We start from the raw sequence: 104,176 nt of genomic DNA on the forward strand, positions 1-104,176 counted from the left end.
TTTTGCTGATTAATGATCAATATGCTATCAGTCTTTCATGATGAAAATAAGTCCAAAGGCTCTGATGTCCCAGATTAATACATTTGAATGCTAATTTTGTTTATATTGAATCCTACTATTGTCAAGAGCCAAAAGCTATCTCATTATAATTGGATAGATGTTTTGACCATTATGTATCATTTAATTAACTAGTGCGTTTGAAACATCCACTCCACGTAGAACTTAGTCTCGTACTTGGTTCACCTTTGGAAGCGACGTCGAAATCAAGAACTAGCATAAAAACGACGAAATACATTGCTACGAACACGTCCATACTTTGAAAAGTATGCTCACTGCAATTATAAAATTTACTGTCTTAAAAAATCGTTTATTGAGGAACTACTTAATGCCATATTTAATGAGAAAAAATGTTGCCAAACAAAGTCAAGTTTTCTTTTGACTTTCAAATGTTTGACATATTTGTTCTGAGTGTATATTAAACGGCATGTGAACCGGAAACATCTTAAAGGGCCATCATCTGTAACCTTTTAATGATTTTCTCCGGTATTTTTGTTTTGTTGTCAAATGCACTTTCTTGTTCCTCTCCCGATGGCATATTGAAACAACAACAATTCAGTTTGTCAATGCGATGTGTATACATGTAAAATGCGCTGTTATTGTTTACATTTGAATCCTAGTCCGCACCAGAATTCATTTGTCAACAGTAACAATGCAATCTGCGCATGTTCAAGCTCAGTTTGCAAGCTCAAAAAATGTGATAGTGTATCTCAACATGCTTTGGGGAACAGAGCAAGAGACCTGCAGTTGGCATTAAAAGCAAATCATATATAGTGAGAAAAACCATCAAAAGTTAAACAGCTGACCCTTTTAGTTTGACTGTCGGTTGCTAATACCTTCTCCCTGACAGGTTGAAACGTGTTTTAATGCCACATATTATCAAACTAGTTTCTGATTTATCTCTGCGTTTCTTTACTTCTCCGAAGTTTCTGACGTAGTACTTTTTAATTTTGTGAATTGAGCGATGAGTTTCATCCATCAACATTATTTTTCCACAGTAAATGAACAGTCGATCATCCGAAGCAATTTGTTATTTTCAGTGCTTTGTTCACCAAGATTACATCTGAATTGGCCAAGCTAATGAGAAAACCACTTTATATTACCAGAGAACATTTTGTTACCATATTTGTCAGCATACGCATATACCTACATAACATACAACTAGAATGGCAATATTTTTCACTCGAGGTATATAGGCCTTCCTTTCAGCTGGGTTTTATAATTAAAAGGACGTCATTTTGAAAATGAGAGCAGAAGTTTGAACAGTGCTACTACCATAGAGACCTTGTCCAGTTCCCCAGCGATTCGTGGAAGAAAAGGGAATATTGGATAATTAGATAATTAAATTCCGTATGAATGGCGTAGAGGCCCGAGGGGAGGGAACAAAATATTGAACCAATGAGGCTACCAAGGGTTGTAAAAGGAAATAATACTACTGGGTAAGATTGATTAATTGAATTTTTGAGGCTATTATTCTGGAAATTCTGTCTGAACTATGAAATTTATCAATATTCTGAAGACGTCCGAGTTTTCAATAAACTGCTAATGAAATTTAAAAACGTTTCAAATCTGTCTTCTTGTTTGCGTAATCTTGTGGCCTGCCAAGTATGCACGGTATCCAATTTTAGAAGAGCGAGCCAGTGACACAGGGGGATTTTTCTCATGCTGTGCCAAGGAGAAACTTTCAAATGGCCTCCTATACAATAAAGAACGCGCTCCTTTCCCAGGTTTGAAAAGCAAAGTACTTCAAATATTCGGAGGATTTACTTTACATGTATAATTCCTGCCACTCTGTAAACAGTGATTTAGAAAAATAACTCTTGATTAACGGGCCAGTAACTGTAACATTTGGTGATTTTTTTCGCCGTTTTTGTTTTGTATGTCAAGTGCAAGGTCTCATTATAAGCATGTAGAAGCATCAACAATATATCATCTATGCCACGTGTAAAATGCACTGGTATTGTTTACATTTGAATTCTTTTCCAATTCACTTGTCAACAATATACCGATGCAGTCTACAGATGTACAGGCTGAGCTGACAAACTCAGCACTATGTCTCTCAACATGCTGTAGGGAGTAGAACAAGAAACCGTATAAAGAAATCATCTTAAGATAGAGCTTCTGGCCCTTTCTGGAGCCGCGTTTCTAAAGAAATATTTAACGGTTTCCATACCGCAAAGTGTAGAAGATATGAAGGGCTGTCAATCTTTTCATTTTTTTCTAACGATCTGTCCCAAAGGATTGATTCTGACATAAACAAGAGCAGGCATTTCATATTTTGATTCGTTTTGATATATGACTTTAATCACACACTTATGACTTCAATACGTTGGTCATTGTCGAGGCAACGCTCTTACCATGTTCAAAGTTGACGTTTGTTCTTGCCGATGGCAATCACGCATTTAATCTGCATAATGATTAAACCTTACTGTTTCCGAGCATATTTTTTTACGATTTTGCCTGTTTGAATGAAAATTAATTATGCGATCAAAATAAAAAGTCGCTCTAGGTGTACAATATGCTTAATTAGAGGGACCACATTGTGCCATTTACATTCGAAATTTAATCAAGACATGCTGCTCTATTAATATACACAGGCGAAATTGATATCCCCGTGTAACAGGAATACAAACGCTGTGACAGTCGCTTTGACCGGAGGATACACAGACAAAGCTATTTCCGCTGAAAAAAAAATTAATGTAAGTCAGATCTTATTAAGGGTTTCCTAATTGAGCAATTACGATTCTTGGTGCAAAAAGATGAATGGGCGAACAGTTACTTACTTTCTTCCGCTCTCTCATTTCATGCCGTCCTGTATACGATTTCAAGGTAGGGCAGGTATGGTAGAGTGGCTTTCTTTCAGAATGGTGTCTGGCGATATTAAGACGTGATTAAAGCCACAACAAGTACCCGGCCGTAAGCCTGTACACACACACACACACACTCTCTCTCTCTCTCTCTCTCTCTCTCTCTCTCTCTCTCTCTCCTCTGATGGTTTTTGCAGCAAAGCGTTACATACTAAACGATACGCTGGCTCCGTCTGTTGGAATAAATCAATTGAGTTATTTTCAGCGTTTAAGTGGCGGCATGTCACTCATTTTCCCTTTTTTTAATTTTTGAAAGCACTTTAAATTATATTCATACCCGAATTTCATCTTATATAACTGACATTTAATCAGCGGAAGCAACAGATCATTGGGCATTTTCCAATATAATTTTCTCTGCCGATGTAAAATATCAATTTTTTCCCATCGTTCAACGGTCGTTAATGAAATTTACACGCTGTCAACGACAGCTCAATTAATCCTAAAGACCTCTTCAGGGAAATTAATTAAAATTAGAACTTCAACGTATTAACATAACCTACTTTTCGTCATCTTATATGAGTCATGTGGAAGTAGCTAGAACTTTGTGTTTCAAAACTCATTCTATAGGATTAAATGGCCAAGACTTTTCGGCCTTAAAGCGACAATAACTCGAATTTTTCGGTAAGACAAGTTCGTGGTTCAGTGTCTTCCTTTATTACGTTAATATTAAACATCGTCGTGTTGCAGCCACGATGCGATAAGCAATGCAATGTAAGTTGTACAATTGTAGTTGTTGATAAGGCCACTTGAAGAAAATTCATTGTTTGCCGTCCTTTGATTTTTGAAAAACCTAGCAGCCAGCCAGGGAAAAAACAAACACAGACAAAAAACATAAGTGTATCAACATAAGCTCAATTTTAGTTTGGTTTCTTTTAGAAAAATATTATTTTATTTGTAATAGTGTCGACATTATGTTTGTTTTCTTCATTTACTCTGAAAACTTATCAACACGCGAACGGCAAACAAAGAATTATTTAAAGCGCCTAAATGAATTCTCATACTGGACAGCTTCATTCATCACCACTATCATTCAGCGTTCCACTCATGCTGTACAGGCTATTTTGACTAGTCGTACACTAGATATTTCGTCATGATTTAGAACATGAAACTGGCATATAAAACAAGAACGAAAACTGTGAAAAAAATGTTAGTTGACGGAACAGTCTGAATATATGCTTACCATACTATTAAATATCACGAGCTGACAGGATTAATATCTCTATTGATCAAGCAAACGAATGCAACATGAAAATCTCTCGTTTAATTTCCAAGACAAAAAAACTGACCACATGCAACTACGGCGCGCCAAATGTTTCAAAAATATTTATCATCATAGAGTAAAAATAAACTGTCAAATTTTCTTTCTAAAAAAAGTCTTAAACGTGTGTGAATAATAAAGAAAAAAGTTCTTTCGTCCATATCATTGCATTTTATTAATGTACATTTTCATAAAAATAGCACTCATTTGAAAATATGTGTCATTAAATATTTGAATGTGTCTGTACAGATAAAGATGACGTGCAACCGTCTAACTCGATTGAAATAAAAATTCCGATGGAATTACGGAAGAAAATAAACGAGAAAAGTATTATTGCAAAAAAGGGCAGAATGTTATGTAATGCTTAATTGTAAAATATTCTTTAAACCGTAATGATAAGATAAACTGTTTGCAAAAATTTGGAAATACCACACTCCCATACTTATTGACGTACACTTACACGTGTATTTGATATAAAGGTGCAATGAATGCTGATTATAAGGGAAAAACGAAAAAAAATTAAGCTCACACACAAAAAATATTGAAATGATTAAAAACAAAACCACAAATAGTACTTGCACTACTACCAAAAAACAAAACGAATCACCATCAGGTCTCACCTAAAAAAAGAAAGAGAATCACAATTGAAAAGTCGACCGAGATCGCGCCGGCGTTGAGGCTGTAAAGAAACCAAAACGAGGTCAGCTTAGAAAAAAAACCAAAGCGAGGTTACAAAAAAAGAGGTTACCCCAAAAAAAACAAACAAAACTCAGTAGCAAAAAAGAGGCCCGTTCGAGAAAAGAAAACAGAGTGGGACACCCCGCAGAAAAAGCCAACATGAAGAATTGTCAACGTCATGATTGTTACAGTTTAATGCCAGAGGGTTTTGGATTATCACACTCGGATGTTGTGGACAAGATATTTGGGGTATTTCAGCGATAACTCTCATCTCCTAGTCTTCAATATCATCTCATGGACGTCCAAGTTACCGACACGTCCCAATGCATTCTATATTAAACAGTTACCAGTTTTGGTTAAAAGTTGACAAAACACTCGTGGTGGTTCGTGGGCTGCCAGCGGTCCCCTCGCTCCAATGTACACTCGAGATGGTAAGCCAGCGGCCGGCGGTCCCGTCACTAGTACAGTAGGCCTACACGCCCGCAACCAGCGATCCCCTTGCTGTGAAGTGTAGGGCCGCCTCTCCCAAACCATAGACAGTCTGTGCCCAAACCCCAACAAAACAATGGTTAGCCGCTAGCCCACGGTCCGGTTACGTGTGGTCCGGCGGTGGCAGTCTCTGGATGGGTGGGTACCCACGCTCGTTAGCAGAGTTTGAAATGTACCCCTTTTCCCAGAATTTTTCTCTGAAAAACACCCCCTTTTTGGGGAAAATCTGGGAGAAAATCACTGCGAAAAACACCCCCTTTTTTCCGATATCTGGGAGATTTTACCTAAATGTTTGCGAAGACATTTGAATACCATAATTTACCAATTTCAAAGCAAGTGTGCTGACTCTTGGTGAAAAAGGAACACATAATACACTAGCTTAGCATGGGTTGACTTTGTTTGATGTGCACAGTAACAGACTGCCTTGTTCAATGTATGCTTAGTAACATAATGAAAACTTGAAATACAGTGATCGTTCAATGTTTTGTCTTCACCATATGTTCATCAGTCACACTCATATACAATCACTTTTCTGATCCGTTTTGATCTTGTATTAGTTGATGGCTCATGTAGCTGCAAAAACAAAAAAAAAATCCTTTTTGTAGAAAAATCACTTGTAGCTAAGGGAAATTTGCCACCAGCAACAACCATTTTTTTTCACAGAATTTCAGCAAAGATAAATAGTACTCTCCTGCTTTCAGGTAACTATCTATCTGCTACAATCTCAACTGTTAATACAACTACATGTACTACAAAACACTACATGTAAATGTCAGTACAACAAACCGGGGTACAATCTACTGAATGACAGTTAATTCAACTAGAAATACTTCTTAGTACAAAACACCACATGCAACTTTTATTACAATAACCTGAACAGATAATCTAACAAATAAATGACAACCAACCCAACGAGAAATACTACAACTACATAACACCTCATGCAAGTGTTAGTACAATCTATAAAATGACAACTGATTCAACTAGAAATAACAGTAGGCATTATCATGTTGATTCGCTGACTTGAGTTGACCAGCGATGCCTTACAACTTGTAAGCTAGTAGCTATGGACCAAGCTGTGATATGAACGCGCTGGGGTCAAGGGTCATCGCCACAGACCTTGATCTGAGCGCATTCGATACACGCCACAGCACCGTGCACCGCGCCGCTGCGATATCACAGCCACTATGGACCAAACAGCACAGCTAGCTACATTTTTGCTGCGGATTCGTAGCCCTACCACTCCCTTTGCTAGTTGTGTTTGGGGAGTCCCCAACACAACCAGCAAAGAGAGTGGTAGGGCTACGGATCCGCAGCAAGCGACATTTATTAATTTATGAGTTTCGCTAAGTTTTTGAAAAGACTTACTTGACTCGGAGAACTCACTTTCCAACATTTGAATCACTTCTGGAATCACTGTGTGTACTCCAGGTACACATCCACAATAACCGCATCTCAAACTTTCATTTTCACTGACAAATTCCATGCATTCTGCACAGGTTTTGCATCTCCCGCGAAGAACACCTCTACCATCGACTGCCATATTGCTAGTCATACAGGAAGTTGTTGTTGGATGTTGAATTAGCTATCTCCCCCCCCCCCGTAATACAGCGTATCAATTCATAAAACACAAGAACAAAGTTTACCATCACAGGGACGGTCACTGGATTTCTAAACAGCCAGAACATACTAAATTTTAATCGAACTGATTTGAGGGGTGGGCACGTAGCTACAATCACCTTCACGATGTGATGTACGGTTCTCCCGGGACGGTTCTGGATCATGGCTTAGGGGGACCGCTGCTGGGTTTTACTCTCTCGAGTGAGAAAGCGTCTTGGGAGAAGATTGGCTGGTCCCCGCCTCAGTGACAAGCACACAGAGGCAGGTAACGGGAAACCGCCATGTATCGAATTACGAAATCTGATTGGTTGAATCATGGGGCGCTGTCATTGGCTGTTCAATTTTACTTTGAAGTAAAGCTAAAATTATCACAGCGAACGTGGCTAGAATTTAACAAAGGATTTAATTACCATTCTTACAAGTTTTGAAATATTGGCAGCTACCAGATTAGACTAAAAAGCACGCGACAAAAAATGATGCACTATGTGCGGGCATGCGCAATTAACAACTTCCGGGAGACCAAAACTGTCTCATTTCAAAATGGCGGTTTGCCGGTATCTGCGTCTTACTACGTGCTGCGTCTAGTCAAGTCACGTGAGACGCAGTGATCAGCGAAGGGAGAAGAACCAGACCTATTCTCGGAGGGTGATCTGAAAAAGTACCCCTTTTCTCGATTTCACGGACCTAGATGTCTCCGTGATGTCCGACTAAAATTCGACCCCTTTTCCGCGAAATTTCTAACGAGCGTGCGTACCCGGCTGCTCCGAGACTGCCACCACCGGGCGTGTGGTTCAATACACAGTGGCCGCCGTGTGGGTATGCATAGTAAAATTGCATACCAGGCAGCGCGCAGCGGCCTCGTTCTGCATGACAGGGCTGTGTGTTACCGGCGTGACACGGCCTCCCGTATAACGCCGGTAACACACAGCCCTGCCGGCTGCCATGCAGAGCTAGCAGCGGCCGCTATGTATCGAACCACACACGTATCCCGTGGGTTTAGCCTCTAAACGGAGTGTGGCAAAGGCAAAAATACTCGGGCTGAAACAGAGATAATATCATAGACAGAGTGGCAACAGCTATTGTTTAAGGCGTGAAGCGGTTACGTAAGCAATCCATGTTTGCCTCGCCCCACGAAGCTCTTGGCTCTCTTTTCCGAAGAGTGCCGACCATGCACCCTTCGGTAATTTTCGGATTTTTGCCAATTGTTAAAGGCCCCACTCAATTATCAGATTTATCTAATATAAATATTAGTTACTTGATGAAATATTCAATGGAAAACAAAAGAATGACAAACTGTTAATGGGCTATTGACACATTCGCTAATGCGAGAACCTGGGATTGAGAAGGGCGCCTTTAAGCGAAAGTATGTTCGGCAAAGTTTGTGTTGTTGTTGTCGTGTGGTGCTGAGCAGAATTGACGTGCTGGCGAAAACGGGAGTGTTTGAGCTTCAGGAAAGTGAGTTTTACCATTTTAAAAATTCCTTTCATATTTCTATGAATATATAATGAGTGTGTTTGAACCAAATTTGAAAGTCTTTTATCGATACTGTCTGGTTTCACTCAATGGTTTACGGTCAGTCATACCGTCTTTTACACATGCGTCAAGGAAGGACATGTTTATGAAACTGTTGGCTTGTTATGTTTTGATTGGCGTGAAGCAGTGTTTCTGGCCTGAGAGCTCACAAAGTAACTATGGTTGCTACGCGACTGGCAGTACGATGCCGTCTCGTCGTATGTTTCGCATAATCTCGTGTAATTATCAACCACAAACCAAGCCTCCAAGAAGTTTAACACCTTTTAAGCTCATTTTAATATGAAAAGCCAATAGTCTACCGAGACGACCATGGAACAAAAGGCATGCAAGTGTTGCCACTCTGTCTATGATATTACTCTGTGGTTAAATTAGCTCTGGGTGGCAGGGCTAGGCTGTGAGTTACCGGTGTTATACGGCCAGGCCGTATAACGCCGGTAACTCACAGCCCTGCCACCCAGAGCTATGTATAGGCTACTGCACAAATATTGTAGCTCCATATATTGGACTGTGTGGATATAAAGATTTCTGCAATTGGGATCGACATGTCGTGTACATGTGCCAGTCTAGCCCTGCGAGTATAGTGAGAGTGTCTGGCGTTGCGAAGGCCGGACACTCGCGCCATACTCGTAGTCGTAAGGCTTGTACAGTTGCGTTGCTCGTCTTGTCGAACACGGAAAACGATATCGATGGACGTTCTCTCAACACGCGGCAGATTTCTTCAAAACTATTCATTTTATCATGATTTGGGTGATCTTTGAGGATAGACGAGGAATTACCAAACAACGAGGTGTTAATTATCATGGTATTTGAACCCGATGTATCGAACCACACGTATAAAACTGTGTAGAAATCATGTGGGCCAAACGGCGATGACAGTGCGGCTCGGTGGAAGGCCTACAGTGGGCTCCCTGCCATACCGCACCTAAGGCATCGATATGTTCGCAGTGTTGCTATGAAGGGTCATGGATTGTACGTCTCGCTCGTGATCCGACCTGTGGACTGCCTGAAATTGGCTCAGTTAACTTGACTCTCTGGAACTATCACTGTTAACTTGGACGTTCTTTAGGTGATATTGCCCACTTCATTTCATCAAGTATGGTTTCAAGTAGAGCAGGGCCCAGCCAAACAGAGCTAGGTTTCAAGATGTCACGTTATCACTGAAATGCTCAATTAATATTTCGTCAAACATTGGAGTATGTGGTGATCGGATTCCCCGCTGTTGGGGATTCATCGATCGAAGGAAACGTGAACCATGAGTTTTTTGAATAAAATAATTGTAATTTCGGGCTTGTTTTTTTTTCTGTGGTGAGTGCTCGTTTTTTTCTTTTTTTCTTTTTTTTTTTTTTTTTTTTTTTTTTGCTGTAGCGAGTCTTCATTTGTTTTTTTTCTTTCCACAGGCCCACGCATTTTTTTGTATCTCTGTTCATGGCGTTTTTATTTTTTCGATTTTATTTTATTTATTTTTTGTAGATGAGATCCACTTTTGTCTAGAGCCATCACTGCCGAATTTTTTCTCCGATTTTCTCTCTTTACTATCAAAGCGGCTGGTGATTCATATTATATTTTGATTATCTATAATACGTTTATTATGAGCATAGTGCTTTTTAATTATCTTAAGTACATAAATAATTTTATGTATGCACGACTTTTTTGTCTGATTCTTTTATAATGATTTTCTGTATGTGGTTCACATTTTTATTTTTTGTACTATTTTTTCCGAGTGGTAGTAGTGATTTTTAGTGATTTTCTTGTGAATTTTGTGGACGTACCACTGTATAACATATTTTTCTTTTTTTTTGTAAAATCAGCACTCATTGCACCTTTTACGCGAACTATAATACGTGACATGTCGATAAGTATGGATGTATAACTTTTTCAAATCGTTGAAAATTGTTTATTTCCTAATTACGCTTTAAAGATTTTTTCTCAAGTTAAAATGAAGTATTAAATGACATTTCTGTCTTTTGTTTTTTAATTATACTTTTCTTACTTATTTCCTTCCTAATGAGACCGAATTTTTATATCAATTGAGAAAGACAGTTTATTTTTGCACTGAATCGATAAATATTTTTGAAACATTTGGCGCGCCGTACTGCAACACTTTAGGAAATTATACATTGTGCATAAGATGGCGTATTGACAACGGATCTGACTCTGATCTAATTAAAAACACCCTATGCCGATTATTCGCGATCGTCTAATTTTAGAGACGCTAAACGGTCTCCCAGTAACCATTTCTTCTGTTCTTTCTGCGGAGAAGAAACACTGTACGCGTGCGCACTTCATTTGCGTTGTCATTCATTATCGGAACACCATAATCAATCTCGACTACAGTGATCAGTCCGTACACTCATGGTCATTTGGAGCCAGGCAGTTATCAGTATCACGAGAGATGACCTTTAAACTTTTGAGAAAATTTACTCACTTGCCTCCGGACAATTTCAGTAAATTAGCTGAAGTTTCTGTAAAAGTTCAATATTGTCAATCAATTTATATTCATCTATTTGAATAAGTGAAAGTGGAATATTTCATATCGCTTTAGGAGAAATTATTTGCTTTGTAATAGATCATCTTGAAGTTGTGCGATTTTATGGCTGATCAAATAGAGCCAAAATTGCAAAATGCAAAATAAGGAAAACGACGTGCCTGTTTTTGTATTTTATGAAGTAATACAAACATTACTTGCAATTTCCTTCTCGTGTTTTAGCTCTTCTAAAGCTTTACTATTTACTTTGTAACGAAAGAGGGAGCCCAGGTTTCTGTGTGTGGTTTAGGTTAGTCCAGTCCAAATTGTGGTGAAACCAAGCTTGCCACTGGGGCCTGACGCTGGATAGCAAACAAATTTAAATTAAACATCAAGTAAACACAAACGAACAAAGAAACAAACCTGTTTGATTGTTTTCTTTGTTGCTTTACTCGTTTGTTTGGTTTCTTTTATTTACTTCTCTTTCTGTTCCTTCATGATATTAAGATAATTAAGATTAATTCAAAAAGGTAATCGTATGTTGTCGAAAATTGATATTGAACTTGCGTTGGCATTCTGACGTGGGTAGACGAACATCCTGACGGATGTTTAAATCGTAAATTCATGCACATGTTTGCAGACATTCACTGTTGTTCTGAAAAATGACCATAAAGAAACAGGCGAACCATAGACACCTTTGCCGGCCATTTGAATTTCATTATACTTTCGATCTCGATCAGATCAGAACACTACGGACAAGTTATTATGAATTGTGTTGACCTTTTAATTTTATGCCAAAATTGGCCTGGGAACGCTGACGCAATTTGTCCTGAAAATCAATGGAATTGACCTTGGATATGAATGGACTTGGCCCGGGAACATAAGGGGAAATGACCCTCAACTGTCAAATGAATTGTAGGCCTACAGATGTTACTCTAATCTTTGAATTACGGCTTTTTTACCACGCAGCGAGGTAATAATCATTATGTATATATATATATATATATATATATATATATATATATATATATATATATATATATATATATATATATATATATATATATGCATTCATACATGTATACAAATTACGGCTTTTTTTTACCACGCAGCGAGGTAATAATCATTATGAATATATATATATATATATTATTATATATTATATATATATTAATATATATATATATATATAATATATATATGCATCATACATGTATACATACATACATACATGCATGCACATATACATAGTACACATACATACATACATACATACATACATACATACATACATACATACATACATACATACATACATACATACATACATACATACATACATACATACATACATACATACATACATACATACATACATACATACATACATACATACATACATACATACATACATTGTTTTAAGGAAAGTGAGTGGACTAGATTTAAAGGTCATAACGAAATCCCTACCATGTAATTTCTTTCTCTGTACCCGCATAACAAGCCACGAATATTTACCTGATCAGAAGCCATTGATTGTATACTTTCTGTCTGTGGGTTGACGATATTACTGGCAGCATAAAATAAGAGAAAAAAGGAGATAGAGGCATTGAGGAATAGCGGCCTTAAAGACTCTAAGGACTGTTTTTCCAGTCTTCGCTCTTCCCTCTGAGATTCGCTGAAGCTGGCGTATATTGAGTAGTTTTGATGGCAGGTTGTATTGATTTCAAAAAACCAAAATCGAAGGCGCGAGGTTTATGTCAGAGGACTGTGGTACCAGCTGATCTGTCAAACAAATTAGTTTTAATCCGTCATAACACGTCACCAAACGTAGAGTGACATATGACGTCAGCCTTGAGGCTAGCCAAGGTAAAGTGGGTTTTACTATTGTTGGGAAGCTCACCAGTTCACGGCGGCGCGCAGTCTGTGTTGCTGATCGGATCAGATCCGATCCGGACGTACGATAATTTAATCATCGCATCGCACCCTGGACTCGGTAATTGTTTTGTATGACGCTTTTATTTACACTGGAGGTAACATCGCCTCCGATTTCATCTAATAGAGGGTGAACAATTAAACCCCCGTTGTTCGCACTTTTACATCTATCTGTGGGACGTCGCGGCACCATGCATGTGGAAACGCAGTTGAATTACAGTGGATACGTTATAGTGATTCTGGTTGCACTGTCAAATTTCAAAGGTAAGTACCTGTTCGTTTATGTTTAAATACTAAATGGTGTATCGATGGCTTGAAAATCGCTCGGATGGATTGATGGCTGGATGAGTGGGCGAACGATTGGGTCTATGGATGGGTTGGATGGTGGATAAATGAAGGGATGGATGGATGGAGGGATGGATGGAAGGATGGATGGAGGGGTGGAAGGAAAGATGAGGGGATGGTGGATGATTGGATACAGCAGTGGATCGATGGACGCATGCACACATAAACAGATAGAGAAACGGATGGATTGAAGTAATTATAGGTGATGATTGGATTTTAGGTGGGTTGTAGGTTGTTCGCTTGATGGAGAAAAAGGTGTAAGGATGGCTGAATGGATTGCAGAAATGATTTTGACGGCTAGCTGGCTGAATTATGGATACACTGGTGCGTGGATGGACGGGTAAATGTCGTGACTCAGTGTGTCTTCTCCGGTGACTAGACTCGTGAAGTTTTCATTACTCCTTGAAAACATTACATCATCCCTGGTTTCTCAACGTCGGCTTTTGCAGAAGATGAGAGCGATCGTTTTAGTGAAATAGGTTTACTTTCTGTCTGTCCCATTTCGACAAAAGTCATATCAACTCATTTAAAATCAGCACGCTGGTCGTTTTATGCCTCAGGGATTTCATCTTTTCATTTTATACGGGTTGGCAGAGATGTGTGTAAGGGCAAGATAGGTTGCCATAATTACTAATAATATAAGTTACAGAAAATCTGAGGTTTTTAGTTTCCTGAAACCTTACGGTTAAAGTGCACTTCATCGGATATACACAATAAGTTTTGTACGAAAAAAGATATTTTCTATTTGCTCAAATCAAGCCTTAAATTATTCATAGACTTCAATGGTTTCCATAGCTACACTATAATCATGACATAACAATGCGTTTGTTTATATACCTATGAGTTATATGTACTGTATGTGTTTTTATTTTGTTTTGCGGCCACTGTATACGTTTTGTTTGTTTGTTTTTAATCGCATTAGATTGGCAAGACACAAACACAACAGTCAGAAATCATTGTATTTCTCAAATCACGGCATTTCTGATTTCTTTTTGATCATGTATATTAATGCTCATAGTAATTGGTCGGTGGAATAAAATTATCGATGGTTTTGTCCAATCCTGGTCTCAGCGAATCGGAGGCAAAGTTCGATGTGCTGTGCCTTGCTCATTTGCTGAAAAAGATGTGTATGTGTAACCTGCTGGCGTATTTTGTTTTACATAAAGAGAATTATGCGTTAATAGGATAGCGGTGCAGTCCATCCTAGATGCACGCCTCGCAAGGGAAAAGTTTGTGCGTGTGTACATGAAGGGGCGTTTTATTGGTGAGAATGTCAGACTCATTGCTGACATCTTTCATTATTCAAAGAAACACAACACTGGAGGTGTAGCCATTTTTATTGACTACGAAAAGGCTTTTGATAGTGTCAATTGGGACTATCTTGATGAAACACTACAACGCATGAATTTTGGGCGTTCTTTTCGTCAATGGGTGAAAACGTTCTATACCGATATTCAAAGTTGTATCTTGTATAAAGGTTGGTGCTCTAGTTACTTCAAGCTAGAAAGAGGGGTCCGTCAAGGATGCTCACTTTCAGCTTTATTATTTGTTATTGCAATTGAAATGTTGGCATGCAAAATCAGGCATGATAAGAACATAAAAGGGTTTCGTTTACCATCTCATAATGACCAAGTTAAGAAGCAAAGATTTCTTTACTTGCAGACGACACAACTGTTTTTGTTCAGGATATTACCTCTGTAAAATCTGTTCTCACTGTAATGGAAGAATTTCACGATTGTAGTGGTCTGAAGTTGAATAAGAAGAAAACCAAGGCCTTTAAGTTGGGCGCATTACAACTTTGTAATGACACGGTTGGCGATATTAGTTGGACAAATGACCCCATCAAAACCCTGGGGGTCTATTTTGGTTATGACGATCTTTGTGTAGAAAACTGAATTGGGACAGTAAACTTAATTCTCTGGAAACAATTTAAATACATGGAGAAGACGACAACTCACAATTTATGGCCGTATTCTTGTCACTAAATCTCTTGCTATTTCACAGATTTTGTATCTTTCATCAGTTATTGGCATTCCAAGCGATGTATGTTGTAAAGTACAAAGTCTTGTTGATAGTTTTGTTAAACGGAAAAGAAGAATTTCTAACAAACTTATTCAAAGTGATTACAAGCTTGGTGGTGTTCGACACGCAAATGTAAAGTGTCAAGTCGATGCCATGTTGGCTTTGTGGGTGAAAAGATTGATAAATTGTAAAGATGTGACTTGGTCTGTTTTACCATGGTCGTATTTTCATTTAGATGCTACTAGTAACCTTCTACACCAGTTTACAATTTGGAAGACGATTCCAGAAAACATATTACGTATTCTTCCAGATTTCTATGTAAATGTGTTAAATGCATGGTTTGTAGTGAACCGCAATGCTAGTCAGACTGGTAATCAGGTTCTGTTAGGTTGGTCCTCCAAATTCCGTTGTTTTTACGCAATTCGCACCGCAGGGGATGATTTTAATGTACGTCTCTGTAATTCTATTTCTCCACTTCATAAATTAACCTGTAAAGCATTGTATTCACATCTCATACAAATGTATTCAGCGCATGCTGGTAATAAGCTCTTGAAATGGTTCAACAATCTTAATGTGACGCCTCTTGAATCACTGAGTGATTGCAGCAAAATCTGGACTAATGTTTACAATTTAACAAAAGAAACAAAACTTAGAGAGTTCCAATGGAAATTGTTACATCGTTTAATTACCATGTAATAAGTATCTGTATTTTTGGAAGTTAAAGGATTCTATGTATTGTCCAATATGCCAACAGATAGACTCTTTAGAACATAGATTTATACATTGTCAAATTGCTGCCAAGTGTTGGAATAGAGTAAGACTCATTATTTCAAGGTATTTTGAGATACAGGTAGATATAACACCAGCCAATATTATTTTTACAGAGGTCTGTGGTGACATAAACTTAAAGAAACAGGATTGTATTGTTAATCTTCTTATCTTACTGGGTAAATGGAGCATCCATAAATATTGGATAACTAACACAAATACACCAGTTGAAGAGATACTTAAAAACGAATTCATCTTGAGATATAAAATAGAAAAGCAGATTGGTACAAAAGAGTATGTATTACAAACCTTTGAGAAAATTATTAATTTAATGTGAATTCTCCTCTTCAAGATATAGACTATATCGTATTTCATCATTACACTTACCTCGCATTGTTATATTTCTTATAAGCTCATGATGATTTACAATAAAAGATAAAAAAAAAAAAAAAAAAAAAAAAGTTTGTGCGTGTGTTTTGATACCATGTCTCACGCAACTGACAATATTACATCAACTGTGTATGGCCCACTTCAACATGCCGTATTCAAAACTGGATGTCGGGCCGTTGTTGCGAGCATTTCATCAAGTGTACTATGCACTGCAGGTTTGAATGAAGATTTAACGGATCATTGGCATAGCAAGATCAATATTATGGTCATTATGATTTCAGATGCCATATTCCTAATATGAATCACGACTCACATTAATGTTACTACGTTAATGCAGCGATAAAGTCAAACAAAAGTAAAGAAAACACAATGAAAGAGTCGCCAACATTTTTGTTTAACGTGTTAACGTCGCTGAACGACATCGTAATGAATCTTCTAACAATAATGTATACTATATTATTACATGGCAGTTCGGTGCACAGTGCTGCCGCTGGACGATGATAACGACGATGAAGAGTACACTTACTACGGACGATATTTAGAATGATTGTACATCGTGCAAGTGTTACATGTAAATTGAGGAACAGAGCTCCGAAATTACTCAGTGTTAGAAAATTGCAGGCAGGTTCGTTACTCAGCTGCCACACCCCCTCCCCCTCTACAACTCCGCGGAAAGAACTTGAAACGTCGTCCTTTGCTCGATGCCGACATTAGAAAGCGGGAATTGCTCAATAAGTGCACCGCTTTGCGGCAAATTGCTTCGTGATTATGGGCAAAACGAGTTGAGGAAGAAAACGAACAAATTCAATGTGCCGGCCCATATTGTGAGTTATTTACGCGTCAAATTAATCAGCAGCGCATAAGTTGACATTTTATGAAATGAAAAAAAAGGGGACATTGAAATCATGAACTTTACTACATAAACGTGAAGGTAGAGTTTCTTTATATAGTGTCGTTTTAGAACGGACATTAAAAACTGCAACATCAATTACAATTCTTTCAGCGAGACATAATTGGTCAGTGAAAAATATTGTCATGACAACGATCAGAACCATGACTGTATTGCTTAATTTCTGACGATGTCGGAACTATAAAACAGAGTGGATGTTCCATTTAAGAACAGCAACAAACAAAACATTAAATTGTACATCTCCTTCGAGATGATGCAGCTATATTTTTAACAATTTTTGGACTTAAAAGCTGTCTCTTTCTCCTTTTTTCTTGGGGGACGTAATGCATTGCTAATTGTTTAATGGTTGTATAAAAACCGCTGTGACAGCTAACGGGAAGCATCAATAAGATAAAATATATTCGACCCGGATTTAAAGACTGCGTTCAAAGAATATATGTGACATAAAGGATGTGCGGAAAATATGAATTGCTATTTGTAAGATCACAGCGGATGCTTTATGGAGAATTGGAAGTAAAACCATTGTTATTAAAGGTATACAGTCACCTGTAATCTGAATATACCCGTAATGGTCAAAGGGTGTTCCTTGGTATTCAAAATGCCCATGTGAGGGTGCTGTTTTTAAAAAGCGGCCACCCGCTTAAAATCTGTGATTGATTAGATTTTCTCTTTCCGTGGTAACTGTGGCAAAATTGGAACAGGTGACAGTATACCTTTAAAAAACGATTAGGAGAAATATAACAATAGGCTGAGGGATGCTCCGCCGCAACCATGCATCGGTTTCCGTTAGTTGCCGATACTACGGCGCGCCAAATGTTTCAAAATTATTTATCGTCATAGAGTAAAAATAAACTGTCAAATTTTCTTTCTAAAAAAAGTCTTAAACGTGTATGGATAATAAAGAAAAAAGTTCTTTCGTCCATATCATTGCACTTTTATTAATGTACCTTTTCATACAAATACATTCATTTGAAAATACATGTCATTAAATATTTGAATGTGTCTGTACAGATAAAGATGACGTGCAACCGTCTTTCTCGATTGAAATAAAAATTCGATGGAATTACGGAAGAAAATAAACGAGAAAAGTATTATTGCAAAAAAGGGGAGAATGTTATGTAATACTTAATTGTAAAATATTCTTTAAACCGCAATGAGAAGATAAACTGTTTACAAAAATTTAGAAATACCACACTCCCATACTTATTGACGTACATATACACGTGTATTGATATAAAGGTGCAATGAATGCTGATTATAAGGGAAAAACAAGAAAAACAATCAATGCACACACACAAAAAATATGAAATGACTTTACTAAAACAAAACACAAATAGACTTGTACTACTACGGCGCGCCAAATGTTTCAAAAATATTTATCGATTCAGTGCAAAAAAAAATGTCAATTCGGTCTCATTAGAAGGAAATAAGTAAGAAAAGTATAATTAAAAAACAAAAGACAGAAATGTCATTTAATACTTCATTTTAACTTGAGAAAAAAATCTTTAAGCGTAATTAGGAAATAAACAATTTTCAACGATTTGAAAAAGTCAAACATCCATACTTATTGACATACATACACGTATAATAGTTCGCGTAAAAGGTGCAATGAGTGCTGATTTTACAAAAAAAGAAAAAGAAAAATATGTTTTACAGTGGTACGTCCACAAAATTCACAAGAAAATCACTAAAAAGCACTACTACCACTCGGAAAAAATAGTACAAAAAATAAAAATGTGAACCACATACAGAAAATCATTTTAAAAGAATCAGACAAAAAAAGTCATGCATACATAAAATTATTTATGTACTTAAGAAAATTAAAAAGCACTACGTCTCATAATAAACGTATTATAGATAATCAAATATAATATGAAGCAGCAGCCGCTTTGACAGTAAAGAGAGAAAATCGGAGAAAAAATTCGGCAGTGATGGCTCTAGACAAAAGTGGATCTCATCTACAAAAAAATAAAATAAAATAAAATAAAACAAAAAAAATAAAAACGCCATGAACAGAGATACAAAAAAACGCGTGGGCCTGTGGAAAAAAAAACAAATGAGGACTCGCCACTGCAAAAAAAAAAAAAAAAAAAGAAAAAAAAAAGAAAAAAAAAAAAAAAAAAAACGAGCACTCGCCACAGAAAAAAAAACAACAAGCCCGAAATTACAATTATTTTATTCAAAAAACTCATGGTTCACGTTTCCTTCGATCGATGAATCCCCAACAGCGGGGAATCCGATCACCACATACTCCAATGTTTGACGAAATATTAATTGAGCATTTCAGTGATAACGTGACATCTTGAAACCTAGCTCTGTTTGGCTGGGCCCTGCTCTACTTGAAACCATAGGCCTACTTCATGAAATGAAGTGGGCAATATCACCTAAAGAACGTCCAAGTTAACAGTGAATAGTTCCAGAGAGTCAAGTTAACTGAGCCAATTTCAGGCAGTCCACAGGTCAGATCACGAGCGAGACGTACAACCCATGACCCTTCATAGCAACACTGCGAATATATCGATGCCTTAGGCCCGGTATGGCATGGGAGCCCACTGCAGGCCTTCCACCGAGCCGCACTCTCATCGCCGTTTGGTCTACATTTCTACACAGTTTTATGCGTGTGATACGATACATCGCGTTCAAATACCATGATAATAAACACCTCGTTGTTTGGTAATTCCTCGTCTATCCTCAAAGATCACCCAAATCATGATAAAATGAATAGTTTTGAAGAAATCTGCCGCTTGTTGAGAGAACGTCCATCGTTTTCCGTGTTCGACAAGACGAGCAACGCAACTGTACAAGCCTTACGACTACGAGTATGGCGAGAGTGTCCTGTCTTCGCAACGCCAGACACTCTCACTATACTCGGGCTAGACCGGCACATACACGACATGTCGATCCCCATTGCAGAAATCTTTATATCCACACAGTCCAATATATGGAGCTACAATATTTGTGCAGTAGCCTATACATAGCTCTGGGTGGCAGGGCTGAGAGTTACCCGCGTTATACGGCCTGGCCGTATAACGCCGGTAACTCACAGCCTAGCCCTGCCCCCCAGAGCTACAGTATACAGAGAAATAGCAGCTGCTTGATCAGTGTTTGTCAAGTCGGGCGCGTTCGCGTTCTACATGTACTAGTGAAAACGTTGCCTCGAATTTAAACGGAGTGTTTCAGCCCGAGTATTTTTGCCTTTGCCACACTCCTTTTAGAGGCTAAACCCACGGGATACGTGTGTGGTTCGATATATAGCGGCCGCTGCTAGCTCTGCATGGCAGGGCTGTGGTGTTACCGGCGTTATACGGGAGGCCGTGTCACGCCGGTAACACAAAGCCCTGCCATGCAGAACTGGGCCGCTGGGCGCTGCGTGGTATGCAATTTTACTATGCATACCCACACGGCGGCCGCTGTGTATCGAACCACACGTAACCGTGGGCTAGCGGCTAGCCATCGTTTTGTTGGGGTTTGGGCACAGACTGTCTATGGTTTGGGAGAGGCGGCCCTACACTTTACAGCGAGGGGATCGCTGGTTGCCGGCGTGTAGGCCTACTGTACTAGCGACGGGACCGCTGGCCGCTGGCTTACCATCTCGACTGTACATTGGAGCGAGGGGACCGCTGGCAGCCGACGAACCACCACGAGTGTTTTGTCCACTTTTAACCAAAACTGGTAACTGTTTAATATACAATGGGACGTGTCGGTAACTTGGACGTCCATGAGATGATATTGAAGACTAGAAGATGAGAGTTATCGCTGAAATACCCCAAATATCTTGTCCAACATCCGAGTGTGATAATCCAAAACCCTCTGGCATTAAACTGTAACAATCATGACGTTGACAATGATTCAATTTTCATGTTGGCTTTTTTTGCGGGGTGTCCCACTCTGTTTTCTTTTCTCGAACGGGCGCCTTTTTTTTCTACTGAGTTTTTTTTTTGTTTTTTTTTTTCTGGTAAGGCCAAAAAAAAAAAAAAAAGCTGTTCAACGGGCGGGATGACTTCAAAGTTGGGTAGGTAGGTCGGATTTTTTTTTTTTTTTTTTTGATTTTTTTTTTTTGGTTTTTCTTGAACAGAACATATAATATAAACACTTTTTGTGTGTTTCATGCTTTTTCTTAGTCACATAACATATACTGGCTATGTTGTTTAGTACGTTCATGATTTTTTCAATTTTGTTGACATGGGTTGGTTGTCTCAGAACAGCTTCTTTGCCTTCACTTCTACAGTTCAATCTACAGGTGCCGCCAACTTGTAAATTTCACGAATTTCTCAAAATCATCACAAAACCTGTTTTGAAGGCTGATATACTGATTTTTTTATTTTGACCCTGACCTAAAACTCGGAGGGGAAAGTGAGAGCTGTTCGTAAGTGCCCTCCCACTGGTATACACTGAAAATATCCCACTGAATTTTGATGCCCACTGCCCTCCGGTATCTACAGTCTGCCCGCTCCCCACTCCCCACAACAATTCAAGCTCCCTGCTGCCCTCTCCCTACTACTGAAATTCCCCATTGCCAACTAGATGCCCACTATGCAACCCAGATCAACACAAAACCATGCAAGCAGTTAGCAGTATACCTTGGAACATTGTTAAGCACGCCGCTTTCCCCTCCCTCTACGTATTTTCCGGTGCCCACTGTCAAAAATTTTCTCCCCGCCCGCTGAAAGTAATGACATTTCTTCCCCGCCTACAGTAAATATCGATATTTTTCTCCCCGCCCGCTGATTAGTTTTGAAATCTGCCCGCCCGCTGAAAAACTTTGCACGAACACCTTTTTGTACGAACAGCTTTGTTGGTTGCACCTGAATCTAACGGAGCTAATTTCTGTGTTGGTGTCACCAGCCATATGAGCACGGTGCATTCCAACCAAAACTCGTGACTCAGAAACTGACGGGTCAGCCCCGGGGATGTCCGGGGTGACGTCGTCGAGCGAGGGAGCGAAATTAGACCATTCCTCCTGTGTCCAAGTCAAACAAATGTCACAATGTTGACTCCTTGTGCATTCTCGACAACGGAAACACAAATCATGTCTGTCCTGCAGTGAGAACTGCTGCTTACAATCACACATATGATAGGAGAAAGCCACGGAAATCGGAACGAGTGATGACTCAAAGAACAATAAAGAATTTTCAAGGAACACTGAAAATACGAACACTAGAAAACATAGACTGTACAACCACTCGGACGTGAAATAAACGCCAGTGAAACAATACAGTACAGAGTGTCTATGCTATACGGAACACGTGGCGTAATAGTTTATTTTCCACGGCGTATTAACCCTGCCCTTCACCTTGATCAAATGTTTGTGATGCGCTTCCACCTTTACTCTTCAAATCATAGCCTGTATCAATCTCACTCAAGTCAATGTCATCGAAAATGTGAAGGTCATTCATCTTACAGACAGATGTTCACTGAATAACATCTCTGCGTTTCTTCAGATTCATAAAGATTTCGGGAAAAAAAAAAGAAAAAATGTGGAGTGGTCCAAATATGGGTCGGTCGGGCCCGTTGAACAGATAATTTTTTTTTCTCGCCTAACCTCTTTTTTTTTTTTTTTTTTTTTTGTAACCTCGCTTTGGTTTTTTTTTCAAGCTGACCTCGTTTTGGTTTCTTTACAGCCTCAACGCCGGCGCGATCTCGGTCGACTTTTCAATTGTGATTCTCTTTCTTTTTTAGTCAGACCTGATGGTGGTTCGTTTTGTTTTTTGGTAGAAGTGTAAGTACTATTTGTGGTTTTGTTTTTAATCATTTCAATATTTTTTGTGTGTGTGCTTGATTTTTTTCTTTTTTCCCTTGTAATCAGCATTCATTGCATCGTTATTTCAAATACACGTGTATGTGTACGTCAGTAAGTATGGGAGTGTGGTATTTCAAATTTTTGAAAAGTTTATCTTCCTATTACGGTTTAAAGAATATTTTACAATTAAGCATTACATAATATTCTGCCCTTTTTTGCAATAATACCTTTCTCGTTTCTTTTCTTCCGTAATTCCATCGAATTTTTATTTTAATCAAGAAAGACGGTTGGACGTCATCTTTATCTGCACAGACACATTCAAATAAATGACACGTATTTTCAAATGAATCTATTTTTATGAAAAGGTACATTAATAAATAATTGCAATGATATGGACGAAAGAACTTTTTTCTTTATTATTCATACACGTTTAAGACTTTTTTTAGAAAGAAAATTTGACAGTTTATTTTTACTCTATGACGATAATATTTTTGAAACATTTGGCGCGCCGTAGTACTACTACCAAAAAAAAAAACGAACACCATTAGGTCAGACTAAAAAGAAAGAGAATCACAATGAAAAGTCGACCGAGATCGCGCCGGCGTTGAGGCTGTAAAGAAACCAAAACGAGGTCAGCTTAGAAAAAAAAACAAAGCGAGGTTACAAAAAAAAAAAAAGGTTACCAAAAAAAAAAAAAAAAAAAAAAAAAAAAAAAACAGTAGAAAAAAAAAGAGGCCCGTTCGAGAAAAGAAAACAGAGTGGGATACCCCGCAGAAAAAGCACAACATGAAAATTGAATAATTGTCAACGTCATGATTGTTAGAGTTTAATGCCAGAGGGTTATGGATCATCACACTCAGATGTTGGACAAGATATTTGGGGTATTTCAGCGATAACTCTCAGCTTCTAGTCTTCAATATCATCTCATGGACGTCCAAGTTACCGACACGTCCCATTCTATATTAAACAGTTACCAGTTTTGGTTAAAAGTGGACAAAACACTCGTGGTGGTTCGTCGGCTGCCAGCGGTCCCCTCGCTCCAATGTCCACTCGAGGTGGTAAGCCAGCGGCCGGCGGGACCGCTAGTACAGTAGGCCTACACGCCGGCAACCAGCGATCCCCTCGCTGTAAAGTGTAGGGCCGCCTCTCCCAAACCATAGACAGTCTGTGCCCAAACCCCAACAAAACGATGGCTTGCCGCTAGCCCACGGTTACGTGTGGTTAGATACACAGCGGCCGCCGTGTGGGTATGCATAGTAAAATTGCATACCACCATGGATGTTTACATCCATGATACCACGCAGCGCTCTAGTTCTGCATGGCAGGGCTGTGTGTTACCGGCGTGACACGGCCTCCCGTATAACGCCGGTAACACACAGCCTTGCCATGCAGAGCTAGCAGCGGCTGCTATGTATCGAACCACACACGTATCCCGTGGGTTTAGCCTCTGAACGGAGTGTGGCAAAGGCAAAAATACTCGGGCTGAAACACTCCGTTTAAATTCGAGGCAACGTTAGTTTCCAATAGTAGGGCCTACATGTAGAACGCGAACTCGCCCGACTTGACAAACACTGATCAAGCAGCCGCTATTTCACTGTATACTGTAGCTCTGGGTGGCAGGGCCGGGCTTTGCTGCGGATCCGTAGCCTACCAACATAACCAGTAAAGGGAGTGGTAGGGCTACGGATCCGCAGCAAGGCCGGGCTGTGATTTACCGGATACGGCCAGGCCATATAACACTGGCGTTATACGGCCAGGCCGTATAACGCCGGTAACTCACAGCCCTGCCCTGCCACCCAGAGCTATGTATAGGCTACTGCACAAATATCGTAGCTCCATATTTTGGACTGTGTGGATATAAAGATTTCTGCAATGGGGATCGACATGTCCTGTATGTGCCGGTCTAGCCCTGCGAGTATAGTGAGAGTGTCTGGCGTTGCGAAGGCCGGACACTCTCGCCATACTCGTAGTCGTAAGGCTTTTACAGTTGCGTCGCTCGTCTCATCGAACACGGAAAACGATGGACGTTCTCTCAACACGCGGCAGATTTCTTCAAAACTATTCATTTTATCATGATTTGGGTGATCTTTGAGGATAGACGAGGAATTAGCAAACAACGAGGTGGTTTATTATCATGGTATTTGAACCCGATGTATCGAACCACACGTATAAAACTGTGTAGAAATCATGTGGGCCAAAAGGCGATGACAGTGCGGCTCGGTGGAAGGCCTGCAGTGAGCTCCCTGCCATACTGCGTTCGCAATGTTGCTATGAAGGGTCATGGGTTGTACGTCTCGCTCGTGATCTGACCTGTGGACTGCCTGAAATTGGCTTTGTTAACTTGACTCTCTGGAACTATTCACTGTTAACTTGGACGTTCTTTAGGTGACATTGCCCACTTCATTTCATCAAGTATGGTTTCAAGTAGAGCACGGCCCAGCCAAACAGAGCTAGGTTTCAAGATGTCAGGTTATCACTGAAATGCTCAATTAATATTTCGTCAAACATTGGAGTATGTGGTGATCGGATTCCCCGCTGTTGGGGATTCATTGATTGAAGGAAACATGAACCATGAGTTTTTTGAATAAAATAATTGTAATTTCGGGCTTGTTGTTTTTTTTTGTGGCGAGTGCTCGTTTTTTTTTTCGGTTTTTTTTTCTTTTTTTTTTTTTGCTGTGGCGAGTCCTTTGTTTTTTCTTTCCACAGGCCCACGCGTTTTTTTGTATCTCTGTTCATGGCATTTTTTTATTTTTTCGTTTTTTTTTAATTTTATTTTATTTTATTGTAGATGAGATCCACTTTTGTTTAGAGCCATCACTGCCGAATTTTTTCACCGATTTTCTCTCTTTACTGTCAAAGCGGCTGGTGATTCATATTGTATTTTTGATTATCTATAATACGTTTATTATGAGACGTAGTGCTTTTTAATTTTCTTAAGTACATAAATAATTTTATGTATGCATGGCTTTTTTTGTCTGGTTCTTTATAATTATTTTCTGTATGTGTTCACGTTTTTATTTTTTGTACTATTTTTCCGAGTGGTAGTAGTGATTTTTAGTGATTTTCTTGTGGACGTACCACTGTATAACATATTTTTCTTTTTTTTTGTAAATCAGCACTAATTGCACCTTTTACGCCAACTATTACACGTGTATGTATGTCGATAAGTATGGATGTATGACTTTTTCAAATCGTTGAAAATTGTTTATTTCCTAATTACACTTAAAAGATTTTTTTAAGTTAAAATGAAGTATTAAATGACATTTCTGTCTTTTGTTTTTTAATTATACTTTTCTTACTTATTTCCTTCCTAATGAGACCGAATTTTTATTTCAATTGAGAAAGACAGTTTATTTTTGCACTGAATCGATAAATATTTTTGAAACATTTGGCGCGCCGTACGATACATATAACCTACATTGCATACATGTAAACTGTCAGCTGTTGACAATTGTCAGTGAACAAGGTACCCCAGATTTCTGTCAATGGACGATAAGCCAGTTATTTGAAGATACATTTCTTTGATCTTCTTAAAACGTGGCGTAGACCCTGATTGTACTTTTGTTGATGCAAACCGTTATCAGTCTGATGAAACAAGTTGGATTTCTTTTGTATTTTCGATAATTGGATATCAATGAATGATCAAATTTTGATACGATGGTTGTATACGATGGCACTTTCAGGACAAAGCTAAAGAATCACTTCCTTAGAAGAATTTATCCGTAACATTCATTTTTAAGCGCAGATGAACATCTTCTGATGGATAAAAGACACTTTATAAATTATTTATAAAACCCTACTCTATATTACACCGACGATGCAAGTTAAAGCTGATAAATACTCCAAAACATTAATTTAAGTATTTTCGAGCTCAAATCTCAATATTATAAAATAGTGTAGTTTTATATCAGAGATAAGAGACATGAGAACGATATTTAATGTCAGTCACCTGGTAAGTTGTCATAAGAAGAGATAAAACCGTGATGGCCGGCCATTTAGTGTGACATTGTCGCTTTGATGAGTGATGCTGATATTGCAAACTTAAACAAAATAAAAACAAACAAACAAACGAAACAGAATCAACAACATTTCATCGTCTGTAGAAAATGCGTTTTTCTTGCTATACCTGTCACTGTTCTGAAGTAGGTACCGTCTTTTTTATGACGGTCGACGTCCTTTTGTCACAATAAGTTTCTCATCAAAATAGGTTATCTCTGTTTCTTATTTGAGTAGCTTACAGGAATAGTAGATAAAATATGATCTGACAAAATGGCGTTAAATTTACTGCCCCGGGTAACTGAATTCCATTTCAATATTTGATAAATCTTCGAGATTACAATGCTAGGTTGTTATTTTATTAATGTAAGTAAGTTTCAACCATGACTATCACGTGTAAAACGTTCGCCATTATCAACAATTCTTCCGAATCCATCGTTTGAGTGAGTTAAAATATCAGTTAAACTACCTGTTAGCATTTTTTCATTTGTCATTCTGAAATTAGACATTTCAATCATTTCTAACAGGACGCGCTACCTTTTAAAGGTAATATGCACCTCGAAAGTGAAAGACTTAAACTTTTGCTCAAACTTTCCTCAGTGAAACTTTCAACCATTCTCTTACCAAAGCAAGAATAAAAATCAGGGGTCACCGTGCAAACTTTGGTACTAGAGAGACAAATAACTTGCGATTTCTCGATATTTGAAATCCAAAATGGCCGCCATCCCTGTGTTAACTCTATGGAAAAAAATAAAATTTTCGATTTTCGAAAAACTAAGACGGTGAAAACTTTTCTTTCACCGAGAGCTTCAAAATGAGCCCCCACAAGAGGTAGGTCAGAAGAAAATTGATAAAATTTGAAAGCCCGAATTTCTGTCCCCGAGGTGCGTTCTACCTTAAAGATAATGTTTACAAAACAGTGAGGAAACAACAACGGGGATTTTATCCAATTACTCATGGGTACACATCTGGCGCCCCGCTGTCTTTCATATCAATACGCCTTTTCAATTACAGTATAGCTGCAAAGCTGAAAAGAAACTTCAGGCGATTCAGTACTGTACTTTGACACTAATGCAGAGTAAATTTACGGTCATTTTGAACATTGCTCTCAGAAACTCAATTCTCAATCTATATCCAATCTGTGTTTACACAATGTAGAAGACGGAGATATCGAGTTCTAAAGAGATGATATCTTACAACGGTTTTGCTAAATTTTGCGGCATGTAAATATTTCCAAAGCAAACAGTAATGGATCTATTCGCCGGTCCAGGCAAGCCTTGTATCCGTCGACGGTGATTTACAAGCAGCAGTTACGGCGTGTAAACACAGTCAAACAAAGGAACACAGCTGTTAAGGTTAATGGACTGCATTTCTATGTATTGTTAGGGAGTTTGGATAGGCTGTCAATCACTGCGACCCGTTTAATCAACTTTGGCGTAATGTGCGGTTCGTAACAATATTCCAAATATGATAGCATCGTGGATCAAGTCAAAGTGCAATTTTACATAACAAAAAAGTACGTTTATTTGAAATTTCTGTGCTGAGGTCGGTCATAGAAACGGCAAATGGAGTGCCCGACGGAAAATTCTGACAGCGGACATTCTGCGTGACCCGAGTCTCCCTTTACATATATCGCTTCACAAATGACATTTCAGAAGACAATGAAAGGCGCCGAACAACTATTCTCTTCATCATTATGACGTCGATTCATGAAACGTTAACAAGTGTTGCGGAAAATTAATGGGCCGCAGCGTTTTCCAGTAATTGTTGTGACCTATAGTACTATTATCTGGGGACGATAATGTCGGAAATTAATGTTTTATTTGTAACACACCTCGTTCAAACTCTCTGTTGTGATTCGTTAATTCACAGTCGATTGGTATTCATCATTTTTACCCTGATATATACAAAAAGCAAGTTACCTGTCAACATTTTCCGAGACTGTTAACCGCTTAACGGTTCGGAAAAACTGTTGACTGGGAAAATTTGAAAGTGCTGTCTACGCATGCTCACACTGATTCAAGAACGCGTAGAGATGGCAGTGTCGTCTGCGACTTAGACGGGTGATAATTGTTTAGGTTTTCTCGATTTTCAGCAAAAAATCGGATGAAGTGTGTTTCAAAGCATACAATGGCGGGCCATATTCGGGTAACAGCATACGTGTATTTTCCCATGGGCCCGAGAGTTGCGTGAAGCAGTCGGTTTTCTTTGGCCTACGGCCTCGTGAAACAGACTTTGGGCGACTCTCAGGCCCTTTGGCAAGCAGTGAATGACCAGGTCAATATGTTTATATTGTCATTGCGAGACATAGAATATTCCCTGATAAATAGCGGCAAATTTTATAATGTATGTACTGCAGAAATTATCGCAATTCGCCATTCAGACGACTGGGACATTTTAAACTTGAAATTGCAAAAATTACCAAAGAACATCATCGAATCAGGCGCCATATGCATTGAATATCATTTTGTACACTCACAGATATATCGTATCAGATCAAGCACACTTTCAAAATGAACCGTAACGCATGAACCACAATAGATATAGGCCTACAGTGTATTTGAACCCTGCTGCGCGCTGTGTTTCCTTGGCTGCTGAACAATCTAGGATAACCTGGAAGCCTCCGTTAGGCCTAACTGTTGCAAGGTCAAATACATGTAAACTTCAGCGATTTGAAATGAATTTGAACATGCCAGCCGTCGACATTGCGAATTGCAATTATTTCTCTAGTCTATGGTCCGTAAAAATAAAAAATTACCTACTAGTAAGGAGCTTTAACAAAGTTTTGTAGAGTTGAACCTCGGAAAATTATGAAATTTGAGCCAACAGAAGAGAGGAAATCTTTGGCATTGCAGTAATGTTGACATAAGAAGGTAATTTGGGTTTGCCCTCTATCTGATCGGAAAGTAGCTTCGTCATTTCAGCGGATATGAAAGTAATTACCAAATATGCATTACGATACAGAGGCACCCAAAGTGACCTCCGAATCACGTGACTTTGTTCAGTCGATACGAGGACATTAAAGTAACGCGCTGCAAACATGTAGGGCAGGCCTACAAGCTAAAACCAAGCAATACTACAACAACCTGCTTATAATTGGATTATTCCATTCCTTTTTGTTGTCTTTTGTTGGTTTGTCTTTGTCCTGGACGCCCACCAATATTATGATAGGCCGACGTTTTGAAAGACCATGCTTTGAATCATACAAGACTGGGGTAATTTTTGCGTCCCGGCGTGCGCAAGCTTGCGGAGGTTTTCATGAAAATTCCACTCAGTGTATTTGAATAGGACGTAACTGCGTAGTTTTTTAGCATACATATCTTTGTTTACAAATTTTTGAAACGTACTCAAACACCTGCATTGAATGATGTCACATAGCAGTATAAACCATGCAGGTGAAAAAGAAGTTTCTTTTTTCTTGGATGGGCTTTCATATTAAATGGAAACAATCAAGTAAAGATAAAATTTTGCGTGTGTAAAATTTTGTGTAACACGGTGCGTTTTTGAACCGCTTACCTGCTTAGTATACATTTCAAAAATTTTGGGTGGACGTTAAACAAAGAACTTAATTATTCTGGCCTTCTCCATATGTCAGAAAAATGATCGGTTGACAAGTGTCTCGATCATTCGTTTGCAATAAGCTTATGAGACAACATGAATAACTCCCTGCAAATTAATATCATAAAATTTTTAAAAAATCATTCCTTTGTTAAGTCTATTCATAGCGTATGTCAATCATCTGAGTGTTATTTTGTGTAATAAATTTGATAATGTAATTGAACAAATACATTATTTAAACTACGAAATATCCAACATTCTGAATGTTTTATAATTGTTTATATAGACATTACATTCCTACAGAGGGTCAATGATCTGTACATGAAATAACACGCGTCAGTGGTACATATTTGTATATATGTTTATTAAAAAAGTGAGAAATGTAATTGAAATTTGAATCGCCAACCAAGAAGGTCAAAATATTGTTGTCTGTTGGTGGACTATTTGACTCAAAATGCCCATGCAAGTACTAAATACGCGGCTATATTTTGTGTTCTCTTAAGGTAATATGCACCTCGAAAGTGAAAGACTTAAACTTTTGCTCAAACTTTCCTCAGTGAAACTTTCAACCATTGTCTTACCAAAGCAAGAATAAAAATCAGGGGTCATCATGCAAACTTTGGTACTAGAGAGACAAATAACTTGCGATTTCTCGATATTTGAAATCCAAAATGGCCGCCATCCCTGTGTTAACTCTATGGGAAAAAATAAAATTTTCGATTTTCAAAAAACTAAGACCATGAAACTTTTCTTTCGCCAAGAGCTTCAAAATGAGCCCCCACAAGTGGTAGGTCAGAAGAAAATTGATAAAATTTGGAGGTGTGTTCTACCTTAAGGTAGAACGCGCCTCGGGAATAGATATTCAGACCTTGAAATTTTCCCAATTCTTTTCTGATCTACTACTTCGGCGGGGGTGGGGGCTCATTTTAAAGCTCTTGGTATAAGAAAATGTTTCACCGTCTAATTATTTTGAAATTCGAATATAGTATCCCCCATAAAGTTAACACAGGGATGGCGGCCATTTTGAATTTCAAATATCGGAAAATCTCTGAGGTACTTTGTCTCCCTCGTACCAAGTTTTGAACGACGACCCCTGATTTTTATTTTGATTGGGTAAGAGAATACTCGAAAGCTTCATCGAGGAAAGTTTGGGCAAAAGTTTAAGTCTTTCACTTTCGAGGTGCAAGCTACCTTAATTTAAAGGCGGACGATAGCCTTCCGAACGAATACCATCATTTCATTGAATATTGAACGGTCGTAGAATAAAATCAATGTATAAATTGCTTTTGAAAAACTTTATTTGTGTTTTTCTCTTTGTAACAGGTCTTAGCTGCCATCAGTATCCCGAGGAAAAAGAACTGCACGACTATTTACTCATAGGTTATAACAAGTATCTCCGCCCCGTGAGAAATCACAGCGAAACCATCGAAGTGGAGTTCAGCCTTTCGTTGTCGCAGATTCTTGATGTGGTGAGTGTGTTTTTGTTTTTGTTTTTTATTTTTGTTGGCGTTATTTGAGGATGGGTTAGGTCCCTCGCCCTGTGTGAGTTCATATATAATTACTATCCCTTTTGAATTTTACTCATTGTATTTTATACTTTGGCATTTCCCTTGCAGTTTTTCCCCCAAGCGACTAAATTGCGTGGGAGAGGTGTCATAATTACTTTGAAAATAACGTCCCATTTGTATCATATCTGTACGAAAATGAACGACCTCCTGGTTAAATGTCGCAAACAATGGCAACGAGCTATCGATCACTCATTCACATGAATCAAATTTAAACCTCCGTGTGACGTCACCTGAGCAAAGCCGATCATACGACTCTTTTCTGGGACAGTAACATCTGCCGTTTGTGACCTATGACCCCCGGTTCATGGCGCATCATTTCAAGTGAGGACAATGTAGTGGTTCGTTGTTGAAAGTCTTCAAACTGGAATCATATTGCGCCCTTCACCGCGTTTATTCATGATTTCTAGACACTGACCTTTCAATCTATAGTTTCTGGACTGCGATTCAATAGTTTTAAAGTCGAGCTAAAAGAAAAGAGCATTCAAGTGGAGTGTGTTACGGTTCCAGTCAGAAAAAATGTTAAAGTTGCTGGTATCGATTCTGTGTTGACAAGTGGTTTCTCTGAAGAACATATTTTTATCGTGCCTGGTATATTTTGTTGCCATTTTCGAAACTAGCTGAAGAGTTTTATACCATTTTACGAGAGAAAAACACGCTTGACAATTTTTGAGTCCATGACATGAGACAGTGCCGTGGCGTCGGAAATTTTCCGTTTCACAGGTTATATTGTTTGCGCAAGTGAGCATGGTAAAACCAATAACTCACTACACTCCGATGCTTTAGGCAATAACTACATGTATTGCGAAGGTTATTTGCATAGAGTATAAATAGTTGAATATTTACAATAAATAACACAGTCCACAAAACGCTGTACACCAATCGAAAACGTCATGTGTTTGTTTTGCAGGTACAATACATATATGTTGAGAACATAAAATGCCTCATTGTGTTTCGTGTTCGTTTTTCGCATTTTCATCCGCACTGCATCGTAAATATACCAACTTATGATCTTTCAAAAGGTTACAGCAAGCAGTGAAATAAAAAAGTGCCTTGGGCTACTGAAGTATCATCTTTCTCAGATGCATGTTAGGATACAAACCCTTTTTTCTAATTGTCCCAGTATGGCATCAGCTTGTCTCGTACAAATGCCCCTTTGTTACTATACCGGGACAATAGCTGCGCCAGCAGTGACATAGCAAAAATGTCGGTTTTTCCCACTCAGGAGGGATTAAATCGCTTTTGTGTTGTGTTTATTTTTTCCAAAAATCTTGATATGTCATCACTTCGTTCGACATCCGTGACTGTTGATGTGTGTTCCGTCTTTTTTCCTCTGAAATGCAGTAACCTTGCGCTAGTCCCAAATCATGTCAGAACGCTTAATGAGCGTGTGGTGAACAATGCCATCGTTGACAACCGAATTACAGTCTGCGATCGAATCAATTTGATTTGTCAGTAATAAAACTGGTTATTGTATACACAATGTCTTGCATTGATGAAGCTTAGGGTTTATAAAGCGAGTGTCTACCAACTTTTACTATACAATATTTCAACTTTGAAGACTGTGCGAAACCATCTAGAGTATTTTAGTGCCATCTGGTCTTCTTTGTAGAAAATAAACATTGATTACACAGAACATGTGTACAGCAGAAATTTGTGAAGTTTTTATGTTTTACAACCAATGTGCAATATATATAGTTCATATTATTATTGTTTTTGTGACAGATTGAAACTTGCATCTCTCGTGGGAGACGCAAATTCTTGGATGTTCGTTCTGTTCGTAAACTTGTTAAAAGTCAGTACAACTGTCAATGTCGTCTTTCCCAGTTATATATTAACGTGCCTCGCAGACAGCTATGACACCATGTCAGTAGAATTGACTTGAGAAAATACTGTGTTAACTTGAGATGTACAAGATTTTAATGATGTCTGCAAAGCAGACACGCTAATTGTTTTGTGCAGTTCAGCTTCCAGCTTTCAATGACGAGTTTGTAAATAAAGACTGCTTTTATCTTTTTCTGCCTTTATTATATCATCCTTTTTTGTCGTTTTTGGTTTATTTTGTTCTTTTAACTTTGCTCGGTTTTATTTTTGCCCGTGAGCCTCTGGTCCGTTTACCGCAATAATAAATAAATAAATAAATAAATAAATAAATAAATAAATAAATAAATAAATAAATAAATAAATAAATACTATTTGGAAAGGAATAAGGAAATTCATCAAGTTGTTTATCGATCAATATTTAACGAACTGAGATATCAAAACTGCAGCTATCCTCTCTCTCTTGAGTGCGACAAACATGAGTGGATAGGAAAAACGTCGTGAGTGTACTTTCTTCACTGTTTTCTTCTACATTGTTTTCTCCTAGGATGAGAAAAATCAACTTATGAAGACGAGCTGCTGGGTCGAGCAGGTATGGAAGTCGTGCGTTGCAATTCGGCTCGGGTAGAAACTGGGGGCGCTGTTTCAGTGGAGAACTGTAGTTATTCTCTCACCTGGCTGAGAAGATGAAAATGCTACAAACAATTAGATGAAAAATCTGTTGATTTTTATCTGCAATTAAGTATCGTGCGTAACTGCATCAAAATACTAGAAACTTCAAAGTATCGGCAATATTTAGATATGTTCCGGGTTTTTTTTTTAATCGTCGGTTTCATTTTTTCGTATCCTTTTTTGGGTCATCATAAGTTGACTTTTATAAGATTGCATTCATTTTGAAAATTTAGCATAACTTGAAAATATTCCACGGTTACTATGTTAGGTAGATACCATGGCCTTGTCTGAAATAAAAAGTCACCATGCAGGAGAAATATTTGGCGCAGAAACATTTTTGACAGAGCTATTGAGGAATATACTAGTAAAAGACTAGGGATTATCAAAGACTATGTAAATTTAAAAATATGTTTAATATACATTGAAAAGATTGAAAATAAGAAAAGGTTAAACAGTTGTAAAGAAGCTTAAAAGGTTGCTGTGATCCGACTTACCTGGGCTAATCGAAAAATTTACATCTAAAATTACATATGCACGGGGGACTGTTTGTATCTGATCCGACAGGGTTTGACACCTTAAAGCTATGATATTCCTAGATATACTCGGGCGAAAGAATACAATAACCGGTTTCTTTCTCCTGAAAAGATCAATTCATTGTCAAGTTTACATTCAAGAGAGTTAGCTGAGAACAGTCCTTTGCTAAATACAAGGGAAATCCTGATCTGTATGGGATCCTTGTATTGTGCTTTCTTCATTATGAGCGAAATACACTCAACACGCTCATCATATTGCTTCGGCATAAATGTGAACTGTGGGGGCGCCTCATTGGCTGATAGTGTTTGCCATGCTATTACAATTAAATGTAATTTGAATTCCCTCTGCAAGGTATGGTTCGATTATCAATTACTCTGGAACCCTGTGGAATTCTCCAATATTACAACGATTGTTGTCCCTTACGACTGGGTGTGGAGACCAGATATTGTGCTGGACAACAGGTAAATTATCCTGTACCATGTATCTTCTGCAAATTTCAACACATCAAGACGATAAAAAGGGTTATTTTAGTTGAACATGATAAGCCATTGTTGCATTTGACTTTGTCAACCTTCAACATCAAGTTCAACATTAACGAATTTAGCCTTCAGTCGACCACTTGCAATTTCTGTTAACCACGCCATATTTTTACAGTTTGATGGTTAGACTGATACACTAGTACCTTACAAAAAATAACACTCAACAGCATAAGACCTATCTTGGAAGGGTATCTCATGAAATGAACGATTGAAAAACAAATAAGAAAATACAATTGCACGTGACATGTAAATGGTAGTTTGAGACTGGCAGGAACCATACAAAGCACTCCTTCACAGCTATAACCGGTGATACGCTTCTTGTTTTCCTTTATTTGTTTTACTTGTATTATAATTTCCTTATATATATATATATATATATATATATATATATATATATATATATATATATATATACTTGAGTAATAATATCTTTTACTTAAGTTTCATGCATCCTGCAATCTTCAGACAGACATAGTCAGAACTAAAAATATTCTTAGCTCTACACTCTCATTTATATGAAAGGATACATGAGTGTAGAGCGAAGGATATTTTGAATTCTGAGTGTCTGTCAGAAATTATCTTTAATCGCATAACGCATTGAAGTCCGGTATTCTAATGATGTAGACCTCTTTGATATATTATCGTAGCATGGTATAAACTAAGATTGTTATGGTTTTGTTTCAGCGGAAATGGAAACTACCAAATACCTCCTCCCCAGTATTTGACTTTAGAGTATACGGGATTCGTGTATTACTCGCCGCCGGCAGTCTTCGTGACCCCTTGCAAAATGGACATCCAGTACTTCCCCTTTGACATTCAGACGTGCGACATCGCTTTCGGGCCCTGGGAGTATACCGATCAGGAGGTCCTCCTGGTACCGGGGGAAGACTACATGATACGTGAGAAGTACACAAACAACACCGAGTGGGATATCATCGACACGGTGGCTCAAACTCAGGTGGAGATCGCTCAGTGTTGTCCGGGAGAGCGCTTCAGTCTCCTTGTGTGTTCGCTGGTGATGAAACGGCGTTCGTTGTACTACACCGTGAACATCACCGCACCCTGCTTGCTGCTGTCCGTGCTCAGTCTTCTCGTGTTCTGTTTGCCGCCCGACTGCGGCGAGAAAATGTCGTTCAGCATGTCGCTGCTGATCGCGTCGTCGGTATTCAACCTCATGGTGGCCGACATAATGCCCGTGACGTCGGACACGGTGCCGATGTTGATTCGCTACTTGCTCTTCAACATGTTTCTGGTGGCGGCGTCCATTGGCGTCAGCGTCATCGTGTTGCGGTTGCACTACCGCCCTCCCTACAACCGTCGGATGGCTCGCTGGAAGAGGAAACTCTTCCTGAGCACCATTCCCCGTATTCTCTGCATGAAGCTAAGACCCAAGCCGGATAAGTCTCGGTTCAGAGGCGAAATCAACCGACACTTTCCCGAAGAGAACGGATCGTGCTGTTCGCCGCGAAAGTCGGAGTTCGTCCGAGGTATGTCTCTTCGTAGCAGAAGTCCCGAGGACTCGAACGATTGTCGGGCAAATGCCATTCCCAGATCCAGGTCGCTCACTTCAAGACTTTGCAATCACCCGGCGGAGCCTTGCGAGACCGTAAAACCCATCCAGGAAATATCAACAAATTTCAACTTCTTGAAACATAAAATGGAACGACAGCATATCATAGACGAGGTAAATATTTCTACACTTTACATTATTCTGTAAAAAGTCATGAAAAGCAAAACCTAAATATGTACTATATATACTATATATTATACATACCAATATATACCTTTATACATATTAATACGATTGGAACCAATTCGAGATAATTGGATGGTGAAGTAATGTCGATTTATTCTTCAAATGTAACCTCATCTTCTTTTCTTTTTAAGTTATACACTTTTTTTTATTTACAAAACAAAGAAAAGGAACAGCAAAAAGACAACGAAAACAAAACACTGACAAAAGACAAAGAACAGGGATAGTGCTTACAAAAAAAAAGACATTCTCAATCTATGATTCAAAGTACATTACCAGAGTATGCCAGCGACTCCTATACTTTTCAGTTGTACTGTTTTTGTATGCAATGTTTCTCTCAATTTTATGTTTTTGTTTGATCTCCGCTATAAACTATAGAACCGAAGAAATTTCTCGCCTACACTCGTACAAAAACTGTTTCCCTAATATATTACAATAATTTAAAATACAGCTGAATTTAAGGTTGTCGAGAATAATGTCACGGTTGTTTAAATTGATTGACTTCAGTGTAACTCTTTGCCACCATTCTTCAAATTTGTGCCAAAAAATTTTACAAAGTTACAATCACAAAATAAATGAAACTGAGTTCTTTCCATTTCACAATTATGTACACAGATCATGCGATAGTTTCTTCCATTTCATTAACCAGTAGTTTGTGGTAATACAATTATGTAATATTTTATATTGAAATTCCTTACTTTTTACATCTGTTGCAACTTTTTGTGGAAGATCAAAGTAATTTAGAACTATTGTTAGCAATTTCGTGTCCAAGGACAGTGACAAGTTTGTCATTAAAGTAACTAAAATTTTCTTGTTGTACATCAAAATGTCATACAATAATTTTGTTTCTAGAGTAAGTAGATTGTACAGCTTGTTTCCCCTGAATACGTTAAGCTTTCTTGGTTGAAAAGAAACTGCTGTGGGATTTGAAGGATATCTGTGTCTATTAAGTTATACACGTGTTTTTATGAGTAATTTTTAATATTGCAACATTCAGCTATACGGCACTTAAGACTTATATATATATATATATATATATATATATATATATATATATATATATAATATATGTGTGTGTGTGTGTGTGTGTGTGTGTGTGTGTGTGTGTGTGTATCTAGTCAACTCGTAATATAAAACTTCGTATCAATTTTTGGAACCGTCACTAATTTATATAACACCTTCGCCGACAAGAAAACCAGAACATGCAAGCTAGTAGTGAAGATACTACAAACTAGAACAGGGTAAGTTTCAGCAAGGAAAATGGTACTGGCCAACGGCTCGTTTCAGTTTTGCGTCAAGCATGGTCGAAAGTGTCCTTTGATAAAGCTACATGCAATTTGAATTTACTTTGTGCTTGGTCTAGTATTACGAACCATTGACTAATTTCCAAGTTAGATACGACAAATATTGTTTTTAAAGGCATACCCGACCATGGCGTAGACTGATTGTATTTGGTGGTTATTTTACACAGCAGTCTATCGATCAGTCATACTTCTGAAGTTTAGATATTTTTTTGTTTTAAGACATCTTAAGCAGCATGTCGGTAAAGAAGGAGTGTAGATGATAAAAAATGTATCTATGTACGTTAATTGACTTCACATTTTCAGATGCACGAAGAATGGAAATACCTGGCCGCTGTGGTGGATCGAATATTTCTGTGGATTGCCCTGATAGCTCTGATCGTGTCATGTGTGACGCTGTTGACGAAGAGTGATATGTGGAAAGTATGAAATGAGTGATAAAAAGTCAAGTCACACTGGGAAAGCTTGAAGTCTTTGTACAATGAGTCAAGGAACGTGGTCTGAGGCGCAGAACGAAACTGTTTGGGCAAACATGACAATACCTTGGTTCCAACATCAAAAGAAGAATGTAGTTTTGTCGGCTGGCTTCTGAAAAGAGCATACAGTTCCGCTACATTAGTCCATGTTTGCGATAAAGTTCGGCTGTCACTCACGTGTTATCACAGCAAATAGTCACAAAAAGAAAGAACAAAAAAACTCAACTTGACGACTAAAACTAAGGATTGCAAGTCAAACATTGCATATCCACTCCTAATCATGGAATAGACGTCGTACGACTTGGAACAGAGAAGTTTTTTATGTCGCAGGAAAAAACTATTTTGAACCCACCTTTATAATTGTAATTGTACTTATGTAAAGATCAAATAGATGTCGAGATGTACAGTTTAGAGTTTTCCAAAATCAGGATATTATACATACATATATATATATATATATATATATATATATATATATATATATATATATATATATATATTATATATATATAACATATATATATACATATATATATATATATAAGAAGTAACTACGGTATATGTATATATAAGAAGTAACTACGGTCTATATGATATATATATATATATATTATATATATATATATATATATATATATTACTTCAAGTACAAATAATAATTTTCGTAACTTAAATTTCATTATCTTGCAACCTTCCGACATCAGTCGCTGTCTGACAACTGCAAGATACATGAAACTGAACTAAGACATAACATTCATTCTATTTCTTTATGAAACGCACTCAACCAAGATGTTATTAATGCTATTCCTTTAAAAGCGCATTACGTTACATCTCAGCGCTAATTCCATAGCAATAGAAATTTACATTTAATATTAAAGTAGCCATACGAAGTCCATACTTTGCCGCGTATTATATATATATATATATATATATATATATATATATATATATATATATATATATATATAATATATATATATATATATATATATATATATATATATATATATTGTTCTTATCTGTGCAGTATACCGAAGTCAAAGATATTACCGGTAGTCGTTGAGCGTTCTTTTGATATTGCGTGCTTGGACATAAGTGATCATAAGTATTGCCTTGTGTTAATATGTCGCCGTTTGAACGGTTATTATATGGCAAATATTTTGCCGGCTTGGAAATGCAATGAGACAAATACACTTCTCTCAACCAACTAAGTAAGGATTCTAATTAGAGAAGTGAAGGAAACTTATCGTCATGGGAGACGTCTCATCATTCACTTTTGTATCGGACATAAGTTTGTAGGAGCAAACTTTTGAGATCATATACGGACTTGCATAAATATACAAATTTTAATCAACTTTACAGTGTTTGAGAAAAATAGTTTTCATAGTGTAGTTCAAGACACTTGTGAAATGTATAATAAACGTGGGGTTTTCTTTCTATATAATACGGTGTGTATCAGTAATAAATAATTGTATTTCGTAAATGATCTTGCATGCCTACCTATACCAAAATACATAACTAGCTACCTACCTACATACATACACAAAATACATTTATACAGAAAATGCATATGTACATGTACGTCCGTGTATACAAATGACAAATATTGACAAATAACAAAGATTTCAAATACTATACCCTTTGCATATTACAACATACACACACACTTGTGTCATGCATTGTACTCGATATGCGAACAAATTAATTGCCTGTAACCCCGTTACTAATACAGCACTATGTTTACTCAAGAAAAAACAGATGAAAATCAGTGAATGCACCAATTTATGTGGAACACGTAATGACATCCGAAATGTTGGCGAGAAGTGAACAATCGTTTGGTGAAATAGTTCTCATGGTCCCTACAGACTGGTGGTTTTAAGCTATGATAAACCACATATCATACAATTAATGAGGAGGACCATTTCGTCCACTATAAAATTACAGGTATACTGTCATCTGTTCCAATTTTGCCACAGTTACCATGGAAAGAGAAAATCTAACAAATCACAGATTTTAAGCGGATGGCCGCTTTTTAAAAGCAGCGCCCTCACATGAGCATTTTGAATACCAAGGAACACCCCTTTGACCATATATGGGCATATTTAGATTACAGGTGACTGTATACCTTTAAGGGAATAGTCTCAATATCTGTGTCAGAATGGCAAGTTTTCATAAAAAATTATCTCTGATTGGTGGATATATACATACCTTTCTTTGTATTGTGAGAAAATAACAAAGCATGAAAATTGCTAAGCAATGGTAACTTCGCAGTCATCAAACGCAAATTGGGGAAAAAAGCAAAAAAAAAAATTATTATATATATACTTCAGCAACTTCTAAATTAGATCATTCATTAGGCTGAGAAGTTTATACGCAAGATATCCCACCATGCCTCGGCGCATAGATCTATTATGCTGCAGTAGTAAAAAATTGTACAAACTCTTGTGTTTGGTATGCTGTTATTACAGGCGGATGAAATATTGGCAGTAATTTCATGACAGCAGATCATTTCGATAATGAAAAAATGTCACTGGAGCGTTAAGCGCAAAACATACTGCTTGAGTTGATGTCTGCACGCTTCCTGGCTCTTCCATTTTGTATTCGACACGTTGAGCTTGCCTCGTCACATTTGTTCTGTGGAGGGAAACCCGGATGTACGCGTTATTCCTATCTTTTCTCTCAAGAAAGAACAGAGTTTCCGTAACTTTTCTTCTCTGAATTGACATGGTCCGGACACCCGGCTAGTTTTGTCCAGATAACACAGGAGAAAGGTAAGAGCTTCAATGCGAATCCATAATGCTCGCCATTATGACAATAATTATCGCAGCTCATCGTTTAGATGGCACTGACGTTTTTGAAATTTAATTCAATTATTCACTTGAAATTGTTACAATTATTGGTGACTTCCAGCCTTGCCTGTTTGCTAATTCTAGTTTACATGTAAATGTACTTTTCAAAATTTGAGCTTGATCTGACAACTTTATTCTGATATATGAGTGTGAGAGTGTACAATTGATATCAAATGTATCTAAGACCTGTTTTGGAGGTTTTGTGATGGCGGCATGCCAGTGAGTCTCAGGCAGTGTGGAAGTCACTCATAATTCTTCGACTTTGGAAATTTCGAGTAGATTTTAAAAGAACCCAAACTTAAGCGTGAACGTAACAGCGAGTTACGACCAGTTCTATGGTATTATTGTGCAAGTAGGTGTTTTAGCGCTTGGCGGGCATGAAATATTTACGATATCAGCCTTCATCATACTTTTGAGTAGGCTGTGTCTAGTAAATTTGGGCCAATTCATCGAACATTGAAAACATTGAAGGAAAAAGATCGTGTTTCAACATTGCAGTAGACTGAACGGATTGAAGTTAAATTAAAGAGATTGCAATTGTTGGTGACAGTTTTTATTTTTAACAAGCTCGCACACTAAAATTGCACTATATTACAGTAAAATTGCAAACATGTCTAATCAAACATGTTAAGCGGGTGCTTCGAAACCTGTCTCGTTTGAACCGAACGTGGGCGATCATACAAAGTAACAAAGCGTTTTCAATGTTGTTCTAATTTGTCGTAAGTAGTTAACCTTTACACACATATATTTATTGTTGGTACCAGGTGTTAAGAACTTAACATAACATCCCGAAGCTACTGTTATGAGTATGGATTTTTGGAACAAAATGCCGATCTTTGCTCTTTTCACTTGGTTGTTCATTTCGGCTTTTCAAGGACCCTCTATAAGTAAGTATGATAAAGTCGATTTGCCAATGAAGGTGTGGAAACTCGATTAAAATTGCTTTCAGCCCAGCAACATGTAGAGGGTGAAGCAGCATTTCACTTCGGATCCCAGAAAAAATTAAGGTGCGCCTCTACATTAAGGTAGATTGCGTTTCCTGGACAGATATTTTGACTTTTAGATTTTTACAATTACAATGTTCTGATCTAAACGCGATGGAAACTAATTTGGAATAATTGGATGGTGAACTAACGTTGGTTCAATCTGCAAACGTAAGCTTATTCGCTTTTATTTTTACATTATACACTTGTTTTTATTAGTAATTTATAATATTGCAACATTCAGCAATAAGGCACCTAACATTTTTGAGAAATTTGAAAAATATGAAGATCTCATTCTCTCAAATTAGTTCCAATCGCGTTTCTACCTTTTGAGTAAGAAAAAATTCTCCATCTTAGTTTTCTGGAATCGAAAATTTGATCCCACCTTAGAGTTAACACCGGGATTAAGGACATTTTGAATTTCAAATATCGGTAAATGTTCGGTAGTTTGTTTGTCTAGTATCGAACTTTGCACGGTGACCCTTCTTATTCTTGATTTTGTAAGAGTACGGTTGAAAGTTTCATTTAGGAAAGTTTGAGCAAAAGTTTAAGTTTTTCACTTTCGAGGCGCATACTACTTTCAACTAGCATAGAAGACGTGTAGACTTTTCAATTTCTATTCCATTCTCTCATAATCGTTGACGTGCACGATGGGTATGGCAAAGGCAACTTCTAGCAGGATAAATGCAAGGAATCCTTGTCTTTCACCCAACAGAAGTGAACTGCAGCGAGGAGGAGAGAAGACTACAGAATTACCTGTTTCAAGAGAAAGGCTACGACAAAAACATTCGTCCGACGGAGCACTTTCACCGGCCATTAGAACTGAACTTTGGTTTGCAAGTTCGTCAAGTTATGGACGTTGTGAGTATGGAAGAACAAAATATTTGTGGAACACATGTCTAATTGAGAGTCTGTGTTTTCTCGTCCTGTTAGGAAAGGCCGAATTAAAGAAATTCCGTTTAATATCAACATTACGTCAATTTCAGCGAAGTTATTTTACAGCCACTGTCAAAACATGGAAATCCTCATCAAGTATGCATATCTGAATGGGTATAAGGTTCCTTTGAAAATACGTTTAAATGAATGATATATGAAATGATGACGTTATATCATTGTAATTTTATCTGTTCATTAGTTCACCTTTAGTGTAAAATACGGTTTATTATTTTAATAATGCATTATGCCAATTAATGCGCAGCCCGGAATTAATTTTACCTTCTATTGCAGCCCGGAATTAATTTTACTTTCTATTGCACTATATCCTCCGCTCAAACTCTCCTAACATGTCGACGTGGCAAGGTCAAAGTACTGCAGTACTTTATTTTGCGTCCCCGTGCGCGCGGGTTTTCAGAGGTTTTCGTGAAAATGAAAATCGTATTTGAATAGGACTTAAACGCTACGTTTGCTGCCTACAAACCCTCGTCTACAAGTTTGTAGAATGTATTCAAAAACGTCTGCAGTCTTGCAGAATGTCACATGTAGATTAGAAAGGGGAAAAGAAGTTGCTGCTAAGATTACTAAAAGGGCAGCTATGGGAAATTTGCATGGAAACAGTCAAGCAAAATATAAAGCTTGCATGAGTAAACTTTTCTGTGTGTTTTTAAACTGCGTACGTTTTGAAATTTTCAGTGGAAGCAAAACAATGAATTTAATTACTCCGTGTATTATGTAGTGACAATAATGGGTGTCGTTCTGCAAGGAACTATTCGTCATGAAAACGATTATCATTTTTACGTTGTTATATCCACATTTGCCTTACAGATGGAGAGAGAGCAAATTATTAAGACGAGTTTCTGGGTGCAGCATGTGAGTATTTTTGAGTCAACACATTGACATTGATAGATAGCACATATGACATTCACTGCGCTTTTCATTAATTCGGAGATGCTGTAGCTGATACTGTAGCCTGTCCCTACTTCGTGGGGCTAATTTTAAAGCTCTTGGAGTAATAAAAATTGTTTTCACTGTCTTAGTTTTTCGAAAATCGAAAATTTCATTTCTCCCATGGAGCTAACAATGGAATGGCAGCCATTTTGAATTTCAAATGTAATCACTAAATGTTTGCTAAATTTGTTTCTCTTGCACCAAACTTTGCATGGTGGCCCCTGATTTTTACTCTTAATTTGGATAGGGAATAGTTGAAAGTTTAAATGAGAATAGTTCGAGCAAAATTACTGTTTGGAGGTGGTCGACGAAGTGAAAGTACGTTGCTGACAATATCTGGTTAAGAACAATACGATTGGAACTAATTTGGGATAATTGTACTTTCATATTTTTTAAAATTTTTCAAACGTGTTAGTTGCCGTATAGCTTAATGTTGCAATATTGTAAATTACTCATAAAAACGAGTGTGTAACGTAAAAAGAAGAGCAGATAAGATTATATTTGTAGATGAAATCGACATTACTTCACCATCCAATTATCCCAAATTAGTTCCAATCGTGTTGAACTAATATTACAAGCGTGCTGTTAAATTTATATAATTACAAAGTGTACAAATTGTGGAACTCACCCGTTTCGAGTGCACACTGTGTACTTCAAAGTTTCGAATAATAATCATCTAATTATCTTTTCGGATAAAATTACCCTGTTTTTACGAATTCGTACAGGAGTGGACCGATTACTACCTTCGATGGGATCCTGCAAACTTTAGTGGGATAAATTACTTAATCATACCGTACGACTATGTATGGAAACCAGACATTGCCCTATATAACAGGTACGCATCTTTCTTCAAATAATCACTGAAAATCGAATGAGAAGGTATCACGGCGTAGTGGGATAAGGTTTAGGGTACATGACTAACGTTCAATAGACGGTTAGTTCAACAACCCCGATATGGACAGTACATCAGAGCACTGTCGAACGACGTTAAGCAAGGCGTGGTGTCCTTGGGTAGGACACTTAAAGCAGATAAAATACATCCACTGGACAAATTTCGAGTCCTTGAGTTTTATTTTTGTCAACAGTGTGATGTTCGTAGTCGTCTACATGGACCCGACCACCTTTTTTCATTCCGTATACATATACGCAGTTTCCGCTACAACAACGAGGGTCATGTGCTGCGTCTAGGCAGCATGTTGCATTTAAGCTTCGAAATTAATACTTTCATAGACTGCGATATTAATAGCTCGAAAAATGAAAAGGCAACAAGGTGATAAACGTCTATAAGCTTATATTCCACAGAAATTACGTGAATAACTTTCGGAAACAACAAACTCGAAGCTAGTCGCATTATCATATATTGGTTCCGGCAGCATTGCAACGAGGGTCGGGCAGGCGCGGCCTGCTAGACCGACGTGACAGAATCCGCGCCGTTGAGATTCAGTTCATGTTTGTTTTAGGGAAAAAGCGTTATTTTGTCTGAAGTACACTTTCTTTAAAATCATGAATAAATTCGCGGAAGGCACGCGTAGGCATAGCATTTGCCCCGAACACGAACGTGGGCGTCCTTCTTCACTGACTAGAAATGATTAACAACTCGCGTAAAGGTATACAGTCACCTGTAATCTAAATATGCCCATATATGGTCAAAGGGGCGTACCTTTGTATTCAAAATGCCCATGTGAGGGCGCTATTTTTAAACGGCCACCCGCTTAAAATCTGTGATTGGTTAGATTTTCTCTTTTTATGGTAACCGGGGCAAAATAAGAACAGGTGACAGTATACCTTTAATGTATATTGATATTTTTCCAAAAGTAGTTCAAAACGCGGAATCAATTAGGAAATCTCTCTTTAAGGTGCAAAAAATAACCACTTGTTGGCTTGTGCATGTGATAAGTACATGTATTTCCTAACAGTTTCCTTCACTCATTTCGAAAAATACTCTTTACGTACGTAATGACCTTGCCACCACTCTTAATTTCTTTCGCTGAACGAAGAAAAGTATTAGAGAATAAAATCTATTAATATTTCATTTTAGCGCTACGGGACAATTTACTATTCCTGAATTGGGTATTGTGTCTTTGAGTTGCAACGGAACCGTCCACTACACTCCGCCAGCCATTTTCAAATCACCATGTCCCATCTCAACGCGGTACTTTCCCTTCGACGTCCAGAAGTGTCGCCTACGATTTGGACCATGGGAACACACCACCGATATGCTTGAAATAACACCATTCATCAGCCACGTTGATACGGTTAATTATATGGAAAATTCCGAGTGGGAACTGTTGAGCACTTCTATGGAGACAGAAATTTTCTCTGAAGACTCTGACGATCAATACAGTATCGTCGACTGTATCTTGGTCTTGAAGCGTCGACCGCTGTATTACGTCATCAATATGGTTCTGCCAGGTGTTGTGCTGGCTGTATTGTCGATCCTTGTTCTTCTGTTGCCTCCGGAGTCTGGTGAGAAGATGTCCTACGGTGTATCACTTTTGATCTCTGTGTCCGTACTAAACCTGATGGTAGCTGAGAAGATACCGGCCTCGTCAAACACTGTGCCGTTGCTTATCCAGTTCTTGTTGCTCAATCTCTTCCTGGTAGCGTCGTCGATTCTCGTGAGTGTGGTGACGCTGAGGCTGTGCCATCGGCAGCCGAGTCAACTGCGCATGAGCCCCTGGGTGGAAAAAGTATTCATCGAGGTCCTGCCAAAGCTGCTTTGCTTGAAACAGCGCACCCTTCTCGCAGCTGCAGATTCCAGAGACACCGCGACTGTGAGATCTGCTTCGTTGGACAGCATTGCGAAGGCAAATCACGTAAACAGGGCATTCGAACCAAACGACGAAGAAGTGCAACGTAGCAACGGCTCAGCTATCAGCAGGCACCGTACTCTGACAAGCAACATAAACGTCTATGCGTCAGAAGAGAGCTTTAACCAAAACATCTTGGCCCATATGACTCATATCCGAGAAAAAATGGAAAAACAAGAGGAAGAAATGTTGGTAAGTCACATATAATAAGCTACGGCTTCAAAGATAAGCCTCGTTCCGGTGTACCAATGGTTTTGGCACTTCAATGTTAAGGTAGTATGCGTCTCGGAAGTGAAAGATTTAAACTTCTGCTCAAATTTTTCTCAATGAAACTTTAAACCATTCTCTTGTAGAATCAAGAACAAAAATCAGGGGTCACCTTGCCAAGTTTTGCACTTGAGAAACAAAGAACCTAATATTTACCGATATTATTTGAAATTCAAAATGGCTTCGATCCCTGTGTTAATTGTTGATTTTCAAAACAACTATGACAATCTTTCTTGCTCAAAGAGCTTTAAAACGAGCGCCACAGGTGGCAGATCACAGAAGTATTGGAAACATTTGAGAGTCCGACATTCTATCCAAGTGGTGCATTCTACCTTAAACAAAACCTCCGATACGTCTCCGTACCTTTATCTCAGAGAACTATGCAGATGGGATTCATCATTGAAGTAATACTCCATCAATTTTCACTTCCCTTTTTCAGCTTTGTTTGGCTGGCGTATCATAAATCTGAAAGAAAAGTTGTATATTATCAATAATGACGGTGATAAATTCATGAAACTATCACGTCGTGATTTTTATTGAATCTATTAAAAGACAATTTAGAAAATTAGAACGGTTGATACCACACATAAGATTGTTTGAATGATAAAACGTTGATTACATTCATACAAATTCAAGTACGCTGATATGTCATTCTGATTGGACGAGAGTCGACGCCTGCTGTGGTAAAATAGTAATATTCCAGTTATATAAAGGGAACCCTCAACTAGCGTGAACAGCTAGCGCGAAAAAGCATAGTGTGTTTGGACTTTCGATAGCAGTAAAATTGATGTTAGGACCAACAAATTATTAAATACGATTATATTATTAAATAAATAAAGAGCAGTGTAAACATTTCGAAATTTTTTCCCCTTAAGAAATACCTTGTTAGAGCATTTAGCGCCATAGCCACGTTGTCACTTTTTGTCGTCTGTGTAACTGGGCTCAAGACAGTAATTAATTTCCCATATACCACCACAGTAGCGTTAGGCCAAATTATTCCTATTTTAAAACATTTAGAAACACAAATCCTGTGTTACATCAAGGTCAGCTTGAGTGTTGATGTTTTTTTTCTTGTTAGCAAGTCCACACTGAGCTAGTGATAAAATATATAGCGCCCCCAATTTTTGTGTTTTTGTTTTGCAGGAATTCATTGATAATTGCTACTGTAAGATTTTCATGGTCTTTATAAATTCCTATACCGCAGAATGCTAAACCATCTTTTACAAAAGTCAAGCAGACGATAAACTTGGCAAAAACGTTTCAAATCAAAGTTCAACTATATGCAAGTATCAAAACTCAATGGTCAGCACTATATTTCACACGTTGGGTCTGGTACTAGCTCGTCATCGACACTCGGTCTGAATTTCCGTTCGATGCCAGTTGCTCAATTTCTTATTCTGCTCTCTCCTTTTGGGGAACTACAGAGAAACAACTTTTGAAGCCAGAATTATGCTACGATGAGGCAGTCAACCTTTCTGCAGGCGGGTATTTCGATTTGGGAATAAATCGAATTCGCCCAGCGTGCCGTGCTTGATGTCGCGTATTTTAACAAAGTCTCGTGTATATCCGCCTAAGGTTTGGCTAATGCTTAATTTTGCTATAAATTTACCTCACAAAAACGTGCAGAATTCAGCAATAGATGTTCAGTAACTCTAGGCTTTTAAAATTTGACTTACAGATGTTGGCGAAATGGCGATTTGTTTCCACCGTGGTAGACCGCCTATTCATGTATCTGGTCATTTTAGCCTACTTGACTGGGGCCATAGTGCTTTACTCGGACCCGCACCTGGAATTCTACTTGTAAAGAAGAGACAATGGCCATTTACCTATTGACCAGAGAATTTATATTTTCCGGTAACAACAGCGATTAATGTAAAATTGTGTAAATATGCTCACATTTTGTACTACACTTCAATTCCTTAGTTGTTTACATCGTTGCAGACGAAGAAATTTCGCCCTTCTTGTAGATTCCCGGGTTAAGAGAAACCGCTAAATGCCCTATTAGTGGACATTTAGAAATCAAATAAAAATATCAAACATTTTTATGTCAAACATATCATAAGGTTCTCAAGTCGAAGCTATGCCCCGTTAAATTAGTCGGGGAATCATATAGAAGATTTTTTTCACTGTAAATGATGTTCTTTTTGATGTTAAAAAAGTTAACCTAGCTTAATTACGCAGCATTTTAAGAAGTATCAATATATGTTTTCATTTTCCAAGATAACTAAGTGCATAATTTATATACAGAACGGTGAGTTTTACCTTGATGTAGAAGAAAATTCCTAAAAGTGGTTGACGTAACTTAAAAAAGATATTGACATTGGCTGTCTGTAAAATGTTGGGTTCTTTAATCGATAGATAACTTGATGTATTGAATTATGTCTGTCTTTGATTAACATATTATGTAGTGAATGTGTACACCAAAAACGACATGATGTGGCATACGTGTGTGTTATGTTATGCTTTTTTACAATGCCGATGATCATTTATCGTGCCATCCAACTGCGCTGTATGTTATTGTCTGTTACATATGAATTCACTATCTTCACTTATATTTTTGCTTGTTTATTTATTGTGATCGGGTCTAAGAAAAAATGTGTTTCCGGTAACAAATGACCTTAACCTTTTTTCTCATTTGGCAAAATAAACAGTGGGTCGTGAATTTAATTTGGCAAGAGCAAGCACAATAAAGAAGTAATAAATAAATAAATAAATAAATAAATAAATAAATAAATAATAAATAAATATAAAATAAATAAATAAATAAATACTAAAATTTAAAAATAAATAAATAAATCACTAAATAAATAAATAAATAAATAAATAAATAAATAAATAAATAAATAAATAAATAAATAAATAAATAAATAAATAAATAAATAAATAAACAGCACCAATTTTTTTTCGGGACCACGCTACAGGAAACACTAGTATATTTTCATTTTTGCTTTTATTCAATATCAATTCAGTTGCACATTGCCAACGGTAGAGTACCAACGTAACGCTTGGCCATATTATGATTTAGCATTATCTTAGGTTGCACATCTCGAAGAATTCTAACAAAGGTAAATTAATGCAATCAGAAGGGTCTGATCTACTACGATTTCTCGGGAGTTTTTACTGCCCAATATGTACACTAAGGTCATGAATCAGACTGTTTTCCTTGGCCTTTAACTCAATTCTATGCTAGATAGAAGAAATATTTAATGCGAAATATTTAATAAATATTTAATTTTATCAAATTATTGTAGAAAGACGTAAAATTCTGCTCATAAAGTTGATTTTAGAGGTTTATGTTTTTAAGAAAAATATTGCTTCGGCCATCTGACAATTATTAACTGTTAGCTGTCTTCATTGTAAAGAACAATATCCTGAAATGTCCATGAGCTGTAACTCTGCATGTTTTTTCCAGTTATTGTTCGTTCAGTTTGTAAAATGCAGTAAATGCCAAATTGAAGTTGTTGTTGAAATAAACGGTAGGCGTTTACAATGTTGAAAGTTTTATCTCAACACTCCAATGAACACGAAAATGTGAGTCGAGTTAGATTGTGTTTGTAAAAAGCGACGTTGTTTTGTGATAAAGAGAAAGTTTCATACACTAGAAATGCATTTTCGTATACACGAGAGAGAGAGAGAGAGAGAGAGAGAGAGAGAGAGAGAGAGAGAGAGGAGAGAGAGAGAGAGAGAGAGAGAGAGAGAGAGAGAGAGAGATTTTAAGTAACAGTGAGGGAGGTGTTCTCGAGGCAAAAGAAAAAAGGGGTCTTGAAACCTCACAATTTGTTTGACTCATGATTTCGCTGGCACTATGGAAAGCGCCCTCATATGGTGAACGTGTCATTCGATATCTTCATCGTTGTTTTCACTTCAACGGTATAAAGAGACCAATGGAGCGAGTAGCAACACGCGCACATCTCTCATGTGTTTTTGAATTTCTAGAGCGGAGGTAATTTCTCTCTCTCTCTCTCTCTCTCTCTCTCTCTCTCTCTCTCTCTCTCTCTCTCTCTCTCTCTCTCTCTCATCAACATCATTGACGCCACCCGGATTAGTTAATGCATATGTGCATTTATGCGGCCATATCCGGGCATCCGTTGTCTTGTTCAAACATGCACAAGCAATTTCTTCGGCTCATGCATCGGAACTCAGCTGAAACACTAAAGAATCGACAAATATAAACACAAAAGTATTATAATGAGTACAATTCATTGTCGTCGACTCGCATATTTGATATGAAAGTAAAATGTATCTCGAATATAACAACGGCCGGCTGTAAAACACTCATGGTACCCCCGCTGTCTTATTTAATGATTGACAAAACAAAAATCAGTTGACTAAAGATAAAAGGGAACATATAGAAATTAATATGCCTCAATTTTTTATGTACACCAAGCTTATCGTTTATGAGTATGCCCACAACGTGTCGTGTCATTGTGCTTAGGTAGGAGAGTTTCTTTCTATAACGTAAATATCACCATGGCAACGACAGGAATCTCTCCTTTTATAGTTAGTCCATCTATAAAATGCGTTATGATAACACTAACAATGATTCGTTCTGCGAATATGACATGATGAATATAGTGTTAAGAGAAGCAAAACGTGAGTTGACTACAATAGCTCATTTATTACTTGGCAAAATATGAAATACCCAATGATTAAAACTTCAACCAACCGTGAAATTTGGTGAGTAGAGAGAAAATGACAATTTTAAAGAGTAACGCTGTGTTTGGTGAGTGGCTTTTCCTTTCACCTTTTCAATCAAGATGATATCGATCGTGTTTTAAGGAAGAGCTTTCACAAATGTCATGTTCTGGAAGTTGATAACTTGAACAGGTGAGTTCTAGATCTCCTCTGCCAAGGCATTCCTATCTCTCGTCTTTTCACTTTCTTTCTGTCCTTGAGTCACCGTCCTCGTTTCTGTCTGTAACACTCTGTCTGTCTGTTTCTCTGCGTTCGTGCATCTGTCTTTCTGTCACGTCTATCTGTCTTTTTCTCTAGGTGAGTCCCCTTAAACCATCTTCCCTTGGTGTATTTCTTCCTTTTCTTTCTTCTCTTTCTTTCTGGCTTTGACTTTCTGTGCGCTACAATCTTACGGATATATGTGTCTTTGTAGCTATCTGTTTGTCTGTCTGTCTGTCTGTATTTCTGTCTTTCTTCTCCGTCTCTCTGTCCGACTGTCTCTGTCTGTCTGTCTCTTTGTCTGTCTGTCTGTCTGTCTGTGTCTGTGTCTCTGTCCCTCTGTTTCTGTTTTTATCTCTGTCTGTTTGCCTGTCTGTCTCTGTCTGTCTCCTTTTTTCTGTATGTCTCATCTGTCTGTCTGTCTGTCTGTCTGTCTGTCTGTCTCTGTCTGTCTGTCTGTCTCTGTCTTTCTCTGTCTGTCTCCTTTTTTCTGTCTGTCTGTCTGTCTGTCTGTCTGTCTGTCTGTCTCTCTGTCTGTCTGTCTGTCTGTCTGTCTCTCTGTCTGTCTGTCTGTCTGTCTGTCTCTGTCTGTCTGTCTCTGTCTGTCTGTCTCTGTGTCTCTGTCTGTCTTTGTATCTGTCTGTCTCTGTCTGTCTGTCTGCCTGTCTATGTCTCTGTCTAGCTATCTGTCTGTCTCTGTCTGTCTCTCTCTCTCTCTCTCTCTCTCTCTCTCTCTCTCTCTCTTCTCTCTCTTCTCTCTCTCTCTCTCTCTCTCTCTCTCTCCATCTTATCATTTTGATTGTCCAAAGTTCCCAATTCATGCAGTTGTCTTGCTTTCCGACCGTTTATTCAATTGGGGAGACCTACAGCTACATGGGAACGATTTCCGGAGGCATTTTCGAAAAACCGAACTCTATTCAACAGCTTTTTGGACAAAAGGGATAGGACAAGGAGGCCTGTAATAAATAGATAAATCGAACGATCTCATTTATTTCTAAATGTCAATGTACGGGTCATGATAATCATTCATTTGCTGTCATGATCATCGTTCAATTACTAAAACACCACTGAATGCTGCCTTTCCTTGCTGTTATGTGACTCTAAACATATATGTCAGTGACTGAGGGATATAAAAGATCAGATCAGCCTCGTCGAAATCTAATAATCACTGATGTTAAGGTAATATTGCGTCGACAGGTTCTCCTACAGCAATTCAATGAATATGAAGTGATGACGTCACATGACTATTGTTGTCTCCGCTCTCAGTGCTTACAGGCACAGACCCTGGCTTTGGGATATAAACTGATGACACGGTGTTACTTATAAGCCTTGCCGGAGATGCTGCTAATTACCACTCTCTTCCTCGTGCATTTCCACATTTTGATTGTGGAAAATTCATTCCTCGGTAAGTCCTTTGAATTGTAACCGCCAGGAGGAAATGTTGTGCTGCTTGCTGCCAATGACATTGACAGTAGATAGGATCCGCGGATATTTAGAAGACATGCACTATAAATGAATCAAACGAAAACTAATTTCGTTTTGGGTGGGTTTAGCCAGCACTTTTTCTATTATCACGGGCCAATTACATACCACCATTACTGCTTGGAAACCGTCTATGTTTGTGATCCTCGATTTAGTGTGATGACATATTTGCTGTTCGAAATTCTGTCAGCAGTCTAAGCTCCCAACAACGTAATTTCCTGATTATGTCATGATCGATTGAAGTTAAAATCATAATAGCTTTGTCGAATTTTCACACGTCAAAACTTATGTTTTTTGTGGGGGGAGGGTAAGTCAAACGTTTCGTTCGTGACTATTGCTCGCGCATGTACCTTATTTGATAGACTGTTACAGCTATTGTGATCGTTTAAAGCGCATTTTGTTTCATAAAAATATCTCCATCACACAGGTAGCGCTACACCGTCAAAGATCGATGTCGTCATTAGACGCGAAGCACAGCTGCGGCGACGCCCTTGAACGATCACCATAATATTTTCCGTGATCGATACCCATCTCGGTTTTCAATCAGAAATGTGTATCTATAGAAACATTTAAATCGCAAAAATTTGCTTCAGCATCGGCGGCAGCATCATTATTTTAACATCAATCCATCATGCACCGTTGTCTCCTCTTATTGACACCGTATGTCTTCTTTGTTCTTGTTCGTCAAAAGTTGCTGGTAGCCGAGAGGAGAAACGACTGCACAGCTATCTGTTTGACAACGGCTACAATAAAAATGTCCGACCGGTGGAGCGTTTCAACCAAACGTTGGAATTACAGTTCGGTCTGATGCTGCGTCAAGTATTCGATGTTGTGAGTGCTCAAATTTGTTCACAATTTGACAAGGACAGCAAACTTGACAAGGACAGCAAATTTGACAAGGACAGCAAATTAATATGATTAACGACAATTGAACAGCGAACAAGTACTGAAATAAAGTAACACGATGTGGAAAACCATATTCTATTTTCTTTTCGGTAGTAGTGTAGTTCAAGTTCAGCACTTAAGGTAATATGCGCCTCGAAGGTGAAAGACTTAAACTTTGCTCAAACTTTCCTGAATTGAACTTTCAACCATTCCCTCACCAAATCAGCAATAAAAATCAGGTGTCACTGTGCAAACTTTGAAACTAGCGAACAAATTACCAAACATTTTGCGATATTTGAAAATTCAAAACGGCCACCATCCCTCTGTTAACTCTACGGGCGAAAATTAAACTTTGAATTTGTGAGAAAGCTAAGCCGGTGAAAGGTTTTCTTTCTCCGTGAGCTTTAAAATAAGCCCCCACAAGTGGTATATCAGAAAAGAATGTAGAAATTTTAGAGTCCAACTATCTGTCTCCGAGGCGCGTTTTACCTTAATGCACAGAGTAACATCATAGACAGAGTGGCAACAGCTATTGTTTACGGCGTGAAGCGGTTATGTAAGCCATCCATGTTTGCCTCGCCTCACGAAGCTCTTGCTCTCTTTTCCGAAGAGTGCCGACCATGCACCTTCGGTAATTTTCGGATTTTCACCAATTGTTAAGCGAAAGTATGTTCGACAAAGTTTGTGTTGTTGTTGTCGTGTGGTGCTGATCGGAATTGATGTGTTGGCAAAAACGGGAGTGTTTTGAGCTTCAGGAAAGTGGGTTTTACCGTTTTAAAAATTCCTCTCATATTTTTATGAATATATAATGAGTGTGTTTGAACCAAATTTGAAAGTCTTTTATCGATACTGTCTGGTTTTACTCAATGGTTTACGGTCAGTCATACCGTCTTTTACACGTGCGTCAAGAAAGGACATGTTTATGAAACTGCTGGCGTGTTATGTTTTGATTGGCGTGAAGCAGTGTTTCTGGCCTGAGAGCTCACAAAGTAACTATGGTTGCTACGCGACTGGCAGTACGATGCCATCTCGTCGTATGTTTTCGCATAATCTCGTGTAATTATCAACCACAAACAAAGTCTCCAAAAAGTTTAACACCTTTGAAGCTCATTTTAATATGAAAAGCCAATAGTCTACCGAGACGACCATGGAACCAAAGGCATGCAAGTGTTGCCACTCTGTTTATGGTACTCTGTGCCTTAATGCACAGTAAATTAAAAAGATAAGCTTATAATGCGTGAGAAGAAAACAGACCGAAATAGTTTCGGCAAAAATAAGAAAGGCTCACACAATGAAGTTCTACTCTTGGCGCAATCTATATGATTCCTCGAACGATTAAGAGTAGCTGGTCGAGAGGTAAGACATTTTTTTCGCCGTCAAACTTGGCGAGAAGGTGATGGGGTCAGGTTAAACCGCAATGTTGATTGCACAGACAAACAATGAAAGCCTTAGGCTTGTTTACTTTCATTTGTATGGCAAACACAGTATGAAAGTCACTGTCTGCACTGTTTTACGACCGTTTACCAATTTCAATCAACCAAGAGTGGATCATATTAGGCGAGCAACGCGTTGACTTGGCAACGGGTCCCATGACCTCGCGGGGCTGTTGTCGAGGCATGACGAAACGACATGCTGAAAAATTAATGTTTCATCTCATCTTTCAGGACGAAAACAAACAAATAATAAGAACTAGTTGCTGGGCAGAACACGTAAGTTCTATGTAATCATCTTTATTTAAAAGATATAGTCACTATAATGGTGTCAGAGTACACTTTACTTCTCATGACTAATTCTATGTTTACCAAAATTGCAGTCAAAATTCACCTCAAAGAATCGTTAAACATATCCAGAAAAAAAGGAAGGGGAAACTTGGACATTAACATACAATGGCACACGTCTACAAAGGCTCCATCGTTGTGTGTCTCCTTAAATTTGCCTTTTGCAAACACGACCTTATTTGTGTTGCTACGTATACAAAAGCGAAATTGAAAACTGGGTGCCGTTAAAACGATGGAGTGTCAATAATTAATGTGCGCCACGGACGATGGTTACAGGTCATTATGATTTGAAGCGTTGGGAATTTGATGCATATCAACTCATCAGTGTAACAACAAAGTAAATGAAGTAGACTGTAATCTCCCGTCTGGGAGGTTTTATAATTACAAATAGAGTGTACGACATGCACCGTACATCGTGTGCATAGGGAACATATTAACTATATCGCGCCGCAATTCCTAGAAATATGCACACACCCCGAAAGGCCGATCCCTAATGACGTCACAGTTTTATGATTAATTTGAAGAACAATATATTTGCCTGATTTTTTACAAGAAGTTTGAAAATGTCACCTGTAGAAGGGATGAAATAGACACTTAATTGCCACTGATGGTATGTGAAGTTATCCTATTGGACAAACTGCACTGATAAACACGTTGCAAAAAAAAGAGAGAAAAATGTCTGAATATCGGTCGGCATAATTTAGTCTTAAATTTCCCCTATCAATTCCAGACGCGAAATGAATGAAAGAGATGAACTAAGGGATGTGGGGGATTCAATTCAAAGCATTTTGAATTGAATTAAATTTTGACATTAACCTTTTATCTGTTTTACAATATACGTATATGTGTTCGTTATGATAACAGGAGTGGGTGGACCATAATCTCCGATGGGATCCCGCTAATTTCAGCTGGATTGAGTACCTGATAGTACCATACGAATCAATATGGAAACCAGACATAGCGTTGGACAACAGGTATGAATGAATAGAGCGTCTTTTTGAGCCAATAAAGCCATGTGATTAATTCGCGAGTTGTAGCCGTGGACATGCTTCCAATCTAATGTATGGCATTCCTACGTTCAGAGAAATAAAATGTTCCGTAATGTGGTTTTCGAGGTCAGACAGTGTGAGACAGACTTGCGAAGCCTCACGACTACGGAATGGAGAAACCAGCAAAATTTGAAAACAAAACTTTTGTGGTAAAAATATTAATCATTTTACGTATTAATTCGCGCGAACACTTGATTTGCATGAACATGCACCGACGGCGTAGATGCGAATGCTTACATCTACTTCCATGTTGCATACGTTTTCTAATCACCGGAAAAGTTTGTGTAGTGTCTTTTCTTCTTCTCTTTTATTTACAGTTTAAGCGGTCAGCATACTATACCATCACTGAGTGCGGTAACATTAGCGTATGACGGAACCGTCTACTACACACCACCCGCCATTTTCGAAACGCCATGTCCAATGAGCACGCGATATTTTCCCTTCGATGTGCAGACGTGCCAGCTGAACTTCGGACCATGGGAGCACACAACCGATCTGATTTTGATGACGGCGAAAAACGACTTTGTCGGCAGGGAGAACTATATAGAAAACTCAGAGTGGGACTTCAGAAATTCGACAGTCAAGGCGTATGGGGAGGCGCTTCCCTCAGAACCGGAGGACGAGTACAGCCTCGTCGTTTGCACGTTGGTTCTGAAACGCAGACCTCTGTACTATATCGTCAACATAGTCCTACCCTGTCTCATATTAGCTCTGCTGACTCTCATGGTCCTCAGCTTGCCACCGGAATCTGGCGAGAAGATGTCTTTCGGGGTGTCTCTGTTGATCGCGCTCTCTGTTTTCAATCTTCTCGTCGCGGAAATCATTCCTCCGACGTCGGACAGCGTCCCGCTGATGGTTCAGTTTCTCTTGTTCAATCTGGTGCTGGTTGCATCGTCGATTATTGTCAGCGTGCTGGTGTTGCGGCTGCATCACAGGCAGCCGTACCAGCTTTGCATGGGTCCTTGCTTTGAAAAATTCTTCATTAAGTTCCTACCGAAGCTCCTCTGCATGGGTTCGTATCCTGGGCTGGAGGCTGGGGCCAACCGAGTTGGAATTCAAGACAGCACCGCTTCGCTGAACTCCCAAGACGACAGATACACAAACAAGGCCTTCGAGTCAAATCACAACATTCGCAATGGACGTCCGAGGATATCAAGCCCTGGTATCAACAGGGAGCGAGAAACAAACCTACAAGGATACATGATAGAGGAGAAGTTCTCCAGGAAGATCCTTGATGAACTGACTTATCTACGAGGGAGGGTGGATAAACAACAGGAGGATGAACGGGTAGGTTTTTTTGTTCTGGAGGAAGTCTAAAGAATGAAGATAGGGACCCAAGCGAATATTACTAATATTACTAATGTAAGACACTCCGAAAACGCTAGGGGGCAAAACTTGCATTTGATATACTTGTACTCATAGATAATCGTCTTTCTGTGGTGTGGTTGGGCAAAAACAGTAAACACGATTGGAACTAATTTAGGATAATTGGATGGTAAAGTAACGTCAATTTCATCTGCAACTGTAAGCTCATCTACTTTTCTTTTTAACTAAAACATTTGTTTTTATGAGTAATTTGTCATATTGCCACACTCAGCTATGGGGCGCCTGACAATTTTGAGAAATGTGAAAAATATAAAGATCTAATAATCCCAAATTAGTTCCAAGTTTTGTCGTACACACATAGATAGATAGATAGATACATATATACATACATACATGCACTTTGCTAGATTTATTTGAATATATTGAGTATTTATTCTTTCCTTTCATTTTGTACAGCTTCTTGCCGAATGGAGGTTCGTTGCCAAGGTGATCGATCGTCTATTCATACGCTTGGCCTTGATTGCATACTTGACCGGGGCGATATTTTTATACACAGATCCCAATCTGAACATCGAATTGTAAGCAGAGTAACTAAGTCTAAAAATGTTAACGGAACTCTCACAACCTTGGGATAGCGACACTAAAACACAATTGCAAAATGTCTTTACTATACCACGGTTCCGTTTTACGGTAACAGCATTAATTAACAAAACGTGGCAAAGAATTGTGACCTAGGTGAACAGGTCAACTGGTCTATTTTAATTAGGTCGCTAATCGAAGAGCTAAAAACTCAGAAATGTCTCATTCATGGTTAAACATTAACCTCATTCCGTCTTGAATAATTAAAGATTAACTGCAAACGACCAAGCATACAATACGCGAAACATTTTGCTTGTGTTAATATTTACAGTTTTCCGTTACTGTAAAATAGATAATGGTCTCAATCGACTAGCTGTTGAACATAGATTTTGGTACAGTTGTTGTCCTTTGTACATAGAGCTGAGCTCAAACTTTCGACCAATTTTGTAATCGTGAATTATAGGCAACCTATTTACAAAATGCCTATACGTAATTCATCGAGGCTTTTTTGACTTGACTGGCAGTGTTCATTCCTAATGGGAGATGACTTTCACAAAATGCTCAATTTTACAGGAGACTCAGAAATTAAACGTAGTGTATACGTGAACTAGAAATTTTGCAATGTGAAGCCACTTGAAATCAAGGACAATCTGCAAAAACCACCTTTTTTTGATTATCGGACGAGTTTGCGCCACTTTGCCGGCGTTTGGCGTTTGATTTCCTTTCGATTTATCAACATATGCGATAAATGTAATGAAAGTTTGATATTAATCTTATCAGATGTCACTTTGATATGAGTGTTGTCATGATATTGTAACCATAGAAATATGTGCGCGGAGCTGGTGATCATTCAACTATTTGAGCGATGCATCTTGAACGGTTAATCGCGGAACCCAACTGGTAAATTGCCACAAAACAGAAATTGTCCACCTTCGTCATGGATGTGCAATATTTTCGCAGAGTGCTCCCATTTCCTCCATACTCGCCAACACGGTAAGATAGGGCAACACTACAATTATCTGAAAATGCTAACTTTTTCCCCACGAAAGACATTTTATGGGGACTGTTCACCTGAAGCGTAAGCTGTACAGGCGTCAGTGGTACAACGACGTCAATCGACTGAACCATAGCCATGGCGTTAGAAATGTCAACCGTGCGAATCTATGACAACTTTCAAAATACACAAAAGGTAACAGATTTAGGTTCTTTATTTATCGGAACTGAAGGAAACTTTTACGAATGCCAGTAAGTCCAGGCTAAGCAAAAAAGAGTGTGTTCAACGAGAAACGCCATTCTTGTACACGGTTCCGAAGGGAACCGGACCGTTCTACCGTGACAGAGAATCGCTCTTCAGCGACAAAGCCGCACTTAATTGGGACGCCGCCGCAGTATTGTGAAAATGGATACGAAGTTATTTTCAAGTCATATGATCATAATTATAACGTGGTGAAGTTGGAGAGCATGCTAACTTAGCAATTGTCGGTTAATACGCATGTAAATTACACTATGGAGTTGTATGCACGTTCTTTTTTACCAATTTCATAAAAGTATAAAGGCCACGGGTTACAAAAAGGGTAAGATATTTATCCCTAACATGTGTTATGATTTTTTCCCCTTGGTATTTATTTACATGTTAACATAGTCCTGCACCTCGGTACAGATGTTCGGACTCTCAGAGTTGTACCATTCTTTCCTGATCTACCCCTTGTGGGGATTCATTTTAAAGTTGTGAAGTGAGAAAATTGTTCACCCTTTTAGTTTTTCGAAACACGAAAATATTATCCCCCCCCCCCCGGTAGATTTAACACATGGGTGCTGGCCATTTTGAATTTCAAAACTCGTTAATTGTTAGGTAAATTGCATCTCTAGTACCAAACTTTACAAGACGACCATTGATTTTTATTCTTGATTTGGTTGAAAATTTCATTGAGGAAAGTTTGAGTAAAAGCACTTTTACTTTCGAGGCGCATACTAACTTAGATGTAAAGGTGTCGTTTTGGCGCTGAAAACAACCCTTCTGGGCAGACTGAGTTTTCACCATAAATTGTCGTAACCTATGCGTGCAGAAAATTACTAAGTCTCAAAGTCTCTGCAGAAAATCAAAATATACGGTAAATTAGTCGGTTTATTTTTAAGGGAAAAAAAAACTCGCTTCATTCCCTCAAATATGTATACATGGTATATGCGGCAAACGTTTTTCAACGTTGCGATTATTTTACGTATATCGGCAAAACTGTTGCCATCGCCGAATCTGGTTTTGTTCTGCGGGATGAATTTGCCTGTAAGTATTCAGCCGACTGCATAACCGCTCCTCTCTGCCATTTGAATCATCCAAAACTAAAGTCCATCGGAGAAAGAGATACGCACACACGCCCATGACAAACGACCCCTTGAACGTCCAATCACGTCTAGAGTGACGATAAAGTGACCCACCGCTGTCAAAAAATTGAAGCACGGTCCCTCCTCCCGGAACCGTGATTGAAGCTATGCAACAAAAAAGATCACTTGAATGAGAACACAATGGAGCTGGCCGTATCGCCTATTGCAATAGTGTATTGCTCGTCCACGCCCAGAGTCTCTTCTCAAGTCAGTAAATTATTTTTTTGTGAATTCATTGTACAGTAAACCGTTTTCAGCTTCGCTCTTTTCTTTTTTTAAAAGAATATACACGTTATGACTGTAATCTCGTTCTCAATCTGTTTTCTTTTTTAAATTATCATAGTCAGTAGATATCTCAAGAGTTGTTTTGTTATCGACACAGTATAAGTCATGTTCGGAATGCTGTTGTTTCAAGGATACTCTCGAATTTGTGATTTTAAATTTTTGCCTTGGTCGTTTGTTTAAGATCAGGGCGTACAGGTATACCGAGAACATAATTTGCTTTGGTATGTTAATATTTAATGATAAAAAGTAAAATGTGCGTTTCTATAACAGGAAGTTGACATGGGCGACAAGATAAAACCGTTTGTGCCGAAAGTGCCAGTCGGTGTGTCCCTATCTTTGTGTACATATCCATTTATGACTGTCATGATATTGTTTACCAGATACAATAAATTACTTTTACCATATGTCTATCTGCGTGATGTGACTGCAGTCTTGGTTCCCCTATTTACATGTAATCCCAGGTAAACATGTCGTTGTTTACCCTCATACGTTCAGTCCATGTGCCCCCCGTCATTAACACGAGAGACCGATACATGCAGGTAATCTTCAACATATATTGACACGCCTCAGCGGTAAAACACTGAATGTGCCCATCATTAAGAGTAAAGAGCAATACGATGGTAATCTGCAATGAGAATATAGACACGCCTAAGGGTCGTCAACCCTAAACTTGCTTCGATGCAGTTGGCCTTGAAAACTATCCACGGCCTTTCTACCGTGACCTGTAGTACATGTGTACTCACACGTATGAAAATTGGCGCTCATCTGGTCTCTATATTGTTTATTTATTATTTATTTATTTATTTCTTATTTATTTAGTTATTATTTAGTTATTATTTATTTATTTATTTATTTATTTATTTATTATTTATTCATTCATTTATTTATTTATTTATTTATTTATTATAAAGGTGGATGAGATAAGCACTTGGCAAAATCTTTCTGGCGATCTTGGTACGCGAAGTCAATAAGATTCTCGTCTTCGTGGTTGAGCAATCTTCAGCGTTTCTACAGTGACTGTTTGAAATGTTGACGGTGTGGAGAGAGAGAGAGAGAGAGAGAGAGGAGGAGAGAGAGAGGAGAGAGAGAGAGAGAGAGAGAGAGAGAGAGAGAGAGAGAGAGAGAGAGAGAGAGAGAGAGAGAGAGGGGGGGGGACAGACAGACAGACAGACAGACAGACAGACAGACAGACAGAGGAATATGGAGATTATGTGAAGACAAATAATACCAGGCTGAATTACAATGTACATGATAATTACAACAGTTGCCTTCACACGTCTTCATAATGAGCTGAAGACAGTTTCAATTTAATATGATGGCAGTGAGTTTGAAATGTTTTCGTTGTCATATCGGTAAAAATTATATGGGTGTAATGCTGTACTGGCAGCTTGGCTCATAATTGTTTCGGTCACTAGAAAACGAATGATATTTTGCGTTGCCGAGTAACAGGCTTTGGTATTCGCTTTTAGTATTCAGATAAAACGATACCCGGGCAAAATGTTTTCCCTTCAGGGAAAATACACTCACACGTCAGTAATTTTTTCATTATTTAAACGTAAGGGAGGAACTGTTATTACGGCGAAGAAGTTCGGAAACTGAGTATGAGATTTGTTTGTAGATATCCCGCATGCCTGATGACTGACAACATTGCATGTTCTGCAAAATGACCCCTTCCTCTCGCCTATGCGTCACTTTCGATGCAGTTGAGAAGAAAACAACAAACAGAATTTGGCATGAATGAATACTAATGGACACAAACTCTTGGATAAGCATTGATTGGGTTTCCATCCTATCGGAAACTCGCTGGGTCATCGGTGATTAATGACTGATTGTGGTCCCTATTGTTTGACCATAGCGGAAATAAAGTTTTTGACTTTTCTGTGTTATTCAGACACGACTTTACCTGACTGTAATATATTTTTTCATGTCTTTCTGTCGTATAAATTATATAAAAATGCTAAATAGTGTCTGTTCCCGCCGCTTCAGCCTCGCCTACAAAATGTGTACATTTTAAAGCAAATATCATTCGAGCTGCGAGTTTATAACCACCGTAAATATTTATTTGCTGGTTCTAATAATTCACACGATACAGTTTCATTAAATAAGATATGATGTCATTGGTACATCTAATTTTAATAAGCTGGTCAGTGTGACATTCCACAATTTGCGCAGACAATGTGGGTGCTAGTCTACACCGTTGATGGCGGTATCAGGTCGATGGAGCTGACAACAGGAAAACCATCTGTTCCGGTGTTTCCCTTGATAACCAGGCCTAACTTCTGATTGGCTGACAGGGTTGTCACGTCTTTTGGCTTCTTGCCAAATACGTAGTGCCGTCCATCGTCGCCGATTGTCAGGATATCGGCATCCCATGCCTGCAACGTCAAGTTTAAATAGCTTCAGGTATGGATGTTTCCTTTTACTGTCTTTAACCCCCCCTCCCTGAGTCATTTATGAACAAAGACGAGACTCCCCACCCCGGGTTATTTAAAAGAAAGACAAGACTCCAACTCGTATAGGTTGCAACTTATAGGGTGAACAAGTTAACATATTCATCCCCAAATACCTGTAAGCAGGTCCACAATCACCATTGATAACGATGGGTTTGGGACAAACCATTTTGGTGAAAAGGTTGGATTTAGGAAGTATGTTCACTATGCTGGAACAAGTTTGAAAATTGAAATTCAAAATTGCAGCAATGCCTGTGTTAACTGCATTGTGGAAAATTATACTTTCCATTAAAAAATACATAATTATACTTTGAAAACTGGATTTACTCAATGGGCTGAGCGGGCCCCCATAATTAGTAGAAACATGATTGGAACTAATTTGGGATAATTGGATGGTGAAGTAATGTCGATTTAATCTGCAAATGTAACCTCATCTACTTGTCTTTTTAGGTTACACACTTGTTTTTAGAAGTATTTTGTAATATTGCAACATTCAGCTATAGGGCACCAAATACTTTTGACAAATTTGAAAAATATGAAGGTCCAATTATCCCAAATTGGTTCCAATGGATCGTGTTTAGACTAGAAAAGAATTATAAGATTTGAGAGTCCGAATATCTGTCGCCAGAGGCGTATTCTGTCTTAACACTTTAAAAAATACTAGACGAGGTATAATTAAGCAATAATGTACGTCCTCCCGGCCCATAATGAATGAAAGCAAACTTTGCACAACATAATGTACGAAGCGAAGCCAAGTACATTATGGAGTGCAAAGTTTAAGTCGATTATGGGCTGGGAGGGGGTACATTATTGATATTATTTTATAGTTTTGGCGGTGCCAGTGAATTTGTAGATGTAGAAGACATCTTGAGTCACAATGCTGGGTAATCGGGTTCAGTATCAGTAATAATCTTAGAGTATGACATCACAAAATTCACCGGTACTGACAAAGCTATGTATAATAGCTTATAAAAGAAAATTAAGATAGGCATTATAACACTGTTGCAGTTAGTCTCTAACATCAAGTCGCGCAAATACATGTATTAGGTTCTATACAGCTAGAGTGACGCATATATAGATACATACATACATGCATGCATGCATGCATGCATGCATACATGCATGCATGCATACATACATACATACATACATACATACATACATACATACATACATACATACATACATACATACATACATACATACATACATACATACATACATACATACATACATACATACATACATACATACATTCAGTCTAGTCAGTCAGTCAGTCAGTCAGTCAGTTAGTTCTGGGAAAAACTTTCGAAGGACAACTTGGTCACGCTTACCTTCACCTAACGTGACTATTGCATCTTTCTCACAATCTGATTGAAAGTCTCCTAATCGTAGATGTGCACTTTGAGTCCGCAAGTTTATATCTTTCTCTCAATGCTTCGCCTCACTAAGGTGTGCCATGCGTATTTTTGGACAATTAGTTGGATTAATTTTCGGAAACATGACGTGACACCCAAATGAGCGTATATTTTAGAGTTTACTTTACCGTTAGTCCGGTGATAGGTTGTGCGAAGTTGACCACTAGATTCCAGCCATCGCTCATGTCTTGCCCGGCAGTGCCCTCTAAAACGCCAGCGAACCCGTTTGTCCACGACGTGATGCCTTTCAGTCCGTCCGCCGACGTCTCACTCAGCTGCAACCCGACAAGTAACGCCACGACGACGATGCATCGCCTGATACCCTTCATAGTGCTATGTCCCGTCCTCTCCAAATGCTACAGTGAACTGGTTTCTTAAGTGAACCACGTAAAATATCTCGAAAAATACTGCTGACCATTGCAATAACGGCAAGACTCGCTGTTGGAGCACCCCCTTCAACAAACACTCAGGAAATACAATTCCCGCTAAGTAAATGAGATAGCGGTATGGACGCTTGTTACGCTTTCCATGTGAAAGGCCGCATGTTTCATAAAAAGGCGGAACAATAAACACGCGCAATATTCTTGAAAGCGATATTTGTTCCGCTAATTGTTCTTTCGTGTAATAATCGATAGGAGGCCAATTTAGAGCTATTAGATTTAAGTGTTAGAATAAAAACGTGTTTTGGTATATGGAGAAGGGAACCGATGTTTTCGATGAAAGATACTTAGCGGATCGTGACCACCCGCCACACGTATTTCTAGAAAATGGACGCGGCTGGAAATTGCGGGTTGAGCACTTTAATCAAACGTGTAATGGTCTATAATGGATGGAAATATAACATTAAAAATCTTTTGAACAAAAGATCTGAGAAACCGTCCTCGGAAAAGGAAAGTTGTTTGAAAACACTTTGCAAATTTTATTTCTCTTCTACATGCATCACGTGGGGGAGATCAGTTGCCGGTTGCAGACATAAAACACACTGTTTGTGAGTTAAAACCTCTTTAGTCTGAAGGGATAAGGGAGGGAGCGCACAAAGTTTTCCAGTAGATTGCCAGAGCAGAGGGACCGATATGTTGGGCCACGCTCTCTTGGTTTTCCTGTCCTTGGTCACCTATTCTCCGTCCCTGCAGACGACGTCGCCTTCCTCGTGCAAAATGCTCATCTTGCACGTATGGCCCACCTCCTTCGTCGGTGTCTTCAATTGCCGGATCAGCGAGCCCATGGACCTCGGCTGGACTATGGAGGTCAACTTCGACAAGGGAGCCCGGAACCTAAAGGCAAGTTACATCTCGCTGGATTCAAAAAGGTGGCATAGATACAGTTTAGTTGTAAATAAGAACGTATACTTGAAAACGGCAAGAATTATATATTATTTACGTTCAAAATAATAACTTTAAAATTAGTAACATGCAAATTTATAGCATAGTTTTTGTTGTGTTCATCTGGCGATTGTATCTCTCTTAACTTGTCATATCATAATACTTTATAAATTTTAAATTTCAAAAATGTTTCCTAAATATGCAATATGTTGTTTTATTGTCAATATTGATGTTCACCACTAACTCTTCGCTATCATTTGCACATCTCGAAATTATGAATTATAGATGATAGTTTATGAAATACATATATTTCTTCTTCATTTCCTGTGTATGATTTTGACCGTAACGGAAAGATGGGAATCGCGGGAAACCAAAAGACAGGGAAGAGTTATTCCTTGCTGTTTATGAATTTTTTAATAACTAGCAAAAAAAAGGAATTTGTACCTTATGAGCCACTTACGACTTATTCAGTCTGGACGCTGCGTTGGCGATCTGTAGACACAATTGATGGACGGGTTTAGTGATAGAATAGTGTCCAATATTTTCGTTGAAGACGTTGTAAAAGCCGTTGTTCTAATATGTAATATCTAATAGTTATTTACCATAAATAATTAATTACACGTATTACTCGCCAGCACCTGTGGTTTTACATTTGAGTTTTCAAGGTGTGTTTGTTCGAGTCAAGAAATCTGTCTTTTACTAACACTGAAATCTTGACAGCAAATGTCCCTCTTTGTTTTTGGATATTTTGGTTTATCTATATCGACGCACCTACCCCTATCCAACATAACTTGGTATACAGCAGCCATTTATTCACTCCTACAGACATGGAATGTCGACACAGTCTCAAATTTTGCAAATGTCAACCTTGTCCTTGAAAATCAAAAGTACAACGAAAAACTTCTGCCGGGAGACTATCTTAACATACCCTTTACATCGGAGTATACCGGAGCCATACCACATGCCTCGGTAAAAATTGTCCCGAAGACATCGGCGCCTCCGTCGACAGTGGCGACAGACGTGAGTGACGGTAAGAATTGTGACGTATAATCACTAGATTAATCACTACAGAAAAAGCTATATCTAATATATATTGCAAAAACGATCTGTGAAGTTTTATTACACACCGACCTTGCCTACTTTGTATTAAAATAGTAATTTCAGTATTTTTGCAAGCATTTTTTATGGGAAAAATTATGGTCTCTAGCTCAGGCCGATGGGACTTGATTCAATTCTCTAAACTTGCCTCTCCAAACTTGCCTTGCTAACATTCTAGGAAGAGTAATGACGGCTACTCATTCAAATCTGTCTGCTGAAACTGTTCATTCTCGACATTTGTCCAACTAGGCCATTTTTCAATGACACATTTACCCTGTGGGCAAGGTGGTACGAACGCCTTCTTTAGTTTCTGCAAAATTAGTGAACTTTCGACAAAAAAGCATATCGGCCTCATATTTCTTACGCGAATGAGAACCAATGGATTTCAAATTTTTCCAGAAGCAGTGTGATTATAACTCCCTCAGAATCTGTCGAACGGCCGACGGTGTTTCTAATTGCACGGTTGCGCAAAAACGTGCATCTGAAAACTTGATTGTTTTTCTCTATGCGAATTTCTCTTTGTGTAATGCAGTCTGTATATCCGTGTTCATATAGTAGCAGTAATTTTTCGTTTTTAGTCGATAAAATTACCGTAAAGTCGCCATAGGTTCCTGAAACGTATCAAGCCTGCCTGTGTTTTCATGTTTCTTCAACACTGCCCCGACACAACCCACTTCCCGATAACAGAATTCAACAACTATATCCTTTTTACAGATCCAGCAGTGCCAACTTCGTACAACTACGGCGAAGTGATGCACAAATCCATCTTATTCTTCGAAGCCCAAAGATCCGGTAAACTGTCGATAAATAACAGAGTTCCTTGGCGAGGCGACAGTGGCCTCTCTGATGGGGCTGACAATGGCGTAGACTTAACGGGAGGATGGTATGATGGTATGTCAGAGTAACGTTCAGTTCTTAGTGTTCCTAAATGTCTTCGATTCAAATAGGCAGTCGACTCATCAGTCTGAAATGTTTTATAAATGTGGTTAATTTGAGATTATAACTAGACATTACAACATGCATAATTCTCGTTAATTAACGAGATTTTGGAATGTTGCGCTAAACTTATCGTCCCGTCTGACCATTGACATCGGATGCGCCGCCAGGGGGAGTTGTCTTAAACTTTTACAATACGTTTAGTCTACCACCTGTGAGGGCCCATTTTGACTCGAAGCTTTTAGTTTAAAAAAATTCAAGGATTTGTATTTGTGAAAATATAAAAGATATTTTTCTCCTTAGAGTGAACGCATAGATGTTGGTCATTTTGAACTTCAATTCTGTAGATATTGGGTAACTTGCAAACTTGTTTCTGTAGACCTAGTACAAAAGTTTGCACAGTGATTCCTCTCTGAATTTTATTCTTTATTTCGAAGAAGAATGGTTTAAAGCTGTATCTTTTGCCTATTTTTTCAGAACTTTGGTTTTGTGGTTTTCCTACACTTTCTGCATTGAATCCCTAAACTGTAATTTAATGCCAAGTATTTAGCATATCAACACAACCTATATGAGTATAATCTCCATTGATATAGTTGAAAATTGTATTCAAGTCCGGACTAGAATTCATTTGTAAACAATAAACAGTGATCACTACTCACATTCAAGCCGTGTTGACAAAAAGAATACTCGAAATTTCAGCATGACAAATGGATTAGGGTCAGACACGGTAGTTGATATACAGAAGCAGAATACTGAATAACTTGCCACAAGTTACAGCTTATGTCCCTTTAAAGTTTTCTCACGGAAAGTTTGAGCAAAACTTTACTTTCTGTTTCGAGTCACGTACTACCTTTTTGCTTTTCTTTTGTCCAATGCAACAACTCTCAGTTAAACCGACCCGCGCGTCTTTATCGAAAGTTCAACCGTGGTGATTTTCATTACGAAGTGTACAAATCCTTCGAGGACCAACGTCCAACAAATTTAGGAAACTACTGTTTCGCTTTAATGCAAAGCTCCACTCAGTATTTTTGTTTCTATTTGCATGAAAAAAAAGTGTATTATTTTTCTCATTCTAATTCCGAAGCCATGTTGAAATACCAAATGTGCAACACAGCCTGTATGTGTGAGCAATGTCAAGTGTGATTGTTTACGTCTGCATTTGAGTTCGGAATGAATGACAGAACACACAACACACAATGGATCCATCACTATGCATTTCAGCAAACCCGAGGAAGGAAAGATTATCAATAATGTGTTCGCCACAAATAAGATCTCAATTAAGTTCGGCTGACCCTCTGAACTTATATCGAGAATTATTGCCTTTCCCACCAAAAACGATCTTGTGTTGTCTTGTATACATTATTTCAGCGGGGGACTTTCTCAAACTGAACTTTCCCATGGCTTTCGCTGTTACTGCTCTCTCGTGGGGATATATCGAATACCCGGATGCCTATGAAGCTACAGGAGAAACTGACAACATGCTAGATTGCATTAAGTGGGCAACCGATTACCTTAAGAAGTGTCATACAGCCAAAAATGAGTTCTATTATCAGGTATGAGGAGACTTTATCTCTACGACAATGTATGTATGTATGTATGTATGTATGTATGTATGTATGTATGTATGTATGTATGTATGTATGTATGTATGTATGTATGTATGTATGTATGTATGTATGTATGTATGTATGTATGTATGATGGATGGATGGATGGATGGATGGATGGATGGATGGATGGATGGATGGATGGATGGATGGATGGATGTATGGATGGATGTATGTATGTATGGATGTATGTATGTATGTATGTATGTATGTATGTATGTATGTATGTATGTATGTATGTATGTATGTATGTATGTATGTATGTATGTATGAATGTATGTATGTCTATGTATTTACTTCGATAGGTTAATATAGATCTCTATATGGATCTCTGGATCTGCCCCAGAGAATGCATCTCATTACAATACATTACGTCGTGTTGTATTTGATGTGTTATCTCCCGATTATAACACCGGATGGAATGAATATATGCACGTTTTAGTGTATGAATTGACACTTGCATTTTCTCTCAACAAATTTGATACAGTTAACTCACATAAAGACATGACGTCTTCAAATGTGCCAAATTTACGATAGGTTCAACAACATTAGAAAATTACGTCCAGTTTGTTTCTGCCATTCAATATGTTACAGGAAAATTTCACAAATTCTAATTACGAAGATTTTGCGATGACAATCGTACTGTGTGATGTCTTTCAATTCATTCATACGTTATCATGAGCAATACATAGGCCTTTTTCATTACATGTGTACAATGTCAATTAGTAATTAACTCTTTGAGATTAACTCGCTGTCTCTCACCACTTTTATTTGTGCCTTCGATATATCCATAGGAAGTTTCTTTCACATTTTTATCATCTTTAAACTTGAAGGTTGTTCTCCAATTGTAAAGTTCGCCAAATATGTAAACGACCAATGACATGAAATGTACAAGTGAAATGTGTTTCGTTTGTCTTATATCTTTGTATCATGGTTAATACCCCTACTATTATTGTTATAAAACTGCTAGGTGACCTTGAAATCTGTCAAAGGTTTTCATGTGACCTAATTCTTCGAATCTGATGGAAGTTTAAGCATTTATTGACCACGGTCAAATGATAGATCGCAGGATGTTGTTTGATCTTTGTACCTTCAGGTGGGCTCCGTTGGTGCTGACCATGGCAATTGGGGGCGTCCCGAAGAGATGACGATGGAACGGCCATCCTACAAAGCGACGCCCGAGTCTCCAGGATCGAACGTGGCCGGGGAAGCGGCCGCGGCACTGGCGGCGGCATCAATGGTGTTCCGTAAATCAGGTACATTATTTGGGCTGGCAACCCGACGTCGTGTTCTTGTGATATATATATATATATATATATATATATATAATATATATATATATATATATATATATATATATATATATATATCTATATATATATATATATATATATATATTCATACATGTATCTAAAATGGTCGGCGCGACCCCAAAACTCTACCATCACTGTGTCGGCAGGACGTCGACCTACGCAAGCAGCGACTGTAAAATGAACCGTAGACACTGAGGTTGATCACTTTTGTCCTGTTAGCTGCCGCTCATTATTATTATTATTATTATTATTATTATTATTATTATTATTATTATTATTATTATTATTATTACGCCAAGGACGGTCTAATAAAGCGAACATTTACAATGCCATGCTCAGCTTCCTGTAAAGCAAACAAGTGAGTAAATTGTTGAATGCAATAGAGGGCGACGTATTTGAAAAGGGTGTTGCGGAAGAATTGTATTAAAATCTATCATATAAAAACAAAGTCTGGAAAGTATAGCACTTGGCGTATCTTTTTGTCCATCCGACAACAGTTCAAGAGAGGGGTGAAAAGATGGGTGTTCGGGAATGTTCACAGCGGAGCAGTCATGCTCCAGTCAAAGTGAGACGCCGGAGAACAGAGAAATCGCCGAAAAACTTCGGAACCAAAATCAATAGCAAATACATACATGCAATATACAATCGCAAATACATGTACAAAATATATAAAACAGGCAACATAAGCGTTGACTAGCAAATTCTACGCGTTGTGACCTATCCCGGAATGGTGGTCGGCGGAAGAGTATTGTAGCGCAATCGCTGTGAAATTTCGGAACAAAAGTACATTGAAAATACATGATAAAGTATATCGAACAGACAACATTGGTGTTGTTGAGTAAATACTCCAAGGTGACCACCAGAAAAAGAAATGAAGGATCGCAGCAGTAATAACATGATACCTTTTTACCAACTTTTTTCATGAAAGTTTGTTCTTAATTTTCCAGATCCAACGTACTCTGAGACATTACTGCAGAATGCCAAAGAGCTTTTTGAGTTCGCCAACGACTACCGAGGTAACTACGAATGCAATAACGTTTACAAGTAAGTCACTTCATTAGTTATCAGTGACGTCACTAGATTAAAACCTGCGTATGCAGCGTTCCAGAAAAATTCACAATCAATTGCTGCCAATTCAACTGTCAGAAATTCGCATTTAATCTTAGAGCCTCCCGATGGCAATATTTTGTATCTATCTATCTATCCATCCATCCATCTATCTATCTATAATAAAATATATTAAACTACCGAGTGAAAGATATATATATATATATATATATATATATATATATATATATATATATATATATATATATATGAAACAGTTGAAAAAGGGCATCCTGTAGGACTACAACCATTGTATATTCAAAAGAAGTAATTTTATATTTATAAATGGGACATCCCTTTAGTTTCTACTATTTTCTGCCATGTTGCTACCAAGTTTTTGATTTGATAACTTTCTGCTTTATGTGATTGTGATACTTGCGAATTCAATTATGATAACTCATCTCTCTTTATATGCCACTCCTTGTCAACATCTACTTTGATTGTGTATCGCTTTTCCCGGAAACATGAAAGATCTAGCAGTTTTGGAGATGAGCTTTGCTGGGCTGCACTTTGGTTGTACCGCGCCACCAACGACCAGACTTACTACGACACTGCACTCGCCTTCTACTCAGAATTCAAGCTGGGCGGAGGAAGTTATGCGTTTTCATGGGGAAGCAAGAAAGTCGGGATCCAGGTAAAACATATCCATCAAGCCGGGTTTAATTTGTTTTGCTGTCATCCGTAAATGTCACCATCTCCCTTTTACAATTAGTATAGAATTTCGCAATTAACTACTTCTTGACCCAAAACACGAGGCCGCAATCTGCGTGACAGGATGAAATTAATGTGCTTGCAGAGATGCATCATTTTCTTGCACTGCCTATACTACTTTAAGTCCCGTCAGCTGCATATATCTTTTTGCGTTCGGTTTTTATTGTTCTTCTTTACTTTTGCCACTTCCATTTTTTTCTTAATTGTTCTACCATTTCTTTCGTGTACAAAGTAAATAGCACAGAGACAACACTGGCGTCGCTGACACAGCTGAGTCCCTTACCCATATTTTAAAAGTGGTTTAATGTTAAGAATCTGATGTGCAATGTAAATACTATTTCACACAGGTTCTGATATGCAAACTATCAAAGGGGCAACACACGTTATCCTGTTCAGCGGTAGATGCATTCCTGAAGAACTGGTTGGTCGGAGGTTCCATACCACGCACCCCGAAGGGTCTGGTTTTCCGGACAGATTGGGGTTCTCTGAGATATTCAGGTAACATATTAGTCCATTGTGCTACCATAAATGACCGTCGGAGTAGATTGACAGGCTATTCAAACAAAAAAAATCTAAGTATATTTGGAGACAGGCACGCGCATTTTGGTAAGAGCTTCCTTTATTTGGTTTTGGTGTAAGAACGATTAGATGACGAAAAAATTAGCTCTGTTATCATCATGAATGACGAAAACTCATAGAAAGGAGACAGTAGTTGTGACGTTTGATGATGGGCCTTCTTCTCTTTCATTAATTGTCATGCTAAAATCAAAGCATTAAATTTTGGTTCTAGAGAAACAAATTAGCTTTATAACATTTACCGATATTTGAAATTCAAAATGGCCGCCGTCCTGGCCTCAACGTCATAAGGAAAAGAAAATTTCGGTTTTCGAAAACCCAAGAAAGTGAAAATTTTTCTTACTCCAAGGCTTTTAAAGAGGAATATCAGAAAAGAACTGTAAAAAAATTGAGAGTTCAAATATAGGTCCCGTAGGTGCATTCTACCTTGACGAGGACACAACGTTGCATTATTAAAATATGTAAATGTTATTGCTGACAAAGGAATTTCAGTTGCCGTTGATACCTGACGTCACAATTATATAGTCTGGTTTGTCATTTAAATGCCCCGATACAGGCACGATTTCTGGAGATGGACAAGAAACTGTACTTCCAATACAAACAGAAAACAGTTATATACTGCCAATGGATCTTAAATTGAGGCTCACAACGTTTTGTCCAAACGAAAGTAATGAATCCTGCTAGATACGACAGTGAAATCATTCATATTGTAGAGTTCCTTGCCATCACCCCTTTGGAAGAGAATGCGGGCGACATCATGGTTACTTGTGACATTGCACCTGAAAAGAGGTTATCGCAAACTGGATATTACATATAATTTCATGTTGATTTTTCTGAGGATCAAAAGAAGCTATTTTGTTCTAGAATCAATGTTTCACATTTTGGTGCACCTGCCAACCCTAACTTACATTGCTTATCCTTCTTTTATTTTAAGCTGCAACTGCCCTGATCGCCCTACTTGCTGCAGATGAAGGCATCAACCCCACTGTGTATAGAGATCTCGCCAAGAAGCAAATACACTACATGCTTGGAAGTAGTGGTCGTAGCTTTGTGGTTGGGTATGGAGTCAATCCGCCAGTACGCCCGCATCACAGGTCCAGGTAGGGCGCCCTCTCAGTCGTGGCTAGTAATCTTTGTCCGCGGAGTCGCAGAAAATAAGCCAGAACCAAGGAAAATTAATCCGAAGAGGCCATGGTTTGGGGAAGTCAGTTTTACACCACTTATTAGCATATCAACGGAGAGGGCGGGTGAACAGTTTTACACCACTTAGGGGGATGAATTAGCATATCAACGGAGAGGGCAAGTGAACCGTATATTTGTAAAAGCATGATTCGGGGAGAGTCAGTATGGATTTATGTTATACCGGGATCTGTCATCGAATAATCACGCATTATTAATATTTCTTCCTTTCTTTCTTTGATAGAAACTATACCAATTACGTTTTTATGATGGTTGAACCTGAACTTTTGCTCAAACCTTTCGACTACAGCAAACTTTAAACCATTCTCTTTCTAAATCGAGAATGAAAATAGGGGTCCCAGTGCAAAGTTTGGTACTGTGGAAACAAATTACCTTAAGTTTACCGACATTTTGGATTCAAATGGCCGCCAGTCCTATGCTAACTCTGTTTTGGAAATCAGTTTTTGATTGTCACATAAATACGACGATAAAAACACTCCAAGGAGCTTCAAAATTACCCCATACAGGCGGTAATGAGATCAGAAAAGTATTCGTAAAAAGTTAACAGAATATCGGTCCCCGAGGCGCATTCAACTTTAACGTGGCGGACTTTTATTACAAAGTAACGATATCATGTTGGTGACCATGTTCATTTTCATAGCACGTGCCCCGACCCGCCACAAACTTGCAGCTGGGCCAACTTCAGGACGACGGAGGAAAACGCACATGTGTTAGAGGGCGCTCTGGTAGGAGGCCCTTTTATCAACGATACATACCTCGATGAACGCCCGGACTATTATCATAACGAAGTTGCATGCGATTATAACGCTCCATTCCAATCAGCTGTTGCAGGTGAGATCGCCCTTTATCTCCATATGTGTCCTAAGTGATTTATGAACATTTGGAAACTTAACGTCTACCTCATTGAAACTTGCCAACGTGTCAATCTTCAATGATGTTTTGAAGAATAGCGTCAATAGCACTGTGCTTCCATGAGATCAAAATTGACACTTATGAATGTGTGACATAAACTTTGTACGATGAGTACACTTGCAAGAGGTAATATCTGAACTACGCAGAAAATTGGTCGAAGGATTAAATATGTAATCCCTATACCAACATCGAAACAAAATTGACGAGCTGTGAGAAAATGTTTCGAGCAATACTTTGCCTGAACACTTATTTGTAAATATATGCTAAGTCAAATGAATCTGGATTAGCGCATCTCAGGAATATGTACATGTACCAAAAATCAAAACAAATAAACCAGAAGTTCTCGAGTTTGTTTTTGTTTTTTTTCATTTTTGACCATGTTCAAATTCACCGTGACATTCTGTCAGTCTAATTTGCATATTTTGATACCACTATTCTGAAACCCAGGGTGCATCTTTATATCAAATACCGAAGTAAAGCAAGCATCAATCCTTACGTTTTCATAGTGCACAGACCATATACACCCATACATACATACATAGAATACATACATACATACATACATACATACATACATACATACATACATACATACATACATACATACACACACACACACACACACACACACACACACACATACATACATACATACATACATACATACATACATACATACATACATACATACATACATACATACAATACAAACAGACAGACAAACAGAGAGACAGACAGACAGACAACGGACACTGACAATGACATTCCAATATTTCAACATTTCAACACACTTCCTTTGTTTGGCAAAGGGAGCTTAAAAGTGTTCGGTTATTCGTGAACAGAAAGCCTAGCAAGACGATTTATCGTGACTCTGGTGACATTGCGTTCACGACGATTTGGCACTTAGAACGAGTGATTAACTCGCTTAGATGATTTGTTCTCCTGGCAATATTTACTATAAGGGATGCTATTAACATGATCACATGAACGAACAGGTTCCTAATTCATGAAAAAGATAGCGGAAACAAATTCTCTTTTCAAAGGCCTAATACATTACAACCAAGTAACAAGATCTCCATTCATTTGTCTCTATATTTACAGGTCTGAAGCACTTAGAGCTGATCGGTCAGCTGTAGGATTTGTCTCTGTATAGACGGAACTTGAACCTTACAAAGATTCAGCTGCGGAATGATATAATGACTCGGCCGTAAATACAATGTACTTTGACATGGAATGTGGGTGTGCCTTGAAATCCATTTCGAGTTGAACACCACGGACGTGTTATTTTTATGTAATGTATTTCAATTGAGCTTGCTCTTTGCTTTCTTTGTCAGTAAATTAAAACGAGAAACTTCATGCACAGCAGTTTCACTTGCACCCGTGATGACTTTGATAGTTCGCCGAAACTGATACGCGTGACTATATTAGCGCCTCTATTCAAATCACTGCATTGATTGTCAAACGGAAGTGAAATACACACGCCAAGACATCATGACATTACAGGGTTTCCTGGTAGCCGGTACTGGTTTCAACTGTGACTCAAGCCGGTCCACTGCTTGAAACATTCAACCTTGCAAACTTTCGATACGATCTCAGTTTTTTGCCATCGGATGAACTAACGCTTTATCTCACAATCTCCGTATACATAATAGAGCACATATCGACACTATTGATGAGAGAGTTAACCTATACGCTTCTGTTTCAACATCATTCGTGCGAAGCGACTTTGCCGACGCCCAGCAGGGCAAAGATCACTGTTATCTTAGAATAATCTGATAAGCTGACCTTCCGAATATTAAAATGTACATAAATAAACTGGGGTAGATTGGAAACCCGGAAATGTTGTATGTCGACGCTATGTCGACTCTCCCGTACAAGTGCATGGATACGCTCTTTTTCATCTCGCTAAAGGGAATCGACAGCTTTGCCATCAATATTATCTCATAATGAACACAAATTTCACATTTCAAAGGGAAACAAAAGGACATAATCAATAAACGCCAAGAAGCTTTAAAAACAAAAACAAGAGTTTTAAGCACTGTCGCATTAAATCCTCGCCAAACATACCGACAACCAATCACAATAGTCTCAGAAAGAGGCCAGTCCGACAACTTCCTGTTTTATGCTTTGTAACCAGAGACAAACCTCTGTTTACCTAGGTCTTAGCACCAAGCATCACTGCAAACCTGGCAAGAGCAACTAATCCACTCCTATTTGAAACGAGGGCCCTTTTCATTGTCCTATCAGTCGAACATTGACTACTACATGACACGATAAACTACCACCAGCCGAACTTTGTCCGTATATATCCGTTCATCTCGAATCATTCTAAAAATAAATTGCTATATATCGTCACGTGTTAGCCACGAACCACGTTTGCTTCGTCGGCGTCACCTTACAAAATTATTTGCGCCTATGAGATTGTCTCAGTTCTTATTCACTTAAAGTGCACCAACTTCCCTATTTCCTTTTCAAAATATCAGTGGAAGTCAACGTAGAATGAAAGGAATTTGACCAAAATTGGAAATTGCGCAAGTCCTTTTGATCGTAATCCAGGCGGAAACTCAACAATCGATATCAGTGCATAAACGCATAGGTTTGTGCAAGTGTGACAAAAACAATTACTGTCTTCCCCCTTGACGGTTAACTGAAGTTCGTGACCAACACCATCGGCTACCTTAAACCATTCTCCAAAAATTACATCATGGAGGACAAAATTGCGTGTAAAAGTCTATTAGTCAACGCCAATGATCTGAATTCGCACACATGATTGCGCAACTTCCAGACGATGCATGTTCATCCATTCCACCCGTTGCACAACTTGGTTTCTGAGTAGGCCTAACCCGACATCCTTCTCGAATACATGCGGATCTCATTTCAGAAAATTTGAGATGAGAAGGAAAATGCTTCACGCATTGCAATTGTTTAAACGCAAAATGAACTATCATACATGTACCAACACTTTGGGTTCAAAACGTCGCTTTTTGGTATAAAACAGCCTTTTTCATATTAATTCACTGAAATAAGTAGCTGTTTTCTTGACGGTTTCGAATAATTTTATTGGTGAACTTTACACATTGTAACAAGAATAACGACTTTCATATCATTCTTCATTTTTATTTAATAATGTGTAAAAATAAATGAAAAAATATGCTTTTGGTGAAAAATGAATAGCATTCCTCAATAAGGATTGAAGTTTGTGATTTTTATACAAATACGTTGTAAAGTATCAGTTTTCGGTTCACATCGACACTCACCGACATACACTCGACTGAAGACAATAATCTCAGTATTTCTAAGGACCTTTTTCAGAGTGTGGGCTCACAGACTACAGCTGATGGACGCTCTGAACACATAACCGTTGTGCTAGATATACAATCAGACCCTATACGGTGTCTATTAACAATATCTGTCCAACACATCAAAATGAAATAATCATACATGAACATTCAAAAATGTACCTTCCGCCTCTAGATGTATTCTTCCCTGGAAAATCAAACCTATTTTCTCTTCCAAGTAAATCACAGTCTACTCTTACTGGCATCAACAAACAAACTTCCTCTTCCAAGTACGTCAAGTAGACATGTAACCGTAATGGTATGGTATCTGGCTACTTGAATGCTTCGTAAGGGAGCTGTCGTTATTTACGGCCTGAAAGGGGGAGGGTGGAGGAATTACATGAGAAACTCCACATTTCGAGTACCCATCCCCCAAGCCAACCATGATTAATTCTTATCAACGTCCCCTCTAATACAGAAATTTTGACTGACGCCCCCCCCCCCCCCCCATAAACTTGGAAAAGTTTAATATCAAAACATGTATTTGTATAATGTACGGATACAGCTATAGTAAAGACCTTTCATATCTGGCTTTACTCAGTCTGCTAATTATCATCAGTTGTTTTTGTTGTTTTACCTCATGGCGGTTCAGTTAAAAAGGTGAGACCAGTACAATGCAAACAGTTTACTTGGCGTCAAAATAACTCTATCATAGCTTGCGGCTCGATTATTTCTTACTCAGGCTGTCAAAATCGTTGGAATGCGAGCTTCTGAAATCATCTATAACACGATATTTCGCTTCCGATCGAAGGGTAGCCTTCACCTCTTTTGAGAGGGGACCGGGCCTTGTTCGATTAAACGCTTCTATTTTGGGCGAAGCGGAATACATCCTTGGAGTATAAAGGGTGGTGAATGATACCGTATTCAACTTAAACAAAAAAAAATCACATTTGCCAGAAGCTTTTGTGGGACATTACGAAGAAGATAAAACAATTCAGTATATTTTACTCACTAAATGCTGCAGAAAAAAGAAACTGAAGACGCAATCAACTTGAAAATGAACTTCAGGTTCCCAAGAATTAATTAGATGAAACACCTGATTCTAAAGTTCTTGACCAGTTATGCAATATGATAAACCGCTGGCGGGAGCGCTTGTTAGATCTAGAGCTACCCGGTCACTACGAGTAGAAAGGTGTACACAATTCTCTTTGAACCTGGAACGCCCTTGTAAACGAAAAGGTACTACTGTATGTAGACAAGATTTTAGATTGTTGTTTATATTTTTACAAAACGTTACATACTTCCGCCACTGTCACTGAAATGCACAACTATTCAGAGCATAATGATACTCCTAAACGTCTCACGGAAAGTGAAAGAAAAATATGTGATTTAGAAATATCTTTCCATGAATGTGCTAAATCCGTCGAGAATTTTAAAAATTGCTAAACTCCTGGACCAGATGGTCTGCCTGCGGAATTTTACAAGAAGTGCTGGCACATTGTTGGACCCTGGCCCTGGTACAATATTCGTTTGTTGGAGCTTTTAAAACAGATGAACTATCAGCGTCGCAATCAAGGTTGCGCAACTATTCGCTTAATCCATAAAAAGAATGATCGTGAACTTCAACAATTGGAGGCCAATCAGTCTTCCCGACACAGACTATAAAATATTAGCCCCAGGCTGGCACTTGTTCAACGAATTCGAATACAGATTATCTTACCACACATGATTGACACAGATCAAACTGCCTACATTAGAGGTCGATACATTCGACGGAATATCCATTAAATGAAAGATAGCATCATCATTGATTACGTAGACGACGAAGATAATGTATGATCGGCCCTATTCTGCTTCTTAACTTCTCAAAAGCCTTCGACTCACTTATTTCTTATATTTATAGTACTCACGAAATTTGGTTTCGGGCCACAGTTTGTTCGATATATTAAAACCATTTATAACCGTTGTGAAAGTAGTAATTACTCATTTACTAATCATGGTAGTGTATATACTTGATATACATTGAATTGTACTACGTTTCTATAACATTGGACCATTTTAATCTACACTGTTTTTCATTCTCCTCTACTATTTTTGTATCATTTCATAACTGCTCTAAATGCTTCAGTACATTTCCAAACAACTGAGTAGCCCCACATCTGCCTTTCTACATTTTGAGCAACCCTCAATGTAGCTTTCGATTTTTTGAGTGCCACTCTCTGATTCCTCCGAGTCCGACCCCTCGTAAATAATGACGGCTCCATATTAAACCATAACACATTCATATTTAGGTTTTTGCCTTATACGATATCGTTACTGATGGTGAATATTCTGATAAATCATGACCATAATCATAATCATAATCATGATCACTGTCATTGTCATCATCATTATCATCATCATTTTGTAAATGATGATTTTCACTGTCACGCTAACGTTTCAAGCCTAAATTAAACACTACGAGCAGTCCGTAAATAGCATATTGTTCACATTTACTGTGATGCAATGAGACACTGGAAGGACTGTGGAAGAAGGAATCACGGCCCACGAACGTGAAGGCTTATGCGCACTCGGTACCGATGTGAGTAAAATTACACTTCATAAATGAGGAAACGTACATTCATACGCTCTGGAACTGTGACGTCATGGTATAATCTTTGTCATCGGCCATCCATGCCGGTAGCTGGTTTCTTATGAGCCCGATAGTTTTGTTACCTGTAATGTAATGGTACGTAATTCCCCGCGTTGCGTTGACGTGACGCGACGCTTTGATGACCTTTGACCCGGAAGAGTCGGCGGTGCAAGGCAGGTCGTAACTCGTCAAAATGGCTGCGTACTGCTAGCGGGACACAAGTAGTACTTCTTTTAAATATATTCCACTCACCGTCGATGTAGCCAACAGGATTATGAGTACCACATTTTCATGAAGAATATTTCAGGGTTACACAGTGGACAACCGTATGAAATATGTCTATGCGAGAGATAAAGCTCTGCCTTCTTGGGGTAAGTAGAAATATGCGACTGTGTCTTGACTCTGAAAAGAGTTCCGTGTTTGGCATAGGTCATATGATACACTGTACCGGTTGTCATCGCTTCAGTTGGAACCCATAGGTTACCCTACGCCAGAGGTGACCCGAGTAACACTAACATTCGTTTCTCCAACGGAGCTTCGTTAAAGAATGGATGCAGGCCCCTCTTGACCGACAGTCGGGAGTTTCGGAACAGTCTCGTTGCTTTCAGAGGAACGTTCGATGTCCAACTTGCGGGTCGGTCGTCGGGGTACCACCCCCATCTACTCATTGCTCAGCTTTCCCTATTATATATTATTATTGTCATTGCCAATTTTTCCATTCCCGCGAATTTAGCAATTAAATGAAGGAAATTTCAGAGATGCAAAAGCACCGAAATAAATAAATTTTGTACCATTACTTACGCATTGCTATGGCTGTACTGGAACCCTTTGCCGAGCGAGACGGGGTCACGGTCACAATACTCAGGTTCGGTATCGTCACTATATTCCGAGGTCATTCTGCCGAAATTTAAACACTTTCTAAATCAGATTTCGTTTCGGGAAGAAAGCTTCATGCCGTTATTCTGTCAACCTCAATATTGTATATTGTACTAGGTAGACAATACCGTACGGGCTATTTACACGCAGGACAAGGTTCCAGCTAGGCCGCTGTAGCGCCCCCAAGCAAACAATATACCGTTGTTCAAGCTTTTAGTGCAGACATTCTTTCTCGATGACATCATATAATAGTCATCCGTGACCACTCGACAATATGAAATTGCCCTTGACATCAACCCAATGTATATATGCAGTTCAGTGACTATTTTGTTTTTTTTGTGTATGCTAGATAATTTTTTTTCAATTTTTTACCCCTGAGCTAATGTAGTTCATGGTACAATACAGTTTCAAGTCACAAACAGTACCTTTGAAAATTGTTTAATTTCAACCTCTTTTCACATAGATAGACTCAACACACATGATCGCAGACGGCAATTTTGCTCAACTAAATTTGAGTAATTTAGGGGTGAAAATTTGATAGTCAGTACTCTTGCAGTCTGCCTATTCCATAATTTGTCTGTTTTCATTTTTACATGAGAACTTGATTTTGAATCAGAAAATCCAGAGCAGATACACGTACAAGGGATATTTGATAACCTGATAGACATGCAATTTCACATGCTTTGAAACTGTGAGCATATATAGTTGATTGTTGATATATAAGGTTGATTGTTGATATATTATGTATACATTGAAGTATACATGCACACACACACACACGCACACACACACACACACACACACACACACATATATATATATAATATATATATATATATATTATGTATATATTGAAGTATACACGCACACACACACACATATATATATATATATATGTATATATTGAATATACACACACACAACAACACTATATATATATATACGTATCAAAGTATACAAATATCCTTGCGAGAAATTGCAGTGCTCGATGCAGAAATCAGAGCGTTATAAATAATAACACAAAATTACTCCAAATACAAAGTAATATTATCTGTTGAGTTTCATGCATCCTGCAATCTTCAGACAAGAAGTGAAGGGATTCTAAGCTCAACACTCTCATGTATATGATCAAGATGTACCATTATTTGTAGGTGATGTTCGAATTTGATAAATAATATTTTTGTTTTGGTGGCGACATTTTAAAACCAACTGATTATTGATTTTCCCTCTCAAATAGGATTCGGGAGTGGGCAAGTCAAGTCTGGTACAAAGATTTGTGTCAGACACCTTTAATACACACTCACAGCCAACAATAGGGTAAGTTTCACAGTCATTTGTTTTATTTGTTTTTGTTTGTGTTTTCCTTGAGATTCTAGTATCGCATTTTCCTTGCATACCGGTACATAGTAGGTTTCTTGTTTTTCGTTACCCCTTTATGTAAAAACTCACACTAGCTAGATACATGTATGTAAGTCGACAAGGAATTGTAAGATAAAAGCCACTCTCAGTTATTCATGTGGAAATGTTTTGTCCATTTGATATGAAGCAATAGGTGATACTGTATTCCTATCACACTATTCATAATGATCATGTACACATCACATTTGACAGTTTTGGATATTTCATTATTTTTGCACTTGGATAATAATATTGTGATGGTGTTGAATCACATTGACGTCTGCCTGCCTTTCTACAAGAAAGACATTTGCGTCCATAAATTCTACAGACAGGCTGCATGTTTGTTGGGAACTGTAGAGGAGACCAAATTTTATGTATGTATTTTACTTACGAAGGAAAGGTCAATGCGTAATTGGATTTCAATGTATCACTGTCCTATGATCAGGCATTTGAAACAGCTTTTAGATAAGGAAATTGTTCATTAGACATACCACATAAAAAATAAACGAGAAGGAATCATTTAACATTCCAGTACCTTCCATTGAAGTTACAACATCCAAGCTACCACTAGTACCAGTGTTGACTCGCAATGACAATAAAAAAATGCAAATCCAACCAAAGGCTAACATTGTAACTGGCGACTTTTTTTAACTTTCAGAGCATCGTTTATGTCAAAAACTCTGGTGGTTGATGACCAGTCCTACAAGTTTCAGATATGGGACACGGCTGGCCAAGAAAAAGTAAGTTTAATAAATATTCTCCTAACTAAAGCGAGTCCTCTGCTTGGAGTTTAATCCCGGCATAATGTTATAGGTCATCAAGGAGGGTCAGAGTCCAAGAGTTTTTACACTGACTCATCAAAATAATTCAGAAAAAGTTGTGACGTAATAATCATTATGTCTTCGGTTTTTAAACACACCACTTTATACTGACCTCTTTTCTCTTTGACTGTCACATGATATTTTGCCAGTAAATGAGCCTCTTAGAGTTGTATCAAGTATCCTTCCAGAAATATATGATATAACTTTGTATCTCAATAAGACCCTATTTCTGTAAGGATACTTGTGAAGAACAGTGTTTATTTGTAATTATCAAGCTTCAAAATATGTTTTCAAAGCTTGTGATTATTTTTTCTTTTCTTTACTGACCTACCTACGTGCATGTAAAGGTGACAAGAAATATCACAACACACTTCCTCTACTTAGTGCTACGCAGTAGTACAGCTTGAATTTGTTCTTTGTACAAACATTTCAATGCAATGTTTCTATCGATATTTGTGAACAAAAAATAATTATAGGTGTATGGGTATGTGATGCTACAAGTTTTCAATCCGGTATTAAATTTTGGGAACATGCAATCTCTTGAGTCAATAATGGAAATTCCAGTCATGCTGTCTGGGCGAGTGATTCAGGGATGAGTCAATATGCTAACTGTGTGGCAGGAAACTGGAGACACGTGAAGGAAAATATTACAGAAACAAATTTGCAGGACATGATGGTAGTATCATATTACATAAAACATCATATGTTGGCCAAATGATCTGTGAAACTGTGTTCATTTCCCTTACATGGACGTACAGTACCTATGGCGTGCTTTCCGTAGACTTTCAGGAAGTGTAGGCTGTACATGTGTAATTGCATTTTTTTATTCTTGTGCAGAAGTTAATTAACAAAGATATTTCAGTTTCTATATATCATTAATACGCGGCTCATCCCAGTGTTCCATTTGTGTGTCAGATTTTGCCACAATCTAGAGAACACAGAAGCCGACATTAATCTCCGTAACCAAACATCTTCCTTGTGTATGGATCTCTTGTTGTCCAGAAGATAGGTCAAAGTTCAGAAAAGAGTCACTCCGCAAGGTCATCGTTTTGACATGTAGTCACGTCTGGATGTGAGTGTTGCAGTAGGCTTCATGTAGACAAGAGGGACCTAAAATTGCCAGTAAAGTTATCAAAAGAACAATTTTATTAGCCTCTTCCCATTTTATCCAGTATTTATCTATTTATTAATTTATTTATGTATTACTTTATCTGTTTGTTTAATATATTTTATATATTAATTAATTAATTTATTTATTTACATTCAATGTTGAAACCTACTGTGCCGTGTACTGCCTCCTTTTCTTCTACACGGGAAATAATTTTTCAAGATGAATGCCTACTTTAAACACTGCCTTGCTCACTTTCCTTATTTGAGATTCTCATACTTACCAATCTGTCAGACAAACAGACAGTCATTAAACAGCCCCTCCAATTTTAGCAACAATCTTTCTAATTATTCCCCTTTCTAGTGAGAGTTTTTGTAATTTCATGCAGGATACCGTACACCTTCTGCTGGTGACCTTCGTAACCTTACTCTACTGCACTCTCAATTAACCCTTTGAGTGCCAAAGTCAATTATTGTCGCCTATATAGAATATAGCCCAGTCAATTTCTTTTCAGATTTTCATAAAAATTTTGATCAAATGCTGTAGCCAATGAAAAGCGATGTCCGTTTTGTCCAAAATTATCAAAAAAATTAAAGGAAATATCAGAAAAATTGGTAATATATTGCACTACAATTTTGGTGGGAAAAATTACAGCACTCAAAGGGTTAAAGCGGTATTATTTAGTACTCAACAGGGTTCTCCACAAAGGGATTTAGAGGGAGGGGCCACCCCTCTGTATTTTGGGCAATCTATTCATATGTAAATAGCCAGACAAAAAAGAATACATTTTCACAACTAGAACATATGCAGATTAATCATTGTTATGTAAATTGGTCGCCTTTCTGTTTCTCCAAGCTGTGGAGAACACTGACTTATGGCCCCGGTAATCAGACACTTGCTACTGCCATTGTGAGACTTTACATTATTGGCTAAAGCTGAAGAATGAGCACAACACTGAGGCACCTCGATCAAAACTGACAAATGTTGCATAAAGAAGGCATAATCAGATTATGATCTCCTGGTGAACTACAATTATCCATAAATACTCTATAAAGTGTACTCACACTCACAGACAGATGTTACCAGGATTGAGTAGTGTGGCCATAGTTCCATTGCCTTTCAGGTGAACAACCTGTTAATTGTTTATTGTGTATTGAGCTACATTTTCAAATACCAATCAATACAAACAACGAGTGCTGGCAGTTTTACCATAAAATTAAATGAAAAAAAACATTTGATGGCTTTTTACTATTTTTGTATTGTCAACCCAAGTTCTGTGTTTTACTCTTCAAAGCGTCATTGTTATGCACAGTTTCAAGCTACACTACATGTATGAACTGTATTGTTTTTGTTAACATGCAAATTTTGGCCCGGACTAAAAATTCAAATGTAAACAATATGAGTACTCTTTTAACACTTACACCCACTGTGTTGACAAGCTTAGTTTTGGGTGCTTCAACATATTTTAGGGACCTTTGAGGATTTTTGTACAAAACAAAAACAGTGAAAAAAATCATCCAAAGTTATGTTTCTCGTGGACAAAAATCCAGACCCTATAACTTTTACAATACTTTTTTCTTCTCCCTTTGAGCTCATGGAATAAATAAAGTTTTCACTAGCTTGTTTTTTGTGAAAATTAAAAATTTTTTTTTCCCATAGAGTTAACACAGGGAAAGCTGCGGCCTTTTTAAATTAATCATTACATGTCAGGAATTGTGATTTTCTAGTGCCAAATTTTGAATGGTGACCCTCAATTTCCATTCTTCATTTCAAAGGGAATGTTTTAATATTTTTTCATGGAAAGTATGAGCAAAAGTTGAAGACTTTTAGTGTCGAGGTGCATACTACCTTTGTGTTGATTTGCGGAAATTTCATCGTTGAGTAGGTAGAATGATACAACTGAGGTAAATCAATTATTGATTCTGGTTCCTTTTTGCTCTGAAGTACTTAAAGGCGACATTCTATTTTGATAATGTTTGTAATAGGAAGCAAATTTGTAAAAGGATTTAATTTTTCAAATACTTTGGAACTAAAACTCCGGTATTTGACAATTATGTTAGTCAAGGCTAATCATATGTTCCCTTATGTTCTGGAGTACTTTAAAAAATTATAAATTTATAGTCTGACAAATCGTCTTCCTCTTCACAGACTTTAAAATTTGTTATTCCCTAACAAATTCTAGCTCAGTTGCTTTACTGGTTACTGAAGTTTATCTTGTCTAGTCTGATGTTTACATCAACTGTTGAAGCCAGATGAAAGGCCTGGTAATGTGACAAAGTAGCTATTGATGTTTGCCGCCACATTTCATGGTTTTATTAGCTCACATTTGGTATAGGTACCCATTTATACCAAAGAGCTTATACAAATGTATGGTAGGTTGATGGCATCTTTATTACATGCCTTGTATATCGAACGTCGCGCGCTCCATAGGATTCAATGGTAAACTCGTCCGATGACGTCGCAGGCCGCATAGTCATCACTGGACTGAGAGTGAACGGGAACTATTTTCAACTTGAAAACTGTTGGATGTGAAAGTCTTGAAATTTCATGTTTTGCACAGAAAATCCGGTTTTTGGAAAAGTTCGCATAAAAATATCGATCAACCGCATAACAGTAGTTTATATATATCAATGCGCCATTCGATGATGAAAATCGTTCTATTTGTAACAGTTTTTCGTCTAAAATGAAAATAAAGCATTTGACTATAATTTGCCAATAAACGTAAATATTTTTGGTGCAAACTGAGTAAGAGAGGCATGTAATAAAAACATTATAGCCCAAACAAGGGACTATGTACCCTCGGGGCAGGAGACCATTTGCCCGACGTAAGGAGGGCAAATGGTCACCTACCCTCGGGCACATAGTCCCATGTTTGGGCTATAATATATAGTCTCTATATATGTATGTATGTTTAGTATGTGCAGATGTATGTTGGTCAACATCAAAAACTCCTAAACCACAGCATGTACCATCTTAGTATTTGGTGTACAGGTGCACCCAGGGGTGGAGATGTGAATTTGTTCAAATGAACATGTCAGTGTCAAAAATATGCAAATGAGGCAAAAAAAGGGAAAATCTGTAAATTGCTAAAACTCTGTAACCACAGGCCAGATTTGGTTGAAACTTGGTATGCAGATTCTTTATGGGTACATGTACCTTGGTTACACTTGTTCAAATTGTGGTGAAATTTTGAAAGTTGCATTTTTGGGGCAAGTTTTCCAGTTTGCAATTTTGGTCAAAAAATCATCTTCTCTTAAAGTGCTCATCCCATTGCCTTGAAATTTGGTATGCATGATCCTAGGGTTGGCCTCTGTCAGATTTGTTCAAATTTTGGTGAAATTTTCATGTTTCTATTTTTGTGGCAATTTTTCCCATTTTTGGTCAAAAAATCATTTTTTCCCAAAGTATTTGTTGGATTGCTTTGAAACTTGATACTCTTGATCCTAGGGTTGTCTTCTGTCAGATGTGTAAAAATTGTGGTGAAATGTTTGTATTTGTGTTTTTGAGGCAATTTTTTGCATTTTTGGTCAAAAAATCATTTTCTCAGAATTAACTATTCTGATTGCATTGAAACTTGGTATGCATGTACCTAGAGGCATACTTAGTTGAGTGTCTTCAAATTGTGGTGAAATTTTCATATTTGTATTTTGGGGCAATTTTCCCCATTTTTGGTCAAAAATTCATTTTCTCTGAAATCACTCATCCGATTGCTTTGAAACGTGGTATGCATGTTCACAGGTGTAAACTTAGTTAAATATACGCACTCTGGCCAGCCACATCAAAACAAATGTGAGCCCAGTGTCATTGACAGTTTTTTTGCTCTCTCTCTCCAGTATAGAGGATTAGCTCCAATGTATTACAGGGGAGCAGCAGCTGCCGTCATTGTGTACGACATCACCAGAGAGGTGAGCAGATTGGTGTTTTGACGTTGTTGCGTGTGGCACGTGGCAAATTTCGTGTATAAATTCATGTCCTATCAACGTCTGAAAGAACTGTCTGGTTCCGTGATATTGTAGAGTGTAGCTAATGAAATGAGGGGATAGCTAGCATGCTAAGATGTAAGATCATTTGAGTGAGATTTAGCATCATGACTATTTGAAGACATAACGCTATTGATAATATCGAAGATGTAGATTCTAAAGTTTAAATTTTGGTATAACGGTATGTCAAATAATCTAATCGTAAACACAACTTCCATACTTTAAGATGAAAAAATCCAACATTTTCTACAGTCTGTTATATGATTAGAGCACAATTTGAGATATGTGAACATTCTCTATAGATAATTTGTAATGATGTCCAGTGTAAAAAGATAATCTTCAATGTCCTTTGCATAAATTAATATTATGTTGCGGTTTGAACATCAGATGTGTGACGGATAACAGCACCGACAACTCCTTGTAGAATGTACAACCAGTCAGAGTACATAAGCATCAAGTTGAAATTATAGATATCATGTGTGTGGAAATATTTCTCAGAAGCAAAACTGATCAATACATACATGTACGTTATTCATTATGTTAGGTATTGCTTCATGTATCCTATAACATATAGATCATCCTTGATGTACAATGTAGAAAGCTTATCAATGACCGATTAATTGATTGATTGATCGATGTAATTACTTTTTCCAGAGTTCATTTTCGGCAGTCAAGATGTGGGTGAGAGAGTTGGAACAGTACGGACCTCACGATGTCGTCCTGGCGATAGCGGGAAACAAGTGCGACCTGGTCGACCAAAGAGAAGTCCTCTGCGAGGAAGCGGAAAAATACGCTGACCAGATTGGTGCTACGTTCATTGAAACCAGTGCCAAAACGGCAGCGAATGTTACACAGATATTTACAGCAATCAGTAAGTTTTATGCACTTGAGACACGTGTGCCATTCAGTCTCCTCCTCACCCTGTCTTAACCCCACCTCCCCTTCTCCCTCTCTGGCTGTTCTTCCCATGTCCGTCACCCATGTGTGCCTGAATCAAACACTTCCATGAACTGAAGTTATTCAACCATGATTAACATTTCAGTCTTCGAGAAAAGTCCAAAGTTTAGGAAGGCCACCTCATAGGCAAAATACAGATTCAGTTACAAATAAATCAACGTGCAATTTACTGAGTTGAACCTGTTGAATGCCTTTGTTCAGGGTATGGCATCTCTGAATCTGTGAAAATCTCAAGTTCATTCTGTGTACCAAAAGACAGTACATGTATATAATGTCTGTATTTCCAAAAGACGTCCATCTTAAAGCTATCAATTTAAATTAGCCCACGAAACAGTCTTCCACACAAATGTTAGGATCACTCTTAGTTACCTCAAATGCGATACATTAACTTTTGCACAGTCATTTATTGCATGACTTTGCAGGTATATTGACGAATAAAAGTGTGAAATTTGCATGTTCTGAAAGTTTGATCAGTTGACTTTTTTTGCCTTTTTGAAGTTGCCTGATCTTTAATTATGCATATTGAACACCTTCCCAGGAGGTTGATTTTACGAGAACCATTTCAATTTTTTTTATGGTTCATGATCCCTACTTTTAATGTGAATAGGAATAACTGCCTTCTGATGTGCGGGCCACTTTCACCGGCCATATCTTACACATTGCTAGGCTTTGCCACAAAATAAATGGTCTGTGTTTGTAGGTGTCATCATAAATAACAGCTTTTGCAGGCCCACAAAGTTTTTGATCAAAATACCATCGTGAATGACAACCACAAAGTTGTTCCAATGCATATTTAAATAGGAGGAAAGACCATTTCATTGGTCCTTTTACAAGCATTGAATTGATGACTGACCAAATCAAATGGAACTTGTTGACAAGAGTTTGATGATTTGCATTGTTTGTAAACAAAATGAACAGACTGAGTTGGATTTGTTTACTGTAAGCTGTTACCCCATGGGAAAAGAGAATTGACACAGAACTTACAATTCAGCTATACCTTACTCTTGGTGCAGGACTAAAAGTATGTGTACCGGTATATTGTTTAGCCACCAGGGGGAAGTATATATGTAAACAGTTTATACTTTTATTTCATGGATAAATATATCTCGGTGAACATTGATGGATATAGTACATTGTTTGACTAGGGTAGGCAATTCTTCAAGAGGTATGTACCTGAATTCATAATCCTTCAAAACAAAAATTTACAGAACTCTTGGACGAAATGGGCAGTTTGTGTGAGATCTGACAATGTAGAAAAGGTGATTGTAGGCTTTGTTGCTAAGTTGAACACTAGGAAATTCACATGATTTTGGGAGTAGGATAGTGAACTGTATTTAAAAAAAACAGAACAACATTAATCAAACCAAATGACGATGGTATACTTAAGCAATAAAGCACACCCAGCGACGGTATACCACTCGATTTTGGCCAGTTCACGAAATATATGAGTGAACTGGTCAAATCGAGTGGTACATGTATACAGTCACCGGGTATGATTTATTGCTATTATATCATAACAGTATATTGAAATTCTTGTGTGGAACATCAAAACGGATTTTTGCCCTCGTGCGTATGCCAGCCGTAGTATATCGCCAATATACCACGGTTCTTTTCACGTGTTGACCAATCAGATCACTGAATTTACACCATCATATACTGGTATGATATGATAAAGATTTTGACCAGTTCAGGACATACATGTATATGCATGAGCGATAGCAAGTGCTTTGGAGTTAACTGGTCAAAACTGTGAGGTATACCCATTGTTGACATGGTTTAGTGTTGTAAACTTATACAATATGTTGAAATTCTGGCGTCAAAAAGAATTTTCTCCACCTTGTGCTTGGTCCAACTGTGCTATATTGCGAATATAGCATGATTATTTTCATGTCTTGATCAATCAGAACGCTGTATTTTGTGGCATCAATGTACTGGTATGGTACATTGTACTGACACTGGCACTGGTGCAAATGTAACAGCAAGTGGAGGTTTAAAAGCTGTCAGGTACATACAACGCTGTTTCCCATGGCAAAGTCTGAAGGTCAAGTCTGAAGGTCAAGTCTGAAGGTCATTGTGAACCATTGAAAATAATTATATTCCCAACACCTGAAGAACACTGGGGCCTTATCCTCCTTATAATACATATCAGTGCTTGCCTAAGGATGCCTTTCATGATGAATGACTATTATCATACCACCTAGGATGTTGGATTTTACTTCAGCTTAACTTGGGCCCACTATGTACCAGTCTTGCCTTACATATTGCCGAAGTAAGAAAGTCAGTCATTTGAAACAGGGTCCCTCCTTGTGAAGGGACCGCGTATGAACTGGTGACGTTGCCACAACACATGAAATATTGGCTGTCAAAACAAACCGGTCAGTTGGATGAAAATTCGATACTCACTTGATACTGTGACTTGTTGCATCAAAATGAGTGTAGATAAAATGTATGATAAATTGTCATGTGTATGATCTGTAGGCTAGCTGGTTACTCTTAGGCACTTATATCAACAGGGTGGCCATTCAAAGATCATAATATGTATGACAATTCATAAAACTGTTTCTGTCTCAAAATGCAGTCAACGTCAAGTCTCCGTGAACCAGCATCTGATTTCATCTAAGAGACTGTATATGTATTTGCATGTGATCCCTAAGGTTGACCTGTTGTCTCCCCCGGGGTCAATAGTTCCCAGTGTTCAGAATTAATTTAGTTGAAAGTACCGAATATGCATGCCCAGCTTTGTAAAACTTGCCAGTGAAACTGTCTTCCACAAGAACCATTTGATTTTTGATGTCCTCAATTCAGTGCACACATCAGACTTGCCCCCAGTCTGAAGGCTTTATTGATATCATAAAAGAGTAACTTGAAGGAATATATTTGCGTGGACTTTGTAGTGTTTATGGTCAGTCACTACTGCATACGCCCAAACCTGATACAAAGTGAAAGGTTATATAGGCACATAGTTACAAACACATGCCAAGCGACTAGTTTGCTAGTCTGTGCATATCTATATGGATACTATGCATATAGATGTTTATCTGTAAAATATCAAAATAACCCTGTTCTGAATTTTTGAACTTGAATTTATCACATTTTTGCAGACAAAAGAGATTTTCAATGAAATTGATCTGATGAAAAATGGATAAACATGTCTTATTACATTAGAATTCTTTGTCAAGTGACCTAATGCATTTTATGGTGTGTCTATGGAAGTTAATAAATAGTTTTAGATACTGACATTAAATGTTTAATCGTTGATAAAACTTCAGCCTTGAGATACATGTAATCTGTGGTGCTTCTCTGTTTCATCGATTATTTGAAACTCTAATATTTGTGACTGACAATGATTTTAAGTTTACCGCTCCCCTGCCCCCTCCCCTCCTTTTTGCATGTTCCCATTGCATGCTGTGATGTGACTTACCCTCCAACCCATTTGCCACCTTTTTTCTATGTTTTTAAACCCATTGTTTGCCATTGTGATGTGGATTAAACTATGTGCATGGAATTGAGGGGGTGATGGGTCGAAAAAACATTACTTCACTTCACTGTCTGACTCATGAATGTCAACCCAAGAATATTGTACGCATGGTAATGGTTTGTCCCAGTCTATGGAGGTCTTGACGGACATCAAGCTATATTTCTTGAATCCAAATTCATGAAAAGACGATACAAAAAATCAGAGAACTGTTCTTATAGTTGCCGTAAGTTTTACATGATTTCATAAAGGGGAAAAGAATTGTCTGATGATGGTGATGTACGAAATAAAATTAGAAAAAGGAGAAAGTAAAACAGTAATATGTTGATTTTCTATGTAGCGTATATCCTGCAATATTCACACCTTTCATTTTTTGATGTTTTCCCTGCAGGAGGAACCAAAATGGGGTCTGATGTTTACCTCTTTACCCCTTTGGACACTAAATTGTTGATCATTGACCTAAAAGTCACATAGGTTTGTTTCAACTTCGACTGACAGCTAAAACGTCAAAATAAACAAGTTGCTCTTGTGGAGAGTTTTTTGCTGTTTGTTACTAAGTCTAAACATTTGTCAGCCAAGAACCTCCAAAAGTTCCCATCCTAAAAGATCACTCCGTAAAGACCACCCACCCACCCACCACCCTCTCACTCACCCCATGCGTTCGCTCACTGACTGACTGACTCACCCCTCCCACTCACACGTCATGGTAACGTTCATCTGTGGTCTTCTGGTTTTCTTCCTCACAGCGAGAAAACTTCCGGCCGAAGTCATAATTCAACATAACACAGTGAGGCCGCAACCGCCGCCTGCTCGTTCCAGCAAGAAGTCCTGCTGCTCTCGAGCGTAATATAAAAAACGGTCGTTGTAGGACCATGGGGCTGATCAAAACTGACTGGAGAGCTGCCACGCAGTGACCAGACACAACCACAACTTTAAAATGGAATGCAGAACCATACCACTAAAATTTCACCAACTTTAAGTTAACTAATCAGATTTTTAATTTAGTTTATTGACTCATCCATCCTCCACACACCCATTTTGTTGTTTTTTCCTGAATCATTAACCAAATTCACTCTTCCTGTCTCATCTAAATATTCCCCCTCCCTTTTATTTCCCTCCCCCTGCTCCCCATCATCTCTTCCGAAAGGGATGCGACTCAAATTCTGGTTCCTTCTTTCAGCCCGTAAACTTCCAGGTGAGGCGCCGGTGTCTGTGAGGACAGTGAGAAGACACCAAGACCAGAGACAATTCTACGAACACGATACAAAGCCAAAGAAAGTGCAATTGCAGTCGCAACAGGACCGCGAACGAAGTAGCTCGTCCTGCTGTTTAGGGCGCAAAAAATAATTTCTCCTCTTGCGTTAGCTCTTCACATAAATACTCCCTGTTGATTTTGGGATACTGAGATCAGACATGGGGATATTGCTGATTTAGCATAATCTCTCAGATTTTCTGGCAGAAAGTTGTGCTCAAGAATTTTACAGAACATTACAAAATTGTGGAAGCATATCAAGATTTATTCTCTTGGTGGGACAAAAAATTGATTTCATAAACTGTTCTTCATTTCTGCTCACCAATGATAGCATAGTATACATTCAAGAATTGTCAATGCTAGATGCTGTTATATGATATATGATATCTTTTGAGAGATTGTGGAAATTCCTCGCAGTAAGACACTCTTTATTATATGTTTTTATTCATATCATGGCTTTTCAGTTCATCTTTTTTACAGTGCTGTCCTAATATTTGATAAGACAGTGTTTAAAGTGGCATTGGTATTTGTTAAAATGTTTACACCTTATTTTAAGGTAGTGTGCGCCTCAAAAGTGAAAGACTGAAACCTCTGCTCAAACTTTCCTCAAGGAATCTTTCAACAATTCTCTTTCAAAGTCGAGAATAAAAATCATGGGTTACCATGCAAATTTTGGTACTGGAAAAACAATTTACCCAAGATTTACTAAAATTTGAAATTCAAAATGGCCGCCATCCCTGTGTTAACTCTATGGAGGAAAATAAAATTGTTGATTTTTGAAAAACTAAGATGGTAAAATTTTTTCTTACACCAAGAGATTTAAAATGAATCCCTACAAGCAGAAGTTCAGAAAATAATTTAAAAAGTTTGAGAGTTCAAACATCTGTCCCCGAGGCGCATTCTACTGTAAAGCCTAATGTCACCCTGCGGCTGTGGGCAGATCAGGCAAAATCATGAAAGAAAAGGAGAAGTTTCACGTGCAACACCATGCATCTGATGTTGCACATGCACTTATGACATTTAGTGGAGACTGAGGTTTGTTGGTATTCCCATTTTCTGCCATTCTAGGGAGTCCATGAGAAGCCATTATGTTCTACTCTATGCTTACTAAATTTGGAATACATCTGTACTCCCTAGCCTAGATGAAAAATGTGCCAGTAATTTGGTACTTGAACTTCAGTGGGCCATCAAACTGTAAACATCTCCCATCCCTTATTCATCAATTTTGCTCAATCTGCACAAAATTTCAAGGTCAAATATTGACCAATAAGATTACAATAACAAGTTTACTAGATGTTAAAAAAAGACAATGCCACCTTAAAGACTACCCTTGAGGGTGGAGATTTTTTGTCTTCATTGAAAAATTCCACATTTTCCCAAATAATGGTATCCTATCCATCTCATTTACTTACAAAGTACATAACTTCTCTTTTGAAAGACTGTATTCTGGTTTCTGTTAGATAGCATAGATTTCAGTGATTATTATAAGGCAACAACCAAGTTTGTATATGATTTAAGTTTTGTTGGATCTTTCCCGGGTGATGAAAGGAGAAATAATCATGTACAATGATTGGTCAGATAGCAAGTTAAGCAACTCGTAGAACAAATGTGAATCATGTAAACAAATGAAATTCATTTAAAAGAAAAAGTGCAAGGAAAAAACCTTTCTCAGTGTGAAATAATTAATTGAAGAAACAAAAAAGGCAATAGCTTTAGTGCATCTGTGTGGACCTTCTATCAGAGTAATTGTTATACCCATAATGCATTGTATCATCCTGGTATCTGACATTGACAACAGTAATATCTACATTTTTTTATCCAAATTCTAAGAGGCTTGTTTTTCCACATCAGCTCAGCTCATTCATCACATTTAGCTGATCTTAGGGTAGTTGAAATGGATACATCTCTTTCGCAGTAAAAAATATGACAATGTTTGATCACTGAAATATGTACATAATAATTGCAGAGAACATTGAAAAAAGAAATGGTTTGTTCCGCTGAGTTGCTGCTGAACAAGTCATGCCATTGAGATGCCTGACTTTTGCTTTAATTACTGAGATCTTAGGTAATTCCCCTTATCACCCTGTCACAGATGCTGAATGTACCCCTAGTGATGTCGTCTCCCACCCTGTGTCATCTGTAAATGTGTTTAACCCTCCGAGCGCCAAAGTCAATTTTGGTCACCTTTATAAAATATACCCTACTCAAATTTTGTTTCAAGTTTTTGCCAAAATTTTGATGAAAACCTGTAGCCGATGAAATGTGATGTTCATTTGGTCCAAAATTATCAAAGATATTTCATAAAAGTTCATAAAAATAGACAAAATGTTGCATGTAAATTTTGATGGGAAAAATTACGGCACTGAAAGGGTTAAAGGGACAAAGTCACTGTCTTTTGACATTATTTTGTTTTTTTTCTGTTTGTGTGAGCAATTTATTCTGTTCTGTTCACTGAAAATACTAAACTATCAGTCGCCAGATCTCCTCAACTCCCTCCCTGCTTGTCGATATGACAATAAAAGCTCCATTGGCATAATTTATGACGCATGCTGGAAATTATGTTATCAGCATTATTTGCATGTTAAGTGTGTACGCATGTTGTGGTTAGAGCTCTGAAGATTGAGAACTAAATATTTTTCAGTGAGTAGAACAGCGTAGGTAACTTCTCACATGAAACAGCAATACAGACTGAAACAATTTGCAGAGATTGCAACTTCGACCCTTTATTAAAAGTCTCTAACAAAATTTACTGTATTACTGGATCAAGAATATGTAATATGTGCTTTAGTAAAAATTTCACATCAGAAATTGTAGCTTTGTATTGAAATTCTCAGTATCACCTTGACTTCTTCTTATCGCAAATATTTGCAAAATCCAATTTTTAATCATGTTTGAGAACATGCCCAGCTAATTTTTAAAAAGTTATACATCAATGAATTTCAATTGTCAATGTATCTGACTCTTTTTTGTCGTCCTCTGCCTGTCGGTGAGGCGAAGTGACCTGTAATTGAACTTGTAAAGTTGTTTCAAAGAGGTGAATTTCAGAAAAATATTTTGCATGCAAAAAAAATTCTCTGTGAAGTTTGCTCGATTTTCAAGCAATTGTGTTATAGTGAATTAATATTGAAGAAAATCAAATGGTAGGTTTTTCTTCCACAACATTTATGTTGAGGGCTCTGCACTGTTGATTATCAAACAAGTAATGAGTTGCAGAAAATGTATTTATTATTGCGTCAGTTTTTCAATAATTGTAATCTGGTTAGAGTTTCATGATATTTGTGACACAGTATACACACAAATGCTGAGAATTGTTTTATGTGGCCATCAGTTTTTCCTCACATTTGTTGCTGTTTCACTTAAGGTAGTATGCGCCTCGAAAGTGAAAGACTTAAGTTACTCAAACTTTCCGAAATGAAACTTTCAGCCATTCTCTTACCAAATCAAGAATAGAAATCAGGAGTTTGCTAATAGAGAAACAAAATTCTGTAACTTAACATTATTGGTATTTAAATTTCAAAATGGCCTCCATCCATTTGTTAGCTCTATGAGGAAAATAAAGTAAAATTTTCGATTTTCGGAAAACTAAAACAGTGGACATTTTTTGTACTGGAAGAGCTTTAAAATGAGTCCCCACAAGTGATAGATCAGAAAAGAATTGTAAATATTTGAGAGTCCAAATGTCTGTCCCTGAGGTGCATTCTACCCTTGGATGAAAGCTGTGACTTTTGAAAATGATTGCATCATTTTTTTGTACTAGAAGACAAATACATTTTTTTATTGCTCTCCCCAAGGTATATCAAAATATAGTGTATTAGCCTCAGCAAAGCAGCACACTGAGTACCATATACTATATCATTATACACCTGCATCTGCAAAAATGGAGTTTTCGTCGTACAGTAAGACTGGGTATCAGAGGACGCAGAGTCCAATAACTTTGACGCAGAGTACAGTAACTTTAAGTGGTATTGGATGCTATTTGACCTTTGGCCTCATAACACCTTTACGTCAACACAGGGAAAAGCAAGAGAAGATTTTACATTTTTTTTCAAAATATGTACTTCGAAACATTCAATATTTCACGCAGTGAATAATGTAAGGTAATTCACAACCTGACTTATATGTCCAAGTACATCATGCATCAGAGGTACTGTCCAAGTACCGGTAGGTAGTGTGGAGGACAATATCAAAGTGTACGATGTATGATGACATAAATCCTGGTATTTTGTGAATAACCGTACTATTATGCACCTTTTTAGTCCAATTTTACCAGAAATAATGTCAAAATTAATTTGGATGCCCGTTGTGCAGTAATAGTTTTTGTAAAGAAATGTAACCAGGAGTTATGAGAACTGTATTTCTCAGCTATATGTTGGAGTTTTTTTTCAAAGAAGTTTATGTAAAATTTGTGGTGTTTTCTTTACACCCAGTAAGTCTTTGTTGTTTTCTAATTTGCGCAGTTTCATTTCTGCCAGGTGAAGTCTGCTCATTTCGAATTTTAGACAAACTGGCGAGTCTCTATCTTGTGCGAAGCCCTGTGTAAGCTTTGGAAATAATGATTTTGCAATGCATTTTGGCAATCTCAGCAGTTAGCTTTTCAGTTACACACACATACAAAGAGGGATAAAGATTTGATTAATGTTGTTGAAGAGAATTGAAGAGAAGGCAAGAGTTGAGTCATGTTCTTTGATGTTCAAATTCACTGGGCTTTAGTCAACTTACGATCCTCCTACTGATTCGGAAGTCCTGTTTCATTAGCTGTTCCTACAAAAGAGTACCATCCCCGTGTGTTAATTTCACATCAGCTTTGAGGTGTCTTTGAAAAAGAGGCTTGTATTATAGTGAGACAGGAAGCCAATCTTTCAATCAGAAACTGGATTGTCTTTGTTTGATATAACTCATTTGTCAACAAATCCATGTGATTTTGAAACTTTATCTCAACTCAATGAAGTATTTGTTGTAATGCTAGATCGCTGTTTGTAACAGCCTTTAAAGAATACTACAACCACTTTAATACTCAAATTCCTAGGTGAAATTCATTGTTACTTTGTTTACTGTTGTTTCAGTTTAGCATTTAATCTTCAAACAACTTTGCATCATTCCTGTACCACAAAATATATATGTAGAAAGAGCATGTTTTTTGCTTTGATTTAATTTTGGTATCTTTTTATGCTCAGTACAATATGAGACGTTGCCAATGATTTAAAGCTGTTCTGCCAATTTTGGCCCATCAGATGTCTATTTATGACTCATCAGAATTATTGTTATTTAAATTATACCTTTCTTGTGATGTAAATACAAGCGGGGCCCAAGAGAAAAATGAACGCATGTATAACTGTCAGGTATGGGGATGTCGAAGTGGGATGCTATTGGACACCCATGTTTTGGATTTTCTTTCAGCCTGTTCTGTAGAGACAATGCTGTTAAGGTAAAAGGTGCCTCAAAAGGGAGTTTCAAACTTTGCTCAAACTTTCCGCAAGAAAACTTAAGACCATTCTCGTTCATCATCAAGAATGAAAATCAGGGGTTACCACCAATCAGAGTTTAGGATTTAGAGATGCGTATTGCCTAGAATATACCAATAGTAGGAATTTAGAATGGCCTCTATATCAGGTATTAACTTCACAGGGAAAAAAATCAAGTTTTCGGTTTTCTCAAAAACAAGAGAGTGAAAACTTTATTTACTACTAGGGCTTCAAAATGGGTCCAGGCAAACGGGGACCAGCAAAGTATTGTAAAAATTAAAGCATCCTTGCAAGTATTCGCAGACAGAACACTCCTTGGTGAGTCTGCGCACGCGCGGGCATGCGCATTAATGTCATCACAGTGGACAGTTCGATTTGTACAGGTGTCGATTGTGGTTTTAGTCCGATAATCAGCTTTTAGCAATTGCCCAGTTACAAGACATCTGGACATAAATGCACCAAAATTTAACAAAATGGAAGCTAATTTATATCAGACATTTATTGACTTCAATTATATGCGAGATGTGTGTCTTGTATAAATTCAAATATGCTAATTAGTGAATGTGAAGCGATGCCAATTTCTCTGCAACTACGAATTTTTGCATGAGCTTTCTGCTTACATTTACGTAATTTAATGTAGTAAATGCAGAGATGGAAGAGTACGGTGACGTCATGGTTGCAAAATAAACTCATTTTAGGTACCACCCATGTGTTTCCACCTATCTGTCGTCTCATAGCTGTCTTGATACCGTTGAATAAACTCTGTTTTGAAAATCCACACGTAATATCAGATAGTGTTACACAGACTCAAGAGTGACGAAGGCAGAGCAAGACCTTAACTGGCACATATTGCAAAGGTGTATTATTGGACACCAAGTTTACAAAATGTTGCTAAATTATTGCTTTCTAGGATAATCTTTTCATCAAGTCTCATTATATCTCTCTGTTGAATAGGTTGCTAATGAAATATAGTCAGTAACTTCTAGAATACCCAGCCTTTTGTGTGTGTGCGTGTGTGTGTGTGTGTGTTATTTATATAATTCCGCTTCACTGTCTATGTCGACTGCTCTCACCACAGGGTACAGGGGACAGTCCCCTGGTGTGGGAGAGTAGTAAAGAAAGAGTGGACAACTGGATGAAGTAAGAATTTACACCCCATTTTATTCATTTATCTACATGAAGCGAAGGAAAAATTAACCATCCATGTAACTAAAGTATGACCCTGACCTATATACGAACTCACGCATGCGCAACAGCTGGCGCAGCAGTGCATTGTCCTGAACTAAGCGGGCCTGCTGAGCATGTTTATACACGTTCCGAAGGTGTACGGGAAATTCCGTGTGAGTCATCACCATCAAACTAGCCTATATAAAGGAGCCCCGTTGTCAGTCCGGCCGGCCGGTTGCGGAGTCTAGCTGATGTTGAACACGAAGTTCCTATCGGTGCGAACTAAATTTCATATCCATTCAATCCATAATGTCTTAAATATCTTTCCAGAGGGGACTAAATCCTTCTGTTTTTGAATTTCTAGCGCCTGATGAAATATGTCCT

At 38.0% G+C, this 104,176-nt stretch overlaps 6 protein-coding genes and 1 long non-coding RNA gene across 9 annotated transcripts; 5 read left to right on the forward strand and 2 right to left on the reverse strand.

The window, feature by feature from the left end:
* Window positions 1-5,728: 5,728 nt before the first annotated feature.
* Window positions 5,729-6,923, reverse strand: LOC139148669 (uncharacterized). The gene is made up of 2 exons (XR_011555962.1): window positions 6,718-6,923; window positions 5,729-5,922 (listed from the first exon to the last, which is right to left on the reverse strand). It is a non-coding gene; the product is annotated as an uncharacterized lncRNA (long non-coding RNA).
* Window positions 6,924-12,954: 6,031 nt separating this feature from the next.
* Window positions 12,955-39,488, forward strand: LOC139147379 (neuronal acetylcholine receptor subunit alpha-6-like). The gene is made up of 6 exons (XM_070718460.1): window positions 12,955-13,162; window positions 31,951-32,096; window positions 34,561-34,605; window positions 35,571-35,680; window positions 36,443-37,442; window positions 39,119-39,488. The coding sequence occupies exons 1-6, from the start codon at window positions 13,090-13,092 to the stop codon at window positions 39,239-39,241; spliced, it is 1,497 nt and encodes a 498-aa protein (XP_070574561.1). The 5' UTR covers window positions 12,955-13,089; the 3' UTR covers window positions 39,242-39,488.
* A 2,376-nt stretch (window positions 39,489-41,864) lies between these two features.
* LOC139147380 (neuronal acetylcholine receptor subunit beta-3-like) lies at window positions 41,865-50,786 on the forward strand. Its single transcript, XM_070718461.1, has 7 exons — window positions 41,865-42,059; window positions 42,902-43,024; window positions 43,836-43,981; window positions 44,882-44,926; window positions 45,730-45,839; window positions 47,043-48,006; window positions 49,760-50,786. The coding sequence occupies exons 2-7, from the start codon at window positions 42,940-42,942 to the stop codon at window positions 49,883-49,885; spliced, it is 1,476 nt and encodes a 491-aa protein (XP_070574562.1). The 5' UTR covers window positions 41,865-42,059; window positions 42,902-42,939; the 3' UTR covers window positions 49,886-50,786.
* A 1,992-nt stretch (window positions 50,787-52,778) lies between these two features.
* On the forward strand, window positions 52,779-63,140 carry LOC139147381 (neuronal acetylcholine receptor subunit beta-3-like). Of its 2 annotated transcripts, none has more exons than XM_070718462.1 (7): window positions 52,779-52,908; window positions 54,172-54,379; window positions 55,148-55,287; window positions 57,006-57,050; window positions 57,984-58,093; window positions 58,486-59,455; window positions 59,951-63,140. In XM_070718462.1, the coding sequence occupies exons 2-7, from the start codon at window positions 54,313-54,315 to the stop codon at window positions 60,074-60,076; spliced, it is 1,458 nt and encodes a 485-aa protein (XP_070574563.1). In that variant the 5' UTR covers window positions 52,779-52,908; window positions 54,172-54,312; the 3' UTR covers window positions 60,077-63,140. The 2 variants fall into 2 exon arrangements, with proteins under 2 accessions (XP_070574563.1, XP_070574564.1); XM_070718463.1 differs by having other exon boundaries at window positions 54,241-54,379.
* Window positions 63,141-64,769: 1,629 nt separating this feature from the next.
* Window positions 64,770-67,033, reverse strand: LOC139147384 (uncharacterized). The gene is made up of 2 exons (XM_070718465.1): window positions 66,734-67,033; window positions 64,770-65,112 (listed from the first exon to the last, which is right to left on the reverse strand). Exons 1-2 carry the CDS (start codon window positions 66,932-66,934, stop codon window positions 64,927-64,929), a joined length of 387 nt encoding a protein of 128 aa, XP_070574566.1. The 5' UTR covers window positions 66,935-67,033; the 3' UTR covers window positions 64,770-64,926.
* Window positions 67,034-67,518: 485 nt separating this feature from the next.
* LOC139147382 (uncharacterized) lies at window positions 67,519-79,398 on the forward strand. The gene is made up of 11 exons (XM_070718464.1): window positions 67,519-67,885; window positions 68,753-68,957; window positions 69,740-69,916; window positions 71,330-71,514; window positions 72,664-72,823; window positions 73,828-73,924; window positions 74,459-74,621; window positions 75,046-75,196; window positions 76,209-76,374; window positions 77,115-77,305; window positions 78,488-79,398. Exons 1-11 carry the CDS (start codon window positions 67,679-67,681, stop codon window positions 78,520-78,522), a joined length of 1,737 nt encoding a protein of 578 aa, XP_070574565.1. The 5' UTR covers window positions 67,519-67,678; the 3' UTR covers window positions 78,523-79,398.
* A 4,039-nt stretch (window positions 79,399-83,437) lies between these two features.
* LOC139147385 (ras-related protein Rab-22A-like) lies at window positions 83,438-103,331 on the forward strand. Of its 2 annotated transcripts, none has more exons than XM_070718467.1 (6): window positions 83,438-83,667; window positions 85,410-85,489; window positions 86,229-86,310; window positions 91,333-91,404; window positions 92,134-92,350; window positions 96,658-103,331. In XM_070718467.1, the coding sequence occupies exons 1-6, from the start codon at window positions 83,632-83,634 to the stop codon at window positions 96,756-96,758; spliced, it is 588 nt and encodes a 195-aa protein (XP_070574568.1). In that variant the 5' UTR covers window positions 83,438-83,631; the 3' UTR covers window positions 96,759-103,331. The 2 variants fall into 2 exon arrangements, with proteins under 2 accessions (XP_070574568.1, XP_070574567.1); XM_070718466.1 differs by having other exon boundaries at window positions 83,472-83,667; window positions 97,092-99,699.
* The last annotated feature ends 845 nt before the right edge of the window (window positions 103,332-104,176 follow it).

Source organism: Ptychodera flava, chromosome 13 (assembly GCF_041260155.1).
Source record: "Ptychodera flava strain L36383 chromosome 13, AS_Pfla_20210202, whole genome shotgun sequence".
Taxonomy (NCBI): Eukaryota; Metazoa; Hemichordata; class Enteropneusta; family Ptychoderidae; genus Ptychodera; species Ptychodera flava.

What these genes read in the sequence shown, in the direction of transcription:
- LOC139147379 (XM_070718460.1), top strand. Translation starts at nt 13,090, where the DNA reads ATGCATGTGGAAACGCAGTTGAATTACAGTGGATACGTTATAGTGATT. An exon ending in GATATTGTGCTGGACAACAG is followed by an intron (nt 35,681 to 36,442) that starts GTAAATTATCCT and finishes GTTTTGTTTCAG; the next exon opens with CGGAAATGGAAACTACCAAA. An exon ending in GACAGCATATCATAGACGAG is followed by an intron (nt 37,443 to 39,118) that starts GTAAATATTTCT and finishes TCACATTTTCAG; the next exon opens with ATGCACGAAGAATGGAAATA.
- LOC139147380 (XM_070718461.1), top strand. Translation starts at nt 42,940, where the DNA reads ATGAGTATGGATTTTTGGAACAAAATGCCGATCTTTGCTCTTTTCACT. An exon ending in TTTTCAAGGACCCTCTATAA is followed by an intron (nt 43,025 to 43,835) that starts GTAAGTATGATA and finishes TTCACCCAACAG; the next exon opens with AAGTGAACTGCAGCGAGGAG. An exon ending in AACAAGAGGAAGAAATGTTG is followed by an intron (nt 48,007 to 49,759) that starts GTAAGTCACATA and finishes TTTGACTTACAG; the next exon opens with ATGTTGGCGAAATGGCGATT.
- LOC139147381 (XM_070718462.1), top strand. Translation starts at nt 54,313, where the DNA reads ATGCTGCTAATTACCACTCTCTTCCTCGTGCATTTCCACATTTTGATT. An exon ending in TGCGTCAAGTATTCGATGTT is followed by an intron (nt 55,288 to 57,005) that starts GTGAGTGCTCAA and finishes CTCATCTTTCAG; the next exon opens with GACGAAAACAAACAAATAAT. An exon ending in CTAGTTGCTGGGCAGAACAC is followed by an intron (nt 57,051 to 57,983) that starts GTAAGTTCTATG and finishes TTATGATAACAG; the next exon opens with GAGTGGGTGGACCATAATCT.
- LOC139147384 (XM_070718465.1), bottom strand. Translation starts at nt 66,934, where the DNA reads ATGAAGGGTATCAGGCGATGCATCGTCGTCGTGGCGTTACTTGTCGGG. An exon ending in AACCTATCACCGGACTAACG is followed by an intron (nt 65,113 to 66,733) that starts GTAAAGTAAACT and finishes TTGACGTTGCAG; the next exon opens with GCATGGGATGCCGATATCCT.
- LOC139147382 (XM_070718464.1), top strand. Translation starts at nt 67,679, where the DNA reads ATGTTGGGCCACGCTCTCTTGGTTTTCCTGTCCTTGGTCACCTATTCT. An exon ending in AAAATGAGTTCTATTATCAG is followed by an intron (nt 71,515 to 72,663) that starts GTATGAGGAGAC and finishes TTGTACCTTCAG; the next exon opens with GTGGGCTCCGTTGGTGCTGA. An exon ending in GGGTTCTCTGAGATATTCAG is followed by an intron (nt 75,197 to 76,208) that starts GTAACATATTAG and finishes TTTTATTTTAAG; the next exon opens with CTGCAACTGCCCTGATCGCC.
- LOC139147385 (XM_070718466.1), top strand. Translation starts at nt 83,632, where the DNA reads ATGTCTATGCGAGAGATAAAGCTCTGCCTTCTTGGG. An exon ending in ACACGGCTGGCCAAGAAAAA is followed by an intron (nt 86,311 to 91,332) that starts GTAAGTTTAATA and finishes CTCTCTCTCCAG; the next exon opens with TATAGAGGATTAGCTCCAAT. An exon ending in ACAGATATTTACAGCAATCA is followed by an intron (nt 92,351 to 97,091) that starts GTAAGTTTTATG and finishes TCCTTCTTTCAG; the next exon opens with CCCGTAAACTTCCAGGTGAG.